Genomic DNA, 144,179 nt, shown 5'->3' with positions numbered 1-144,179 from the left:
GGGGTAGAATCACCTCCCTCACCCTGCTGGCCACGTTTATTTTGATGCAGCCCAGGATACAGTTGACTTTCTGGGCTGCAAGCGCACATTGCTGGCTCATGTTGAGCTTCTCATCAATTAACACCCCCAAGTCCTTCTCCTCAGGGCTGCTCTCAGTCCATTTCTCACCCAGCCTGTATTTGTGCTTGGGATTGTCCTGGCCCAGAAGCAGAACTTTGCATTTGGTCTTGTTGAACTTCACAGGGTTCACAGAGGCCCACCTATCCAGCCTGTCCAGGTCCCTCTGGATGCCATCCCTTGCTTCCAGCGTGTTGACTGTACCAAACAGCTCGGTGTCATCAGCAAACTTGCTGAGGGTGCAGTCGATCCCACTGTCCATGTCACCAAAAAAGGTGTTAAACAGGTCCCAGAACTGAGCCCTGAGGAACACCACTCATCACTGATCTCCACCAGAACATTGAACTATTGACTACAACTCTTTGAGTGCAAACATCCAGCCAATTCCTTACCTCTGAGTAGTCTATCCATCAAATTTAAGGCATCACTTTTCAGAGGAGCACAAGAAATAATTTGTTAAAAAGTTTGCTGTACGATTTTATTCTGAAGAGGTTCCCGTTTCTCACATAACACATTTGAGGTTGTGATTAATACAAAGGCATAGGCAATGTAGTTACTTGCTCACTCATGCAAGGGGCCAATCGACACAACCAGCCAGTAGTACAAATAACTACCATGCTCATGCAGATACTGTCCACAACTGTGTGCAAACGAAAAACATGTCTTTAAGGGAGTTAAATATGAAAACTTGCTCTAAATTGTAGTTTTGGCATATATGATTTGGAAAATTTTCTTATCCATACAAAATTCCACATGTTCAGTGACCTTTCTTATCACCAAATGTCATGCCAAGTATCATTTACTGAGTGAAGGAGGTGCCTTATTGTCAACATTTGCTGGAGGAAATAATTGTATCAATGTGACTCTGACTCAGTATTTTTGTCTCTGGGTATACTAATTCCATTTACAGCCCAAACCAGCAGAGCTACTCTTGTGAACGTCAATCGAGCACAAATCTAAGTGTACACCTGATTTTACACATGCAAGTATATTCACAGATATTGCTTAATTTATCTGAAGCTAGACAGATAATGAAGTTTCTGATGTGAATCTGATTTCTTACTGATGAATGAAGTCTTATTCTCATGTCTAACATCCATTTGAGTACACTACCACAGGCAATTAAAAACAGTACCTGAACGTTACATGGCAATTCTGCAGGCTTCAGATACTGCTAATCCACTAATTAGGCAGTGGCACTGCCTTATCTTGAGACTGCAAACATCTGCTCTGCATCAGACAGAAAACACAGTATCTCTATTTTAGTGATTAATTCATTAGCCAAAATGTTGCCAGAAGAACTGATAGAAATGAACAAGGAGAAGCATGGACAACGCTACTTGTATAAAACACAGGATGCCACTGAAATCAAGTAGAAATTGTGATGTATTGTAATGAGAATAAAAATTGGGTTATAGAAGGGAAGATGTCCTGAATCTGATTGGGTAAAGCACAGCGCTGTAGAGCAGACTGTAGGGATTTCTGAATGTGCACAGAAGTATTAAGTACGAAACTGTTGTGGGGAACTTTCCAAGCTGGAAGGGATTTGCAGAATGCCCAGAGAGTATGTACATCAGAAAACATGGTGATACAGCAGACAGATTAAGAGAAATGAACCAATAAGCCTCAGAAGAGCCACAGGAGCAAGAAGATAACCTGTGCACACATCCCTACACCTTTGACAACACTTTCTTTCATGGCAAAATCTCCCTTCTGCTGCTATATAGTGACAGTCATCAATGTCAAGGAAAACACATCAGAAACATGTAAACACAAAACAAAACAGCAATTCTAGCACTTAAGCTACACTGACACTTAATATCTGTAATTGCATTCAAAACAATAAATTCCAAGCAGCTGAACATTCAGGGTACATTTGATCACACAGTTTTGAAATAGTGTCGGAAAAGATGAGGCCTTCCAGAGGACTTCTTTGTAAGTGTGCCTGGTGGAGGATGTTTGCCACTCATGTCTGATAGCTATGTGAATTATTTAAACCCTAAATTTCTTCTAACAATGCACAAAGTACCAGTTGGTGTTGAGGCTCAGGAAAGCTGCACTCTCCCCCACATTGTAAGAAGCTACATGGCAAGAAACAATGTGATAAAGCAGTAGCTACAGTATGCTGGACTATACACATTTGGACCTCTGTCTACATATACATATATATGTATAAAATCAGCATTATCATACGAGTTCCTCACAGCTCTGCCCACAAAGGGGAAAGGTTAGAGCTACTCAGCCTTCCTTACACATTCATGTATCGACATAAACTTTGCCACTGAAGGCCAGTAGAACCATAGCCTCAAGGAAAATCACCTAAATGTTTCCTGGAGAACATGTATCAGTATGAGGAAACATCACAGAGAAGCAGCTATCTGCCCACTGGGCATCCTTCTTTTTTTGTTTTACAGGAAAAAAAATATATTCTTAGCATTCACAGTAGTGCTTTTTCAAAGAAAGGTTATATAAAGTGATATAACACACACAGAGAGACACATGCAAAAAAGAAATGTGAATGACTCACTGCACTTATGCAAACTAAGTTGCGTAAGCCTGTTTTTCTCTGCTCTAAAAAAAAAAAAGGAGAAAAGCACATACACAACCCTAAAAAACGAGCTGAAATTCTCAGTTATGAAAGTTAAAAATGTTGAATAAAAGCAGAACTCCCTCAGCTTCTCAGGGTCCTTCACGCCTACATCTGGTGTAGTGTTTACCAGTGGATAAAAATAGAAAGTTGAAACTTAATAGACTCTAACATTTATCACAGTATTTAAGAATCGATCAAAACAGAAAACATCAGAGAAGTGGAATACACTTCAGAGAAAATAACCCTGAAAACAGAGAGATCAACAGCTACATTTGAAAGTGGATTTAATAATATTCACTGAAATATTACCCCTCAGGTACATAACAAGGGCAGACTAGAAGGAAAAGAACAGACTGTACTTCTTCAATTCAACAGGTACCTATAATGATGCAACCTGAAAAAAAATAATAATAATCTTTTTAAAAAATCTTGCAGAATTTCCTCTAAACGATTATCATGATTTTAATTGTTGGCAGATGATGTCATAGGAATTGATGTTTTTAGACAAGCACAAGGTCTGTCTTTCTTGGTAAAGGGCAGGGGCATTTCCTTATCTGTCAGAGCCAGCAGTTGACAGCACACATGCTTTAGATGGGATGGGACACAAACAGACCGGGAACGCTGCACGTCACTGTCCAGGGGTCAAGAACCTTTATCTGTCACAGGAGCAAGGCATCACCAATCAGTGAGCTCTTCGACTGTGTCAGTTTGGAAAAGACATTGACAGCTTGGCAAACCAATCTTGAGAACTGCCAAACCATGCCTTTGAACAGATAGGCCACAGAATTTAGATAAATTAAACCCTGCGTTAAGGAAGGTATAACATAAAATGAATCTTCTAATGTAATCTCAGAACTGTGATCCACAATAATTTAAAAGAGCGTTTGCAAATAACCCTTCTTTTAATTGCAGTAGTAGCATTACTTTGGTGAATTATTCAAATCTATGGCTGATGAGATAATATCAAGACAGAAAACTATATGAGTCAGCTAACCTACTCTCACAGGATTCTGCTCTTTCTCTCTCATTCACAGCACATACAACACACAGGCAGCATCTGATTGATTAGCAGTTGGATCCTATGGGAGACTGGATGTCAGCCCCACGGGACTGAAGGGACCAGTCAGCATGAACAAAGAAGCCAGAGACCTGAGCATATCACTGCTGATATCACATCCCTGGCACCAAGCTGAGCCAGAGCAGTAGCACCAGAGCAGCCAGCAGGACTCTGGCAGTGACTGTGACGGAGCAGAGCAGTAGATAAAGCTACACAGGTACAGGGCAGCAAAGAAGGGAGAGAGAAGGAGGGCAGTGTGGGGAAGGCTCAGTAGGAACCTTAGGCAGGGGAACAAGAAATACGAAAGATGAGGCTGTTTTTTAAACAGATGGCACCACGTAGGTGCCAAAATAATAAGTATCATATTTAAAAAGAAAAGCCTGAGCAAATTTTAAGTTAGTGGCTGCAACTCTATCTCAGGGTTCTGGTACCTACGCATGAGACTTCATTCCAGGTTTCTGGCTTCAGAAGAAGCCTCTGATGGCATTCCAGTCTCATAATTCAAAGAGCTGCCTGTTTTGTTTTACAAGATACATGAACATGAGTCCTGGTCCTGTGCCTGCTGCCTGTTACTTACTCAACATGACAGACACAAAGAAAGCAGAACAGAGTAGTATATTTAGAGGAAAAGGAAGCCTAGACTCTTAAGGCCACAAGCCACAGCTCAATGGTTTTATAAGATATCTTTAGCAAAATGCCATTTTCTATGTTGTGGTAAATCGACATTTTCCATTTGAATAAAAAGACTGATTTTTGAGCTACAGGGTTGGTGTTACAGATCATAAAAAACAATTTTTTGCTGTCACAAGAGGAATCAAAGTGACACTCATTTTCAGAGAGCTTGTGGATAACCACACTTCAGATTTAAACTGCTGTCAGTATATCAACTTTGAAGTACAAGTTTAAAGGACGCTGGTAACTCAACAATACAACTACAGTCTTGATTCAGATGTGGAGACTAACAGCATTCAGGAACCAGTTCTGATGTAAAAGCCAGCCGAAGGCAAAATCAGCAGTCCCACTGCCTTCAAAAGTTAATCTCAGTTAACTGACTACACAAAGAAGCACCACAGTCATGGGCTTCACACACCCCAAGCAAGGTGTAGTCTCACAATGAATAAAATGCTATTACTTACCACTTACCCTTGATTTTCCTAAGATGCTTCTGGTACTAGGTGTGAAAACTCCTTCAAAACTGAAAAATAGTCTAGGCTTGGTTTTGAAGAAGAGCTCCAGAAATCACAGTTAGCTGATGCATTGTGTTGCCTTGAACATCAGAACTCCAGGTCAGTGCATGAGACAGAGATGATCTGGGGAAAAGTATGCCACGCTAGACACAGAAGCAGCAAGATAGTGTCTTTGCTAAGGATGTACCATTAAACTATGTATTAAACAGAAATTTCAGTTAAAAAAGCACTGTAAAACACCCCATTCTGAGAAACCAGATGAAGGACAGTTCAGTTCACTCTGCTGACTGCTTTAGCATGGTTTAGAAACAATTTGTTGCAGGTACCAGAAACATCTAGTACCTCAACACACACCTTTGCATGGGTCATGGCCTGCACTCTTCTAAGTAGACTGGATCTAGAAACCTTGTTATTAAAAAAAAAAATAAATCTGTACATTTATGAAATTTACAGGCAGAATCACAGATTCAGTTTGACAGGAATGAGCAATGCTATGGCTGACAAAGACACAGGAGGATCTGGAAGAAACCATGACATCCATCGAAGTCTATCCTTCAATCTTAACGCTATCTTATTACAAGTCACAGAAATTAACTTCAAGATATGAAGGTACTTAGCAAATAGAATAATGCAGAAATAATAAAGTGGAAGAATGTCCCCAGTCCTACAAAGTCTTATGTGGGTAGTTAACTTTATTTCCATGGTTAAAGTCACATAAAGTCAAATCATGTACAACTCTTTGCATAATGGGAACTTTTCCTTGTAAGCCTTTTGCAGGAAGAATGGTCTTGCATGACTAATATAAGCCAATATATTGTGCATATATAAGTAACACTATTTCAATACATCACAGTGGATTTCCACTTGACTTTTGTCATTCTGTGCAACCTTAAACAAAGAAACAAGCTTATTTCCTTCATTCTGTCCTTCAGACAACACAATAGTGGATAAAGACAAAATGCCCTGTCAGACAGGGCAAAATTCTTTTACAAGAATTCATTTTACTGGAAGATGCCAAAAATATTAGTTTAGTTTCAAGGCCTAACCCTGACCAATGACAAGAAACTCAAAATTCCACTGGAGATGAGGATGATCACAAGCTGGTACTCCATACTATTTTCACCAATAAATTGATACTGTTTCTAGGAAATACAGACTTTATTTTCAGAAAATACTACCACCACACACAGATTCCATTTTAATGGATAAGCAAGAATCTCCAAACTCAAGCTAGATCATTTACATCATAATTTAAGGATAAAGCAGGGATTTTATTTTATTTTATTTTATTTTATTTTATTTTATTTTATTTTATTTTATTTTATTTTATTTTATTTTATTTTATTTTATTTTATTTTATTTTATTTTATTTTATATTTTTTTCTGTGTTATTCGCTGCTTAACAACTTCCCGATCCTCTTTCCATCAGAGCAGGATGAAGAACAGGAGTATCATATTATTCATTTTGAGACTATACAAATATAAAAAAGCAATGATATACGTAAAAGGAAACTGAGAATGACTAACTTTTAGGCTGCATAACTACAGTGCACCAGTGGACACAAGCATACTTTCTCTGAAAATGACAGTTCATCTGTCAAATTATCCATTGGAGTTGAGATGAGGCTAAAATTTATAAATTGACCAGTACTAAGTGTTGACTGGTTGGTCAAGGTCAGAGGACAGATAGCCTAGACCTGAAAAATGCCAATCCAATGGACTGAAGCTGAATAGCTGTGACTTGGTAACACACACACAAGCTTTCTGACTGAGAACCTCTGTGCAAACCATATGAAAAAAAAAAAAACAACACTGCTCTAATCCAGACAGATTAGGTATATCAGTTCCTGACCTAAAAGCGTCACTGCTGGGCACCCTTCTTCAGTAGACAAGCTCAAAAAGGATAATGATGAAAATCAAAGTGTTTTCTTTCAGCCCCAGAGGTAGGGCTGTGTCACACTGAGCAGAGCTGCTCAGGAAAGCATGAACTACCACCGCCAGCCTTGGTTTTGATGGAAGATACTAGGCTCAGCAATCACACTAGACAACTCACGTGTAACATCCAAATTCAATTCCTGGTCCATGAGGAGACAGTTAGAAAGACAAACCCAGAGGTTGCTTTCTTTCAGTAAGGATTGTTTTAAATACTCCTTTTGCGTGAGGATATGTTGTGCACACTGGTATACATGCAAATATATATTATTATGTATTAATGAATACATTAGTATATATTTAATAGAGACATGTTACATAAACATACATTTATGTGTATAGAATTACATGTCATTCCTTCCTGGAATCATCACTTCATCTATGTAAGCAGTGCTAGTTTTTCTGAACTTGCTTTAAAAAAAATAATTCTAAATTTAAGCTACACTACATTTTTAATGTTAATTATGCCATTCCTGATATTAAAGCCACTAATAAATGCTAAAAATACCCAGTGCTGTGTCCTACACAACATTTACTGTTTAAATAGACCCTTTACCTAATGGGGAGAAGCTCACACTAACAGCTCAGGTAACACTATGCAACCTAGAACTGCTTCAAGTGGAGTTGTTTTATATTGACTGGAGAACTAATGAAAATAGAGAACTGATCTGTAGTTTAATAAAACTTTTCCACAACACAGCATTTGCTTTGCTTGGACTCCAAGAATGAACATTTGTTAATTTTTGCATACAACGTGTGCACAGATGGGTCTACTTTTTGCTAAGCTACTCTAAATCAGTAATAAAAATCTTGTAGCATACTAGCACATGAAGAACTTGACCCATTTTGTAATCATTGGATTTAACTTCAGCTGTGAGTTAGTTATAATTTAAATATAAAATGACTTGAAGAACAAGAGAACAGCAACAGTCTGCGCAATTTTTTTACTTTACATACTTATTAGATAGACATAGGCATATGTGCATTGCCTCTGCAGATAGCTGGCTTATGCAATTACATGAAAAAATTTAGCATCTCCAACTCTTTTATTCTCAAGGATGAAAACTGCTAACATAAATAGTTGATAGCAGAGGATATTGTCCATTTGACTACTGAAATAATTGACAAGTACAAGCCTACAACTCAGTTCAAAGAATACCGTAAGGGAAGCCCACTCAGAGAAAAGGTATTGGGTGGGTGGATGTGCTGGCACATCATGTATGCTGTAAAAGCAGGACCTCTTTCAGCTGCTGCACCTCTAACTCCCTTCAGTCATTTGTCATTCACAAATTAAGTCCACCTGATTGTCAGCTGCAGTTGCAAGCAAGTTCTTTATCAAAGCTTCTCTTTTAGTACCTATGGGTAACCTGACCAACCTCAGAGCTTTGCTTTCCTTCCTACCTGCTGAGGTATGCTTATATTTAGGGGAAGGAAAAAAAGAAAGAAGTAAAGAAAGATGTGGTATGCTAGCCCTGCAAAACACAGGTCAGATGTGATACACCAAGTTATTGTTTTGATTCATCACTGCCAAATGAAAACAGCCTGGATGGTCATGTAGCTGGCAGCCCCTGTCTTCTGGGTGGTCATATTGTCTTCCAGGTAGCTGCTTGTTTGTTAAGCTCTATATAAAGATCCCTATAAAAAGAAGTAGTTATTGAGGTGCCTGGGACTACAAGAAGAAAAAGGGAGGTTGAGCATCACAAGCAAACAAGGGCTGCAGGAAAGTGATCAGAGACATTGAGAATTTTTGGACAGTGCCAGTTGCTGCAATTCAAACTTGTAAAAATCACAGAGAAATTTCAGTTGTGCACTTCTAAAATATCATATTCTGAGACATATTTCCCAAGAAGTCTGTATTATGTGGAAACTGGTGAACAAGCACAAGCATGGACTATTTCCCAGCCCTGTAAAAGCACTATTTACTGCACTTCTTTGTATTAGAAAACCTCAAAATGACATTCAAGAATTAAGTCCTGTCATCCTTTCAAGGTGAAGTATTATCCTTCTTTGCATATGCAACTCAACAGCAAGTTCAGAAGTATCTTGTGTATGCTGATTATTAGTGTCACCTGCTAAGCCTTAGGCCTAACTGATTTCTCAGTGAACACAATATAAATTGTCAAAAACCCCTTTCTCAAGAGATGTGGTTCAGCTGGAGGAGAAAGACGGCAGCAGAAGACACATTTGCTCCCAAGTCCTCTTACTACACCTGCCCAAGAAGGGATTTCCCGTCCTGTCAGGGGAATTCCTCCCACTAATGCTTAAGTTTCCATTCCGTCAAACTAGCCTCCTTGTTCCAGCTCATTACATGACAATTTAGGAGTGTGGAACAATGAGAAAGAGATTATGGATAGAGTGCACACCCATCAGCCAGAAATCTATTTATTTATTGAAAAATTGTAGCTCAGACTATATGTGTATTTTAACATAAATGTCTTGAGGGACAATTGCTACGTGACTCAATGATCCTTGTGGGTCTCTTCCAACTCGGGATATTCTATGATTCTTTTGCTAATACACCAGAGCTTATCTTCTTCTCCTAGAGGAGTTCCATGCACTTTGCAGACAGTCTGTTTTATCTTACAAGATTACATTTCCTTAACCCATTAGAATACTGAAAAACAAGCCCTATTCTAGAAAAACAAAAGGCCTATATATATATCAAACACACAATTTCGCAAATTCCAAACTCAAGCAAATTCTGAATCTAAGGTCAGATACAAAAATAAGAACTATTCACCTACATTACAATCCTCAGAACAAACCACCAGTCAGCCCTTGTCTACCCATGAAGACATCTGAACTCTTGCAGAATAGTGTCAAATGCTGCACTCCTGTATAACATAAAACTTTCTCAGTCTAACGTACCAGACACCTCATTCAGACTCATTCATCACCTACCTGCATTTGTGCAAAGCATTTGACATTGTCCCTCATAATATCCTTGTCTGTAAACTGGAGAGACATGGATTTGGTGGATGGACAACTTCGTGGGTAAAGAATTAGCTGGGGTGGTCACACCCAAAGAATTGTGGTCAACAGCTCCATGTCCAGGTGGAAATCAGAAACAAGAGGTGTTCCACAGGGGCCAGTATTGGGACTGGCAGTGTTTAACATTGTTGTCAGTGACATGGGCAGTGGAATCGAGTGCACCCTCAGCAAATTTGCTGATAACACCAAGCTGTGTGGTATGGTCAAGGGATACTGTCCAGAGGGACCTGGACAGGTTTGAGAGGTGGGGCTGCATGACCTTCATGAGGTTCAGCAAGGCCGAGTGCTAGGCCCTGCATCTGGGCCAAGGCAATCCCAAGCACACGTACAAAGTGGGTGGAGAATGGATCGATTAAGAATATTTCCTTAGATATAGGGAAGAAACTCTTTACTCTGAAGGTGATGAGACAGTGGCACAGGCTACCCAGAGAAGCTGTGGAACACCTCCATCCCTGGAGGTGTTCAAGGCCAGGCTGGATGGGGCTTTGAGCAACCTGGTCTTGTAGGAGGTGTCCCGGCCCATGGCCGGGGGGTTGGAACTGGGTGATCTTTAAGGTACTGTCCAACCCAAACCATTCTATAATTCTGTGAATCTCTGGTAATGCATGTGTAACAGAGCGAGCCTCTCTGGGCAGGAAACTGGTCCACTCACCTGAAGGCAGGGAGACCTCCATTATAGTCATCAGGTGAAACACAAAAACAATCCTACAAGCAGGAACAAGAACTCTTTAGAACTCTTTTTTAACGCAGAAGGGCATAGGCAGTAACACAGCAATTTTACTATTTCCTCACAGGAAGAAACAAATGTGGATTTGAACGGAGGAGACACAGATAACTGAAGTAATTTGTCTCAGAAATTAGTAATCCACTTGCTGTCCCGAGAATGCAGAACTTTAATAAAGGTTTTTGGATTCCATTCTGAGACCCAAACATTTGCCTTCTACCTAGGCCTTCTTTTGGATCTCTGATCAGGCTTAAGACAGTCTTTCACACAGCTACTTCCCCTTCTAAAGAGCTGCTTTTCCCTGAAGGTAAGTGGTCCATATTACCCCAATAAGCTCTTTATAATCAACTGTGTTGGTATTTTCTGCTTAGCTTTTGACATTCTTGTCTGTTGAAACTCCTCTGACCTTGGGCTGTATCCCACAGATCCTGCTTTAATCCACCCCTACATTTTTCCATAATGAGGCTCATATACCCCTATGCACCACATACAAACACACACACAGACAATGTTTTAAATAATTAGTAATTTTCCCTTAAGGGTAAAAATGTTCTGTAATAGTATTTCTTTTTGTTATGAAATAATGTAAACGATCTTGGTGTGGTAATATTTTGTAATATGGCTGCATTATGCAATAAAGGCTGTAGGGTTCAGATGGCTTACACGCACCTGGAGATACGTGCTGGAGTCTTGAAGCTGTTAAAAACACTTAAATGTGTGTATACATCTATATACACATGTGCATAAATCCACAAACATGACTTCCTACCATCTGGCTATGTTCTTTTCTTAAAAAAAAAAAAAAAATAATAAAAAAAAAAATCTATGTAGTTTAACTTTTCCTCTCCTCTCCTCTCCTCTCCTCTCCTCTCCTCTCCTCTCCTCTCCTCTCCTCTCCTCTCCTCTCCTCTCCTCTCCTCTCCTCTCCTCTCCTCTCCTCTCCTCTCCTCTCCTCTCCTCTCCTCTCCTCTCCTCTCCTCTCCTCTCCTCTCCTCTCCTCTCCTCTCCTCTCCTCTCCTCTCCCTTTTTCTTTTCTTTAGTGAGGATCACCATTTAGACCTGACGAAATAAATTGTGTGGCTCTTTTTACAGAGGTAGATCTTGGCTCCTTCTCTTCCGATAAGACATGTAAATCCTGTTGACTTCAGGAAGTATGTTTGGGTCAGTGCAACTCAATATGCTCAACTTCAAATTTGATTCCTTTCCTCAGCTTTTAATTTAGTTTTGCTGAAGAAAATGTAGAAACTTGCCAAATGTTCATGTTTGCAAAGCAAATCCTACTGCCAAGAATATAAGAATTTATTTATTTAGTGACTTTTTTGATTTGTCTCCTTTAAGGTCATCGTTGGGTTAAGGTGATGTGAATGACATAACATTCTTATGAAAACAAGTTTCTCACTTCATCTTCCTCTTTCTTTAATTCCAACAAAGACAGTGGCTGACTTTGCATAACCAAAAGTTTATCTCAAAATCACTGTGGACCATGTGGTTGTGCCTACAGAAGTTAACCATCAGCTGAGTTAAATATCAGACTGCTGGCTGCCTTAGCCCAAGCACTACGGTAATCACATATCTACCCTGGCAAGAACAGATATGTATATATTTTTTACCTCTCTCCATCACTCCCCAATTCTTTCATTTCAGGATTGTGGGACAGAAAAACTGTGCGGTAAAGGTAGCTTTTAATACTCACAAAAAGGTTGGTGTGACCTGGAAGCAATCTATTTTCTGAACAGAAAGTTTAATGTTTGGGGAATAAAGAAGGTTTGACAAGAGAGGGTAGCATCAGGTGTTAATTCAAAGATAATACATGGATAATGTGTATTTTTTTTTATTTAATAAAAAAAGAAAAAAGAAAAAAGAAAAAAAAAAAAAAAAAAGGAAGCCTTTGCAAAGCTAAATGGTAGAGGAAGAAAAGATTCCTGGAAACAAAATTGTACTAGTCCATCACTCTAAGAATTTTGTTTCAAAAATTGTTTCCACGTGATTTCCTTTCTGTCCTTAATTTTTCCTTGAACTTGTTGTCTGTCTCACTCAGTACTGGGGTGCTGTGCAGGGCCAGACCTGGGATAGGCCATAGTGCATTTCCACTGTTTGGACAAACACACAATTGTGGCTTGCATATCTTGTAATCAGTGCACAGTTATATATCTAAAATATGGAGCATGAAATGCAGAGCAAAATATCCATACATTTGCCGTACTAGATATGACCATTCCATGAAATTCTCTGGCACCCACAACAATTCCATGACCCTGGCACACTTTTTACTGTGCTTGTAAAATCTACCTGCCCTTGTAACAGGCAACACAGGACTCCCCCAGGAAGAATCGCACAACATGTATGCTCAGTGCTGGTCATCTGGAGATAGATCTGACTTGTAAAGCTGCATGCCCAGGCTCAGAGTTCAGGGTCTTTGGCACAAAGCCAAATGTGCTCTTCACTACACTACAACAGAAGATGTATTCAAGTTTTGTCTCCTACCCTTCCTTTACCTGACAGCTTGCATGCTCCAGAGCTTGTCTACAAGCATACTTCAGTGAGTTCAGTGTCAAGCCCAATGGATTGCTCCTCACAATGTAACTGCTGCCAAAGTTACTGACAATGTACATATACAGAGACAGTTTTTCAAAAAAAACAATGCAAGAAAAGCTTAGGGGGTTTAAAAGAAGGGGGTTTGCTTTGGAAGGCGTGTTGAACTCTGAGACGTGCCACACTGCTTGCTTTAAGCATGTAACATGCATGAATTTCAAACCAAATTGAGGACCCTAACTTCCATCTATAGGCAATGGAGAAGGACTGATACTGCCAGCAGGCAGGATTCAGCCCACCTAAATCTATCTGGGCACCTCTGAAAACGAGTATTCACTTCACCAAACTGATAAACCGAAGTCTTGATTTTGGCAATTATTGAGCTCAAACTCCTTTGAGCAATGAGGATTCCTAGTACTTCACAGGATTTGACCCTAAGAAGCTGTACCTCAGCTGTACCTCAGATATATATTTTGCAGAGAGTTCATTATAATGAAATACCTACTTCAGAAATGATCCACAGATAAATATTTTTTGGTTAATCTTTCTGTATCTATCATTCTAGGTGATGTCTACCTCTTACAGAGACAAAAGGTACCATCTTCTTTTACCTGAACCCTTAAATTTAGTCCTTATGCCAACAGCTATGCTATAATGAGCTAACACTGCAGCACTTCTGAAAATATGTAAATCACCTGTAGGTGCATAGGGAATCCAAAAGCCTTTTTCCTTTCTCATCCAGTAACTCTGTCAAACCACACTTTTAATCCAAGAAATTACTTTAAAGCAAACATAAGAACCCTATTTGACTAAGATGCATTACAAGTGCTTTTTTTTCCACATGAATAACTCTCACTCTCATTTTCGTTTTCATAATTACACAAAATGGGGTGTTTTTTAATGTCTGTTCCAGCAGAGCTGAAGATGTTGATTTCAGAGTCATTCAGACTTTAAAGTCTAATTCATGCAGTTGCTCCACAACATTAACCGGAGTGCAGGTCTCATCAATTTGATAAAGTGCCTTTATAACAACAGATGGTAATTTGTTGATACTTAAAGGTTTAAATGGACTCTGTTACAAAACCACTTAAAATGCTTTCTTTAAAAAAAAAAAAAAAAAAGACAGTAAAAAAAACCCACACAAGTGTTCAGATACTTTAACCCAAAGAAATTGCTGACAGATTTGTTTTCAGCCCAGCAGAGTAAAGAGCTGACAACATATTTTTGCTGGATATGGTAACTTAGGTCTATTTTTAGGACCCTTTTTTTTTTTTTTTAAAGTACACCAAAATAGCAGTGGGTTTAAAAATCACCATCTGCTTCTAGCAATGAAATAATTCTCTGAAGAATAGATAATAAGCATAAAAAAAACACCCTCAACTCTTACATTCTCCATAGCAAGACTGAAAGTAACAATGATGCATTTCTTGACAGTACTACTTATTTCATAAACAGTTCTGCAGGGTCTTAACATACCTGTGAATGTTCAAAATACCTATTTATCAGTTACTAATTCACCAGCATAAACTGTTTACATTTCAGTCACGAATGACTAACTGGTTAGTGCTATTGTAATTGTTTTTATGAGTTAAAATAGCCTAAAGCTGCTGATATATGGGGCAAAATGCAGACTCTCTCCCTTGCTCCTGTCTGTCCCCCTGCCTCCTCTTGATTTAATTTGGATTTAGTAAAAACAATGAAGAATTCTCATTTGTAGGGACTGATTTATTTATTTTTTAGATGCCTATTATACTATACTGCTATTAGGATTTGCAGTATATAATTGCAAATTTATGCAAAGAAATCTGAGTGCGTGTGCATCCAGGTAGTTTGGATACTGGTAAAAATGAATCATTATGTCAGCTCAAGATGGCCCCAGACCTGGAAGCTTGCTTACTGGAGGAAGCATGTGACTACAGTTTCTTAGATCTCAGCAGAGCTGATGTACCCTATACTCCACCCATGTATTGTTAGCCTTAGGAAACAAAGTTACATTGCGACAACATCAGTCCTCACTCTTTTACCCTTTGAAGCCGTATACAATATAAATCATATTCAGAAGAGGAGAATGACCTACTATTTTTCTATAGGTGGTTCAATGGAAAACAAAGGCTCAAACTAGTATCCCCCTTCCCATCTCCCTCCTAAACAAGAACTTGCCTAACTTGGTCATTTCACTTTCTGTCTGGAGGCTCCATCCGCAGCCAGCACACCTGTAGCTATGCAGCACGCTCACCCGGCCCTCCTCAGCCAGGGGTGTCCTGATCCGCATGAGCAGGGACAACTGCTAAGGGACAGGCAAAAGGTGAGAAAGGCTAAATGGCACAGAAAACCTGTTTCACTAGCTCTGGCACTGAGGCCTTGTTTGTTGGTTCTGTGATTTCAGTGAGATGACAGACTTCAGTTTCGTAATAATTTCAGTTTAAAACCTTTCAAGGCTTTAAACCACAGAACAGGAGCTAACTTTTTAGTATAGTCTGAGAGAATGGCACTGCTTTTTTTTTTTTTTTTTTTTTTTACACCCACAGTACTCCAGGAAAAATCAATCTGTTTTCAGACATCTAGATCAATTCTTCTAAAGATAGAAAACAAGTAAAGCCGCTGCAAGATGCTTCAAACAACACGTAAAATGGTTTATAAACAATTGATTTAACAAAACAAAGCAATTTTGGAAGTAGTAGTATTTAACAAGTAACATTTCTAATGTATTTGTCATTGTGGTATTTAATTAAATTCTAAGCTTACAACAACAACAATCCAAAAAAGGAGATGCCTGTAATTCGTACTTGTACTTAGTGGATCACAACTCTTGTGACAACTAATTCTGTCTCACTTTTAGAAGACTTGCAAGTGACTACCACAATGGCAGTGTTTTGTTTGACTTCCACATTTTGAAAAAAAAAAAAAAAAGAGAACAGAAAAATCATGGAGAAGCACAGGCTTTTTGTTTTATCTTGTTTTGCAAGGACAGGACATCTTCATGGTAATATATGAAAAGTATACAGTTATGAAATAATTTATTAATGATAGGAATTTATTTTTTTTTCTCAGCAGTCAATAACTAGCATAAGAAAGGAAAAAAAAAAAAGAAAAGGGAAATGGTAGTTTTAAGAAACCTAGTGTTCTCTAGACCTTTTCAAAAGGGTTGTTCTTCACTCAAGAATGATTAAAGAAAAAAAAAAAAGGGACTGTGAATAGCCAAGACTCCCAGTGATCTCACTGCAAATTACACATTTATTTGGAATGCATTACAGGAATAATGTTACAGACTTAAGACTTGATCCAAATTCCATTATGTAAATGGAAAAAGAAAATTTTGTTGTCTTAAAAGGAAATTGAATTTAGTTTTTAGTTCCCAGTTAATGAGATCCTAATAAAAGTAAAGAACTGCAAGGAAAGTGATCAAAGAGAAATGCCCCCCCCCCCCTTTTTTTTTTTTCCTTTTTTCTTTTCATATTAAATACTTACCTAAGCTGCAATTTACTCATATATCTAAAGTGGCTCTCAGATCCAATAGAAAAGCAAGCTGCAACTGACTTAATGTCATCCTTAATGGATGAACGGAAATGGGGCATATCACAGATTCTAAATGTGCAATTAGTGTCTAAGGATAAGCAAAAAGAGCTATGTAACCTGTACATGATCCATTGGTTATTCCATGCAACATAATCCTTTCTTCAAAATAATGTTAAGATTGTTGCTATTATTAAGGATATATCTTGTTTTGAAACAAACACTTCAAAGACTCCTCTTTCTTTTACAGATTGGACACTTTTGTGATTTTATTTCAGGTTGAACCTACTACAGTTGCTTACCTTAGTGAATGGAACCACCTAAACAGGCCCCAGATCTGCTAAACGATCTCACAGACAGGTCTTCTTCTGCTAAGCTATACATAGGTCAGTTGGCTACGTATAGGTCAACTGGTCTCACACTGTGTGCACATCTCCTAGCACCTCAATTAAGCCCCACGATCAAAGCACTGACATTTGTCCTGCACAATCCTGAATGCTCTCAGCTTTTAGTGGACCCAGAATAAGCTCAAGGTATTCAGAAACCCAGTTTGCACAGCAGGACTTTTGTAGCAGAATATCATAGCCACAAGATTTTTGTTTCTTCTCTAAAGGAATAGGTACACGCAGGGGACTATAAGTAATGTGAATTTCAAGACAGGAACAGATCCAGTTTGATCTGCCAGCTTTATTTAAAATTAATAAATTCAGTCCATGTATAAACTATCCAGTCATATCCTGTAAAGGTTTAAACAGTGAAACCACAAGGGAAAATAAACTAACATCTCTTCCCTTTTTATCTTAAAAGTGTCTGAAATGAATTGGTTGCTAAAGAAACCTGATATAATTGTGACAGACTGTTTTGAAACCCTTAGCGCAGTTCATCTGAAACCTCAGCATAACAAGTGGCCTCTTATCTGCGTACTATTCCAGGAAGAAATGCATGGCATTTCGTCATCACAGCTGAAAGACTAGCTGGCTCTGCACGTAGGCTAAGCGAGAATAAGAGCCCTCAGCTATAATGAGGGCACGGTGGTAGCTAATGCTTAGTCAGAGGCTGTTTCCTTTAGCCTTTGCTACTGCTTGTAGGAGTTGGAATGCAGGAAAAAGCAAAAATTAAAGAGAACATAGAGAAGGTCAATGTTTACCTTCTCTGTTTGTTCTCAGTGAAGATTATTTTGGAAGAAGTGGAACGCATGAAGTAATATAGTGACATCCTAAACCATCTTGCCTATTATAAGGACTTTAAGTAGTTTTATTTAGTGTGACTATTTGTGAGAAGGATTACTTACAGGAGAGAGAATCATAAAAAGCAGATGTATTTTTTTAGTCTGACATTTAAATGCAAATTAGTAAGCGGAAGTTTAATATAGTTATTTCCTTGTGAAAACTGATCTTGAATTTCCAAACAGGCAAACAACTTTCTCCTTAACAAAGCCATTGAATCGTAGATAACCAGTAGCAATTATTTCAAAATGATTTCAAAAACAAGGGTACACCTTTGTAAGTGGAGGAATATGGTGAGGAACATTTATTTTTACAGGTTTTTCCTCTCTTCCACATCCTTAAGATCATAACATCCACAATGCTCTGTCATCATGTTTTTCAACATGATGACGTTTTTGCAGATAAGAATCTGCAACATTTGAACATGGAATGACCGATCAACAGAAAATGAAAATGTTAAATGGGAACGTGTAGTAATGTTCAGACTGTAGGTTTGAGAGCTGATTCATTCAGGACAGCATTTTGTTTTGTTATTTTGGCAGGAGAAATATCACAGCAACTATTGTGAATTTACTCTGCTACAACCAAGCTGATTTAAGCACACGACTGTATGCACTATAATACTGAACACACTGGACTGAGTCATTTACACACATGCAGTCGCTGATCTAAATAAGGGCTAGATTTAACTTGCTCTGTTTAACTCACTGGCTGAACACTTTAAATTGTTGGCACGGATATTTCTCAGGAAACTCAAACTTACACAAGCAGAGGAAAAACATTGCGAATGAGATGCTGCTGTGTGCAAAAATTCATCTTGGGTAAAACTTTAAACCCTAAAAATAAATCTTGTGTGCAGTTCTCCCAAATAGGCTTTTCTGTTCAACTCTGAAGGTTTAAAGCAGTTGTTAATCATGTACTGTACACAGTGCTAAGCAGGAAAGTGTTCAGTTATTTCTGAAACACGTTATTTTGAGGCTATATTTGAATCTTCCATATTTATGTGATGAGAGTTATGTCACAAAGTTAATCATTCCCAGGATGCTAGCATTCAGGGTAATGAAAAACTTCTTGTGCAAGCAGCCATTAATCAGTGAGTATAACATTGCATAATGCTTTCTGAAGCATGTGTTATGTGATCAGAGTACAAGGCTGTATAATACAGCAAAGTGTTTATGCCATATGCTGACCTTTTCTAAAGCAGAAACGGAGCCATGTGATGTGCTACTCTTGCCAGCAGTTGCTTATTGCCAATAATTAAGTTTGACGATATGAAGAAACACAAACTTGTATTGCTTTAGAGTTCTAAAAGGAAGAAGCTTTGAAGTTTTTGGCACTGCAACGCACAAAGATTGCCAACTTGGCTTGCACACACTACCGTTGTCCATTATAGGCACCGCCCATCAAAACTGGAATCAAGTGCCCTGTTCAAGTGGTTACTGGCATTTGTGTAAAGGAAAACATGCTCCGTCGTTACAGGACTGCAGTATTATCCGAAAGAGCACAAAGGTCACAGGAACAAAGCAGCCAAAAGCATGCCTGGTACCTCAAATCTCAGTACATCACAATAACATTTGATGTTCTTGTGCAATAGTGCTAGTAAGCAGCTATTACTTAATCTCCTACCAGTATTACACAAATGTATACTTGCGAAATACTTCAGATAAATATGCTGTAATTATATGAACTATAAAAGCATGTATAGTACAAAATGTTTTTGTAACTCAAAACATACATACCTGTGGAGACGTGGTTTTAATGAGCTATTTTAACAATGGGAACAATGCTTCAGAAGCTTCCATGAACAACCATAAAACTATGTGCTGGAAGCAGAGTGGACATACGGACATGCATTTTACATATTATGTATATATACACACACCAAGTGATCAAAATTTTGCCCTAAACACAGTTACTTTGTGCTTCACTGTTGGCAGAATCAGGTTGCAAAGCTGGAATAACCAGCTTCGTACAACTGCTTTAGCACAAGCAACCTTTCTGGTAGTGTAGCTATGACATGGCTGCCCCTGTACCACCTCCTCCCTGACTTGCTAGGGTTTCCTTTCACCTAACTGATGACAGCCAGACTACTTAGGGGAGTGGGTAAAGAAAGAGGTAGCTAGCTTCCATAAGCATTACCACCTGTTGAGAGCAACACAGTTCCATCACGGGACCGACTGTATGTCAGCAGTGGTTGAAGTGATTCCTGATATACCTCTGCTAAGGAACTATTTTCAAGCTTAACTAACAGTCCTAAAGCACAAAGCAGTCTAGAAACACAATCACAAAGGTGCACATGTAAGAATAAGACTATGCGGGAGCTTAGGTGCCCAAGCCAAAAATTTATATTCTCAAAATTCCTGCTTAACTGTTGAGATTTTCCTTTCCCCTTTGAAGCCATACTTCTGATGTATTAGACAATGGCAGCCATGCCGTATGTAAGACCTTCCAGGATTTATGAATTAAGACTTCCACAGCTAAGGAATCTGAGTCAGAAGGCATCTTCACACTTGACAGACAGGAATCCACAGAGTACAAAGGCGATGTTGGGGATGAGTGCAAAGCCAGCAGGATTCTATCCTTGCTCCACAATCTATTAATAAAAGTGTAATACTCGCTACAAGACAGGTCTTCCCTTTCCAATCTAATAGGCTAATGGTCATTATTACTATGTCTCAACAAGACAAATGGCAGACTAAGTAATTAAAATAAAAATGTTTAATCAGGATTGACTGAGAACCTCCAGTGATCAGGTCAGTCTTGAAGGAGTGTTCAGACCAATTCAGTGAAAGGAAGGAGCAAAAATGGATTTGAGCTGAGTTTCACGAGTACTCCAACTATTCAGAAATTAGATCGACCAAATAAGTGAAGCATACCCTCTTCATTTTTTCAACAAAGGACTGATTTCAATCCAGGTATGAAAAAATATGTAAGAACCCAAAATGAATTCGCTTTGTGAATCCAAACTGATGAAAGGAATTCCCTTCAGCAGAAGGTGGATAAAAAGAGCCCCAAAGCACGTCCATGTCTTCATTTATGAACTGATTGAATAGATAGAACCCTTCTCATTATGCTGTCTTTTGTGGACCCAACCTTTTTTCAAATACTATGTATAGACAGCCTAGGAATCATAAATGGACGTTACGATCTCTATAAGTGATTAGGGTATAGAACTGGCTGAAACAAGCCAGAACAGAAAGATCTGTGGAGTTGCTCACAAACATATCAGAAATGACTAAAACACTGCAGCCTGAACACACTATACAAACTATTGCTTCTGTCCATCCTTACAAGACCCACTACGTTTTAGAAGCATGGTTCTTGGCTCTCTCCTCCTTTCACCACTACTTTGAAGAGGAGGCTGGCCAAAATAACACATCCAAAACAATATTCAACGTTAATCTTTTTTCTTTTTTTTTTTTTTGGATCAGTCCTGAGTGGTCACTATCTGTCAATGCTTACATACATTTATGTAAATAGTTCAGCTACATATGAGCTTTGGAGAGAACAGTTCTGGCAGTATGGACTTATTACATAAAACAAAACAAAACTAAACTAAACAAAACACAGAGTCAAACACAAGCACATATATGCATTATTAACATTTATATGTAATGAAAACACAACCTTCAAAACTCTGTCCTTATAATTTAAATTTTAAACTTCGTCTTTCTAAGCTACATGAAAGAGACGCTTTTTAAAGAATCTGTACAACTGGCATCAGATTTTTGAACATGCTAGAAAGAATTGAGCCAAAGATGATATCAGAAAGTCCCTTATGCTTAAATGAAAATGTTAAATCAATTAGCAATTGCTAGAATAAAGAAGCAACTATTTGCTGTATGTTCCCTACAAAAAAAAAAAAAAAAATCAAAATCTTCATGTTCTTTTGAAAATGATTATATTATGCAACATGAAAACTGCAACACATTCTCACCTCTTTAATGTTATAAAAGCTTTATTAGCATACACTTTAGAAATTATAATCAAAGAGTAGTAGTCACTAACGAGAACTTTGAAGAGTCTACAAACATACATATACAGAGTATGCCTTTCAGGGTTAATGTATTATTTTGAACTGGAGTATTGCAATAGGACTTAGCTTTGACACAGAATGTTCACACCCTCTATAATAAATTCTTTTAACATATTTCATATTTCTTCCCATGTGAATGACTGTCCTTGGAAGAATTATCTACTAGATAAAATTTGAAGATGAAATCTAAGTCTAGACTTAGAAAAAGGAGGAGGGGGGAGTGGAGACTGATCTTATAATCTATGACAGTTGTTGATTAATGAGCTGCTCATGATTGCTGTAGGCCTGTCCAAACTACAGAAGCAAATGGTTCTATAGGGTTGGGAGGAATGTGCTATCTGGTATGCCACACCTTTGTTTAAAGTTAGAAATCACTGTGACTTCTGCTACATTTATTCTAGCCTTGAACTACCAGATGTGCATGATGAAATATACGGTAACAGGCATGGATGTCCTAGCTACTTGACTGCTGTTCCTACAAAAGAATTTCTGTATTACAGAACTTCCACGCTGCAAGTATTGCCACTTGGAACAGTCACAGCACATATTTTACGGGGTTCAAGGTTTTGCTGGTAGTGCTCTTGCACAAATAAATTCCAGACTTCCTGGAGTACAACAGTACTACCACATCCTGGAGAGGCTTGGTCTTATCTGACAGTCTGAAAAATTGTATTTGTATGTAAACCTATGTGCACACATACACATATATATGCATGCATACGACATGCCAATATATACACATACATATTATAACGCATAATAAATACATTGTATAAACACAGTGCATTCTGCCGAACTAAGTGAACTTATACTAAATTTCATTTCAAGGCTGAAACTGAACATGATTAGAATCTATAATAAAAAGGTATCTTAGCAAATCTTTGGTGATAAAATGATTATATGTAACTAATTCTCTCAAAAAAAAACTTTTTTTATAACTTCTAAAACTATTTTAACTTCAGTTACAAAACATCAGTGTTCTTAAGGTGAAAAAAAAATGTTGTACAAAAACAACATACAAGTTATTATAACCCTGACCCCTGTTACTTGAGTTCCAGACTGAGACAAAATGAAAGCCAACAGAAAAAAGGGCATAGACAGAAAAACTAGTATTTATAAGCCCTCAAAGCACATAAAAGGAATTAAAGAAATTTAATTACCATTAGCTGTAGGTATGTCTTCTGTTGGCTTATCTGTTTGCAATTATTCTTTTTTTTTTTTTTTTCTCATTTTTGGAGATAGTTGTCTTTCTAGAATTGTGCAGAAAAAGAACATCTTAAAATAACCACATTGTCATTATCACACAGTAAGTACATTAACCGTACAATCTTCATTAGCCAATGAAGCCCCATGAATTTTCAGTAGTGCCACTAGATGTAATATGTGTAAAATCCCACAATTGAGAGATGGAAGCACATCTTGTCCAATTTACACCAAAAAAAATACCAGTCATATTCAATTTATTTATATTTTTATTGTAAATCATCTCTCTAACCTCAGTAGACATGTTTTCAGGGATTTGCTTACCTACAAAAGCAACGATACAAAAAATAAGTTGGAGATAAATTAAGATGTTTCAATTACTTTTTTCACTGTGCTTCTATTGGTTTTGTTACTGTGAAGCGGCACTAATACTACACCTTACATTACACCCTAAATTTCCCAAAGCCAAATTCAAGCTAGCATGATATTCTGCCTTCTCTTTTGTTGAAGAGACTGGTTAATTTTTGTTACATTCAACAAATCTGATTATGATTAAATGCATCATAAAACAATGACCAAAAAAAAATATGAAACAGCTGCAAATGATACATCCTGGTGTTTACTATTTTGAATGCAGCTGGTTAAAAGCAGTTCTAAAAAAGCACAGATATGAACCCTGAAGTAAGACTATGAGTAATTCTGAATAGACTGACAGATTTTCAACAACTATTTGGCACAAATGGCTCCGCAATCTCATAGAAATGTTCCACAGAACGACATCCTCCAAGTGCTCTTAAGTGCATTATTACACAATCTCAGAATAAATAAAACATGGAATTTCTTTTCAGCAGGTGAGATACTCAAAGACACTGAAGTAACTGAAGTAATTCAGACAATTCTGAAAACTTTAACCAGAAATTTATTAAACTGGAGAGAATGCAGAGTTACTTCAATATTAACACAGGGGAAAACAAAAACAAACAAACAAAATAAAAACCCAACGAACAATAAGTGCTTTCCTAGATTAAAGCCTGAAGGCTAAAATGACATGGGTCATATAAATTGGCATATTAATTTCTGGAAGGATTTCTGGGTTATTTATTAAATTGCACTTGCACTGACACTGCCAGGAGGCTCAAGGTAACTGACCTATCTGAACTATCACTTTTCAATATTCATCTCAGTATTAAAGTGCAGAAGATCTCACTACCCACTGGAGCTCAGCAGAAGCAGGAGAAAAAGCTGCTTATGCCTATAGACCATGAAATAACCTTTCAGGAAACCAGCAGGGACCTGGGGGTCATCTACCCATGAGGTACTGTGCAGAAAATCATGGCTTTACCAGGAATTGAAAGAGCTGATCCTAAGCACTTGAAGGAGGATTTGCTAGATCAAAACTTTCATAAGAAAAAGTCAGGCTATATAAGAACATTTCTGTTACAAATCACTCTCTCCTGGAAGCAGAATTCTAATATTGCTATTAATTATGAGCAATGAAGTCATCTTAATGCTGGTTACTTAATAAAAGAGACAGTAAGTGTTTAACACATCTATTGCTAAAATATTGTTCCTTTAGAACTATTCCAATATCACTAGATAGTACCTTTAAAAATTGTGCTATTGATACTCACTTTGAAATAACATTCAAACTCTTGACTTCAAAGAAGGGACTCAAATTGCTACAATCTGACAATATCTCCTCCTGAGAAAAGGAATGGAGAGACCACTGTGACAGCAAAATTATTTTCTGAGATCAAAACTACTAGTTAAAGGCACAAAACTACACAGTCTTGCGCCACAGTATTTCAAGTTATTAGACTTTTTTAAAATAGGCATTGACAGAAGCTACTGAATCAGGGCTTGTTAGAAAAACAGAGGCAGCTTAATAAGCAGACTGTATATCAAAGTTATGAAACACAAACCAGTCAGCATAGACTTAATATTTTTTATCCCATTAACATAATTATTTCCTACTCAGTAAAAATGAAAATGACATGTTAGCATTTCAAAAACAGGAGAAAATGACCCTCTAGGCTTTATATGACTATCAAAACAAGCACCGGTACTTTATTTGCAAATTATCATGCATGAAATGATCGACTCAGCAAGTTTACCAGTCAACAAAGTGTGTGCTCTACCAGTTATAATCAATTTACATGTAATGATATGTCTAAATATGAATTTAAATGAGTTCCTGTCATTTCATGTTCAATAGCTGCTTTATCATCATACATACGGACACTGACCATAGTTAATGTTGCAGAAACAGCAGAGCATGCACAAGTTTCATAAGCCAACGGTAACCAAATACGAAGAAATTTGTTTTAATGTAAAAGATAGCCTCTGACTGCTAAGGCATGTTTATTTTCCAGTCAAGTTAACAAAAATAATTTCTAAGAGGTTGTTTTCAAGCATTTGTTGTATATGCCACAACTACATTAAATATACAATATGAATCACAACAGCATTCTCACCTTATAACCTACCGGATTTCTCTTTCAAAATATGAAAAGAACCCTGAGGCCACCACAGAATAAAGAACATTTCATTATCATCCCTATTGCATATAAATATACATTATTTAGACCCTGCAAAAAGGACATTCTAGGGATGAAGAGAATTCTAGTTTCTTTAACAGCATATCAGACACATCCCTGCACAAAATATTTTAATACAATCATCACAAATTTAAAATAACCAGGGCAAGTGAAATAAAATTCCATAACAGCGGACAGTACTGATCAGATGGCATTTTGGAAGAATGCAAGACAAAGCCAAGTGTAACACACAAGAATGCATTATTAAAGGCTGGCCTCTAAGATGTCTTCATTTAATACAATTAAATGAATGAAATAATAAGAATGACTTCATCAAAAGGACACCATTATGTACTACTCTCAAAGTTACTTTCGTTTTACTTGGAATAGTGTAAGTCAGACAAATAAAGCTTAATATTTACCAAACAACAATCCTTTTCATCTCCCTTAACTTTATTTATAATGTACATACGCAGGTAGAATTCTCAAATGCATTTTTACTGGTATACAGAATCATTTAAATGCATATTTGGTGCAATTTCTTTTTTTTTTTTGGTGTTCAGAAGTCACTTTTATTTTGATAAAATGATACAGCAAATTTATACTTAACATCACATATAGATTTTGACTATATAAAGAATTTATAGAGCTTTTTAATTGTGGAATGGTAAATTTCATACATATGAAATTTTAAAAATGCTGCATGAAATTGTGACCTTGCCAGTACACAGATCGGCCTTCAGAAACTGTAATGAGCATGAATGGACACACATTTCTATCTGGGCCCAGTACAAGTATGGACACATTGAAAATGTAGTAACATCAGTATGATTTGCTTTTACTTTGGTGGTTGTGATATTCTAGGCTCAGATGCAAAGTGCACCTTAATGGTCCTCATATCTGTACATATACCCCATTGTAGTTTAAAGGCATCAGCTTCTTTTATTCTCCCTTGTAGCGAGGAGGTCTTTTCTCTTTAAATGCAAGAAGACCTTCAATTCTATCCTTGGTTGGAATAGTCTGCAAAGGGTAATATGTAACATTTCATTATTGATACAAAAAACAATACCAACAAAAATATTTTTGTACATATCCCCTTTCTTTAATATAAAATAAAACATAACAGAAAAATAAAAAGTGCAACATATAGTCAGATATGTGAAAGTACCAGTCATTTCATAGGCACAAAAGGAGGCAGAGAAAAAGCTTAGGAGAAGAAGGAGTATCTTTTCTCTGAACAGATGAGTGAGAATGAATCTCTCTAGGGTTTGTTTTGGGGTTTTGATGTGTTTGTTGTTATTATTCTGTTTTTGATTTTCTGTTTGTTACCTGGTTAGCACATATACTGTTAAATTGTATGTGCTTGTGAAGTGTCCTATATGTTATTTTATGCTAAACCAAAAGAAAACAATAGCAAAGCAGTTCTTGGACTAGGTGCATGCATAGCAGTGTATGACTGATGAGGTATAGGGCTGGCAGTGCTTCATGTAGTGTCCTACACCTCATTCCTTAAATTCCTTATAGAAACAGAGTACGTAGAAGGAAGGCCTAGATCCAATGACAAAATATTTGTAGAAGGAACCATAAAGCAATTTCTACTTGTATTTCTGCATGTGCCTCACAACATGCTCCAGCAAAGCCTCTCTTCTACATTTTTTTTATTTAATCATGGTTACATACCTGAGCGTAACAAGCTTCTTCAATTGCTAAGCCTGTTACTAAGTCGACCTGAGAAAAAGAATTCAACATTTTAAAAAGCCTATTTTTGCACATTTCACATACATTATTTCCTGACAGCTAGCTGTTTTTCTATGTGCCAAATACTAAAACAGTTTACTTTAATGTTCTTCTATGGTACATTAACAAAGAAATACCTGGCTGCCATGTGGTGAGAGAGATTAGTGTTTCTGTAACAGTTTCTGTATTTGGTGATACAATTAGTATGTAATACACTGTCAAAACAATGTATGTTCTTCACTGTACATTTGTAATCATTTCAACTACTGCAAGGGAAGATTTACTGCATGATTATTTAAAATTTGTTCTGAAATAAATATATTCAAAAAATTCTGTAAGAAAATAATATACTAAAAAGTAAACATGGATTCAATTTTAAATGGATTTTAAAAAGTAAATTAGGCCAGTGGCAATTCTGCACTGTCATCTAGTTTTGTGAGTTGGTCTGAAAAGCTGTCCCGGCTTTAGCTGGGATAGAGTTGCTTTTCCTTATAGTAGCTGCTATGATGCTGTGATTTTGATTTACAATGAGAATGATGCTGGTAACACACTGATGTTTTGCTTGCTGCAGAGCAGTGATTACACTGAGCCAAGAAGTTTTCAGCTCCTCACACTGCCCTGCCAGCTAGGAGGCTGGGGGTACACCAGGAGCTGGGAGGGGACAGACCCCAGCTGGCCAGAGGCATCCACAATGTTGATTATTTTTCTCTTGGGGCTGCTGTGCTTGTTCTCAGAGTTGTGCTGTGTAACACCTTACTTGCGGTCTGTGCTCCCTGTTGTGCTGTTTGTCACCTCTGGGGGCTGGTTTGAGGTTATCATTTTGCTGTACTGTGCAACACTGGCTTATGATACAATAAAATTACTGGTCAGAGCAATTGCATTGTGCATCACTTGTTTTGTGTATATAGTAGTAGCAGTAGTAGTAGTATTTTCCTTTTCTGTCCTATTAAACTGTCTTTATCCCAACCCATGAGTTTTACCATTTTTCCGATTCTCTCCCCCATCCCACTGGAAGGGAGTGAGTGAGTGTGGTGCTTAGCTGCCTGCTGGGCTAAACTACAACAACAGCTGAAATGACTGTTCTCCTGAAGTGACTGAAATCATTTTCTCACCAGTATCTCTCTGCCTTTCTAGTGTCAGCTGCAACAGAATTACCAGCTCTCCAAAAGGCTAGGGAAAAGGTTGTGGCTATGCACCACAAGTAGATTGTTAAGAGAAGATAAGCAACAGGGTAGATTACCACGGGAAGCCATGAAATCAGGAAATAGTAATCAGAACCAAATATGAAATTGGACTCCAGATATAATTTTAACACTAGCCTTTATTAAACTATTTAAAAAAAATAGCATGCCTTTTGGCCTTTATTAATTACTAAATACCGAAAGCCTTGATAGACTTCACAGAGTATGACTTTGGTGATGTTTTTCTTTCCAGCACTTGCAATATAAGTTGTTCATAGCAGTGTATGTTTATTTTCTCCTATCAGTAAATAGCTGAGTGCATTACACCTAGGCAGATGTAGGATTCCTACACCTTGTTATGGAAATCAACATCATTCCTAGTCTCAACAGTATGAACTCAAAAAACACAGACATTAAAAAAATGCATTTAATCTTCAAAAAGGTTTTGACCAAATAGACTTTTAAAGAGTATCAAACACTGAGAAACTAAACACAGTTCTAAAAAGAAAAAAAAAATCACCATGGTAAACCTGTTGCCAGCCTGACTTATTTTTATGAGAAGTACAGATCCTTACCTCCATTCCCTGATTGATGGCCAGCTTTGCAACTCTCATTGCTACTGGTCCCTGAAATGAAAGACAAAGCTTATTTACATATCACTAAATTCTAAAAGATTATGCAATAAAGAGTCAGCACATCAATGTTCTTATACTGGGACCCTTTAGACTTTGGACGTGTATTAAATAGATACAAAACAGGTCAGGTTATATATTTACAGTAGCTATATTCTAACAAAATGATATTTTCAACATTGAGAAAAAATGAAAGAATCATATAATTTTCAGTAAAGAGAACTGAAAGCAGTGTTCTGCATTTCTGTTTCTAAGGTGCTGAGCATATCCACTTTTGTCAAGATTGCTCAATTCCTTTCAAAATAAGGCTCAGAATGACCACCATAACAGGGCATCATTATAGGACTTTATAGATCAATCTAATTATGCCCTTATTATCACACAATGAAGAAACATAAAAAGATTAAACCAATTCAAATGGACCCATACAGCTTCAAACCTAAAATGTGCTTCTGCAAAGTCTGCAGTGGTCAGGTAATGACACTCTTCCATGAGCAGCTGAGTTCAGTAGCAAACAGGAGTTCCACCTTGGTCCTTCACAAGGAGGCATGTTTGTGAATCATCTCAGTCTTATGCCTATCATTGGCATCAGCTTCTGAATGGTAAGAGATTGCTTTGAAGAAGTGGCCTACTGCTTTGGGAAAAGTCAAATGCAGTCTCTCAGTGGTGACATGGCACTGCCCTTGCATGAGTTGACAGGACCTCAGAGCTCACCATATGCTTTTGAACTGGTTCCAGTGCAAAGCTGTAACTATAAATCAGCCTTCCAGAACCACTGTATGCTAAAAACTTTAGCATATTTTTCAAGTTTGTCTTTCTATGAGGGTTTTCAAAACAATCATTTTACACATCATATTTAATCCATTTTCTATTTTGAATGCAAAGATTTTGCTGTTAAACTTGTGATCTGATACAGTCGTTTACTCATTTTGTTTAATACTACCACCTATGAATTTGCTACCTGGGGTACTTTAGTTAAAAAACAAGTTTGATGATCTCCAAACTCACATTTCTTCTCTGAACAAACAGCCTGCACTCTATGCCTGTAACAGAACAGGTAGCAATCAGCTAACACAAAGACTCCTGTAAGGGTCATAATTAAATTTCTCACTAATTTTTTTAGGTTCTAAAGCACAAAAATTCAGTAAATCCCATTTCAAGTCTTTTAGTAAAAGACAGAGATAAAATGTCATGTAGAATAAATGACACAAGAGCATGATTCATTCATCAAACTTATACACAAAGGACAGAAATCAAACAGATCACTTTCCAGTAGTAAATGGGTTTTGCTTTAATACTGATATTAGATTTAGTTTTATTTTTTCAAAACAAGAGCTACGCTGAAATACATTCACTTTCATAAGGACTTTTTTGTATCTCTTCCGAAGTGTTCAACAGCAACAGAATAACCTACTGAGACAAAAAATTTACTAAAAAAAAATAATAATAATAATAATAAAAAAAAAAACAACCCTTACACCATTTTTTAGTGTTTAACATGTGAAAACCAAAATATACAACGGAAAAACAGACAACAGCACTATGATACATGGATTGACAAAGCTTATTTGCTTTACTGGGAAATATTTACCAAATAACACCACTTGATCCATGAGAAAAATTTCCATTGCTCTCCACATACCTACCATGGCTTGTAAACACATAACTTCGTGGCAATTATAACCAGAACACAGCTGAGTCTCTTTCAGGCTTAATATTTGGTAACAACTATTAAGTTAAATAGCAAAATAATTAGTTATACCTGAGGTAAAAATTCTCTTGCCAGAGCTAGTGCTCTTCTGTATGCAGCATCCCCTGCTTCGTTCTGTTCTACCACATGGCTAATCAATCCTATTGATTTTGCTTCCTCACCATCTACAATGCGTGCAGAGAAGATTAGTTCTTTAGCCAAAGATACTCCAATAGTGCGGGGTAATCTCTGTGTCCCCCCTAAAATTTGGAAAAAGAGAAAATGCAAGTATTAGTTTCACATCCCTTTATCCCACAAGTGTAGATGCCTTATTCAGTTCAAATATTTTCAATTCCATAAACATTTATATGAAAATATAGAAATTACATTAGACAGTCCAAAGTGCCTTTTTCAGTTTTGAAACTAAATCTAAAAGGAAATCAATTGTTCTGTTTCTTAAAAAGACATGAAAATAGCTGAAAAGAGCTAACAGTAATAGAAATTCTGTTTGACTGCAAGCAGGTTACCTTACTCAAAAGCAGCCAAATACTGAAAAAAGCCAGTAAGTGACCATGCCCAAGCATTTTGCTTCTTTTTAACAATCTGTATATTTACATTATATTACCATCTTGAAAACATTTTTGAAGAACTACACTCAGGAAAAATATATACTCCAAGAGACAGAACAAGGCTGTAGCCAATGCTAAACTTTCCATGTATTAGAGACAGTAAAAATTCCTATCTAACATGAACTAAAGACAAGGTCTTTAAAAAATTTGTCCTACTGGACAAAATGTCCACCATACAGCTAAATAAAAACATCATACGATGGGTGAGCAATTGGCTAATGGGCAGGGCCCAAAGGGTTATGGTAAATGGGGCTGCGTCAGGCTGGCGGGCGGTCACCAGTGGGGTCCCTCAAGGCTCCATTTTAGGGCCGGTACTTTTCAATATTTTTATAAACGATCTGGATGTAGGAATAGAAGGTATTTTGAGCAAGTTTGCTGATGACACCAAACTTGGAGGAGTTGTGGACTCGAATGAGGGTGGAAAGGCCTTGCAGAAGGATCTGGATAGGTTGGAGAGCTGGGCGATCACCAACCGCATGAAGTTCAATAAGAGCAAGTGCCGGGTCCTGCACCTGGGACGGGGAAACCCTGGCTGCACGTACAGACTGGGCGATGAGACGCTGGAGAGCAGCCTAGAAGAGAGGGATCTGGGGGTCGTGGTAGACAGCAAGTTGAATATGAGCCAGCAGTGTGCCCTGGCAGCCAGGAGGGCCAACCGTGTCCTGGGGTGCATCAAGCACAGCATCGCTAGTAGGTCAAGGGAGGTGATTGTCCCGCTCTACTCTGCGCTGGTGCGGCCTCACCTCGAGTACTGTGTGCAGTTCTGGGCACCACAGTATAAAAAGGACATGAAACTGTTGGAAAGTGTCCAGAGGAGGGCTACGAAGATGGTGAAAGGCCTGGAGGGGAAGATGTATGAAGAACGGCTGAGGTCACTGGGCCTGTTCAGCCTGGAGAAGAGGAGGCTGAGGGGAGACCTCATCACAGTCTACAACTTCCTCGTAAGGGGGTGTCGAGAGGCAGGAGACCTTTTCTCCATTAACACCAGTGACAGGACCCGCGGGAACGGGGTTAAGCTGAGGCAGGGGAAATTTAGGCTTGACATCAGGAGGGGGTTCTTCACAGAGAGGGTGGTTGCACACTGGAACAGGCTCCCCAGGGAAGTGGTCACTGCACCGAGCCTGTCTGAATTTAAGAGATTGGACTGTGCACTTAGTCACATGGTCTGAACTTTTGGGTAGACCTGTGCGGTGTCAAGAGTTGGACTTGATGATCCTTAAGGGTCCCTTCCAACTCAGGATATTCTATGATTCTATGATTCTATGAAATCATGGCCTTGTCTCTCCTTACTTTTGTCTTACTGTTGAAATCCAAAGCCTGATCACAAAAATTAGAAAAGAGCAATGATGGATGCGGGCCAGTGGAAAAAGGCACCTAACATTACTTAGCTTCTCTTACTGTGATAAAAAAATTTTGTTAGATTTTGAGGTCAAAAAGTAGTTACTACATTAACCAGACATGTGAAGATAGATTACTTGGTTATATGAAGAATTAGCTTTCTAAAACTGATAAACAATGATAACGTGAGTATAACCATTATCAAAACTGAAGACATAGATTGAAATCACAGAAGCAGATATTTGTATGAACTAAAAAGAATAGAAATGGCCTTCATCCAGGAAAAGGTATTTTGAAACTATACAAGGTACTGTTTTGACATGAATCTGAAACAAATATTCCATTGAGACAGGCAGTCTGAAAGTAAAAATTTCTTTTGAAATAGAGCTATTTCTGCAACAGCATGTTAATATATTAAATTACAAATGTATGTATACATGCAAGAGAAATATTTACAGATGTTCAAGAAGAGCTGGTACAACACTGGACAAATGCATGTTCAACTGATATAAAACATTAATTTCCACTAGGTAATTGTAGACTAAGCCAGTACTGTTTTGAAACCATTCAATTCTCTTAGTGATGCTTCCTGAAAATACTTTAAATATGTTTCTGAACCATGATCTTACTGGACATAAACAAAACCTTATTGTGATTCCACGATTCAGCTTTCAGATATTATTATTTCTTAATGAATCACAAACTTCAATACTACTGTATTCCTTTCCATAAAAACAGACCTCCCTTTGAACACATTGTAAGAAAATAAAGGAGGTTTGGGGGATTTCTGCCTTATGTCTTCTAGAATATTACAAAATCACGATATAAAACAAAAAAATGAGCTACTTTTTCCAGGCTGAAATTGAATGAATAAAAATAAAAATGCTTACACTCAAAATAGTTTTAAACATTCGCAAATACAAACACTGTGAACTTTCTACAGACCTACCATTCTGGTATGACTGTACTTAAGACCATCATCGCGGACAAGGAGGACAGGCAACAGAAAAATAAACTCATGTTTGGAAGTTCTGTTAGTTCAGCTAAGCAGGTGATAGTGCTAGCAGGAAAATTTTGCAAACAGCACCCACCAGAAGAACTGAGGAATCAGAATTTAAAGAAAGCTCCCATTACAGAATATTTTTATGACAGGAAAAAGGAAAAGGAAAAAGGAAAAGGAAAAAGGGAAAAAGAAAAGGGAAAGGGAAAAGAACAAGGAAAAGAAAAGAAAAAACACCCAAACAACCCCCTTTTTAAAATACTACAAACCCTATTAGTCTTGGCTGCCTAACTGGTGAGATTCACTGAGAATGACTTAAACTCTAGCTATAAACATTTAAATCCCATCTACATGCCATAAAAACATGAGATGTATTTTCAAGAAACTTGCTGCTTATGATACCAAGCTGTACCACCGCTTCCACACAGAAACATTTACTGGCATTTTTTTCATACTGAACATGTCTTTTCATTTCTCACCCAACGAAGCTGTCATACCCTAATCAATGTCTATCCTCATACACATTTACGTGTACATCAGAACACTGCAGATGTCTACTCTGACTCTTTAAGAACAGTTTTTTCATAAATTATCCCTTGCACCATAGTAATAAAATCCAGAAATGTATCAAGTTTGGCTTTTGATTAAAGAAAACTATGTGTCCAAATCATAAGACTTGAAACCATAAGAAACTGAATCTACTTATTCCATATCTTCTGTTCCTTTTCTGTTCGCTATGCCTCATATTTTTTTCTGCTTAAATATCTCTCCTTTCTTTACTGCTTCATCTCTTCTATTACTGCTTCTACCAGGAAATGTTGAAAACAAAATTTAATTGTGCAATAATATTTCATAACTTTGACCAAGCAATGGATATGTTTAAACATGAAACACTGTTTATAGATGAAAAAAAAAAAAAAAAAAAAGTGTTCTTGCCAGTGTCTTCAGTGTCTTACACAATAATGATTAAAGAGCAAAAAGAAAAAAGAAAAAAAAAAAAAAAAGAACAACAGACTATAGTCTATGTTGTTTGGCTGCTTCCCACACAGCAAAGACATTAAGCAGAGGAGCACGTACTTTGATTAATATTCACAGAATACAAGCCAACAGTTCAATGCATCAATCATATATATTCAGTAGTAGCAATAAGATATATGCATACACAAAAGCAGTAAGACAATTAATCAATTACAAACAACACACCAAAATACACATAAGTTACATTCATTTATGAAGAAAATACAGAGTATACTGCAGATGAATGTTGTGTTTTGGTAACACACAAAGAACATATAATGCCTGCCAACTACAATCATAGCTAAAGGAAGTAACACCCAGTCTTCAAAGACATTACTTAACCAGGGCATTTCATCTAAATGTAGAGCAATATTTGATGGAAGAATAGTTGTTTCTTTTTCACAAACTTAAGAACATCTTATTTCAAGGACCAGTGATCTGGCATTACACAGTGTGTTAAAAAAACTTACTTGACATACAGTTGCAGTGTAAATGCATTCTTATCTAAGGTAGTATATATTCAATGTTGTAATAACTGTAAACACCAGTTTTAGATGACACTCCAGTCTGTGTGAAAAGACACATTGAGTACAAGACTACAAGACTACAAGGTATGAATATTGTTAAATGTATTTTTTGCATGCTTTATTTTTTCTTAACAACCAGTTGATTTCGTATGACTATTTATTTACTGACAGTAATTCATCAATTACAAAATATGTACACAACTGGTTTGGATTAAGGGAATTACGTGATAAATTCCCAAGCGTATATCCAACAAGATGAAGCAACTAGCTTACTGGAAATAGATTCATCATTCTGGCAGAGAAGATCTACAATCAGTAGTTTCTCATAGCTCAAGGCTCTGTCAAAATGTATTGGACAAAATCCTGTTCTGACAAAAAAAAAAAAAATCCAAACTTTAATTTAGTAATATTCTTGTTTATTAAGTTAAGTAAAATGATTCTTTCTATCCTATTCTTTTCACCACAAACTTCATTTGGTTTGCATTGGATTGATTTAACTGGACCAGTATCTAGCTTTCTCTTCTTAACTACTGTACATTTCTAGTGTTTTATTAACAATAAATGGTGAAATCAGAGTCCATCAGCCACAAAACTTCTAATTACCCAATTCAGCCAAAAATGTCTTGTAGGCATTGTTGTGGTTCTTTCACAGAAAGCTGTGAGGAATAGACTTTTTCCTTTCCATTGAAAGATATGAAAGAATGGAATATGGGAATGTAGAAGCCTGCTGTTAATAACACCCAATCCTTGACAATAAGTATTGAGCTCATAAACACGGCTAAAAAGACTATTTTAATGTAATACTTTTCAGTCATGTATCTTGTATGTAAAAAGTATGTGTTACAAATGTCTTAAAGTACCTGACATCCTTTGCTAAATAAAGAAACTTTCAAAATACAAACATTCTGAAAGCTATCAAAACAATCTTTAACACCAATTTTCCAACAGATTATTTACCAGATCAGGCCTTGATCCTGCAAAGACACAAGAGTTTCAGCTCACTTAAATCCAGGAATAAATCCTTATGGGATCAGACATCCCAAATCCTTTCATAAAAGAAAACATGAAGAGCCTGCAACTGGCACAAACTGAGTAACTAACAACTGAAAACAGCTTAGACCAGGAAGGACATGAACAAAGATGTAGGACAGAGTGAAAACCACATGGAGATAAAAAGAAACAAAATGTTATCTCTGTGACAACAAAAAAACACCGAATTGACAAAAAGTCAAAAGGCCTCTCTCCTGTCTGGCCATGTAAGTAGTTGTTTGGAAAAAGAGTAGAGACCTGAATGAAGCGTGCCCAAGACAGTTGCCTGAGATTGACATGGGAGTTGTGTTGGGGTCTGTGATGCCTGAGGACAGAAGCTGTATCCAGAACACATTTAGCAGGAGGCTGCCACAAGGGCCAGTGGGAGTTTATTTTGCCAGTCAAGCCAAAGAAAGCTCAGCAGTGATCTAAGTCACAACTGCACATGAGACTGGAGGTGAACGATGACCCGCTACCTACAGCAGCATGGCAGCTGCAAACATCAGCTCCAAAGCTGCCAACCAAACTTGCAAATCAGTTCTTAATTTTCACAGTCTATTTTATTCATTTACATCTGTAGTTTGGTTTATTTAAAAACCTATCTGAAAAATGCCTAGAATACATCAAAACTGCATGCGTGGGTGACTTGAAGGTGGCAGCTTGAGTCAGTAGAACATAGTACTTGGCTTGAAGATGTAACACTTACAATTCATGAGAGAAAGTATAAATATACTCTCAGAATTCACTAGCAGTTTAATGATCACAGCTTTTGTATGGTAAGATGAAATCGTTGGGTAATTTAGAAAACATGATTTATTTTCAAAGTAAGTAATCCTCTTGTAGATGGAGAAAGATTAAAAATTGGTATCCCAGCAGACAGTTGCATATGTGAAATGAATGGATCAAAGAATGAGTCTCGAAAGTTATTTTTATAAAATGAACTCCACTTCAGAAGAGATTCTGTATCTAGTTATTTACTGCACACTTCCCTCACAACTGTTGGACATTCTGCTACGCATCCAGACCTTTAGCACTCCACTGTCAGACCAAACACTGCTTGGCAAGCACAGGTCTGTATTATTCCACACAGACTCCCTGGACTCATGGCTCTAGCAATGCACACATTGACAATCCACTTTATCGCTTTCACATGAATTATTTAAGGAAGAAAAGAGAAGTGCATAAGGCCATTAGTCTAGTTATTAAATATTACTTTAACGTAAACAAATGCAATAGAAATGAGCACACATTCAGTAAGGCCACGCACCCTTCTTTTACTCCAGATAGAAACTTGTTCTTACTGTCCTTTGGGATAAAATGACAGAAAGTGAAGTTACGCAAAATTAAAAAGTATGTACACATTATAACATAACTCATCTTGCTGCAGATAGAAATTAATGGCCCAGGAGAAGGCATTTTCCAGTTTCAAAATTACACCCACATGTTTATGAAGTCATTACTCAGCTGTAACAACAGGTAGGAGGTTTAGAGCAGTGCTGTTCCATAGGATCATACTTAACAAATCATGTGGACTTTATGAGTAATATTAGGCAAAAACTTTTTTTAAAGTTGCATTTGAAATAAATAATTTTGTAGTCCATGCTCTTACGGTTTTGGATTGATTGTAGCAGCTAAAATTTGACTCATAAAAACCATGACATAAAAAAAAATTACATAAGAAAATCTATCGTAAGTACTTAAGACAAGCAAATTACAGAAAAATGGGTTACCACAGTGGTATTCTATTCTTATTTGCACTTAGAATGAGATCACAGTCCCAATTTAGGACACTTTCTTGCTTTAGCATTTAGTAGCCACAAAAAAAAAAAAAAAAAAAAAAAAAAAACAGTAAGTAAAGCAAAACCAGACTATTACAACTGAAATCTCCACTGCTTACGGGTGAGTTACTTGAATGTTTTCCTTACTTCAGTGCTCTCCACATAGAAATCTACCATCTTATCCTTCCACATAGCAAAGTAATACACTGCACTACTAACTCCCTACACCCAACTCCTATTCCTAACCCTACATCTTCTCCCATCCTGACTAATATTATATCTGCTTTCAACAATTCCGAAATAACGGCTTATTTATTCCTAATTCTTATTTTATTCACAATTTATCTCTGAAATTATTATTCATCTCTCAAAATTGCTGGCTTGAGCAGTCCTAAGGAAAAAATAATCAGTGCCAACTTAGAACGGGAGTCCAGGGAAAACTCCAAAGCCAAGACACAGCAACTCCTAGTTCAGCTGTCTAATCCCAAGTGACAGACTGACAGCAGTGGTGAACAAGGGAAGAGAAACTGATGTCATCTACTCAGATTTATACACAGTCCCTGATACAGTCCCGTACAACATCCTTATCTCTAAACTGGTGAGGCATGAATTTGATGGATAGACTACTCGGCAGATATGGAATTGTCTGGATGGTTGCATCCAGAGAGTTGGTTTCAATGGCTCAGGGTCCAGGTAGAGACCAGTGATGTCTATCAGGGGTCTGTACTGGGATCAGAACTGTTCGATATCTTTGTTGGTGACAGAGACAGTGGGATTGAGCACACTCTCAGCAAGTTTGCAGAGGACACCAAGATGAACAGTGCAGCTGATACACTCTATACTCTTGTCCATCCAGAGGGATGTTGGCAAGCTTAAGAGAGGAGAACCATGTAAAACTCATGAAGTGTTCAAGGCCAGGTTGAGTGGGGGTTTGTGGAACGTGGTCTAGTGGGAGGTGTCCGCTGGGGTTTAAACTAGATGATCTGTAAGGTCCCTTCCAATTCAAACCATTCTATGATTCTATCTCTAAGAATAATTACAACTTCCATTAGGAATTAAAAATTAAAATAAATCCATCATAAAATATAAGAATGCATTCAGAATATGCTATAGGATATTCTCCCTTTGCTACTTCTGAGCACTTGGATATTTATGTGCCTAGCTTGAGACAATAAAAGATATTTTTTTTTCACTAAACATTCTTAGTGATTTCAGATTTCAGCTTCATGTTTTCATGCTCAGTGTCTCCAAAATACTGTAACTTGTGTCAAACTGGCCATCAAAACACGAAAAACACTAGTCAGTGAGCTGACACCTGAAAAAAATGCCATTTGAGAGATCTGAACATATGAGGTTAGAATCCTCTGACACAGGCTGGGATAGATGATGCTTTTCCGAAGCCAAGAACACCCTTTACTGGCTCTTCAGAGAAATGAGTTATTACCTATACAAATACAATTCAGCCTCTACTTATATACTGAGAACAGCAGATATCCTCAAGACGATATAGAAGACCAGGTTTTCAAAGGCTGAAGGTTAAAAATGCAACATAAATGAAATCAACAGGGAGAAAATTCAAATTGCTTGTTTGTTCATGTCTCTATCAGGAAATCACATCTCCTTACTATTTTTGACTGACATTTGGCCCCATCTGTTGCTGTTCAGGATGAACTGAGAGAGTGTAGACAGGATTAGCATACTGTTTTGAGGAACAATACATTAAAAGGATAGACAACTGGTATTACATTTAAAAGTCCTTCTTCTTACTCATAAATACTATTTTGTTTAATTCACATTGTTAACATTTTATGAATGAGTTTTTAAAAATCTTGCAATTCAAATTCATGAAAAAATTTCACTTTAATTTGGAAATAATTTTCTGTAAAGATATACAATAACATTAAATGACAGTTACCATGCAACCAGTGGATCCACCCCAGTAAGTGTAAACACTGTAAACTGGATATTTTAACATTTCATTGTTTGGGATTATTCTGATGTTTTTCCTCAATAGATATATGTAACTCTTCGAACACCTTCTAGTCAAGTTGTAATTAAAAAAAAAAAAAGGAAAAAAAAGCCAATAACTGACAGGAATTTAACAAAGAGCGAGCTGAAATAAGTGATTATTCCCAGACTGTAGCCATCTGACTGTTAAAACACTAATGAGAAGGATTACATTAAGAAAGGCTCTTTCATATTCTTCTCACCTGCTGCTGTGACACAAGTAATACAGAAAAGAATTCACCGCACACAGGATGCAATGCAAGAGGGCTGTATGCAACAGTAATTCTTCCCCTATATATGGAGAAGCTAGTGCTAATTAGATTTTTCTGCCACCTAATCACACACAGATGAGATGGAATTCATGGACCTTTACAGTTTTGAGGATCAAAGAAATTAGATATGAGTTTTACTTTCCTTACATCCCACTTGCAAATTACAGGAAAAGAGACATTTGGGGCTACATATGCAGGATGTAATGAAGAAATAAATTTGTATCGGCACAGTGACCTAGGACAGCAGCTGAGAACACTCCACTTGTTAAAAAAATGTATCTTTAATTAGCGTAAGTCATTAAGAATAGTTTACTTCAAACACTGAAGATAAACAAGGTGGGTAATACCACTCGCCTACATCTCACTAGCTGTTTACATCAGGTGGGATCTTTCTACTGCGAGCAGACCTTGGTGCTGAATGCTTTCTGCTTCTAGGTGCAGCTGCAGCCTGGTTGCTGCTCCTAGTTATGGATATCTCAAAGGCACTTTTACATGGAGATCCTTTGACCCTTCTTTAGCAACAATCCACCCTCGATGATAGAGCTCTCCCAAATCCCTAGCAATTTTGTAACTTTTTATTGGAGCCTGGACACTTAAAAAGAGATTTCAGAAGTTCTCTTTCTGTGTAAGCCCTTTAGAGAAAACAAGGCACAACAACAAGGAACTAACTCAAAAATAGAATTCCTTTAATAATGGACAATTTGCCCTTGAAATCCAGAGAGAATCATGGATTCTTTGAAAAAGAGAATATGCTGAATGAAAGCCCTTGTAGATTCAATTTGCCTGCAAGGTTTAGAATTTGATGAACAAGCATAAATCCACATCATCTTATTTGCTCAGTCTCTTTCTTGCTCAGAAAAAGCAGTATTTTTAAAAATCATCTCTATCTGCGCTTTCTTTCTAATCCTGAGATGTATTTCACCCTTAGAACTGGTGAAACCCTGAGAGCCTTCTTTCCCAGCCAGCCTTCACTGAAGCATTTATTCTTTTAAGTGGACCACTGAAATGGAGCTCAGAAATTGAAAGCCTTTTTCAGATCTCCATTGTTAACTCTAACCAAGCAGGGCTACATCTTCCCATGTAACTTAAGGCCACACAGCAAAGTAAGTGTTCTGCAGAGACATCTGATCAAATACCAAAAGCTGGATAAGCTTGCTACTTGTTAGCATGGCCCTTACACTCTTGATCTTATAAAACCTAAATATGATTTGAGACAAATCTGTATTGTTCTCTCAGTCTCTCTTGTCTGAGTTTCTTGTTCATGCATCTGTCTCCTTGTTCACTTTGTTTGTTTGCTTTTTTTAAGAGCCTAAAATATCATTTCTGGTGAAACAAAATATTGCATTTAACCTGAAACAAAACACTTTGCTTATATGACTTGATTTTTGATTGATAATTTAGTTCAGCCACTCAGCTGAACCTTCAATTATTTTAATAGCCCTGCCTACACCTAAAAATGTCTTACTAAGAAAAAATTTACCTTTCTTCACTAGTCTGCTGCTTGTACTCAAGCTACATACTATTTCATAACAGCGAGACTTCATGGAAAACAAAATTCCCTGTTGTTTGCACTGACAAAAAATAAAGGAAATCAATGAAAACAAACGCATGACTTTGATGCCAATCTTATATGCTACTTTCGCTGTACCTTTGGAATATCCTTGAGCAGCAGCATTTTTAATCGTTTTGTGCCAGTAATTTATAGCCCCTTTGGTATACAGATCAACTCCTTACTGGTTCAAACACGACAGAGGTCTAGGTGCTCACCTGTGATCTCAAGCTGGTAGGTTCAAATCCCACAGACAACCTCACCCTGCGTATTAGACTAAACACTGCCATTATTCCTCACAGTATTGTTTTTTATCATTTCCTCCTCTTCCTCCTCATTATGAAAGCAATGGTGTTTTCACGCAGGTATGCTGGATGGGAAAAGAAACAACCACTTTCTCCCCAGAGAATAAACATTTTGCTAGTCTAAAATTTTTAATAAACATTTTGCTAGTCTAAAATACAGAGAGGCTGATGCTCAAGGCACACGTAATGGAAGACGGTATGGGGGGAAAGAACTCTTTTAGGGTAAAAACCCTGAGCAACTGAGTATATTGCAACTAAGTTGCAAGGAGCTGGAACATAGGATTATAATTGGAAGTGGAGTTTGCAGTGACCCTTTGCAAAGCTCCTGAATTTCTTCTTTTTGTGGAAAGATCATCACTACATTTCTGAGACAAGAGGCAAATGAGGGCTTCCCCTAGCTTGTTTCCCTAGCTTGGCTCTTTTCTAGAAACACCTGGAAAAAAAAACAACCCCCAGAAGTTTATTATGAGGATTGCATAGTCCAAAGCTAAAAGGAGAATTACACTCCATATATGAAGAGCTAACTATTGGCTATCCTTCTGGCAGGTATTAATTGTATTAGTATATTAAGCTAAAAGGTCAAAATTAAACTATCTTCTTTGATCCTCTTTTAGTTCGGATAATTTAAATTTCAGTATAGTCATTCCCATTTCTTGACACTCAGATGCAAAATGTTAAAAAATGACATCAAACTAAGCCTTTGAAAGACTGAATTCTATGGGGTGTTTTTTTGCTAAAAAACATTCATATCTATGCCAAATACATCGCATCCTCTGTTCCTATTTTCAAAAAACTTCCACAGCGTAAGTCATGAGAAAACTTAGATTAACTCAGTCACCAATTAACACTGGTTCCTTAGATCTCAAATTACATTAAACTATAAAAAACATTAATATAAAGCTGCAAAGGATTAGTATCTTTGAGACATTTTTTTCCTACAACTTCTTTTTTTCCTCTGTGTCTGAGAATCGAGGGAGAAAAAGTCACTCTTGCTCCTCTTGGTCATAACCTGAACATACCTGATGAAGAACAGAGGTAGAGAAGGAGGGACAGGAATCTAGTATTTCTGAAATTCAGAGATTTGTAATAGTTGGCTTAGATAAGTCTCCAGTGCCAGAGAGGCTGTGAAATAATTAAGGAAACAGCACTTCATAAATCATTTTATCCAACTTTCTTTGTGGTGAACTAACTTGTGCAGCTGTTCTTTTAAGGCAGACTACACAATTACCATTTCATTCATTGAATCTTCTGAAAATTGCTGAAAAACACCAGACATACAGTGAATTAACTATTAATTTGGAAGCTATTTTGCCTTCTAACATAATATAGTCATAACTGAATATGAAATGAAAATAATTGAACTCTGTATTATTACTCACTGATGATGGATCTCAAAATAAGTAAACTATTCAACTAAAAACTGACTTGCACTATTCATATCTATATGAGTGATACATTTTTCCTTTGCTTCAAATGTAATGTTGATCATAAATAGAATTGATTTTGTCTTTATTTTGTATTATTATCTTGGCATGATATAGGGCCTCTACTCACTTGAAGGTTTTCAACCACGTGACACCTGAAAATGGGGCCATATTTTCAGAGTCAATTAGTAAGCTGTGTTTTAATTTCAGAGAACTGTAGTTATATTTCATTCATCCTTTACCCCATACTTTGTGAGGGTTCAGCAGTTGGATTAGTAGTGTTTGCTGAGAAAACCATCACTAAAGTTTAATGATGAGAACCACACAATATACTTAAATACTGAAGATTGTCTTTCATATATTACAGTGTAAATGATGCATGACTGTTTTTTATGAGTATTCTAAATTCAGTTACTAAACCTCTAGAAGAGATCATTTTATAGCATAATCAATTGTTTTATTTATACTTTTATATCTTTTTAAAATGTTCACTTATTATTTTTTTCACCCCACCCTTTATAATGGCACCCATAGGTGCATGAATTTTCATTACATAGAACTGTGTGAGCAGTTGCGTTGTTTCCTCCTCGATTACTATTGAAGTGTATTTCAACTTGTTACTTAAATTGCAATTTACTGAGGAGTGATTCCCCCCTCCACAAGACATTTAGTTTAATGCTTTGTAATTGTGGATATTACCAATCTATTTAAAGAATGACACCCATAAAACTCTATTTCATAACTTGTTTTTTATAACTCATGTCTGGACCAAGCTTACTTCAATGGTAATCAGTCCTCCCTCTTATCAAAATCACCAAAGGTCTGCAGAACTAATGGATTTAGCTCAAGGCTTATGTCCCTTTTGATTTCCATACTGCTTGATGGCTAACCATTTGATTTAATGACGCCTAGTGCTGATGCTAGCTTTGCACCGGAGATTTGATCGTTATGAACAGTGGTCTTTCTCTTTTCAACTTCAACGCCCAACTCCCACTCAGCTACTCTAGACACTTAAGAATACAACTTTAAATATTTCATTAGGTTCAAGATGAAGAAAATTTGCTCTCTGGAAGTGCTCAACCCATTTGCAATACAACACATGCTTTGCTCTTCCTCTTAACCCTTCCTCTGTACAAAAAAGATCTATCTAAGAATAGGAAAAAAAATGATTTTAATACATTTGACTTAAATAATGTGATGGATAAAAGTACACTGAAGTAAATTATTTAGTAGAAACAAAACATAAATCTAGTATTTTTCATCTTCTCTGCCGCAAAACTCTTGAATAATAATGCTGCTAAACACAGAAAGTGTCCACTTGTGATATTAAAATAACAGAATGTGTTTTTTTGCTGTTTTTATTTATTTATTGACATCCAAGAAAGTAAAAGATTGAATATGCTAACAAAAGCATTCCTTCTACTTGTTTCCTCTCCCTTAGTAATAGCTAATTATTTTACTCAGAGCTCCCCATGCACAAAGACCAATATTTCTTTTGATCAAAGAGTAACATTTTCAAATTCAAACCAACTGTTCTAGCAAAAAGAAATAGGTTTTAAATTTTCATTTAGCTCTAACACATTACACGAATACCTGAGAACAAGGAAACTGAGATATATCAGAAAGTGTTTTGTAACTTCTGTAGTCATTACTAGTCTAAGTCTGGCAATCACAATGTAACAGGCTAAATTGGCTCTTCTAACAGCAGAAGGATGGAACCTAGCACGTTGTGTTACAGCAGATACAAAGTTCCCAGTATTTACAAACCTAATTTCACGTTATGATTTACAAACTACACAGGAAAAATATCTCAGTGTCTTGTTTCATCCAACAATCAGATTTTGTTTATAAACTTAAAAATATTATTTATCAAAATATAGAGAATAACATTTTTGTTAACTATTTAACATTTTATCTAAAGATAAACCATGATCAGGAGGTGAAGGAAGCTGTTGTTAGTTGGATTTTTACCTTGTTGATGGAACACGACTATTTAGTCTTTCACTTCACAGGAGTTTTGGACAAATAAACTTAACATCTCCACAACATGGGTGTCCTTTCATAGTTACTAGTGATGCTTTGTTTTGTTTTGTAACATTCCTGCAAGATTAAGCATTATCATCTTAACTTACCTGCACACAAAAAGGTAAAATGAACAGTCATGTTCCCAAAATAAGCTTGAAGGATGTACAGTAAATGGGGAATTGTGTTTATTCTACACAATGGGAAACAAAATATACAAAATATTAAATAGCAGCTTATTAAAGAACCATCTATCATATGGAGGAGGATATCCATAAAAGAAAAAAAAAAGTGGTGATGTAATTTATCATGTTTCATAACGCTTACATACAGAGCAGACAATTTCAGTCATGGGACATTATAGCGACAGTCAAACTGGTTACAGTTTTTCTTATAATCATTGGAAAATGTGAATTCATCAGTAAGTGAAGTGTTTGGTATAAACACCCTTGTTTTCATTCAGTGGAACATAGGTGGGTTTCCTCTGAAAGCAGCTCTGTTTCCTGTCATTTAACATGCATAGCTCGATTACGTCCACTAGACTTTTCAGCCTCAGAAGCTTAGCCATGATGAATGTCCAACCCCATACACTGCAGGACTCAAAAGCTTATAGCTTTGTGGTAGATTCACCAAGCAAAATATGCTAGGGCTAAGACTTGAGAAGCACTAGGCTGCCCAGTTGGCCACTGTACACCAAGCTCCAGCCAAAGAGGAAGTCCAAGACCAGCAGCAGAGGGAAAACGGTGGCCTAGGAGCTTGGGAGTTTATCAAGTTCTCCTAGCAGAGGCCCCTGTATCTCTGGCCACTAGGTCAGAAGCTCCAAGGTCCCATTTGAGGTGATTCTTAGGTTTTTCATAGGGAGTGGGTAACCTACGCAAAAGGCAGGCAGGTTGGGGAAGCAGTCAGCCAAGCATCTGGAAACCCACAGACTTTATATAATTGATTTCTTTAATTTTTCATTTCTTTCTAATTCCAGACTCAGATTTATTAGTCAGAAAACTTCCCATTCTTTTTAGCCATACCAGCTATCATTAAGTTATTAGGCTTTTCATTTGCCTTTACCTTTCACCCCAAAACAAAATAGGCTCAGTATACTGTATATAACTCTGTTTCCCTCCTGAAATTATTGTCCATTTTGTCTCCTCCAATCTGATTTCATTATGAGATTAAGCTTCCATTGTAGGTTCAGCAGTTTTAAGTTGAAGGTTAATAATTTTCCTGAGTTCTGACAGTTTATAAGAAATGGGCTGAGGCAGCAATTTTACACCATACCACTCAAATTCTAGAAGTCAATATGAAACCTTTATACGGGGATCAGGTAAGACTAAGAGAGTTTGTAAAGGAGTACATGTTAATTATCTCATTGGAGGAGGAGAAATATCTAAATGCTACTTGGTTCAATTTTCTAGTACCCCCTGCAGGTTAATACAAAGGAGTAGCATTTGGCTTCAAAGTGAATGGCATATACATCCTGGCTAATTAAAATGAAAATAAGACCAAAGGTCTTTCATGTTGTTATTAATATTTAATAAAATATTTCTAAGCTTCTGTGTGAAGAGAATACCAAGGGGAGTTCTGACTGTATTTCACCCATCTCTTAATTTCAGGAAATGATAGTATCTTATTCACATTACCATAGTACCTACTGTTATTGTTGGGATTACATTTTAACAGTCTTCCTTGTTTTCATGCTTCCTGACATCCAGATTAGGTTATCCTGACCACTCACACCACTCTGTTCAAACAGATAAAACAGACTGCTCATCAAATTTAGATGCCTCAAGTACAAAGTAATCTTTTTATGTTGATCAGGATTCCAAAACAAATAGGGAATATTGTGCATTCCCTGCATTACGCTGTTATATTTTTTTCCTTTTTTTTTAGTGCATCTTCTAACAATCTTTTCCTTTCCTATGCAGTGAGTTATCATTTCACATCCACTTAGTTGCCTTTGTAGATACAGTAGGGTAAACAGTTTAACATAGGTCTATCTTTTCTTAAATGCTAAAAAAGTTCAAAACTGTCTAATATTAATCTTTATAGCCTCTTGGCAATACGATCCATTTATATTTCTATTTATAGTCAATGCTGGTAGCATCTTTTTTAGTATCACATAAAATTTCCCAATATAAAGTGTTATTTTTAATTGACTGTAATTTCTCAAATGTTATTATTGATCTTCCTTTGCAAGTAGTGCCCAGCACACAGTTCTTTTCACTAGGCTGTTGATTTTATTTTTATATTTTTAATTCAGCCAAAACAGTTCAGCTGTATGTAATAATGTAACTAGTGGAAAAACATGTTTTGCTCATAATAATAATTAAAAAAAATAAAAAATAAAAGGCTTTGAGTCCCTCTAACACCTCAGCATTGGCATAAAGAGTTAAATTTAGCTTGACATTGTCAGTAATGTCTGAGGAACGTGTCATTTGCAATCCACAACATGTATTTGGGCAATCTTCAGTCTTTTAAAAAACCTAAGTGTGAACAGCACCGGCAAACACAACCATGAAATGAAAGAATTTACAGAATAATGCATGGAGACAAGCAGCAGGCTTAGAACTATGCAAGCTGTATCAAGCAGTTTTGTGCAAGGCTGCATATAACACTAGCAATTTTTGAGTGCTTCAATTTTTAAAATACATATTATGTATGCCTGTGTAATAATACAGTGTTCTGCAAAGTACTGGTCTGCACTGTCTCAGCTGCTACAAGGTAACCGTAACATATTCCTACAGCAGCACTGAATACCATGAAGAGCACACAGCACATGCGTAGTTGGGTATTCTCATGACACAAGAGTAATGCAACTTGGAGGATATTTGTATGGGAGCACTCAAATGTTAGACTAATTTATATTAAGGTAAGAAAGTTCAATTTCAAAATTAATTAAATCAAATCAAGTTAAGTTCATTTTAACTTAGAACTATGTACGTCCACATAGGAATTAACCTAGCTTAAGTAATACTACAAATAAGTAAATTTTAAATTTGCATCCCTCTTCCAAAATAGATAAACCTTTAAAAAACACTAGGTCTGTTCCCAGCTCTGGAAGGGGCTGTGTTTCAGTGGGTGCTGCCACTTCTGATATGTCACCATCCAAACATCAGTCTTTATATACCATCTGCCCATTTTCACAGTCAACCTGTGCCCTGTCCTTTTTCCCACTTGCTCTTGTGGGGTCAGCCCCATTCCTTTCCCCAGTGTTATGGCTCCTCAACGTGTTATGTTTTGTTGTTGTTATTGTTGTTGTGTTTCTTTCCATTAGCAGTAGGTCCCTTAACATGTTGTCCTTTCAGTTCCAGGATCACCAATCAACATTTTCAACTCGAAAAGCTAATGCAACTTCTCCCAAATCCCCATTCCTTCTCCAGTTCCGCTTCCTCATGAAGTGAATTCCCCATTGTCCCACTAAACAGATCCTGAGCTGTGTCGTCCTTCCTCATGCTCTGAATCAACCCTGAATCTCGGCAAGGTGCTGGGGTGCTCTGCAGCCACCCATACGCTGTGCTGTGGTGGGCCCTGCAGCAAGAACAGGCCTTAGATTTCTGCCCCAGTGCCCAACTTCAACCTCTGAATACAAGGAAAATGCTGTTCATGTCTTACTAGAAAAAAAAATAAAAATATATAGCTAGATTATAGTTAGGGAGTTCCAGAAAAAAGAAAAACAAAAAAAACAACAAACAAACAAACAAACAACAAAACTATTAACAGCATGTGAAAGGAGTCATTTCCCCACAGATAACACTTAGTCAAACTTCGTGTGCCAAAAGATACCTCCTTAAACACAGGGTCCTCCCGTAATGCCCTCCAACCTCCCCAGACAAAAACAGTTTGTTTTAACTAGCCCATATTTAAATTCTCACTAAAAAAGTTCTTGAGATGGTTACTCAGCATTGGAATTTTCAGCCCAAATGGCTGGAATTGGTCAGTTGCATAAATCTATCTAGAGATTCCTGCCTAAGGAATGCTTATAAAATGTGCACCTTGTTAGGAAGCCCAGCAAAGCAAGAGCTTGCACAAGCACTATGCACTAGCATTGTGCACTGAATAGAGATAATCATATATATAAACGTATGTATGTACATACAGAGACGTTTAAGTATATATATACACACAGCACTCAACCCCAGTGTTTACTTAATACAAATACTTAGCACCACAAGTTTTCTAATGTTATTTTCATCTTTCCAGGCCTAAATATAAAACAGCCTGAATAATAAACACTACTTAGTAATACCACTTCATGTATTTAAAAGTGTTCAGATCAGTGTTGAAGAACGGATGACTAATTCAGTAAAGTTTTGTTATTGTTGTTGTTGTTGTTTTGTGTTTTTTTCCTTTAATATTATTTAATAGATGTTACAAACATGCCATACAGTTATAACCTTCAGATGAACTGGAGGAGTAGAAACGGACAAAAGTCTAAGCACACATCTTTGATTAAGAATAAAAAGCAGTTACCAAGCAATTCTGTAGCTGGTATGAAATATCTTCACTGTAGAAGACCTGCTGCAGGAATTCTTTTCCTATTAAACCACACTGAAGCCCTTAAGCTACTTTTAAGCATATTAAATGAAGTCCAGGATACTTATAGTACCGGGAGATTTTGAATGATGAAACCTAGGGCAATGCTGATGAGATTTATCATACATTTATGTGTGCACAGGTGCAGCAAAGTTAGCACACCAGAATCAGTGTACTTGCACAGTGGAGTTAGTCTGGTCATGTCCAAAGAATCCAGCAGAGCTGGTGGGAGATAAAACTATTGATGCACAGTTTAGCCCCGTGTAGTCAATAGTCACTTTTTTAGAAGTTGAGCAACCTGGGTTATCAAATCTCTGAAAAATTATGCAGATGCCACAAAAACACAGGAAAAAACATGTTCCATACGCTTTTGCATAAGGTCAGATCCTGTAATATTACATCCTGTAATATATAACATTATCCACACAATGTAATTGTTAACCTTATCTGTACTAGAATGAAAGCCATTCCAGAGCTTAAAGCAATGCTAGAAAACTTACACTGTGGTAAAACACATCACTCGGGTTGGAACTGGATGATATTTAAGCTCCCATCCAATCCAACCCATTCTATGACTCTGTGATTTGCACTAAGGGGAGGCTTGTTCCAGCTGAATTTCACTACACCTGTTTGTCAGAGGTACTTTGAACAGCCCATTCTCTTGCCTGGACTCTATTTTGTTTCTGAAATCAATTTATACATGCTAGTTTGCAAGGCCACAGAGACACAAAACAAAGCACTAATCTGATGTTAACAATGTCAAACGACGACATTTATAATAGAAGCTCTTTACACTTACATCACTTGATTACTGCATTGTATGAACTGCAGTGCAAGTTTACCCTAAAAACTACAGGTTCTGCTGGAGATTTTTTTTGCTTAACTAAAGTCTATTTGAAATGTTTTAAATTAAAACCAAAAATGCACAAAAGAAACAAAATGTTTATATTAAATACAATGTAGGAAATGATCATACAGTTTTCCCCCTTACTTCAGAACAGGTCTCAAATGTTTTTATTCCTAATTAGGTAGTAAATAGGTTACTTTTTTAAACAATAACCAGTAAAACAATATGCTCATCTCTTGTACTCTGCATCTCAAGGCAGACAGCATAAAACAGACCTTATTTCAATGTAACCACAACAATGAAATCTAGATGAAACAAACTGAGAGCTTACTAACGCAGAGTGCTCCACTGAAACTTAGCAATTCTCATCAGTGTTACATTTGGGTTTCCTTTTTTTTTTTTTTAAATTTGTATTCTGTGGGTTTGCGTTGTGTGTGTTTTTTGTTTTTTGTTTTTTTTTTTTTTTTTTAGCTTCTTATTTGCTGCATGTTGTGATGTGGCAAGATATCATTTTGAACATCTGTTGCCTGAAGACTTCTTTCAGGTTTGCTGCCCAAATTCTTAAAACACTTTCTCTATCAGATGGCTTCTTTGTTCTGGGACCTTTTAATTAAACTGCTGAGTTTTATTTGTATTGATCACAGATTTATGATAGATTATTCCATATTTACTAAGTGCTTAAACAGCACTTACAATCCCTAATATTTTTCTCAATATATATTTGAATAAAATATGTTCAAAAAAGTTAGCAGAGGCCTCTTCCCCTTTAGGATAAGAAACCGCAAAATGGAAAATTCTGGAGAATAGAAAGTGAGACAGAACTCCATGAATGACATAAATTTGTAGTAGAATGAAAGCAAGAATTTCCCAAGTAATCTCATGTCTTCCTCTGAATATTTGAGGCATCCAGACAGGCCAAGTACACTCAACCTGCTCTTGTATTTCCTTCCTTACATAGTGGTCCTCTCTCATTCTGTTAACCATAGTACCATTTCTTGCAATAGCCTGCCTTCTTCTTTATAGGGGGAGAATGGAACCACAGCATTTTCTCTTCATAAGTTGCTACCACCAGAACCTGAGTGTCACAACCTATTCTGCGAAACACTTCAATTAAATATAGTATTTTCATTATGTCAGCGAAGCCCTTTCAGACACAGAAAGTTACAGTGAATAGTTCTTATTTACAGAATTCATTAACAGTGAAACAGAAGATCACTGCACTTACAGGAACATATTTTGAAACAACAGTGCAATCTAAACATTAGAAAATCTATTTCATTTTTTAGCTTTATGGGGTTGTATTTCCCAAGTTAGGCAACCACTGCTGCCACAAATATGTAATACATAGACACAGTATGCATGGATGCATACTTAAGTAGCTTTAACATAGCACTAACAACTATGTTTGCATAGAGCTCTTTCTTGGTTTCTGAAGTTCTTTGTGCCAAGAGGAAATTATCATTTTTGTTGTTATTCATACAAAAACAATGGCTTATGTTTGAAGTACATTAGTGAATGTTACACAAGGAAACGTAGCACTGGGTTTGTAGAAAGGCCATTAACCCTTGAATCCACAAAGTACATGAGTGTATGACATGAGATGTATAGGTCCACATCTCAATGAAACTGGTTGATACTGTATATTCAAAACAATTCTTACTTTAGCAAGTTGCTGAATTGAAACTTTACATTGCAAGAGTAAAGAACAACTTTTCATCATGCCTGCTGCTTGACAGTACCACTGGTCTTCTTCAAACACTACTGACAGGCTGGTTCAAAATGAGAACTTTGTCGATCACAAACAATAACCAAGTCCTCAAATGGATTATAAGAGCATTCCAACTGGAATACTGAAAATGTCAACAAATCCAGACTGTAATAGGCAAACTTTTTTCCTGAGCAGAGTACTCCTTTAGAGAGTTTCCTTATCATCCTTTAATGTAGAAATGTTCTCTTTTTAACATACATGTATTTGTATCCATCTGAGCGTTTCACTTTCATTTCTGAAGCTGAGATGTAATGCTATGCTCCAAAACTTTGTAGTGTGATTCAAGACAAAAATAACACATACTAACGTCATATTTAAAAATACCAAGCCACTAGTACAATCTTGCCATATACTTACGTTAAAAAACATGTATCTATTGGTTAAGATGACCTTTCATGCTTAAATTCTGTATGTGTCATTGAATTTGTCAGCACTGGGGACTTTCCAGTTATTTTATTATTAAAATGAATGGAAATGGAAACTTAAAAGGGCAGGCTCGACATAACTTTGGGCAGTGACACATGTTAGCAGTAGATAATAAAAATCTTTCAGACCAATTTATATAAAAAAAGCTTTTTCCTACTCAATACAATCTGTAGTAATACAGTTGGATGATAAAATGTCATCCATCTGCATGCTTCTAAACCCTCCAATATCCTCCTATATGTCAAACACCTTCTTTTCAAACTTTTCGCTTCTGTTGACACTTCATTAGAGAACATTTTGAAAATTCTTATGTGTTGAAATACATGCATTTTGAAACACATATAGTCTCTGGAACAATGTATTTGCAATTCTCTCATTTTGGAAATCAAGTTTATCTTGCATTTTCTAAGTCTAGTTTAATATACCTGACTAACACAAAGGCCCACGCTGACAATTCAGTGAGCACCCCAGATGACCAATAATATGAGTTAGCCTTTTACACAGTCTGAAGAACTGTGTAGTACACTGTCCAAACAGGAGGATTTAGTGTGATATACATGCAAAAGGGAAAAGGTATGTAAGTTATCTCAAAAAAAATGCCAGAGTTATTTTTCCTGTTCTTCTGACTGCAAGCTATATTCATGTTGGGAAAAGATGAGTGACCTTACAGAATGTTTCCAACGTTGGTTTGTAAGAGTACATATAACTTTAATAACCTAATTCACACAACAGGCTAAAACCAAAGTTTGCCAAAGGTTGTCAATCCTTCACAAGAAATCAGGTTTGTTAACACTTGTCATTGTGTATATGAAATCAAATGGACAGAATATGTTAGAACTGGCGTAAGTATCTGCTGCTTTCCAGCACATCACTACAGACAGCAAATCACATAATAAAGCCCTAAGATAACAGGCAACAGGACAAACATTTTGAAAGAAAATAACTTTAAATACTTTGTTTTCCAAAGTTAAGATAAACCATGCAGAGCAGGTTTTTTCACTGTCTACCATATTATCAGAATGAAGTCTGCATAGGTTTTGTAAGTTTTCCAAAGAGCCTTCCCCGTCTCCTTTCAAGTTGCATCTTGATGACAGGGACAAGGAACTTTTTAGGCCTCCAAAAGACCTCCAAAATCCAAAGCTTTGCAAAAATCTTGGAATATGATTTTTAGGCTTGTCATAGCTGAGGCGCACAATCCATCTAGATGCCCTGCTCCAGAGCTAAGAAACCTTACAGGCTCTGCTACAAATTTTAAAAACATATTGTAGATAATTTAAGTCAGGACTCTCAAGCTCCCTGCTGAAAAACTAAGAGCCTGTTTTGGGCTGGTGTGTGGGTCAGGAGTTTTGAGGTTCTCTAACTCAGAATTGTGCTGAGAAGTCCAAAAGCTTGATGCATCAGATTCAGTACTGGCTTCCAATTCTCTGATAAAATTACCGCAATTTTCCCATTCCACACATAATTCTTCAAATCCCAATTTTAATCCTGAAACACCATGGCTCTCCACATAATCACAAAACTTTGAAATTCTTTCAGTGAAGAAATAATCTTTAGACTAGTGCTACTAAGGAAATCAAGTTTTTTACTAACTGGTTTTTATGCCCTTTTGATAAAGCTATCATTATACATAACTAGGGATTTTTAATTAAAATGTGTCAAATCCATTTAAGAACTTCCAATAATTTCCATTATTTAAACTAACTGCGATGACTTTTTAAATACCGCTAGTACCAAATTCATCAGGATACTGCACAAACATCTAAGACCCATACTGCCTACATGTATATACATCTGCTACATAAATAAAGGTAGTATCCACAGAGAATCAACAACTGAGAGAATATTTTAGAAAGCTGTACACTATTCGCATCCTTCAATTGTCCAGTGTTTTTCTTGTGGTCATAACAATGCTTGCTGAAGTACAGTTTGTCCTCTGAACACAACTTCTAAAGTTCTTCTTATAATTCACAGACTAAATTTAAACTGGATCAAAAATGGATAGGTTTTAAGGAATGTCAGGACTGTGAATTCTGAACACCAACAGGAATTTCACAAAGGCAGATGGCAGTGCTTTATTATTCATTTACCCCCTAATTCAGAAGTTACTGACAGAGTAACTGAACAGCAGAAGTCTGTCTACTAGTCTCTTTGTTATTCCATCTCTAAAGTTAACTTGCCAAAAAGAAGTAGTTGCAATTGTTCAAAAATATCTAGTAAAAGAGGCTTTTGACTGGAACATGAATAATTGCATTTTAGCTTCAACCAGAAGCCACAGAATGACAACAGCATACTGGGGTTGTTCTTTTTTTCTTGTTACATGTCAAATGTAATTTGCTATAATAATTACACCGTCACTATGTTTTGTTGCTTTACCTCCTAAAAAATATCATCAAAAATAGCTTCAAGTAATTAGTCTAACACACATATGCAAACTAGATTACGGAAATAACATATATTTTAAATGCCTCAAAACATAATGCAGTTGCTTTTAATAAGAAACAATAATAAAAAAAATAAACTGTATTTGTTGATTTAGGCTGATTATAAGAGTAAGGATTGTAATTAAAACATGAATTACCTGAACTGGAGCTACAAGATGTAAGTTGTTTCACTTATTACTACAGACATCTCAACATGTAGCACCATCCAACAATGAGTTACTAAAACCGTCATGCTCTGAACCACAACTGAATCATCATGCACGTCTTAAGTTCCATCCCTGAAGATCAAAGCTAAAATTTCACTTTGTTCAACATGAAATCATCAGAGTCTAAAACTCATTTTACTTCATCACCTAAAGCCTGAAACTGTCACTGAACATCCTATGTGTTTGTAAACTATTATATAAAATTGTTTGAAAGCTAGTATCTGTGCCTTCTAAATCGTCTTACACCAAGAGAGCAATTTGTCTCCTTAGACAAGTGATCATCTCATAAGACAATGTTAGGGAAAGAACTCTTTTTAGGAAGTATATGATTAAATGGCTTTGGATGCAGTTAAACTCCTCATTTAAAAAACCACTACAGCTGCCTAATTTAAGACACTGGGGAGAAAAAAAAAAAAAAGCAGCACTCTATTTTAATACACCATTCAAGATGAAAAATACAAAATTATTGTACATGATAAGTGCTGCAAACACAGTAACACTATGGGAGAATTTTGATCAGCCCATTAAACTGGTTAGTGAGGCCTGAACTGTGTTAAACACATATCTATTACATCTACAGACTGCTGTAATTAAGCTTTCTGGATTTTATTGCCATAAAATAATTCTTAATGAACAATGCAACATTTTTAAAATTTATTTCAATGAAATAAAATTAGATATATATTTGCTAGTAAAGCCACTATAACAAGGACATTAATGGCAACTTTCATAATTCTCTGAACTGCTGTTAAAAATAAATTTACATATCACAGAATGACTGATTAAAAAAAAGTTGTAAGCTTTAAGACAGGTATAAAGTGGTGCCTCTAGGCCAGGTATTCAGTGCTGCCTATTTCTAATATGATGTCTCAAATCCAAAAAAAAAGAAAGAAAAGGAAACCTGCTTAAATACACACTTGAAACACTTGTATGCCACACAGTATTTGAATAATTAGACTAACATCAACAATTGGCTTTGTGCTTTTTATGAACAAGCTAGACAGAAATAATCACTCAAATAAAGAAAAGATTAATCTCATTTTACTTCACACTCTTCTATATAAACTAATGATTATTAATATAAGGTTTTGAACTGCATTCTAGCTGTAGACTTTTACAACATAATAGGTAAAACACATTTCTAGTTTCACATTTCCACGTGAGATAGCATGAACTGAAATTATGGAACACACAACATACTCAGCTACTTACACACACACAAACTTCAGATTACTGAATTATTTGCTTAAAACCAGGTATTTCTCCAGCTGAAAGCAGACTAAATTTTGGCAGCAGTCGTTTGAGAAAAAAATGTGCATGCAGAAAGCTCAAAAATAAACTCGTTCTGCAAGTAGGAGTGCAGTAAATGCAACACCTCGAAGGAAAATGAGAAAAGAGAATGTCACACAGTGTATGTAAGGTGGAACGGGGGACGGGTACTCAAGAGGAGTATGTAAACATCACCCATGAGCACAAATGGGATATGAGCTGGAGTTGGCAGGGAACAAAAAGACCTTACATAAGTATACTAGCAGCAAAAACTGACCAAGGTAAGAGTATGTCTGTAGTGAATGAGGCATAAGACCAAGAAACAAAAGAAATGGAGTAGGTATGAGAAAGGACATTGAAAAGCTGAAACTATGCAATGCTTTCTTTGCCTTGCTTTTTTTGACAAGGTTTCTTCTCAAGCTTACCAGGGTTCCTGAGCCTCATGGTAGTGCCTGGAGGACTGAAGTACTATTCACAGTAAAGGGTGGTTTAATCAAAAAACATCTGAGCAAACTGCGCATAAACAAGTCTGAAGGGAGAAGAGGGGATGCACTGGAGGATGCTGAGGCTAATGTCACAGTGACATAGGGTCACTTTGGTCTCTTCTTTGCACGGACACAGCCATCAAAGTACCCGACTGCAAGACAACCAAACTGCAAATATTATATCCATCTTCAAGGAGGAAGACCCAGTGAACTTCAGGACAGCCAGCCTAACCTATGTCTATGGAAAGATTACATCACCCATTTTCCTGGAAGTTATCTCTAAAAACGTGAGAGGCAATGCCTGACCAACCTGACTGCCCTCTTATGTTGCAATGTTTGACTCAGTATATGTGGGGAAGGAAGAATATTTACCTCAAATGTAGCAAGCTTTTGAGGCAGCCTACCAGCAGACTTTGCAGCCAAATTAGAGGTATGGATTGGATGAGTGGACTAACAGATAGGTGGAAACATGACAGTCTCAGGAAAAGCTCAACACGATCCAGCAGTGTGTGCAGTTAGAGCCCAGAAAGCCAATCATATCCTGCACCTCATCAAAGGAAGCATGACCAGCAGGCCCAGGGAGGTGATTCTACCTCTCTCCTCCACTCTTGTGAAACACTCCCTGAAGTGCAGAGTTCAGCTCTGGGGACCCCAGCACAAGAAGGACATGGATGTATTAGAATGAGTCCAGAGGAGGGCCATGAAGATGATGAAAGGGCTGGAGCAGCTCTCCTATGAACACAGGCTGAGGGAGTTAGGGTTGTTCAGTCTGGAGAAGAGAAGGCTCTGGGCAAACCTTATGGTGGCCTTCCAGGTCCTCCTTCCAAAAGGAGGCCGACAAAAAAGCTGGGGAGGGACTCTTAATCAGGAAGTGTACTGACAGGACAATTGGTAATGGCTTTAAAGAGGGGAGGTTTAAATCAGATATAAGAGAGAAATTCTTTACGCAGAAGGTGGTGAGGCACCAGCACAGGTTGCCCAGAGAAGCTGTGGATGTCCCATCCCTGGAAGTGTTCAAGGCCAGGCTGGATGGGGCTTCACACAACCTGATCTGGTGGGAAGTGTCCCCGCCCATGGCAGGCAGCTGGAAGTTGATCTTTAAGGTCCTTTCCAACCCAAACCACCCTATGATTCTGTGACTACTCAAAGCACAGACAGCATTTCAAAATCCCAGTCCCATTGCAAGTCTTTATTTGTGGTGTTATTTGAGGGGGTGGAACGTCAATACCGCAGTCCAAAACAGTAAATTAAATTCTAAAAATAGAAAGAATCAAAATCTTCACAATGGGGGTGGTCAAACCCTGGAACAGGTTGATCAGAAAAGCTGAGGAATAACCAAGCTTGGAGACACATAACATTTGACAGGAAAAAAGCACGAGCAACCTTACTAGCTTCAAAACTGGTCCTATTTTAACAGGATAGGAGCATGTGACCTTCAAAGCACCCTTCCAACCTAAGTTTCTCTATCATTAAAAAACACAAATGGGAAGTTCATCTCATATGATATTAGCTCTAGTTAATCAGGTCCAACTGTGCCAGTAGAGGAGGTTATAGCTTCTCTTTAAATACCAGTGATACTGCTTCTAAAATTGACCCCTAGAATCAGAATTAGATTTCCTGAGACTGCTTTCATCAAAATCAGCCTGAATGGCTTGAATTGTAGAGTCTTTGTTAGTGCCTTCGTTTCAACTGTAATAAAGAAAAGTTTGCACAAGCTGTTCTGCAAGCAGATCTACATGAGTGATGACTTCTGGCAAGAGGGCAATATATGCAGCTGAGGGTAGGATAATAAGCAATAATCTCTTTTCTCAGCACAGCTGCTTGTAATATGCTGACACCCTTCCATGTAACTATTTAAATTGTTTAACCAACCACATCAGGAAAAAGTGCATCACGGCTAGGTCATCAGAACTTGCATTCAAAGAAGCAACTGTTCTTTGTCAGGTAACACAGAGACTCAAATTAGCTAGTGTGAGTGAGGTAAGGAGCAAGGACTGAGGGAGCAGAGTATCAACAGAATACATGAGTTTTGTCAGCACTTACTGGTCTTGCACTGACTGGTCCCTTACTGCTCAGACAATCCACAGTTGTGAACGCTAGCAATGATGTAATGGTTAGTTCAAAAAAGAAAAGGTACTTAGATCACATGAACATCACTCAGCTATCAGGTCGCTGCTGCATTAGAACCTACAGATCCTGCTGTGCAAAATCAACTCCGTTGTACAAGTACTGAACAAAGCAGGGGCTTACGGGGAAGAAAGACCAGAAAAATTAATAGAAAAAAAATCCATGGAGAGTTATTAAAAATACATAAACTATATCCAGCTCAGAAAATCCCTAATCAGAAAACTGAGACTAGGAAAGCAATGAAGTGAGATATCATTTATATATATATCCACCCTGTCCTAGGAACCTATTTCTGTCTTCCACAGGAGAAAGGACACTGGGCTAGACAGACATTTGGGGCAGACCATACAAGCTCCTTGGTTCTAAAGTCTCACTTGCTCAGTTAAGTCCCACTTGTAAACTAGAGAACCATATCTGGAAAACTGTAACATCTATTCACTTTTGTACTTGAAAGTTTAAATTTAACTTACAGACTTCATCCAATGCTTAAAGTTTTTTGAGGCTGTCCAATCAATTGCTGTTTGTTGTTGTTTTGTTGTTTGTTTTTTAGACTGGGTGAGTATCGGGAAATTAAATAGTTACCAAACTCACAAAAGTTGAGCCTTCTTCACTTCAGTAATAACTTTTTTTTTTTTTTTTTTTTTTTTTATGGGGTGTAAAATTTTCTTATTGCTTCAGTATGGGAAAAGCAAGACCACCCTATAAAATTGTGAACCTAAGACTGGGTCAGGAACAACAGCTCTAGTAACATCTGTATCTGTGACTCAGGGGAAGCACACAGGGAAAAAGAGTGAGAATCAAGGAAGCCATGAAATGATTTGTACAACTCTGATAGCTCAAAACTTTCTTTTATTCTATTGCATTTCCACACTCAATTGCACCATCAATCAGCTGTTCTTCAAATCAAATTACATTCATTGTAAATATCATAAGCAAAATTCAGGAGTATTGAAGAAAAGTTATTTTTTTTCTATCTAGAATATGCTGGGAATGCCTGTGGCAGTCTAGTCCTGCTGAAAGGTACAAGGGGTTTAGATTATGGTGTACATGGTCAGCCTTCAAACCTTTGCTCATCAGAGTATGAGGATGAAATTTCAGCTGATTTCATTCTCCAAATCACAAAGAAAGTATGTCTACCTCATCCTTCTCATCTTGCCATTCCTCCCTGCATCTTTTGTTGACTCCAATCAACTTCTATTGAGTAAAATATCAGTGTAATGCTTTTCAGTTGTTAGTTTCATTATATCCATTAAGTCTGATTCAGTACTGAGTGGCTGAACCTGGTCTTTGAATGACAGCAGAAATGCCAATATCCACAATTCACTTCTCAAGCTCTGAAATAAGCACCTTTTTGCCTTCTTCTAGAGAAGACCAATTATTCTCTTCAAATTCAGCCTCAAAATTTTCCTTTACTCTGACATCTAACAGAAGCTGAAGATATTGCATCACTACCAAAATCATTATCTATCACACTGAAGAATGTGGTCTCATGGTTTCCTTATATTTTGAAACCAATACATTGCATCTTTTCTTAAATTTACGCTTTACACGGACAATCACTTTGCTCCCCTTTGGCACTATGCCTTAGACAACAAGGTTCTCATCCAAAACCAAGGTATTTGTGTGCTACAACACTATAAATGAATGATACCAAGTATTTTTCAGAATGACCTTTTTGTTATTAGAGAGTCTAGCAAATCCTCCCATTACTTAGATTCTATTTTTAGCGTGCTAGATTTGCAGTTATATTAAGAAATCCTACCTTTTTTAATGGAGAAACAAGTGGTAACTTCCCTTTTAACATTTCTTTAGGTATCAAAGAGATAAAGTACGACATGCACATAATTTTTAATTATTTGTTTGAAAATCACATTCAAAATTGAAGTGAGTTAATGAACTTCAAAGTAAATGGCAAATTAACAGTTGCCTTCCATTACATCATTGCAAACCAATAGTCCAGGTATAAATACATCACTTTTTCCAGCATGTAACATAACAGCATAATTCTACTGCACTAGCTTCATGGTATGAATAATATAATGCCCAAACACTGATTCATAAGACTATAAAACAAGAGACTGATGTGGAACACAGTTCAGCCACTTTTTATCCCACTGAGACAATGTGATTCATATAATAGACATTTTCTAAATGTCTGAGAAACTACTCCACATGAACTCCTCCATAAAAGAAGGATTAAAGTATGATACAAATCCTTAACTATCCAGAAGGCTTGCACTGAGGCATGACAGGATCCAAAGAAGAAGTGCTCTAACACAAAAGGTATTTAGTTACAGAGATTTAAACAGAAGTCCTAAAATGACCATCTTACTTTTACAAATAAGTACTGAGGTAATTTACTAAATTATGTGTTATTTTGATAAATTATATAAATAATATTGGTAGGATACATTGTCATATCACAGTCCATTCACTGATTTGGCTGTTTTCCAGTCACAGTATTTGACTTCCCTGTTTCTGCTTAAATTCTACATTTCATGGCACAAAACAAAACTAATGTGGCTATGCCCACCTTTCTACCTACAGTTGCTTCCATAAAGTGACTAGTCATCTACGGAAGTGTCAGATGTTCAAAACCAACGTCTCATTTCACTACTGGACCTATAAAGAGCTCAGTGCTTTATGCAACCAGCTCTGTCTCAGAAGAGCCATAATGGATGAAGACTCTTGGAGAGGCTGGATCCTGCACAGAGACACCAAAGTCAAAAGAGGAAAGGTTCTTTTCACATTCACCACTTCAGATTTGCGTCCATGTGGCTTCAGATAGCACTTTGGCCTTTTCTGCAGACAAAGTTTATACTGTAGTTGTGAGTAAGATTGTGTATAAATAACAGAATACAAACTGATTGCATCTTTTTTTTTTTTTAATATGCATCTTTTCTTTCTCTGATTTATATTAATTCTCAGTTATTTATAATATCATAACAGTTAGCAATTTCAGATTTTGTGATGTCTGAGACCTGCAAACAACCCAGCACAATCCAAGATAACAGTGGTTTTTTTTTGTTTGTTTGTTTGTTTTTTTGCTGTTCTTCCTCACAGCCCTTGACTTCCAGCTTAATATGCCTATGTATGCAAAAGTAAAATATCTAGAAAGACATGTCGTACTACAGTAATTAATCACATCTTGATACTGCTCTAACACATACTATGCTGGAGACAATGTCACTGTCATAAGCAAAGTTTCCCTTACCAGCTACTTCACTTTTCTTTCTGCTATAGATACCTTAAAGACCCTTGGCCTCTTTTGAACATTAAGATAAAAAGAAATCAGGCTTGAGCAAAAAGCTATCGAGATTACACACTAACATCAGCTGTTTTACTGATGACTACAACACTGGCAAAGTTTTGTTTTTCAAGTTTTACAGTATTTTTTCTGCCTTTGCATTTCAATAAACAAAGTTTATTTTAGATCTGTTAGATCTTCTGAAATGTGAGAAAACAGTCTCGTTTCTGAGATGACTAAAAATTCAGTCTCTTCTTCACTGATGCTCTTCTAGCATTAGTAATTTATCATTTCAATGTGCTAACTGTTATGAACTAACCGCAGGACTAACTGTTGAGCCTATTCAGCTCTTTCTTCCTCATATCCTCAAACCTTGAATCAAACTTCTTGTTCCTGAAATTAAATATGAAAAACTAACATCACTGTCTTAGAGATCATCAGAATTAACATTTAATATAGCTCAAATGAAAACTAATAACCTGAATGCCATGCCAGTGGGGAATAACACCACTAAGATCCTTTACATGATCAGAGCAAATTCTTTTGATATAATTGGTAGTACTAAAGACAAAGAAGAAAGAAGGATGTTTAACAGTCATCAATAACATACTTGCATTTAACATCAATAACACTTCTGCATTTTCTTGTGTGAAAATTTTAGCGGGTAAACATCTTTTATAAAGAATATCAGTCAGCACTAATCAAAATATAGAAAATTTGCTAATCTTTTGGAATGTGTAACTGTCAGGAAATGAAAAAAATCTTTATTTGACTTCTTTGTTGTCAAACAGAAATTGGATCTGGTGGCTTGCCTACCATCATTGAGAAAGTTCAAACAATCAAATTTTCAATGATACCATGCACAGATGTAGAATATGGCCTTAATACTACGGATATTCATCCTTGATTATCTCATCTGCAAAATTCTATTGACAAAGTATATACAAGCCTAGTATCTCTGTTCTTCAGAAGACTAGAAGACTAAAAATACAGTTACCTGCTTTTTAATACTGTAAACATGAGCTAGAGTAATTAAATAAGCAGAGGGCTTCTAACAAGCTGCAGCATTTTCTCCAAGGCATAGGCTTTTTAAAGTGATTTATTATTTCACTGCTTACTCTCTACTTCTACGATGTTAAACTACAGGAACGATGACAGAGTATTATGAAACAGCATTTGCAACTACTCTACAACAATTTTACCAGCTGATTTGAATCAGATTCCACCTAGTCTCACATTCAACATCCGATTTCCTCATAAAAGATACACAGAAGAGACTGCTACATCACTGAATCAATCTGAATTTTCCTCGACCCTCCAGTGTAAAGATCAACTTAAGCACAGAGGTTCAGATCTCATTCAAATAATTCAGTCATTATTAAAACAAATTGGTCATTTCAAGAAAAAAATAAAAACTTTCTAAACATCTTCATAAAAGTATTTTGTTGAAATTAGTACCTTGCTTCATTATGATTTCTGCCTAAAAAGTAGTAACTTCTAAGTTTTTTTTTTTTTTTTTTGACTTAGATATTATATGAAATAAGCCAGAGACCTGCTTAGGAAAGGAAAAAAAAATAATGGAAACCAGCCCTTTCCAAAATAAGAACAGCTTAAATAATCACAGAGAAAAATTATACAGAGATAATTGCCAGAATGGCAAAGGCAATCAAAGGCAATAACTGACAAAGAAACACTGAAAGTATTTGACTCATCATAGGACAGACAGAAGAACAGAATAATGTACATTATTTTTAATTATTTCTGTACAGAAATAAAACTTAGCAGGCCAGCATTTAAAGAAGACAGAGTCACAAGCAACTTCTCACAAAGAATGTCGATTATTACTAAAAATGAAAATATCAGTCATATGGAGGTGTGTTCTATTTAGATGAAATGATATTCAAATGTAGTTAGTTCTTGGAAAACATTTTCCTCCTACACACATTCTTAAAGCTGACTTTTTCGTTATGGAAATGATTACTACTATTACACTACTTCCATATTTCTACATTGCCACCCCAGTGATTGATATAATTTGTCTTAATCAGACACTCAAAAATTGATGAGCTGCACTGCAGATAGGTTAAGTCCCAATATCCCACTTCTGCAGTAGTGCAGATTAGTCTGGGGTTACTTTATCTTTGCAAAACAAGCAAAAATATACTACCCATCCTACACATATCTGCAGATTAAACATAAATCAATAGAATCTTTTACAGATAACAGATTTTCAAATTCTTTAACAATACAACTTATCTGCCATAATCCATACTTAATTCAAAAATCATCTCTATACTTTGCTGAAGTTGACTGACTTCTCATGGCTTACATTGTAAAAACATACCATGCTCACCTATACTTAGATTTCTAAACACCAGGAAAATATCTAAACTTTCCCCCTGAGATGACTTCAATGCCAGTGGGCATCCCAATATTCTTTTTTGTAGAAGGGACAGTAAAGGCCATAAATAATACAGAGAACTGCCACACCTCACTTTCAATTAGAGTCAAAAGTGATTTTTTGGTCATGTAGAGTCAGCCAATTTAACTCTATACTTGTTCTGTACTTAATAATCATATTACCTATTCTATTAAAAAAATTATACTTAGTGCCACCCTTCACAATCTACTGAGATGTGGACTACAGAGCCCCTGTAATATATTATCTACATTTACTTTTTCATGAGCCTGTACTGACAAGGATGCTATGAGAATAACAGAAATTCTTATTATGATAATAAACATTCATCTGCCTTTGTGAGAAAAATCCATAACCAACCAAAGAAATAATGGATCTATAAATTTGTAGAGACACTTCCCAAAGCTCGGTGCTTATTGATGTGTTTATGTAAATCCCTAAAATTAACACAGTCCCTGATGGAATTAGACTATGTACATATAAATAGAAGAACACAATTTCTTTTAGCACTGAAAATGTAACATTTGGTTGCTTTTTCTTCATATCTGCTTATTTGGGCATTTCTGGATGGACTTCAGTTACATTTGCTCAGCCAGTGCAGAACCTTACCTCTGTCAATGGCCTTTGTCAGAGAATAATGAAAACCTTTCTACAAGAAAAAAAATAAATAAAAGAACAAATTTAAAACAACAACGACAAAAAAAGCCCACACATTGTTTTTCCTGAATCCCTGAAAAAAAAAAAAATCTCAATATTATTTTCAAAAGGAAATTTTCTAGCCAAGATCATTCCCTCTACTCTTTGCATCTGTGGAAACTTTAGTCAGATGCTAAGAATGTAGAAGCAAGATTCCAACTCCATGTTTGTCCTTTGTTTAGGAGCAAAACCTAGAGCACCCCAACACAACCTAGCAAAACCTTGGGAAAACAACAACAACAAGAACAACAACAAACAATGAAACCCAGGACAACCTGCAACAAACACCCTAATGCAACCCAGTCACTGATGTCAGACTCACTAGTGTATACCAATGGTCAATTCAGGTGAGCACTTACTCAACCACATATATAAACTATGACTCTAGTAATACATTACCAATCTCAGAATGCTTCTCTGTTCAACTCAGTTATGTAGTTTGAAGTCAATTCCTAGAACAATTACATTTTTAAATATAGATCCACAACCACACACAGACCAGAACTGCCTATGATACTATGGTATCTTTCAGTTCCTTTTACCTCTCCTATCCTGACACTCTCTGGGCCAAGAATCACTGTACCCTGTGAGTGTCTTGCTCCTGAAATGTGACTATTCACAATAATCCTGTTTTCAATAAGAAATAGCCTCTTTTAAGATAATTTCAGAAAGCATTTCACCTTTAGAGCATGGAAAAAATCTGCAACTGAACTGACAAATTCATATTAACCTTAACCACAGCATTGCTATCATTTCACTATTACTCTACACATATTTGTAAAGATAATGCCACTTTCCTTTCCATTTTAGTCAGCCTGGCTTGCTGGTGTGACAGCCTAAGGCATACTCCCTTCATCAACCCTTTAACTGCATACCCTTTAACTTGCATACCTTTAACATTATATTTAACAACCCTTTAACTTGCATATCTTAGGCTTGGTTAAGCAGGAATACAACTAATAATTTTTTTTTTGTCTGAGCCTGTTACCATCAATGAGAGAACATTAAAATGAGTTTACTATCCATAACTCACAGAGCAATATCAAAGAAGGAAAAAATCATAAAACACCTTTCGCTGAAAGACTAAACTACCACTCATACATGTAATGAAACTTGTGAAGTAGAGATTTTGTCAGAAGTGATAATCTGAAGTCCTAAACAGCAGGAAACAAGAGAACAAAAAAGATAAGAAATCATTAAAAAAAAAAAAAAAAAAAAAAAGCATGAGACTGCAACAATATTTTGTTCTACAAATTGTATTTTCAGGAAAGTCAATGATTTTTCCATCCTTTTTATATGCAGGGGGCAAGATAGAGGGAAAATAAACAACAGCAATATCTACAACAAAAAGCTGATTTAGACTCACATGCACGTATCACATGTTCTTTATGTTGTGCTATTACTTGTGCTTACAATATGCAAGCTCACTTTACCATGATTCTGGAAATCAAAAAAAAAAAAAAAATCAGTATGGTTTTTGCTGTCTTTGATACTTCATCCAACTAACCAAGATCACAGAATCCCTGAATGATTCAGGGTTGGAAAAGATCACTGGAAGTCATGTTGTCCAAACTCCCTGCTCAAAAAAGGTCACCTAGAACAGGTTACCCAGGACTATGTCTAGATCAAAGAACTCTGAAAAAGTGAAGACCAAATATTTTCTGATGCACTGGATGTCTCCTGGATGACTGGATAAATGAAAACAAACCTTCTAAAATCTGTCACCTGAACATAGTCAGAACATGTTAAGCCAAAATTCTATTTTAGGACACATCTTTTATACAGCATTCAAGGAATTATCGTGGGTCTTAACTTAATTTAAAATGAAGCAGTTCTTTTAGTTCAGAACAGAAGGCTCACAGAAGAAGAGCCTTCAGAACAGAAGGCTGATAAGATTCACTTATCAGCCTATGGGGTGGACACTATTTGGACTTCAGATACTTCCAAGTCCTTTTTAATTCACAGCGGTGGATATTTTTTGTTGTTTTCCTTTATGAATAAAGAGCAAGGACAACAATAGTTGTTTTTTTATGCTTTATGAACCTTTATTTTTGTACTCTTCCTGTTACTTTCTACTTATTTCTCACTTCAAGATTGAAGAAGTTGAACTTTGGGTGGTTTTTTTTTTCAGCACAGTACTATGCTCTGGGTGACCTACTATTCCGTTGAAGATATGATATCCAGAAATATATTTTGCACTTAAGAGTTCTTAGCATGAAGACTTCTGATCACCTGCAGCAGTTATAAATCTGGCTAGGCAAAACCTCCTTATAAACAACTGAAATACCAAAATTCAAGCATTCAATTTCTGCTTCTAATAGCAAATTTTGGAGGAGCAGTGAGAAATCCTTCAGTAGTATGGGTCCAGTCTCAAAGGAAGTCACAGCACAATATATGTGGGTTAAAATTGTCTGTTGATTCTCAGTGTAAAGAAATTTAACCTACAAGCCATGAATTACCTTACGCATTGTCAAACTCACAGCAATTAGTGCGTAAATCTGGCATGAAACTTCAGAAATTTCAGTAAAAGATCAACAGTTACCAGGTACATTTCAGATAGAATTATAATAGTAAAAAGCATTTGGTTTTCAAATTATCAAATTTCTCTTCCATACTGACAGCAATCAAGTCTATATCCAGTCCTTTACTTTGATTCGTGTGTGTGTATGGGTGTGTGTATGTAAAATACACATAACTGGAAAGCAAAGCTTATACTCACAGGATAGGAAGAAAAATATGAGCAAGAATTATGAATTATGATTTATAAAAGAGTACTTGCAATCTTTTATGTGAGCTTTCATATATCAAAATTCAAAGGAAATTACTGGCTAAGCATATAGAACTTGTATTTACTATTTATTGAATTTTATTTCTGAAGCACACTTCCTTCTGTCTGATTTTCTTTGTAATACTTATGGTTACGTAGAAGCAGAGCTATGTTGTACCTTTGTATATTTCAGCTGCATGTTCTGTTCTTATTATTAGGACAGTCTGTGAAGTTTTGGTACTGCCTACAAAATGACCACATAATCATTTGCTATATTTGTCCAGAATTCTTACATTTGCATGACTTTCATACTAGTACAAATTAAATGCACATTTGTAAGTTGTCTGTACTTTCAAAGTTAAAATACAAGTCCAGGTCCAAACTAGCAACAAAAACTAACAGACATCTCTATCTGAATGAATGCAAAAATATCAACAAGTACTATGCTTTTTATGTTCTGCACATCTAAAATTTGCCCTCAGAACCTCCTGTTCTTGAAGCCTCATAACACTGGCATTATGCATTGGATTGAACTTACTAAACCTACGTATCGAAAGCATTTTAGACATCAGATTGTATCTACAACTCCTGTTCTGACACAGAAAACACAGAAGTAACAGGAGCCCCATCCAGACACATGGGACACCTATGTTTAGGGAACTGAATCCCACATGCTAGCAGGAACACCCTTCTAGGAACTGAACAGAAAGGTTGACTACTGCTTCAAGATACACCACCTCAGAAATACCTGTGTCCTTCAGCTGTTTTTATGACCCTCATTTTGACAATTAATACAAATATCTTGTGTCCAGATGCCCAAGAGACTTCAGAATTGTCCTACCAGTTCACAGTACACAGAAACAGGCTGGAGTTTACATTTGCCTGTCTGAATGCAGGTGTGATAGTATGCTAAGATTCTTCCAGAAACAGGGTGGTAGATACAGAGAAGATCAGCTTTCAAAATTACAGTAGCTATTTTTCACCAATCTTTCTTAAAAGGATGGTAACTTCTCCCATGTTTATTAGTACATTGAGGATTCTACTGCAAAAAAAATGGTAGCGAAGTCTCTACACTGTGAGATGAATTTACCACGGAAATTTTTCATCTTACTCAGCTATGATCCATCTCATTCATTCATATATGCTATGAAGCAGCATTCATATATGCTAGATGAAGCAGCTTGTCAGAGGTTTTCATTTTTCCTTCATGTTTCCTGAATACTTAGTAGTAATCAAACTCACTGCAATTTTAGGTGTACTTGAGACTGAGACACCTGAAAACAGCTTGAAGATTTTGGAGGCAAGGCTTATAACAACAAAGTTCTACAGTATACAGTGAAAATTACACACATGAAAAGTTCATAACTGTGAACGCTCAAGATTTTTAACTGGCTATCTTTCACCTACTTTCTACCAGACCTACTTTTATTCCAGCTCTGCTGGAAGAAGTATCACCTGCTGACCCCCTTACAAGGAAACAGAGCCAATATTATTTTCCAAAGTACTCTCCTCAGTAAAAACAGGGGGATAAAAAATGACATAACTACAGAAGAAGAAAACTACACTTAGCTTATGTTCCTTTTAAGTACAAACCTTTGGCAAATATGTTACAGAATTTCATTTGAAACAATCAATAAAGCAGATGTTAAGCTGAGCAAAGTGAAAAACCGCAGGCAGTAATGACAGAAAACAATGAACTCGTAGAATATAGACATTTTCAAGAATGACAGTCACATGAATGTTTACAAGATTACATTGTTCTACTTTATGCTTTCTACAGTACAGGTGAACTAGGGATTCAGGCTGAGAGATTTCCCAAACATATGTCAGTGTCAATGCCCCAAAACAACTATGAGTTTAGAAAGCCATCAAACAGTAACACGTTCCTAGATTTCATGTTGAAACATAAAAATGGGACCAAAAACTCTATTTGAATCAGGATCATACTATGTGCTAAGAACAGAATAATATAGCAACACTACAAAGTATTAATGGGATTTCCTTGTAAGTAGTTTATAAATGAAAGGAACCAAAAAGGCTTCAACAGCATGTTTTGAAGGAAAAACGTCTGTGTGTCTGGAACACAGGAAGATATATCCAAATCAGTCGCACTGGTTTGCCTGGCATGAAAAGACAAGTAAGTATGTTCTGCTTCCATGCAATTTACTAGATCAAAATGTTGTTTTATATTGTTCATAACTTTTTTTTTTGGTTTTCTCTTCTAACATATTTTAGAAAGTGACTCACCAGGAATTTACTTTGCTTTTATTCTCTTTTTTATTATAAAGACTTTGAAGGACAGTCAGTAGACATAGTGAACAGAGAAAAGATTAATTTACTGTGTCATTTGAAAGAACTTGAAAACAAAGAAGACATCAAAAGATGTAATCGGTCAAGTCATCAAAATTTGCTAGTATTCCATATGCTGAAGGATTGGATATTATACAAAGCAGACAGATTCACAGTCTGGCATTTTCTTGTTCCATACAGAGGAATAACATTGCTAGCAGTTTTCTATGATAAAGATCACTAAGCAGAGGAGTATGTAGTAGCTACTGCCCTTTATACAAGTCTCTTATTAGAAAACACTGGTTTTAACATGACTCAGTGAAAAAGCTGCTATTTTCTGTCCTATTTATCATTTTTGGTTCAAAAACTGCATTTTCCTTCATATTTTGAAGCAAAAAAAAAAAAAAATGGTCTGAATTTCACATATTCTAGCACTAAAACAGGATAAACTGTTATTTCTACAGACATCACAACTTCATCCCAAAAAGGTGTTCAGGCACCTTTCAGATACATCTCAGAAAGCTAGAATATTTTAAAATACTAAGTTTCAACTAATACCTTCTCACTAAACAAGATTTCCAGTGTCTTCCCACCCTTAAATACCAGAAATAGTTAAGCAAGACTCCTCCCTAAAAATGGATTAAAAATAAATGCACACATTCACTTATACTGACTTTCTAAACCATTACAAAGCAACACTTCTTCAGCCATCATTGCCTGCCTATGAAATTTGAGGCCACCTGTTGTCCTCTGAAACAACAGCTTCCAGAAAAATTCTACAAATCATGAAACCTGAGGCAAAAGAAGTGGCAATTCCTTCCATGATTGCAATGGGAGCAACAGTAAATCAGCACTGAGCACTACTGAAAGTAGTTCCAACATAAGAAAATTAATAGACCGTACTATTACATGAAGCACTTTAGCTCAGAAGCTCCTGAGCTGTATTAAATTAGACACACAGACACACAAAAAGCCTTTTCTCATTATTAAGCTTTAATCTATGCCCAACAATCGGGTTTGTACAAATCTGTACAATAGCCTTTCCCATACATACCCAAGAGTAGGGTTTACTACATGCAGTGTTGGTGCCTGATATTTTAATCAGAGCTAGTAAGAAGCATTCAGATCTAAAGGAAGGTAAAAGGCTCTGAACAAGGAGAACACACAGAACAAGGGAGAGATCCCTTTAGAGCTACGGTTGATGCTTCTCTACCTTAGAAACAGAAATGCTGAAACAGTGGCAGCATTGGTAGGAACAGCCAATTGTGATGCTGCACAGTGAGAACTGACTTCAGACCCCTGAATCCTTCTCCATCAATGGCAGAAGCAAGCTCAACTCTCCAGGTCTCTGGCACACACAAAGTAGAAAAGGGCTAACAGCTATTTTTGTTACCCAGAAAAGGGCTAACAGCTATTTTTGTTACCCAGAAAAGGGCTAACAGTTATTTTTGCTATCCACAGTAATTTACCGCCATTAGAAAAAGAGAGAAGAGGAAAGAAGGAAGAAGAAAGAAGAAGAAGAAAGGAGAGATGAGAGAGGAGAGAGGAGAAGAAGGAGGAAGAAGGAAGAAAAGAAAGAAAAAGAAGAAAGAAGAAAGAAGAAAAAGGAAGAGGATGAAGAAGAAGAGGAGGAAGAAGAGGAAGAAGAATAAAAAGAATAAGAAGAGGAAGAAGAATAAAAAGAATAAGAAGAGGAAGAAGAATAAAAAGAATAAGAAGAGGAAGAAGGAGAAGGAGAAGGAGGAGAAGGAGAAGGAGGAGAAGGAGAAGGAGAAGGAGAAGGAGAAGGAGAAGGAGAAGGAGAAGGAGAAGGAGAAGGAGAAGGAGAAGGAGAAGGAGAAGGAGAAGGAGAAGGAGAAGGAGAAGGAGAAGGAGAAGGAGAAGGAGAAGGAGAAGGAGAAGGAGAAGGAGAAGGAGAAGGAGAAGGAGAAGGAGAAGGAGAAGGAGAAGGAGAAGGAGAAGGAGAAGGAGTTAATTCATTTTATTTATTAAGTATAACAGTAATGCAATAATGTGCTTGATTCAAAGTACCTTTTCAAGACATTGTACATCATCTACATATGCTGAATTCCTATACTTTTTCAGATGTAACTGGGATGTGTCTCAGATATGTTACAGTAAAATATGGTATAGAACAACCACTTCAAATCAGTTATCTCACTCCAGTATTTGCTAATTGCAAGTTTTTTCCTTTTGATTAAGTAGCTGGTTTGTTTTCATTAGCAGCCAGACTCTTCAACATGATCAAAAACAAAAAAATGTTACACTAAACAGAAATCCTGTAACTAATCACCTGGTAGGGTGACCATGACTATTTCCAGACACTTCCTCTGCCTCTATAAGCCAGTGACGGATTGCAGTTATTAACAGGTCAATGAATAAATTAATTCCAGGGCACTGGAAATTATGTTCATGAAATGAAAAGTGGCCTTGCTGACATTGCATCACTATTTCTAGACAGTGAGCTTGAACACCAAATAAATCTCACAGCTTGGATGAGTGCCAAAAACAAGTGACCTAGTTTCATTAGGGTGGGAAAAGAATAGCAATTGGTCCTATGAGAGCAGATTACCAAAATAACTTCAGAGTCAAAAACATTCCATCGACAATTTTCTTTAAATCAAACATTTTCCAATCTAACAGGTCACTGAAAGCCCTCTTTTCCTCCAAAATGCTACAGTCTGAGATCCATTAAAATTTAAAGTTAAAATGCACTTGCATTACTCACTCTGACATTCCTATAGAACATTCCCATTAGAGAGAATAAATATTATCTTCTTTCCATCTCATTATCTCTTTCCATCTCATTCATAATAATTTAATACTGTTTTAAATCAAAACAGCTTTTGCATTTTCAGTGAAAAATGTAACACTTCTGGCTTAAACAAAGAGTTTTTTTACTAATAAAAGTAAGTCTATTTTTAAATATTCAGCACACAGTAATCTGCCCAGTAATCTTCCTTGATTAAAAATTCCTTGGCTTGTCTTCAAAAAACACTGACTACGGACGAGCTCAACAGCTGTCGACATAATTTTTAGGAACTTACCAAGCATTGTTGCGTCTATACTAGACCCCATTTATATACTCCAGCTGGTATTCCACAGCCCCACTCCTTCGCCCCCAGTTACATCTATATTGGGATGGAGACATATTGAGGAGAGGAATCTTAATAACAATACGCAGTAGAAGATATTTCATCATCTTTTTTTTTTTTTGTCTTTCCAAAGCCTGTTGCCTTCTGCAAATTGCTTTTCATTGACTAAACAAGTGAAGTACGGAAGATAAACTGGAATACTGCAAGAAGATTATTCTTGCACTGTTAAAAATCCCACAACATTCTTTCATAAACCACACTTTAACATGACATAAGTAACACGATGTATTAATTTCACCCAGCAACTCCTGTTACACAATTCCTTGCTGACACATGCCAATGACTAAACTGCAACTCTTATCTGTGTGCTATGTGCAGTGAGGGTCACTTGCATAAAGACTCATACAAAAGGTCTACAATTTAAAAGATGGTGACATACTGCCCATTTTACCTCCATACTATTTCAGCTTTTGTATTTTTCCTCCAGATTCACTACCTCTGGATTCATTACTAATTGATCAACTCCTAAAGGATGATCATAGTTTTTGCAGTCCTTACTGAGGCAAACACTGATGTCAGTGGAAATTTTGACCAAATAATGACATAGACACTTGTAACTAAGTTAAGGACATACACATGAATTTCAAATAAACTATGGGAGAATCTGGTGGGGGGGTGGGGGAGGGAGGAAAGGAAACAGAAAAGGAAAAAACAGACCAAAAGAAACAGATAAGTGAATATGCTTCTAAAACCCTTAATGATTATTTCCTTTCTAAAAAAGCATTTTTAAGAGAACCAATAAGAAGTTTTGGCATTTAACACCTTTCCCCTTATTTATTAAGAGTTTTTATGTCCTTGGGTTTCTTGGGTTCAAACGTGTCTTGTTCCTCTGTCAAAAACTTCCTGATCAGCATGCATATCTTTTCTCCTTTTTTTTTTTTCTTTTTATACCTTCTATCTCTGCTTGAAAGCTGTATTGTTTACACAATCTCTCTGTAAAATCTTTTGGAAGATTCCATAACATACAATATGTACAAACTCTGGCAGTATCACCGGTAGGTTCTGTGAAAAAGTAGACTTAAGAGAAAGGAGGGAGAAGAGGTTGTCACAGAAGCTGAGTCATTTAAAACTATATTGAAGAGTGGGTTATGAGTTGTTTGATTCCTGTGTATTAATGTTGCTCTTCCCACCTGTGAGAATCATGCAGATCTGCTGCACATACTTTTTACCTCAGCTTCTGCAACTGAAAAACACCTTTGGTCATCACTCCTAAAGGAGTGCTGAAAACTACCAAGTGATACATAACGCAATTAGCTACACATTTTAGTGTCAGTCATCTCACCTTCATTTCCTATTAAACTGTGTCTATCATTATGCAGATTACCAAGATTCTTAACACTACAACGAATATTTACATCACCATTTTTTTCTACACATATTACTTAGGGACAAACCAAGAAGATAAGGACTTCATGTTTCCTGGGCCATCAACAATGCAGAGACACAAGTGATGCACTGCAACTAAGACTTCCAAAATTGCATTATGGTTATGAATAATCTTCTTCACTTCTCCCTTTATTTTGCTGTGTTCCACTGCCCCGGTATTTTTTCCATGCACACATATTGACAATTAGTAATGAAACATTTCTGCTAGATTTTGTCACTCACAGATAAATTTCATTTTTTCCCTCGCTATCTCAAGAAATTAAAACTTAACTTCCCAATGCAGATTGACTGGAGCATGCACTTTCATTCATCACTGATTCTTTAAGGTGTTTTCTGTACTAGACACTTACTTTCACTTGCTTACTTTCTCTGTCCTTCCTAATTTGAGTCCTCCATTCAAGTGGAGTTCTTTCTCCTCACAGCTTGTGTTGTAGAGAAAAAGTTTGACAGAATGTAAGTAAAGCAACAGGAAGGACACTATTGAGAAATATTTTATCTCTGAATATCAGCTGAAGTAGCAGCTAATCTCCTCAGCAGAGGAACATAGTAAAGATAATCAGACAAGATGGTAGAGAACCTTACAAAGTATATATGTGGAGGAAGTTGACCATAGAACTTTGAAGCTCAGGATGTTTGTTTTAATTCCCAGTCCACTGTAAAATGGAAGTCAAGTCAGCAGATACCGAGTTTAATTTGTCTAATCTTTATTCCCAAAGCATGACTCTCCAGAAAATCAATTTTTAAAATAAACTTTCATGCAGCTTTATTTTCAATATACAGCCAATTTTTATTTTCCACATGCCCCATCTTCCCCTAGAAACATCAGGAACCAGTTAGTCTTCCTTTAGTTTTCAGATCAGCTTGAAAGTCATAGAATCATAGATTCACAGAAAATTAAAAGTTGAAAGAAAATAACAGAAAAAAATTTACACTAAGGTATGTACTCGGACATTTTATAATGATTTTGAGTACACATAAAAAAGCTCAAGATAGGTATCAAATGCTGGTTTCAGGACATGTTTGGGGGCTGGAAAGGGTATTTTTTTAAAAAAGTAAAAAAGGTGGTATTATATGAGATACTTTTGGCTTCCTACAATTTTTTATATTAATTCCAAACTTTATGCATTTCATCAAAGGCATTCTTGAACTCTGCTGGATTCCCATGATTGAATACAAAACTCATCTACCTGATTAGCTGCCAGACAGTGTATATAAATCATTTTAAATTTTAACTGGCTTTGGAAAAATAAGAGGTTCTTTACCTTGCAGCATTTTCAATCATTCTTTTCTCCATTTACTTTATCGTCCCCATCTCCTTTCACTAGAGTACCCCATGTGAACATATCCTAGTTTGTGCCTTGCTATAAGACTTGGTATTGTTTCACTCTACCTAAACTGTGGTTTCCAGTCAATGTCACACTATTCTATACATGGTCACAAAGTCAAATTGCAAATGCAAAGTTCAGGTTTGCTTTCTTTTCAAAGCTTCGCTCCTTAGTTTCCAATGTCACACAAATGGTCTGAAAAAGATATGAGTGTGATAGTACAACCCACGCTAACTGAAACAGAATCTGAATGGGACTTAAATCTACATGATTTAAGGAGGATTAAAGAAACCAGACCTTTTGTTACACTTATTTGTGTTTCTGGTTGTCATTCAAAAATGAGCAATCGATCAATCTCACAATGCAATTTTCAAACTGATGAAAGCAAATCTACTAATGTATCTATGAGAATAACAATTGATATCACTCAGGTTGTAAGAATGAAGTTTTAATCCTAGATTTCAATAAAAACCGTACTCCAAAATTCAATCTCAATATGAAAAATAATGATTTTATACTCATAAGACATGAAAAAGGTTACAACAAGACTACATGATTGTTTGTTGCTAATATCTGATTTCTCCATGTGTAAATTACAGTAATGCCAGGCCTCCCATGCTTTGCTTTCCAACGTCAAGAAAATTTCCTATCTCTCCTCTTACACTTCCTGTAATGTTCAGCTTGGTTTCTGGGGCCTTCTTTTATTCTTGTGTTATTTTATTTCTGCAGCATCAAAGGACAAACTTTTAACAACATACAGTGGGGCATGCAGTGTTGCTCCTTATGATATTGAAACTTCTGAAATACATGACAGTTAATTGTTGTAAACAACGTATTTCCAAATTTAGGTCAGGAAGAAAAATTCTGCAATGCGTGCAAGCAGAAACAACTGGCACGTCAGAAGCAGTCAGTTTCTCACACTGAACTTGGTATTTCAAACACATTCTATATAGTTTCAGTCACTGGGTTCACTGATGATAGCCTCGGTTAACTCTTTTTTTCTGTACAAATAATCAGTTGTGTTTTCAATATGATTTTGGAAAATGTTCTATGGCTAGCACACAAAGGGAAAAGCACAGATTATTCTGTGTATCACTGCAAAAGTACTGTATGTTTCATGTGAATATGGGGAACAGCTTTGATTATGTGGCATTCTCCTATCATCTTCTGCTCTGCAGTACATTACCACTTCTTACAAAGTATTCTGTTTATATAGAGATACTGTAAATAAAATTTGAAAAACATTAGTTTTATGTATGAAGCTTTTGCAGCGCTGGTATTGCATGACATTTTAAAATTTCATCTCAACATCATCACCATTAAAAGGGATCATAAAGCTAGGGAGAAAATGAGTCATTTGATGAAAATCAGCTTATTTTTATTTAAGAAGAAGAAAACATAAGAACCACAATTCTCCCTAACTTACAGAAGCAGAATTGATTTACTTCTCTCTACCAACATTCTATACATTGCATTTAATTACTTTGAGAAAAGAGTGGATGTACAAACATCTGTTTTCTACGCTATTAGGAATTTTTTACTTGAGGCCATCTATTCAACATGCTGCATAAAATAAACATTACAAAATATTAAAATGCAAATAAAGCTTTCTAGACTTCAGATGATTGAAGAAAATATAGATAAATGTTCTTAGAGTAACTAATTTAGTTTTTTTGTTATATCAAATCACAATAGGATTGTAAATACACAGCAGGCACTATTAGACCTCAATAAAAAATAAAAATAAAATAAAATAAAATAAAATAAAATAAAATAAAATAAAATAAAATAAAATAAAATAAAATAAAATAAAATAAAATAAAATAAAATAAAATAAAATAAATTTAGAAGTATTTTTAGTTGTAAGGGGGGGGGAGAAAAAAGTTTATTTTCTTGGTTGTTCCTCAGTAAACAAAATTTTAAAAAATATATTGATGAAATGGTGAAGACGTTGATTAAGAAGCTTCCTTTAAAATGTCTTCTATCAGTATTTAATTTGGGGAATTTACAGTATTAAAACTTTGACATAAGATTGGAATAAGGAAACAGGAAAAGTAAGAGAAATCATAACAGTTTACAGATTAACTGAAAATAAAGAGAAACAAACTCAAAGCTGCTTTACTTTTCCAGTCAGTCACTTAGTTGTCATAGGATTAAGAGTTGCTTTAAAAAGGTAAGAAGACTCAAAGAGTGTCTTCACGTAATAAGAAAAAACTGTATAAGAACTAGAGAGAGTTTAAGGAAAAAGTAAATATGATGACGAGAATACATCCAGTGAAGGCCAGAATAAAGATGGGATAGAAAGGCAGAGGATCCTTGGGAAAGAGGTATAAAGTTATACTAAACAAGCAGATACCTTTCTAGGTATCTCTGTAATGATGCATCATCACGTAGCACCTACATCCAGAAAAATTACAATTAATGTTCAAAAACCTTTAAGTCCTACCACAATACTTTAATTTTTCAGTATTTGTTAAGCACAATTATTCCTATTAGTGTAGAACTAACTGAAGTATATAAATCTAAAGAACATGCTGACATTATATTTTAAGGTGCATCAGATTGCAACTTGAAATGTCTGACATATTATTTAACCTTTACACTTGGTTGAATTGTACAACTTCTGCTGTTAGCAGTATCACATTCTGTATGAGTTTTTCACATCTGGAAACTCCCTCAACACCTTTCTCATCCAAAATAGGGTATTTTTTTTTCAACTCTAAAATAAATCCTGTAACAGAAACCTTCACATTGTTTTTAAAAGTGAATGATGAATAATTCAAGAGATAAGGAAAATACACAATGATTACCTACATTCAGTTTTCATTCTCATTCTCTTTTTCTTCCTGTGCAATGAAAATTAATTTTTAGTGTTTTTCCTCTCTCATCAAGTACCATAACTTCCTCAAACATATTTTAAAGTCTACAAAAACAGTCAAAACAATACTGTTACCAAAGTGGAAAAAGAAGAAGAACATATAAATCACATAAATGCTGCCATTAAACTTATCCCTTCCTATGTATTTTAAAGACAAAAAATAGTCCAACATGCTATGCAACACAGCTTTGGATTCATCTCTGGAAAAGCAGGTTCAAAGTCACTGTAAAATGCAAAACAAAGACACAGACAATCTACATTAACAAAGAAACAAAGATTTTTTTTTAGCCTTCCTGGCAAAATATGCTTTTAAACTGAATATTGTCAATGAAAACATACTCCATGGGATTAGGTGTTGGATTTTTGTTTCATCTTTAAAGAGTCTGCGTTGTTCATCTTGAATGTGAAGGAGAGCTCTGTAATGAAGTAGTGGGGTTCTTTTTGGTTTGGAGGGGAGAACAAAGGCAAGATTTGCTTTGATGATTTGAATGAAGTCTTGCTAATTAAAATGTCTTCAAAACAAAATAAAAAAGAGGAGTGAAAGCTGTAAGTATGCAGGCCAGTAGCTACATTTTTAATCTAGCTGGGTCATATTATCTGCTGACATGAGCATATTAATTCCAATGAAGTTCTGTTACCATGTCTTTTTTATGGAAGCATAATCATTGATGTACACCAATATCTCAGCTTTACATATAAATTTTACATGAAAAAAAAATGCATAAAATAAATCCAAGTTATTTTTCACCTGACTTTCTCACTTCCTATTGGCACAGAGTACTTTCCTCTCATCAAACATCAAACATCATCTCATTCCATTAACATAATAAGAATGTTTAAGTATGTTGTTTACAAGCATTTTTATCTTCTCCTAACAGATCTATTACTGAGTGGTATCCAAATAAGATACTAACAAATAAAAGCAGATCTGTCAGCAAGGCATCATGCATCTGCTGCTGGCCCAATATGATACCCGTAGTGAAAGACTAAATATAAAAAACAGAAATGAACCATGGATGGAGATAACTTTAAAAAGCCAGAAAGTGGAAAAAGAAGGTCCCTGTGAGTACTCCAAAAGGCAATTTTCAGATAAGAAACTTGTCACTGTGAAATTCTTCTTTTGCAAGTAGATAGACACTAGAAACTACACAGTTACGGAGAGAGGTTGGCTTCCTTTTTACGTAAGTGTTACAAGTAACAACAGAGAGAGAAAGAACATGTCTTTTTTGTGTAAAAAAGCTTTCCTATGCTATGTTGAGTCCTGTACAGAACTACTGTGCTACACAGAAAATTAGGAGTTCAAATGGCTTTTTGACTAAGAAATCAAAAAAATCAGCTCCTTTAGCAAACAACTGAGAAAAGTCACTCTGGCTGGTAACAAGCATCTCCTTAAACAACAGAGTTAATAAAATCTGGTTTCCCATGAAAGCTGAACTCAGTGCTGTAAAGTGAGACAAGTATTTTAACTGAAACATTTGCCACAGCTAGGACATCAACAATACTTCCCTCCTGTGCCAATTCTTTTATGTCCAAGAATAGGTTACTTCATCTTCCTTTTGATACAATTCTAGGGACTATCTCTTTTTGCAATCACTGATCTTTAGTCAAACCAGACTGCAACTCTCCAAGAGACCCAACGTACATAGGGGAGAAAACTGAGAAAGGCAAGGGGTTGAAAAGACAAATACAGATAGTCAGACATACATGCATGGTGTGGTAACGTAAGACTACTTGTGTAATAAACAGCAACTGGGAGACTTTGTAAAGAAAACAAAAATATTAATGTTCATTCTCAGGTAACTTACCCAGCACTGAGCTACCAAGCTGTTTTCTCTCTGCTACACATTTCCTTCAGTTCACCGAATCTTGACTTACTTAGTAGACAATGGGATGTACTTAACAGGAAAAACTGAAAGATTTTCTACCTTCCCTAACTCACAACTTGGCAGCTAAGGCTTTTTTCACAGTGGAGAGAGAACAGGGTTTAAATTTCCAAAGGCAGGAGATTCAATCTTTCTCCTTCACATTTTGAGCTTGTCTGTGAACAAAGCTTTTGTATAAAAGGAGGCTCCGCTATTATTCCCAGTAGCTTTTGCTCTGCCGTCCACCATGAATGGTATTTCTGAGGAGACTCAAGCTGCTAGCACAGACAAGGCATGCTCTAGAAATGCCTACTTGGTTGAAATCCTCAGCAGACTTAGAAGGAACAATTCATTTCTGTATATTAACCAGGATTGAATTGCTGCTCAACCTTAGCCTTTACAATGCTGCGGTACATTGTGCATACTCAGAAGCAAAACTTCTTACACTTGGGCAATTTATGTTAAAACTGGTTGCTCACTAGACAGCACCTGACTATGTCCTTTCTTGTGCATATTTTAAAACGGGATGGAATTCAATGCAGCACACAACAAGGTCCAAAACACTGTAGCTGATCTGCTCAGATACTTTAAAACTTGACTATTACATTCTAACAAAATGCTTCTAATGTAACTTTCTGTATGTAACTTCTAAAAAAAGAACATTAAAAAGAAGTTTTTCATATGACCTTAAACGAACTAGTTCATTATCACCTAATTTAAAATCTTCACATCTATCTCATACATGTGACAGTGCAGTAGTATAAAAACAGTAGTAGCTTGCCGCACTGTATGGACCCACTCAGAAGAAGCAACATATTTTGTCAGTGAGTTTCAGATGAACTAGATGGTAGCAGAAACCTGTTGAGGTCTCTTAATGGCTACGTTCATCTTTTCAGCTGCAATTCCCAGTCCTCCTTCAGCTCAGAGCAGCTGGAAGTAAACACGATAAGAAAATATCTGCTTTACCCATGAAGCCTAAGGTTCAAGTGGACATTTCTGACTTCTCTACCTAAATGACGTACATACAATTCTTTCATTTTCTGACGACACAAAGCATGACCAGTTGCTACTTCAATGACAGGAGGTGAAAAGAACTGAAACATTCTCAGTGCTTGGTAAGGGCGGTGCAAGTGCAGGCTGAACAGGAAAAAGTTGTGATAAGCTCAAATACACTCAGAAAAATAGTCTGACAGGCTGATAGGAGCAGGGAAAAATTAATCACTGAACATACTCCAAAACTTCACAAGTTTAAAAGGCGCTGTAACTTGCTGAAATGTCATATTTTCAAGGAGGTGAAGACACAACTCCAAAGTATGATTTTAGGATGAGAAAAACAAAAGATTTCTCAGACCTTCATCCCTGGGTAGTAATAACATATTCTGAATGAAACCCCCAAAGAAACTCATTATGAAGTCAGTTGCTTAGCATTTTAAGGTGAAAGCATTACAAATTTAAAACATCTATAAGTAACAGAAGATAAGGAAATCTGAGACAACCTCTGTAAGTTGAATACCGAAACTATCTGGAGAGCATGACCTGAACTTCTTGAGCTGGGGAGCACGTGTGCAATACCAGCCTGCAAGATTCCTTGGTAGAAGGTGGAATGGATGGACAAAGTGGAAAAAAATTTCCCCCCCAAAAATGGCATTTTCTGTCTTTTACTTCACCATAACATACTAAAAAAGGTATACTATCTCATGACAACAATGCCAGAAGGAAATATATCCTTAAAATCATCTACAAAATTCATCTTTACCCACTGCTAAAAAGGGTCTGGTCATCGACTCAGTTATCCTTATGCAAAATGTAGCTCTGACCACAGAGAAAAACATAGATAGTGAGAAAATATTGAATGAAATCACAACTCGACAATTACCATAATAAAAAAGCTTTTCAAATTGGACAATAATTGTCTGTATTAGTGATAGGATGGGAGCATTTCCTAGACAAAGTTCGTATCAGTGTTAACATTATGGCAGCTTTTACTCTCCTCTCTACACAAGCTGCAACACTGTTCATTAAAATTAGATATGGTACTTCCAAAATAGCTTCCACGTATTAGAAAGAAAATAGGTGTAAAGAAAATGTATATGTAGTTCCAGAACTTCCAGAAACAATGGCCAAAGCTGAGTAGGGTCAAGAGGAGACGTTTATGTTCAAAGTATTGCCCCTTTCCCAAAAAGGCAGATATCTTAATGGGAATAATTTATCCATAAAATAAATAAACAAATAAAAGAAACAAAAAGGTGTCATAACACCAAAGGCCTTGGCAAATATTATTTATTCTGTAAACTTACTTCATTATGAATTCAGGAAAAAAAAAAAAAAAAGAAAAGAAACAGTGAGCTGGCCTTCCACATAAATAATAGAAAAGAATTTTTGGCACGACAAAAGATCTATTCTCACTATACATTCAGGTTTTAAATTCTTTTCAACCAATGTACAAGTAGCATGAAAACAGAATTTGTACTGGATAGTACATAAAAGTGCATCATTAATTAAATTACCATTTCTGTACATTGATAGTTAACACTACCTTTTTTTCCTAGCCTGATCCTCAACAAAATTACTCAGCCTTCACATCTAGACATAAAATCTCATTTACAGAATCACTTAATACTGTTTTAGTTAATGTAATTTTGATTGAAAAAAAACACAAGTGCCACTCCCTGAAAATGAGCAAAACACTTTTAATTAATTTTCAGTAAGTAACATGAGCAATAACCTTTAAACACAGGCCAACGATCCATAATGGAAATATAAAAATAAGCTGAAGTTTGAAAACAATCTAAAATCAAGTATCAAGAGCATGCGTTGTTTAATTTTCTGTGGAAACAAAAGCAAAACTTTCATACCTGCACCTGGAATGATTGCCAACTTTGTTTCAACTAGACCCATCTTAGCAGAAGAGGCTGAAAAAATAAAAGTGTAAATGATTTCTTACTGTAGTCTATAGGAAAACAACTTGCAAAATAAGCAATAATGCCCTGCGAGGGTATTCATTTGTTACATTTCCTTCAAAAAGAATAACAAATCACTCTGTAAACACTCACTTGTGAAAAATATCTTTAAATAGAATTAATTGTTCTGCCTTTATTAAAAGATCTAATTACTCCCACCAAGGCAAGTTCTGTAGTTTATTAATTACACATAAGAAGTAAGGTAATACGAGAAATAAGAATAAAGTAAAACCTGTAGCAAAAATACTCCAGTTATCAGGAGTAAGTGTTATGATATTAAAAATCAGCAAGTACTTCAGCCAGGTTTCTGCTAAATCCCTTTATTGGTTATAAACATTGTTAGAAACAAAATCAGATTTAAAAGACTGTTGCCAAGGCAAAGATTAGTCAAGCCTTCTGCAACACTAATAATCCTACGTTTAATAAACAGGATTCATACTTACCTGCCACTCTTATGTCACAGGCTAAAGCAAGTTCAAGGCCACCACCCAATGCAGTTCCATCTATTGCAGCAATGGTCGGTACAGGAAGATTAGCTGGGAAAAAAGAAAAAATAGCACTTAAGCCTATCTCATAAAGAACATCTCCAAAACCAAAACAGCACTTCATTACGTTTTGTTCAAAGTACAGTCACACTGTGGAATTAAAAATGGTTCATAAAACAATACAGGTCTAAAAATTGATTGTTCTGCAACACTTTGGCAAAGAACTTGACTCTCTCTTCTGATTATTCTGTGGCTTGATTGGTTTGCCATTCTTTTTGCTCCCTTGTGGCAAAATTCTGAACAAAAACACACAATACAGAAGTAAACAAACAGGAATCTTTGAAGAGATACACAAGAACAGTCCCATTTGAAATACAGACATCCTATCACAGTTAACTGTGATGATGGCATAGCTGGAAGTGCTTTAGTGCTTTTAAGTCTTAATATTACCAGATGTGGTGTGGCCACCACTATTGCCCCTTTCTCCTATAAAGCAGCAGCTAACAATTTAATGGAGTGTTGCAAAGTTTTCAATCTGATAAACAGATGCACATACAGCCAATATACACAGCAGGTAACAGGGCTACCGAGGCCTGTGGGACCATGGCATGATTTGTATTTAATTTATCGTCAGTGTTCTGACACAGGGAAATCTAGCATTAAACATTCAACTTGGGGTATTGCTTTTCACCTTGAATGACTTTAAGTTCTTTTCTGCCCTCTACACCACAAAATCTAAGAAATTTGATGAAGTGTATTTTTACTTGAAAAATAAACTGATATATAGCGTCTTTGACTATATTTGATAGTACATTTTCCACAAGCAATAAATAATTTTAAACTATACTCAATATTTGAATATAGTTTTCCTACTAAAATTTCAAATATAATCAAAAGCAATCCATTAGCTGAACACTAGGGTATACAGCTTGTTGAAATGTTGAACAAACTCTTTACAGCAACACTTTTTTCTGCCGATATTAAGAAAATAGTTTCATTTTATTTTTTCAGCTACTTGAATTCAATGACGAGTTAATTTAATCTTAGCTGAAAATTGAAAAAGACACAATTGCTGCCTAAATATAAATGAAAATAAAGTGTGACAGAATGTTGTCTCCCTTTAAAATCTGAAATGATAATGTCACCAGAAATTATTAATGTATTAATTATGTATAATACTTCTTTTCTTTAGCACAATAGTTCTAAATTTAAAATTTGTTCCACTAAACTTACAGTTTTCATTTCTGACAGATACACTTCAGATAACATTTTTTTCAATGAATTAAATCTTCATGTGCATCATCATAAATAAATTTGTACACTAACAGCTACAAATACACTAACAGTCTCACAACGGTTAATAAAACAAAGTATTAAATTAAGTGAAATACTATTTTTGGTTGTAAATCAACATCTTTTTATGTAAATTAACACCTAATGAAAATCCAATTGTCTTCTAAAAAACAAAACAAACAAACAAAAATACTAGCAATGCTATTCAAAATTAAAAGAGATGTTTTAAACTGAAGTCTCTTAGTGGCTGGTTTAGATCATGATTCAAAATGATTATCTGAAGCAATTCCAAAGTCAAACGAGACTGATTATTGTCTGAAACACTATCCATTTGCAGTCGCTTAAAAGAGCTGAAGCTATCTATATGCTATCTACTACAGAAGGCATAAGAGGCAGAAGAACAGTAGTAAGACCTGTTCTTTCTCTGTTTTTCCTTAGTTAGATGTGAAGGCAAGAAAAGAAGGCAACTATCTTTTCTAGGAGAGCCAGGCTGCTGACCAAACCCGGCATAACCCTATCACCATGAACAATCTGCTGAACTGTCTTGGCAGTCCAAGTTCAGAGCTGATACAGGCAACATGTCACTTAAAGGAATCCACCTTTACTACAGTTAAATGAAAACTCATTTGTATAAACACAAAGGCATGCTCATTATTAACTGTAGTTTCCAGTGATTACTGCCTACATTTATGTTCCAATTCTGAGAGGCTAACATTATTGACACAATTTTTGCAGTACTCCAAGGCAGCCTACTTTCTCTATGATAAATAACTTCCCATTTTTCTATGGTACAATTTAAGTACACTATTGCACACACAAAAAAACTAACTTAGAGAAGAGAATATTAAATATCAGCTTGCTTTCAAGAATTATAGCCAGCAGTCCAAACAAGAAATACTAAAATTCATAATTCACAGGGTGAAAAATAAGCCCCATATCATGTTAAAATCATTACTTACCAAGGATACTAACATTAAAGGATCACCTGACATGTGGCAGTTGACAATGAATGAATAACAAAACACAAATTCTTTACAATCCCATTGTGCTGGGGACATTTCAAAAGTATTGAAGAAATTAATCTCTTTAACATTGTTTTGTTAACCATTAGAAAACGTCATATAAAAATAAATCAGCAATTGCTCTGGATTATAAACTGTATGTCTAAGTCACTAGAAATTAATATTGAGAGTAAAGCTGATTGGAATATTGGACTTCTGTGGCAAGGGTTTGGTAGCAAGGGGGTGCAAGGGTGGCCTCTGTGAGCAGAGACCAGAAGCTGCTCTGTGTTAGGTAAGTTAGTTTCAGAGAAGCTCCAAAGGGACCCACGCTGGCCAGAGCCAAGCCAGTAAGTGATGTTGTTTGTGCCTCTGTGAAGGCACAAACAGTTTTCCCCTTCCTTAAACAGATTTAAGAAAGGGGAAAACTGCTGTGCAACAGCAGCTGGGAGAGAGGATTGTGAAAGCGTGAGAGAAGCAGCCCTGCAGCCCCCAGGTGAGTGCCGCAGGAGGGCAGGAGGTGCTGCAGGCACAGGGCAGCAGTTCCCCTGCGGCCTGTGCAGGGAGAGGCCCCTGGTGGAGCAGGCTGTCCCCCTGCAGCCCATGGGTCCCACATGGAGCAGATCTCCACGCTGCAGCCCCCCCATGGGTGGAGGAGCCCCCGGTGGAGCAGGTGGATGTGGCCTGGAGGAGGCTGCGGCCCATGGAGAGCCCCCGCAGGAGCAGGCCCTGGGCCGGAGCTGCAGCCCGTGGAGAGGAGCCCACACAGGAGCAGTACTTTTATAAAAGACATAAAGCAATACAAGTGTAAAAGGATGTTTACTGACCATTTGAGACATGATACAGGTGGAATAACGAACAGGAACATGGAAGAAAAAAGAAACTAATAGCATACAAAGAAAAAACTTCAGAAAGAAAAACTAAACAATATGATAGAGCTAGTTATGTCTAAGAAACCCAGAAAAAGCTCCAACAAAAGTTAGAAAAGACGGTATCAGCAATATAAAGAAATGGACGTGTTTTCTACTCTACAACAACTGTGGATCTGTAGTTGAGGAACTTTAGGAATACATTCCTCATAAACATGTAGCTTAATGGAGCTTAGGTTAGGCTGACCAGCAGCATCTGACCAGTAGCCTTAGGATGTCTCCTCCTTTCTCACTACTTTCCATTACTGAAAGACAAGGATGGAGTAAGCTCAACTCTCACACAATTATACCAGCAATAAGATTGTCACATGAGGGTGACTTTGTATTTAAGCACGTAAGGACAAATGTAATGTGTGGGAAGCAATCTCAAAGAATCACAACTATATTTAAGAAGGTAATTTTTATTTCATTTTCAAGTGAAGTTCCTCTAGATTTCCACTGCTGGTGACTAACACAGGATTTCCTTTCTGCTTAGAGATGATTATATGATGAATGAAAGACCAGCATATGAATATGAAAATCAGATCCAGAGGATTCAACCAAGAAATAGTTTCTCAGAGGTGCATCACAAAGCCAACACAACTGATTCATATATTGCGGACACTGACATTCCCCACACAGAAAGTTCAAGTTACCTGGATTCTAGTGATCCGGGTCTTATGTGACTATGTAGTCCTCTAAATAATTCATTAAAGAAATGTGTATAAAACTATAGTTATGTAAGGTACCATCTGAGAAGAAACTGAATTACACTTGACATTTTCTTAGTGACTATCAAACAATCTCCTTTTATTCCTGCACTACCTCACTTTTTGATTGACAGATATGGCTTTCCCCAGTTGAGGGAGGGAGGGAGGGGAGAAGGGAAGGAGAAAGGATATGTATGTATAATGTAAATACAAATAAATAAAAACAAAAAAGGCAACAGCTTATATAAGAAAGTAGTCTTGCCTTTACAAAACATTAAATAACGCATATTCTACATAACAGGTAAGAAATATGTTCTCCACACAGTGGCCAAGGCCTCAGAGGAATATCTGTTGCTATTATCAGTCCTTCACTGAGGGTTCCTGAAATTGGCAGAGGATGAATAATACGGTTATCCAGAATTCCACACTTCATGAGTTCTCATAACTTAAAACCTTAGTGTATTCCTAGTCAATCCACAATTTGTCCGGATTGATTTACTTAGAATACAGGATATTCAGAAAAAGAGTCACTGGTTTAGAAGGTATCAAATCCAAAGACATTGACCTCATAAGAGTGACTTCCTGCTTGCTAAGTAAAGTTATACCTGTAGTATTCTGTTAGCAACTGTACTACATTTCTGTACAAAAGGAAAAAATATTCTCAAGCTAGATACAATTTTTTGAGATGTACCCTCTTACGTGTCAATGAGCTTTGTATGAGAACCATGTATTTGTAGCTTGACAACAGCTTCAATCAACATGAAGAACATCACCTGTGAGATTACTTGCTATAGCTAGGATATCAAGACACCACAGAACTGCACTTGGAATTCATAGTTTCTCTGAGAGTAAAAGGTCACCACTGTTCCTGCAGCAACAGTTGCAGTTCATAATTTCCATGAATCAGAAAAGAAAACTCTATGGAATTCCATTCAACCCCTAACAATGCACAAATTATATAAGGTCCCCCAGATATAATTAACTTCTAGTTCTGAAATATTCTGCTAAAGATTAGGAAAAGCAATTTCAATTCAACTAACTACAGCAGTCTGAATGTAGTATTCAGGAACATTCAAAGCTCCGCATTAAAGTCTGCCTTGAAAGCATTTGTATATACCAAAATTAAGAAGACACAATCACATTACTACCCTAGCTATTGCTGTTCTCTATTTGCACAATGTTGAAAAAAGTCACTATTGGCCATTTCTATTCCTACTTCACTGACTCCTGGCAATTAGTTTTCAGAAAGAACAGTTACTCAGCCATAAACCAGAACATAGTCATTACCTCTGTCACCTACCCGAACCAGATTCATAAGCCTGACGTGTCTTTAATTATCAATAGAGAGACAGTGGCCTATGAATTCTTGTTGGCCAGTATTGATGGGAAGATATTTATGAAAATACTCTACTTCCCTCAAAGACTGGATGTCCCAGCTAAGATGGAATTTGGAAGAGAAGTCATATTTATTTGTCAGAGAAACTGACTTCACACAGAATGGCCTGAGAATCAGCAGTACAATATCCAAAATACTTTCCTCAGCCTGTGTTGTTTTCCCTCTGGATGACAACTCCAGTACATCAGCCACTCCTCCCAGTTTTGAATCATCAGCAAAGTTGCTGAGGGTATATTCTGCCCTATCAACCAGATCATTAACAAAGATTTTGAACAGGACTTGACCCAGTGCTGATCCCTAGTACACACCACTAGTTAATGGCCTGTGACTAGATTTTGTACGGCTGATCAGCATCCCCTGGACCCAACCATTCAGCCAGTGCTCAACCCATCTCATTGTCTTATCTAGTCCACACTTAATCAATTTCTCTACGATGATCTTACACGGGACACCGTCAAAAGCCTTATTAAAATCAAGGTAGAAAATATTCACTGCTCTTCTCTCATCTACCAAGCCTGTTATCATAAACTGTAAGATTGGTCAAGTATGACTTCCCTTTTATGAATCCATGCTGACTACTTCTGATGACTTTCTTGCCCTTCACGTACCCAGAAATAGTTTCCATGATCGGTTATTACAACATCTTCTCAAGCACAAATTTTAATGCATTGATATGAAATCTCCCTTTTTGTTCCTTAGTGTATTCTTTTTAAATGCAATAGTAATAATGCCTTAGCAAAAATAACAGTCATGTGCCCCAAAAATGTCTAAGCATGGCTGGAGACCTATTTGTAGATTCCATAATGGATGGGCCAGCCATTAGGAACATAAGCAAGAAAAAATAAATGCCACATCACACGGTGGAAATAACTCATTAAGCTAGAATATAAACTTTGTATTCAGAGAGGAATGTCGGCTGTTTCAGACACGTACCTTACCTCGTAAAATCTGACATCAAGTCACTACAACAAAGTTTACTTGTATTTTCAGTTGCAAGCACTACCATCAAAAAAGCACTTCCTATGACCATCTACTTCAACCAGCATTTTAATTCCTTTTTCAGGGTAACTGTAACAATGAAAATCATCAAATATATGTAGCAACAAATGCAAATGACTAAGAGAGACTGCAACAGCTGTCAAGACTTCCTATATGAACCTAAAGGCAAAGAAGATTGGTCAGACAATTTTGAGCAATACAAGTAAAGAAAAGCTACAAAGCTTTTCCTGTCATAATTGCAAAAAGCAAAAAATAACGAAAAAGTACTCCAAGTAATTTAGGTATTTACATCTGTTTAAAAAAAAAAAAAAAAAAAAGACAAGAAATGCAAAAACAAAACCACACATTTAAGTTTGGATGGTCTGTATGTGAGATAGGATACACACAATACTTTTCCATACATTTGCTAGCTACAGCTGTGAAAGGCTTTTATCTGCCCTCCAATTCTTGTGCTTCAGCAAGAAGCTTAATAGACTGCTACTGCTGGTAGATTTATTTGAAAGTGATTATCTTTGCTTTAATACTTCAAAGTTCATGCAGATAATCTACAGCAAGAAAGAACCACATAAAATACAATATATATTTAGTACCTGGAATTAACTTCTGTTTTTTAATAAAAATGGCTAGTGTACATTGTTTACAGCTTATTATTGAGCAAAAACTTTATTAAAGTTTATCTTCCCTTCTTTACAACAGCAGCTAAAGGGTTTTCTTAAAGTATCTCTACCAACCCCATGAATTTCCCAGTTTCCTCCACTGATCCTTGCGAATGACCTACAAAAATACTTTTGAGTTCACAATGAAAACTTTATATAGGAATACTATGTTCTTAATTTTAAAAAATTCTACTTGGTACTTTGTTATTGACAGATAGTTGGAACTGTGTGCCTTATATACTTTACGATAATAGCAAAAGCTAGAAAACTAATGGTAATGAGATAGAAGCTTTTATAAAATCCTTTAGCTATAGTTGTTGCCAACTCTCCCAAAATTCTCTTATACCTTTTAAACTATATAAAATAATTTGGACATTTCATCCATCTTCAGTGGCACATTTCAGTTTCACAGATAGATTCTTCAGTTTCTTCATGTTCCTTCTTGTAGTCTTATTCTGCCCTCAGTAAAACAATAATGAAATAAACCTTAGATGTCAGAATCTACTTTTTGTGCAAATGGAGAAAAGCTCTGGTTATAAGACAAATGAAAAGTGTTTCCTTATCCTTCCTACATACATTTCAAAACTTATTACTCACACAAATAGCGTATCATTCATGTATTCAAGTACATGAATTTAAAAAAAAAAAAAAAAAAACAAAAGAAAGATGACAAGGATAAATTCAGTTCATTTTTACATTCTACTTCTGTGTAATTTTTTCCAACTTACAAAACATATAGAAAATACAATTCAAACAACAGCTCAACAGTAATCTCTAATAGCTAAAACACTCCAGTGGAACAAGATTTTCATTTGTTTATTATCTACCTGTTCAGTAACAAGCATGAAGTTAACACACACAATAGTACCAGTAGAATTCATTTGACACAATACAATGAAAATCCCTAAGACTGTGATCTTTTTAGCTGAACATTTATATTTTTTTCTCCTATATCAACTTTCAGCAGTATTTTATATACTGCTTGCCTCATTCTAACGCTAAAGTTAGTTTTATTTCTATATTACCTTAATGTAACACACAATACTTTCAATCAGCTCATACACTGAACACTACAGAGGAAAAAGTCTCTCTGATTCACAGTAATAATAATAAATAAAACAAACAAATAAAAAACTAGCTCTACAGTATCATCAAAGCAGTTCTGGCCAACCTCAACAACCAGCACACACCTAGACAAAATTCATGTGCTATGTAAGACTTGAACATGTTATTCTGAAGTCCAAGACTACAGCTGGACCCAAGCAATGAGCTTAGTATTTTCTGGATAGCACACACCAGCACAGTACTTCCTGTATCATGTCAAGAGTTGCTACCCTTTTGATACCAACTGGTTCTAAGAACAGGGCCTGAGACTGAGACAGGCAAAGCAAAAGAGCTAAAAAAAAAAAGCTAAAAAAAAAAATATTCCCTCTAATTAAGGGATAGAACAGTACAGTACTGTATAGTACAGTAGTAAGTAGAGTAGCAGGAACACTCCTAGTGTGCTAGTGACTGCCCACCAGCCAGACATATCCTCATTCACTAGAGCCCTTTCAGCTCTACCATTGAGCCAGTTAATCACGCATCATAGCACCAACCTGTGCAACTCACAGTTGGACAATTTGCCCAGAAGCATTCTGTAAGGGACATTATCAAAGCCTTTAATAAAATCCAAAGGTTACATCCACCACCTTCCCTTTGTCCACGACATGGGTGACCTTTTAGTAGATTAGGTTATGAAGGCAGGACTTGCCCTTGATGAACCTATGTTGACTATGTCTGATAAAAGCTTTGTTCTTTAACTAACTTCTGATGTCCCCCAGGATAATCTTTTCCATAACTTTTACAGGCTGTGAGGTTGGACTAACAGGTCTGTTATTATTATTATTATAGAATGAAACTTCAAACCCTAACATGGTAAGGAATAAGCAGAGTTCCCCAATACATCAAAATGCGTAATGTGGTTCGCCAGCGAGTGAACAGACAGAAAACAGCTCACAGTGGAGGATTATTTTAATAATCAATGTGCAAACGAACTACATTAATCTCAATAAAGCATTTGAACAAGCAGCACCCTTCTTTTTCCATAGTAACTTTTAGTGGAGGAAAACTAAAGACCCATTTCCAGGGCAGTCTCTTTTTCTCACAGACCTTTGGAATTACTACCAGAATGAAAACTAAACTACAGCTGGATCTATGTTAATTTATGTCAAGGCTGAGAAGCACTGACAGAGATCAAAGCAATGAATTGTCATTGCAAAGTCACCTCCTTCCTGAATCCTCAGATCTATGAAGGAGGACAATCAGCTCCCCGGTTTTTCCTGTTTCTCAATTTTTATTTTTTAAATTTAGGAAGTTATTATGAAAAAAAATGTATTAACTATTGTGGAAACAATGCTGTCATATAAATAGCTAATAAACATCTTTGTATAGAAGTTTAATGTTGCATTCATTGGCTTTATAATGGTACAGAGTTTAGCATTGTGTTTTTTAATTAAAAACAATCCAATGTGATTTGACAAAGCCCATAATTTCAGCTCTGCAAGGACAACACTATCTATTTAGGAAACAGACAATACTTAGTCAAAGGGTATCTTAAATTAATTCAACGTCAAGAGAAGCAGTAAATCAAAGCTACTACTGGAAAATAACCAAGAGTTCAGCAATGCATTCAGAATGCTAGCAGTCTTGGACTGCATTAACTATGTTCTGCACTTAAATGAACAGGCAACCACGTAACATAGCAAGGGAAATACTTTGCCAATATCTCCCTTTCACAGTTTCATCAATACAGGAAGACCATGATGCCTGAAGTTGGTTGCTATACACAGCACTGCAAGCTACAAATTTGTCCTTTTTCAAATATGATTTGCATCTGCTATATTTCATTCAGTTTCCCAGTTAATATTTTTTTTCATGTTATAGCCTATATCTGTTCTTCCCTGAGACATAAGCTCATAGTCCTTCCCTTTGATTTTCCATGCTACAGCATTCTACCTTTGTTGCCCAGATTTACCTCCAGCAGACAGATTTGGTCAACGTTACATTAGCAGTTGTTATCTGAAGTAGCAGTCAGGAGATATAAGCGTGTCCAAAACAGAATGTGATACAGGTGATAGGCAATATGATATTAATACATGTATATCTGCAACAACATCACAAAGATGCAAACTTTAAAGTAAAAATGTCTAAGCATATAGTTTCTCACTTAACCATAGGACTGTCATTCATTCTGGCAGGTTCTACCTCTCTCAAAAACCTTACCAAACCAACCCAAAGTCTGGGTAAGACAATTGTCTTACCGGGTTTTGAACCACCCAGCATTCTTTCACAGTATACTTACACCTTCCTAAAGTGACAATTTTATATGCATTTCAAATGATAGTTGCTTCTTAAATTGATGATTTAAACTTTCCTGAAGTTTTAAGCATCTTCATAAACCTAATCAAATTAATTTACATGTCTCTGCAACAAGCAATGGAAATCAGCTTTTGTAAAGTGGGCTTCTACTATCTCTCATTTAGCAATGAACACTGAATTCTGTCCAAAACTCTCAATCACTAGTACAACCTGCAGCAAATAGCATACCTACACATTTTGAAATGAATGCATCTAATTCCCACACTCTTCCTGAAGCTCTAAAATAAGCAAATACTCTATCTTGACGAAATATTTATATTTTGTTTAGTCTCTTAATGTGATGTATAATTTTCAAACTGTATTCACTAAAGGAAAAATACTTAAAATGGGTGAGCAATTGGATGATGGCTAGGGTTCAAATGCTTACAATAAATGGGATTACATGGTGCTGGCCACCAGTCACCAGTAGGATTTCCCACATCTCCATTTTAAGGACAGTTACCGTCAATGTTTTTATAAATGATCTCAACGCAGGACTTGAACGTATACTAGGTCACTTTGTAAATGTAAGCAAATTGAGAAGAGCTGCTCACTCCTGAGAGGGTGGAGAGGCCTTGCAGAGAAATCTTGACAAATCAGAGAGCTCGGCCATCACCAACAGTATGAAATTTAACAAGTGCCAGATTCTGCACCTGGGACATGGCAATGCCATATATATAAATATGTACAAACTGGGGGACGAGAGCTTGGAGATCAAGCTCAGCAGAAAAACATCGTGGGGTTCTAGTTGACAGCAAGCTGAGTATGACCTAACAGCGTGCCCTGGCAGCCAGAAGCGCCAGCCTTACCCTGGGGTGCATCAGGCACAGCACTGCCAGCTGGTTGAAGGAAGGGAGTGTCCGGCTCTGCTCTGTGCTGGTGCAGCCTCACCTCAAGTACTGCATGTAGTTTGGGGTACCACAGTATAAGAAGGACTATTAAGAGTGTCCAAAGGATTATGAAGATGGTGAAGGGTTTAGAGGGCAAGATGTGTGAGGAGCAGCTGAGGTGCCTTGGTTTGTCCAGCCCCGAGCAGAGCAGGCTGAGGGGAGGCCTCATGGCAGCCTGCAGCTCCCTCACAAGGGGAGCGGAGGGGCAGGCTCTGAGCTCTGTTCTCTGGTGACAGCAACAGGACCCGAGGGAACGGCATGGAGCTGGGACAGGGGAGGGTCAGGCTGGGGGTTAGGGAAAGGTTCTGCACCCAGAGGGGGGTCGGGCTCCTCAGGGCAGTGGTCACAGCACTGAGCCTGACAGAGTTCAAGATGCACTTGGACAATGCTCTCAGACATATGGTCTGAGTTTTGGGTGGTTCTGTGTCGATTCATGAGTTGCACTTCATGATCCTTGTGAGTTTCCTCCAACTGAGGGAATTCTATGATACATCTTAGTAGAGAAAGAAGGATAAATTTGTTCACTAGGGCTGTGTCTGTGTGTCTATCTGCTTGTCTGTGTGAAGTGAAATTTCACAGCAAAACAAGCACTGTGGAATGAATTTCAGGTGAGAATTGATTATGTATTTTGATAATAAAAATTGATATTTTTATTATCAAATAAAAAAGAATAAAAAATACTTTTATTGCATAACATTTAAATACGCAGTTGCATATGAAATTGGGAAATGTATTTTACTGCATCTTATCTAGAAAAATGTAGATACCTCCCCCCTTTTGAAAAGCCTTGATGAAAATTTATGGAACATTATTCACACAGTCCAAACTTTTCTAACAGCTGTGTTTTTCACACAATATCAGCTATTTTTAAAAACTCAAACACATCCTTAAAGTGAACTAGATGAAATAAATTCTCCTTTAAATGCAGGTGATGGTCATCAAGATATCCTTTGAATAACAGAACTAAGTGAAGGAACTAGAAGGTTGCATACAAAATATTTATCACAGCAGAAATGTTTATCAAAGTGAAGAGTAAGTATTCTACATTTTGAGGATAAAATTCCATTTACAGTTTACTATTCAACAGAATATTCTTTTATCATATTTGACCTACATGTTTTGACATATGCTCTGTAAAGAACAAAATATCTTTATGCTGGAGAAGTCAACAGTGAAGTCAGTTTCTTTTGAGTTGCTAGTACTGAACCAGAACTTTTAATATTAACCAAGGTTTCACAGAAGCCCCAGAAACTCAAATACCTACATAAGACACTGTATTACAGAATCACAGAATGGTTAAGGTTAGAAAGGACCTCTGGAAGCCATATGGTCCAGCCCCCCTGCTCAAGCAGGGACACCTAGAGCAAGTTGCCCAGGATCACATGCAGATGGTTTCTGAAGATCTCCAAGGAAGAAAACTCCACCACCTCTCTGTGTACCCCATGCCTGGGCTAGTGTTTGGTCACCCACACAGTAAAGAACTGCTTCCTAATGTTCAGAGGGAACCTCCTGTGTTTGTGACTAATGCTTCTTGTCCTGTCACTGGGCACCACTAAAAAGAGCCTGGCTCCGTGCTCTTTGCATTCTCCTTTCACATATTTGTAGTATTTATGAGATTCCCCCGAGCCTCCTCTTCTCCAGACTGAGCAGTCCCAGGTATTTACCTTATCAATGATCATTCTTTCCTATTTTTCAGATTTTGTCATGAAAAAGTCAGCTGGTAGTAGACTAGAAATCAAGTGAAGCTTATACAATCCTGATTCCACTCTTGGGACCTTTGAGATCATGTTTTGACAGCTTGTATAAAAAAAAAATCCACAGTATGTAGCTTGGCACAACCTAGGAATTTCCAATAATACATAACCTTTAATCTTAAAAAAAAAAAAAAAAAAAAAAAAAAAAAGACTGTTTTGGAGAGTAGATTATTCCCTGAAGGATGAGTGAGAGCATTCTTTTAGGTAAATTAAAAGTTTAGTGATGACTAGAAGAAGCCATACTGACAGAGAATTTGTAAGGAGGGAAAAAAAATAAACAAAAAAAAAAAACACTAAATATACATTTGTATCTGCTTTAAATAAAATAAAAAGCACCTAAGAAGAAATGCCGTTCGTGAAACAACAGTGAGTAACCAACCACAAAGTTCTTGTATTCAGGATAGTCACCTACAAATTGGATTATGTCAAAAAAATAATCACAGCTGTGAGAGTTATGTTTAAATAAAGTTATTAAATACTATTACTTGTTGAAGTCGTATCACAACTTACAGAACCAAACTCCTTAGATGTCATAAACAAAGCAGTACAAGATTTGTTAGAACAGAACATGTCCAACAGAAAACAAGTCACCTCAGTAATTAAAACTGCTAGTTCATTGAACCACAATCACAGAATATCCTGAGTTGGAAGGGACTCTCCAGCTCCTGGCTCCACACAAGACCACCCAAAAATCAAACCACGTGTCTGGATTTTCACATTTCATTGACATAAGCTAAGAAAGAAGACATTTTTAGATCTAAGTCCCATCAGTCCATTTGAAAGGTGTTTTCTCTCCCACTGGACAAAAAAAAACAAGCCTGACCACACTTTTAACTAGGACTTCTGATTTTCTTGAGTACTTTTAATCTCCCTTTTTTTTCCTCTCATTTGTGGGATTACTTACACCTATGTTGTTTGTACAGCTTTGATAAATAATTGTGTTCTTTACTTACGAGTGGTTGAGACCGAACTTCATTGAGTAACTATAAAGATACACCAATCCAAATTCTTTCTTTAGTTTCATTTTTTCTTTCTGTTAAACATGTGGGTTTTTTTTTTGGTTGGTTGGTTGGTTGGGGTTTTTTTTGGGCGAACGGTGATTATTGCATTCAGCTTCACAGCTAGCCTTAAACTGTTTTGTAGCTGAAATCTCTACTGATAACATATATACAATAGCAGTATCACAGCCTCGTCCCCACAGCCAGTTTAGAAGAATAACATGGATTTAACAGAAAATATAGGCTGAAGATCTGATCCATAACAAGAGGATTTTTCCCCAAAAGCACAAAAAACAAGGTTTCTGGGAGTCAGTGAGATTTTATTTCATTTAGTCCTGCCTGTTCTGTTGTACATGGCTCGAAGAGATCTATTAAGGTTTTTCTCTCCTGTTTTTTTTATTATTATTGTTTTTGTTGTTGTTGAGGGTAAAGACAGCATTACATCAGTAATAAAGAGCCTCAAAGCAGAATACAGTAATGGCCAAATAGTCTTATAATTCCTACTATTTAATAAAAAAAATAAATAAATAAAAAAAACAACCCACACAATTCTGGTATAATTTTAGCAAAGCAACCACTTCTAAAAATAGAGGCTGTTTTGCTTTTTTTTTTCCCTCTCAAGTTAAAGCTCTAAGAACTGTAACTAACAGCTCAGTACCATGTTTTCAGCTTTTTTTCAGTGCTTATTTTTATACCATATTTACTGCAGTCTTAATGCTTCACCCAAATTTAGCAAGTTATAAATTAATCCCATAAAGACAAATGCAGTATGCTTTTAATTTCCAGAAAATTCTCTTCTGTAACTGTGTTCCAAAATGATGCTGCAGCCTTTCACAAAACCACTAGCGTAAGGATTTTAAACATAATGAAATTGACAGGAATTGAAGAAAGCCAAGTCATGTCAATTCTAAAAAGCTAAGTTTATCCAGTTGTTCAAGATGTAATTAACCTTTCCTGTATTTTGTCTGCAGAGATAACTTAATGTTCTTCTTTCTGAAAATACTGTTAAAAAGAAGCATTTCCTTACTAGGTCAGACATCTGAACACAAACACAATTATCAAAACATGACCTATTTCTGGAAACCAAAAAGTAGAACACATTTTAAATGAGATTACAGCATTAAACTTGGATAGAAAAAGAACAAAGTGGGAAATTGGCAAATACTGTTCCCTAGCTATACAGCATTCTGCAGTTGCAAATCATCATTAGGAAACTGTTTTCCCTCTAAACATTTCACTACATTCTGGTTGTTGCTGGGCAGGAAAACTATCACATTTTTTTTCAATATACTAATTCATTGTGAGTAATCTAATGCAAATACAACATCCCACTAGTTCTACTAAAATTAGGTTCTGTAATGACAGACCACTTCTTCAGAAGAAGAAAAGAAGAACTGAGAAGCTCTGACTTGCTACAGAATTAATGCTCACTTCTACTCATAAGGGCATCAGACATCATCACACCATATGCACCAGTCTAATCTAATCCGATCTCCAGTTTATAAAATCCACTTTCTATATTCTCTATCAACTCCTAATGCAAGGAAATATATTTCAAATTGCCCTTTCAGAAAGATAATAGATTAATCCTATAAATACATATTGGCATAACATGTCCAAAAACAATGTCTAATAAGTATACAGTGGGAATACATGAAATGGAAAAACTACTTAAATACGTGACATAAAAACAGAAGAACATTAGAAGTGCTATTTCAGTACTTCTCTAATCCTGAACAACAAATTGCCATCAGTTTGCCTGTGAAAAAATAAACTGGAAGATAGCCAAATGTCACGTAACAGTTTTAAAACCTCCCAGCGATTGTTTCATTTAGTGGTTTCATGAAGAAATGGGGGGCAGGAGGAACATAAGAAAGGGAAGGAGAGAGGGAGAATGCAAGAATCTTTCACCCAATCTATGCAAAAAAAGTGTTGTTACAACATCTAGCAAAGGCTATGTTCAAATTCTTTTCCAATCTGCAGCTTATCTAACCACTATTACACCAGCCCCTAATAAACCTTCTTGTGGGAAAGGAATTTGCAGGTGGCTTCGCGGTGTTTCTCACGTCCCTGGATTAGAAATAATGAGGAAACAAGCAAGGTAGAAGCAAAAACTTAAGCAAGGTTGAGATAAAGTAAATTGGATACATCTTTAAAGATGAGCTTTGGGCGGTGGCCAATTGCTCGCTGGCTCCAGGCACGTCTGAGGGTCTCTGACCAATTTTATGATAGATTCAGACACGTGGACAGCGCGTGGGGCTACAGGGAAAGTATATGTAGTAGTGAGAAAGGGCAATAAACGTCTTCTGTTCAAGAGCCATCAGGAGTCTGTGTCTTGCATCCCTTCACCTTCTTATCTAGGTATTTCAGTAAATAACATTCTGAAATATTAATTCCACTTGACCACAATTTCATGTCTCTTTCTTGAGAAAAAAAAAATCAACACAGATCAATGAATGAAAACATTCCTCAGTACTACTTCTGATTTCCTACACTTCAAGAAATTCACTGTTGTCATAAGTAACCCACTGTAAACCTTTTAGATAACACTGAAAAATTTCTCACATAAGCAGTACTTAAAATACTGTCACAGGAACCTTTAAGTTGATCAAACATTTGTCTTAAAGTCTTTTCAACTCTAAAGCAAACAAAAGCATCACCACACTGCTTATCTTTCCCAGTTATTCAGTGAAAAATGCCAAATACCAGTATTCAGGTTTTAGGAGTTTTCTCACTTAAAAAAAAAATTTAAAAAAATCCTGGTAAAAGGAAAATATTAATACCAATTATTCCTATTTAAATAGTAATAGTGGCCCAGAAAGCATTTTCAGTAACTTCAGTCCAAGAAAGGCTCAAAAAAACAAACAAACAAACAAAAAAAAAAATCTAAGGAATCGTCCTAAAAATCTTTAAACTAACTAGATGGAACAACTTGTTGGCTCTTGCTTTGCATTCCAGTAAGAGGACAAGACCCAGCGTGAAATACAGTATCTGCTACAGGAAATTAATGATCTATTCATTTCCAGGTTTTTCAATGAGCCTTGAGGATCTACTTCAGTTCAAAGACAAGATATTAATTCAAGGACACAAATATCTCCATGAAGTACCTAATTAGAGACTTATTCTTCAGCAGTCTGTCATTTACCTGCAAAACACACTGGTTTCCATCCATTCTGCCAAACCAAGATCTGACCCAATGCTATCAAGGAAACGCATACAGACTCGCCCTCTGAGTAATGATGTATTCCTCACAGTTTTGTGCTGTTCTTTGTTGTGTTTTTCTTATTAAAAAATGGTATTATTAAAAACTGGTACATATCAATTAAAACTAAAATCCCAAACTATGAATAGGTTTTACTACACCAGAACAAGTGCATATTAACAGAAAAAGGTCAAGGAAAACATTGGGTTGATGCTTGATGAAGATAGTCACCCAACAAGTAGGGAAGAGGAAAAGGTAGAGGCATTTAATGACTTTTTTTCCCCTCAGTATTTAGTATTAATGATTTTCGGTTGCCTGGTCCTCTGAGATGGAGGACCCATGATGGGGGTGGGGGGTTATCCAGTCTGCAGAAGAGGAGGCGAAGAGGCAATCTCTTGGCTCTCTGCAACTCCCTGAGTAGGGCAAGGGCAGAGGGAGATGCTGGCCTCTGATCCCTGGAAATCCATGGCAGGATGTGCAGGAATGGCACAAAACTGCACCAAAGCAGGTTCAGACTGGACAATAGACTTGCTAATGTGACGCCCATCTATCAAAAGGGTCATAAGGAGGACCTGGGCAACTACAGGCCTGTCAGCCTGACCTCAGTGCCAGGAAAGTTGGTGGAGCAGGTCATCTTGAATGCAATCACACAATGTATGTGGGACCACCAGGGGATCAGGCCCAGGCAGCATGGATTCATGAAGGGCAAGCTCTGCTTGACCAACCTCATCTCCTTCTATGACCAGATGACCTGCCTGGTGGATGAGGGCAAACCTGTTACCATAGCTTACCTAGACTTCAGCAAATCCTTTGACACAATCTCCCATAGCATTCTCCTGGAGAAGCTGGCAGCCTGTGGCTTGGACAGGTACACTCTCTGCTGGGTTAAAAACTGGCTGGGCGGCTGGGCCCAGGGAGCAATGGTAAATGGAGTGAAATCCAGCTGGTGACAGGTCACCAGTGGTATTCCCCAGGTGTTGGTGCTGAGGCCCATCCTCTTTACTATCTTTATTGATCATTTGGATGAAGGAATTGAGTTACTTACTCCCTCAGTAAGTTTGCAGACAACATCAAGTAGGGGAAAGTGTCGATCTGCCAGAGGGTAGTCCCCCCTGCAAAGGGACCTGGACACGCTGCACTGATGGGCAGAGGCCAATGGGATGAGGTTCAGCACAGCTAAGTGCCAGCTCCTGCAGTCTGGCCACAACAACACCATGTAAAGCCACAGGCCTGGGGTAGAGTGGCTGGAAAGCTGTTCAGAGGAGAAAGATCTGGGGGTGCTGATCGATGCTCACCTGAACATGACTCCGGCAGTGTGCCCAGGTGGCCAAGCAGGCCAACAGCATCCTGGCTTGTACCAGGAATAGTGCAGCCAGCAGGAGCAGGGAGGTGATCAACCCCCTGGTACTCTGCTCTGGTGAGGCTGCACCTCAAGTACTGTGTTCATCTCTGGGCCCCTCACTACTAGAAGGACATCGAGGCCCTGGAACATGCCTAGAGAAAGGCTATGAAGCTGGTGAAGGGCCTGGAACACCAGTCCTATGAGGAGGGGCTGAGGGACCTGGGGTTGTTTAGTCTGGAGAAGAGAAAGCTCAGGGCAGACCTCATAGCTCTAAACAGCTACCTGAAAGGAAGGTGTGGGGAGCTGGGGGTTGGCCTCTTCTCACAGGTAACTGTGATAGGACTGGAGGGAATGGCCTCAAGTTGTGCCAGGGGAGGTTCAGGTTAGAAATGAGGAGACATTTCTTCTCAGAAAGAGCAGTCAGGCACTGGGACGGGTTGCCCAGGAAAGTGGTGGAGTCACCGCCCCTGGGGGTGTTCAAAGAAAGGTTGGACGTGGTGACTGGGGATATGGTTTAGTGGGTGACACTGGTGGCAGGGTGATGGTCGGACCAGATGATCTTGAAGGTCTTTTCCAGTCTTAATGATTCTATGACTCTATGATTAGGAGAAAATTCTGTACCATGGGGGTGGTAAAACACTGGAACTGGCTTCAAGAGATTGAGTGGAATATCTCTCAAAAATGTAAAGCCTTATTTTATAATAAATTTATTATTCCAGTATTTTAATGTAGATTCTAACATTTTCCTTTAAGAAAATCTATATAGCTGCTTGGTGATATTGAACAAAGTTATAGAAGACCTTAGAAGCATGTATCCTATCTGTCGCTGATGTTTAACATGTTTCTAAAATGTATTAAAGACTGTATTAATGAAACCAAACAGAAGTATGCAATAATGAAAATCAATTCCAAAGCACTTGGGTGTCACAAAACAATACATCCTTTATAAAAACAGCAGGGCAAGTCACCTATATTTCAGTTGAGATTTAGCTTTTTTCTAACATTCTAAAAAACAAACTTCAAATCATTTAGTCACATTTTAAAAGATGTAATGCACCCCATGATCTATATATCTCATCAATACAAATATTTGTGTGTATCTTAGTATCTGTCAGGAACTAACCAAGCATGTTTATGTCATTCCTTTGATCCAGTTTATAGTTAAAAACCATAATTCAAGGGAGAGTTTACATACCCATTTCATTAATAGTTGCTCTTGCTTTTGAGACAAAAGAACCAACTTCACTTGAGTGCATTTTTGCTCTTTCTTTAAGGTCAGCACCTGTAAGTGACATTTCACATATATGTTAGCAAACTGTATACAGTACTGTAAATTTGTTTTCAGAAGTGAAATATAGCTGTATGCCAGAAAAAAAAAAAAAGTCTGCTTTGAGACAAGGACAGTTCAAATTGTCCACATTCATCTTGCACAGATTTCAAGGAAAACAGAGAATCTTTATCACAAAAAAAAAGTAATTCAAATTACCCAGCAGATTTTCATCAAGGATATTCTTCCCAGTGGCATTTCTTCTCAAATTAATGAACAATAAAATCTAGGTGGGTTAATATTTCTTCCGACACATATTTCTATTTTTTCTGCTGTGTCACAAAGTCTGATAATTATGTGGTTTTCTTATCATGGTCTTGTTGTTATTCTTCTGCTGTTAGATCATGAAGTAACTAGGGTGCATGTTTTTACAGTAACAGACAATATTTATCTAAATAAAAACTTCAACAGTGGGTCAAGTACAATTTTTCAACTAATTTTACTGAAACGTATTTTTGAATGCTGCATATGGCACTTTTTACATCAAAAAAAAAAACCTTAAAAAGTTTTAATCTATTTCTTCATAACATTATGAAGATAATTCTGTTTAAACAGCACCCTATAACTAGAGGTAATTAGAATTCACTGGTAAGAGAAATTGACATTTTTTCTCAAGAATGAGTAAGGAAAGTGAGAAACAACAACAACCAAATACAGAGTAAAATACAAAGCCCATCTTTCTTACAGAGGAAGAATAACATTAAAAATACAAAAATTTTATATACATTTTCCTAAGAAATGCAACATTCCCAGTTGAATTTAGTGTATATATTTTTCCATTTTGTAAAAACGAATCTATTAACTTAGTTTCTTGGCATATAAAAGACTAAACAATGAAAGGAAAAAAAATAATTTGTATTTCTCTATCCTCAGAACCAAAATGCTATCCATTCAGGAAAATGTACTGGACTCTAATCCAGTTAAAACAGTAACTCTGATTTAAAACTAAGCAGTCATATGTTCCCCTTTCTGGGCTTAATTCCTGCTCAATGCAGTTCACCCTCTTCATCAAACATTTAGAGAGCAGTAGTCAAAATTAACAACTCTAGCCTACCCCCCCCTCTTTTTTTTTTTTTTTTTTAAATCAAAATTGATATCTCAATCTGACTTTTTGACTAATGTGGAAATGCCATTTTACAGTAACATGTCCAATAATGAAGCTCTAAATCTCCCTTTGCAAAGCTTCTCATTTTACATTTGTTCTCCTTCTATGCATGTTAATATAAACACAATGAAGCACACATTTGCATGTCTCCCACTAAAAAACATCAAGGTTCAGCTACACCTTCAGACACTTTTCCAAAAGCTTTCAAGGAACCTTCTATGATGTACCACAACTGACAACAGTGTGACAGGCCAGCTGAGTAGTCTGCATGTACTTAGAAATACTGCAGCAAAATTGCTGCAACACTGTTGCAACTGCTACCTCATTAATTCATAATTAATGCCTACAGAAATCTTGCCAGGAACCTCAAAAGCAAACAAAATTTGCATTCATAAGTCTGGACAGACTTTTAAACCATGTAAAGCCACAGAGAAATACGTTTATATACAGAGTTCTGTAACTGAAAATAGCATTTACAAAATGCAATGATAATACCTGCTTTAAAAGCAATTGATAAAGCAGGTGAACAAATGAGAAAAAATATTCCTACTCTCATGTCATTTAATGTTTGCGATTAGCTTCTGCAACTTTGTCTAAAACCATATAATTGCCTATATAACAATAACAATAGGCTGCATGCTCTAGTAACGAGAGAATTGTATACCTGTATAATCCGATACAAAACTCCCATGCACCGAAATCCTGTTCACTTGGCATGCTGTAGAAAAGTAAATTTGAAAAGAGAAGCAGTGGACCTAAAAATGTCTCTAGTATTACTGTTCGGAAAATCTATTGTCAAGGTAAGACTAAGGCACCTCTTAGGTTTTACGTTATTCAAACTCATAAAGAAAGTGGATTCAACCTACCCTCCCTCCCACCCTAGGAAAATAAAATAAAAATAAAAATAAAAATAAAAATAAAAATAAAAATAAAAATAAAAATAAAAATAAAAATAAAAAGGTCACAGATTCAGGCCTTCATTTGTAATATATACACTTATTTAAATGTACTTACAGAACTCTGAGTTTTCAACAAGAACTTTCATACAAATGCATTAAAAGGTAGGTGGTAATTTAAAATTAGTTAAAAAGCGTAAGAAGAATTTCCAGCACAACAGTTGATCTCACTGCATTAACCAACTTCTGTAACCTTACATTTCCTTTTTTTAAGTATTTCTCCCTCATAACTGTCAAGGAAATGGACAAAGTTCTTTTCCTAATCCTTTTCTATTTTAGCACTAAAGCAGTAAAGTAACCGAAGATCTTTCTGAGAAGACTTTTAGGCAGAAACCATTTGCTTCACTCCAATAGTTCACAGGAAATGGAACTGCCACTGACCTAATACTTTTGTTCCTGTTTTAAGATTAAACTGCTGATCAAAGAATCTTTGAAGAATTCCTTGATCCACACAGCAAAGAACTATTCACATGTTTCTTCGAAAGCTGTTCTCAAGTCAGAAGTAGGTAAGGTTAAGTTTCTGAAGACAGTCATGAAGAAGAGTGCAGGTTCAACCAGAGGCTTCTGCTCTCTCAGCAGCTGAAATCAAAGATCCCTCCTGTCATCCCAAGTTAAGTACTTTAAAGTATCTGCAAATATTATTTGCTAAAGTCCTGACAACAACAAAGTAGCTAAGATTTTCAAACTACAAAAAAAAAAAACTTAAAGAATGGCTCTCTGCGCCATTCCCATGGACCACAGCCGAAATCTGCAGATATGCTGGGCAATCTGCTTCCCCACATCCACTCCCAACAGACTTCAGAAGGTTGTACTGCGGGTCTCTATGTCACACTAATGCAGGGTTTTCTAAGCCTTTCTGCCCAAAGATGCAAGAAAGAGGTATCTTAAGTTACCAGTGAGCTAAGGCAAACTAAATGTTACAGATTTGAGTGTACACTGTAATTACATCCTCATATCCATCCAGTTCATGCTAAAATGTGAATCATTACTTAGTCCATATTGCTCTTTCTGGCATTTTGATGTTTTGTCCCACCAATTGAACTATATCCACGCAGAAATATAGCTAAAGCTAGACAAAACTGTGGTTCCTGGGTCATGCTCACCACTTCCCTGCCCTCTGCTCCCATCCAGTGCTTCACAAGCTCCCTTTTAAGGACTATACGCTTCTATTTTCAAATTACTAGGAGCTGGTAGTCCATGCCAAAAGAGAAGTATAATAGTTCTCCTAAAGCAACATTAGGATTAGAGCAAGGAAGGAGTTCTACTTGAACCAACTTAATTCATAAAAATATCACGTCCGAATTTATGGGACAAGCTGATAGGAGAGAACTTCCCTGAAGACTTCTCGTAAACAGTCCTGTTTGAAAAGTAGCAGTCCAAGCAGCATTCCTTTGAAGATCTGCTAAGCAGTAAGTACATAAGCAACTGGTATACACAGATCAATCCTTAACACTACTCTGAGGAAATGCATGCTGTTTTAACTACTACCTACACTCTCCAAGGTTTTCTCAATCCCAAAGGAAATTCTCTACTTTATTTTGATCCTTCACCCTCTTATTTTCCCCCCCAATGTCAGGAAAGCATGGAAATGTTAGTTATTTTTTATCTGACTTAAGGGTAAAAATATTGATGCAATTAACCTTTTTTTTTTTTTTTTTTTTTTTAAATTTGGCTATTAAATGTTTGGACATTGTACACTGTCATTCTAGAGAGTTTTTGCAACATGTGTTTTGACTTGCATTTCACAATGATACCACAGAAAATATTTATTTGAAAGCCAAGTCCAGCAAAATAGGCATATTGCTGTTACTCACTAGAATTTTCCCACCTACACTTCTATATGACAAGGATTGGCTATTTAACTTCAAAAACACACCAAAAAAAAAAAAAAAAAAGTTTTACAGTGATTGCTCTGACCCTTATGCCTTTTGCCTTATTTGGATATTTTCACACACTTTCTGAACATAATTTATATGCTATTGAAAAGCTAAGTGTTGTGTTCAAAAAATCTCTTCTGGAATCTTTGTGTAAACCTCATTTTCCAAATGCCACACTTAAATGTCTAGAAATTTTATTGTACAGTACTATTCCGTATATGCTTTAACATATACTTCCATAACATGACTCAAAAGATGTAAACTAAAACGGTCAAAACTTTTCAATGAGGGAGGAAGGAATCCCATGATATTTAGTCTCGCTCACTCTCCATAAAGTTTCATCCAAACTCAAATATTCTCTAAAACTTTTCTTTGATGTTCATTTTTTAACATGACACTAAACAAAGATGATCATTACTTTTATGTAGCTAATAGATTCGTAAGTATGACTTGCATCCCAACATTTTATTGCAATTCATACTGGGCTTAAAAAAAAAAAAGGCACTTTAGCACTTTATCAAACAAGTTTAGTTGGAAACAGAAAACGAAGGTAGAGAGGTCAGTAACATCAGAAAAAAAAAGTACCTAATTTTTTCACATAAAAGGAAATGGAGAAACTATAATGGTTATATATAAAGCATTCAAAACTCAAGTTCAAATTTCTGATGCAAAAAATTGTTAGAAAGTACACTATACAAATCCAGCAATTAAAAACCAGTGAGAGTTTGTATACACTTACGATCATTACAAAGAAAGAACATAACATGAGATGTATAAGGAACAAAAAACCAGAACATGTACATTTACACTGGGACCTAGTCACAGAATCACAGAATCATCTAGGTTGGAAGAGACCTCCAAGATCACCTAGTCCAACCTCTGACCTAACTAACCAGACCTCCACTAGCCTAAAGACTGAATTAATGTACAGTATACTAATAGACTTAAAAGCTGGCTCTGAAGCCCTAAAGCTCTACAAACAGACATTAGTTTTAAAAAAAATGAGACACTGACACTGGGCCTACCTTGTTGGTTTGTCTCTCAGTGTCTACTACTTTGTTACTTAAACATATTAGGGCTGTTACAATTGTTGTGGTTTAACCCCCTGGAGCTAAACACCACACAGCTGTTCGCTCACCCTCCCCCCTCCCTCTCTGGGATGGGGGAGAGAAACGGGAAAGTGAAGACTGTGAGTTGAGATAAAGACAGTTTATTAGGACAGAAAACAATAATAATAATAACAACAATAATAATATGTACAATACAAGTGATGCACAATGCAATTGCTCACCACCCGCTGACCAAGGCCCAGACTATCCCTGAGCAGCCAGCCCCCCACACCCCGGCTAGCCACCGCTATCTATTGCTCAGCATGACCCCATACGGTACGGAATGCCCCTTTGGCCAGTTTGGATCACCTGTCCTGGGTCTGTCCCCTCCCAGTTCTTGCTGCACCCCCAGCCTTCCCCCTGGCAGGACAGTGAGAAGCTGAGAGGTCCTTGGCTTGGTGTAAGCACTGCTCTGCAACAATTAAAACATCAGCATGTTATCAGCACTCTTCTCATCCTAATCCAAAACATAGCACCCTACCAGCTACTAGGAGGAAAACCAACTCTCTCCTAGCTAAAACCAGGACATACATCATTTTCAAAATTTTCTATTAAATAAAGTTTTCACTTTAACAAAACAGATTGTAACACATGGTTATCACAACGTCTGAAAACACAAGACTTTATAATTCACTCATCATAACTTAATAGTAACTACTTTTTCTCGTAATTGTTTGGTTTATTGTCAACAACCACCACGAATCCTCTTTCATGCCAGTACAGAAACAAATTTTTGCACATACCACCTGAACAGAGTAAAAACAAAATGACATTTACTTGTAACTTCGATAAAAAGCAAGGCATATTCTGCATTTCTAAACAGTAAGAAAAGGATGCTGGCTGCAGTCACTGTAGTCAAGAGAAAAGCAATTTGGTATGAAAGATACTGTGCATGTTTCCTACACAAGGAGGTAATTTAAATGAATGAAATGATTTATTTTTGATGCAAGGGTTTGTATTCATGAGGTTTTCTAAACCTGGATATATGACTCTTAAGTCAAAACTGGTATTCAGATTCTTCTGTGTATGATTTGCTGTCATATGCTGTTACAAGCATGACTTTGGTATCTCCTTGTTTTGCACATATCCCCCTGTGTCACAGACAAGTGCCTGAGAGTCACCAAACTGTGAAGAACAAACAAACAAAACAAAACACGTTTGCAATTCCTGTATATTTGTGCCTTTCACAGGATGTCAGTCCTGAACACATCCTCCTGTAAAATGGCAGCCTTGTAGCTCTACTGCTACAGATTATCTCATATTTTGCAATAATTTACACCCAGATCTACTGATTTTAAAGTAGATTTAAAGTACTAGCTGCTAAATAAATTGGAATAAGTGGGATACTTTAGAATGTACAGCATACACTTTTTTAAAGCTCCAGAAGCCCAACCCTTTCTTAAGGGCCAGGACACTAATTCAGACAGATTTCCTCCTCAAATCTGGGAGTGTTGAATATAAACTCCCTTAGCTTTATATACATAGATTCTACAATCCCTTTTCTATGCCTATGCAAACTCAAACCAGATATGGATTAAAGTCAGCTGGTTCTTTCTTCACCTTGTGTTTTCAGGTCTAATTTAGAAGCACTGAACAATATTCCTCCTATTAATATTTTTGTCATAAAAAAAAAAAAAAGACAGCTTATGCTTCCACTTCATATTCCTTTCCTGCACTCATCTTCAACTGGAGAGGCAGGGAAATAAATAAATAAATAAAAAACAACACTCATCTCTTCAGAACAAAGCACACATTTTCCCAAACACCAAGTGATTTTCCTTATGACACTTCCTTCACCCAACAACTGTCTCGGTGACTCCATAGGCCAGCAGTACCTGCTTCTGGAACAAAAACACTGAATAACTATCACAGCAGGATTTTCTGCAGTTTCCTCTGTAACACAACAGACCGGTGGCAATGGAAAGGTACAAGAACATGACAGTTGCCTGTGTCCAGACTAATTTAAGACAGTATTAACTTTGATTCTGTGCTATGCCTCCTTTCTAAAAGGCTTTGTTAGGCCTTGCAGAAGACAGGCACGGTAGCTGCAGCATCCATTACTCTCAGACAGATAGAGAACCACAGAATCACCTAGGTCATAAAAAATCTTCAAGATCACCAAGTCCAACTGTCAACCTGACCTATCAAGTCCCATAGCCAAAGTTCAGACCCTTTATGTTTCATTGCTCTTCTCTGCACATGCTCGAGCAACTCAGTACCAGTACAGAATATTCAGGAGAAGGAGACAGTGATGGTAGCAATGAAGGCTGCCTAATAAATGGTTAGGAACAACTAAATCATGACAAATCCTGTTTATCCCAATCTTCAAAGAACCCAAGAACTCCTCAAACATCAACCCAGCTATTTAAACACTGCAAGGGTATAAACTTACTCTTCAAATCATTGTGATGATAAATACTGTAATTAAAGGAAAAGCAGTGACTCTTGCAATTATTATTCAAGAGGGGAAAAGGGAAAGGGGAGAAAACAGAACTGGAGTCTTATACAGAACGGTATGGTGCAAATTACACAACCATAGAAGTTTCGTTTTCTACTCTACTATTTAGCTCCCAACTAACTGTGAAATCACTAACTGTGATTTTTATTCATTCCACGCTTTCCATGTGAAAATCATTTGAAGAGACCAGCACAAGAGTTCTTGGGTTTTAAGCTAAGAGCTAGAAAAATCTTAGCCAATACATGTATATTGTAGTATATATATTAACACCACTACTGCAACAAAATAGCATTAACATTGCACAGCAAGTTGTCTATATCACATGCAAGACCTTTCCAGTGAGTCTGCTCATACTTATCCATATAATGACAGCTGAAAAACTGCTTTGTATTGTTTAAGGAATATGTAGGCATTCCTAAAATTTGCTAGTGACAAGGCTTCTCATCTTTCTTAACTTTAAATTATTAATATTCAGACCGAGTATTTTTTGTAATTAGTAGTAAGCCTTTCAATTCAATGAAATGTGAATATATTCAAAATGATGAGCAAGTGGTTGTTCCACTTTGATTTCTAGTAAATCAAGTAATTAGAAAAATACAAATTTCTCATTGCATTATTACAGATGACTGAGTCAAATCTTTTGCATATATACTGTACATATGACCACTGCACATATATTTTTTCTGATGGTAAAAGGAATTGATACTGCTGGGTTTATCTATTTTGATTAGTAATAATTTAAGAATACTTAACTAACAGCACACCCAGTTTTATGAGCTGTAAATAGAAAAAGGGGAAGTGTGTTATGTGGTAAAAAAAAAAAAAAAAAAAAAAAAAAAAAGACAGCCAGAACCCCTTCTGAAGAAATCCTGAAGTCTGTATTCAGGCATAAATCCTATTAAGGAAATGAGGAGCTCTTCCTGAGAAAAACCACAATTTAAGTTATTTTATAGCCTAAACGTAGATAAGTGAATGCCTTTTTCTTCTTTTAAAATTGAAAATATTCCCTGAAAATATGGTATATGAAAATATACCATCCCATCTTTTGATCTAAAAGACACTAACTAGTATCTACCTGTTTTTTTTATTTTAGAAGATCACTATTAGCCATATTGGGGTATCACCTGGAAGCTTCCAGCAAGTCAACACTTGATGATACTGGATTCTGTGCAGTTAAACAGCACTATACGTTCAGCGGAACATTCAAACAAGCATGTAAATGACACATGCAGCACATGAAAATAAACATACCTTGAAAACAATAGCTTTAACAGTTGTCATGATTTGTTACCTCTCAACCACTACATACAGCAGACCGCACACAAACTTGAGGAAAGATTAGAAGTACTGACCTTAGAAAGACTTGATGATGTGGCTACAGAGTTTGACTAGAAACCTTTCCAAATTACAGCAGGTGAAAAGAACATGTATGTTTGTGGGGAAACTCGAACTGAGAAAAAAAAGTCTTAAAGGTAAAAGATAAGGAGCTCAACTTTGGCCATTTTAAGTCTATCCAGAAAGACTATTCCTTAAACACTCTTCCTCACCCCCTCTCTGCCCCTCCACGCCCCCAAAAAATGCATTAAAATGGCTAGCATTCCACAAACATCTCTGTCTCATATTAACACTGGGCCAGCACTGAAGGCCAAAGTCTTGCCATTCCACACAGGACTGTGTGGACGTATGGACTAGTAAGCATTTGAGCCATGAACAGGAACATCTCTTAATTATGCTTTGTTCATGCAGAACCTAGACAGCAAAACAGCAGCTGCAACTCTATTTCTCTTAAGCAACAAGTTAAACTGCTCATAATCAGTACTTCCTCTTATTCCCACTGTCCCCAAAAGCTTCAAACTGACACAGAGAAATAAATGAAAGTGCTTGCAAAGAGCAAGATTTCCCATCCACCGAATCCATTTTCAGCATGAATGTTGCAAACTCAATTGACTTTTCTAAGGACTTTATATTTTTAAATGCTTCAGAGATACTTGATCTCTTCTATTTTTAAAAGACCATCCAATAGACTTGTCAGCAACGTACTACAGAGGAAGTATGAGGACAGTGATCCAACACTGGAACATTACCTGCCATCTGGAGCGGATTAACAAATTATATGGATTGGTGGTATTTGAGCCCAGAGCTCTGTCACTTAAAGACCATGTCCGTCCACAAAGTCACCAAGTTCCAGCCGGTGACAGGAACTCCAAAGATAAGTATTAGAATTCCAACAATAAACTACTTTAGACCTTAAATTTCTTTTATTCAACAGAGTTCTAATGCTTCACTATTTACATAAGCTACTGGAAAAAAAAGAAAAAAGAATAAAAGAGGGACACTGTAAACAACCACATATCTGCACTTTTTCATCATTAAATAGCTGTTTGGTGGCTGTTTTTTGCCTAAAATAGGCAGGATCAGATGATGAGCTATGCAATTTACTTTACTTATCTTTTAAATTTCTTTTGGTGTAAGACAAGAGTTGCGATATATTTTAATATCTGATCTGTATATACAGAAGGACACATACATTTCTCTATTCAAATATACATAAAAGCACTTTTAAACAGGAAAAAAAATAAAAATTTTGCAAGAAGACAATGATCAAGAGGTATTTCGTAAGTTTTTCACTTTCATATTACTTGTATTAGTTCTACAAAGGGAACATTTTAAAACTTACAAAAGAGATGACCACTGATGGCTTTAGTAAGCTACCTATGATATACTCAGAATTTTCATTATGGCCAAGCATCCATCTGTTTCTGTATCATGGTATGAGCATATTAGAACTGTGAACACATAAGCAACTGTATGCCATATTTATGTCAATGCAGTTTTTTTGTTCCCCTCTAGCTTTCATAGTTACATATCTAATAGGGAAGCTGAACAAAATTTTTATTTTTTTTTTTTAAATTGCAATAAACATACAACAAAGGTGTCCTCACAGGAAAGCATTAAGTGGCAGGCAAAGCCAAGAGATGAGCAAGTAAAAGTTTTAAAGAATTATTAGAAGCTTCTTTTCATTTTTATGGCAATTAGTACACAATGCATAGTTCTATTGTGTGTTATTCTATGCCATTTATAGAAAGAAGTAGATATGAAACTAACTGTTGTAAATTGTCTTAAAATGAAGATGACAGAGTCAGATATGTCTAAATACCTCTGCTACATGATCATTTTATTCTTTTCAAAAGCAAGTGGAAAGAAATTCTGTACCATGCAATAACTATTTTTGCCACATATTTTGCACATGTATTTCATTTCCAGTATGCATTACCACCAAGCACATGAAGTCAGATTATTTTTGCCATCAGGTTTTCTCAGCTAAGGATATAAACAGCAAAGCAGGCTTAGTTCCCTCACCAGCAAAGAAACCAGGTGCCATGGGCACTTAGTACCAATGTAAATGGTTATTTAAGTTGTACAGTGTACGACAACAACTTAGTTCAGAGAACTGTGAAGAAACTTAACAGTCTTCCTTCATAGGTCAAGATGTCAAATACATACAGATGTGATGTGGGTATTTCAAATGGAGGTGACTACTTAAGTTGACTTAATAGTTACGGAAGAGATCTGGACCTTGGAAACTGCAATGTTAAGTCAAATGTTCAGAGATATGTAATACAACTTAAAAAAAAAAAATTAATTCCTTGCCTAAGCAGAAATGCATTTACCAGTGATGTCCTGGGTAACAGAGGCCTAGCCAAAAGCTGTCCTCTTATCAACTTAGTCCTAACTGAGGTAATCATAATCTGTATCTTTCTATTTTTCTATTAATCTTCACCTGATTTTAACCATTTTATACGGAGCACAGATGACAGAGTACACCTTGTGACAAAAAAAAAAAAAACACGCACATCCATATGCATGCCCTGAAACCATGTAGCAAAAACTCTCACCAATACCTGAAAAGAAGCTTACTGCTTTTGAGAGGATCTGGGAGAATACTGCACACACAGAATTTACACGTAGCAACCTGTGATTGCTTTCTTTTAACCCGGATTTGAACTTGATGAAAAGAGCTGGAATTACATGAACCAAATTAGCTACCCTCTATCATAATCACATTAAAATGGGTTACGCATCGTGCTGGAGTTTACGCAAAAACCGTTCCATGCTAGAAGTGCCCTCTTACCATCCCCAAACCACAAACGACTTGATACTACTACAAGACAGAATTCTGTCTAGCACTCTTCTGTGTTTCTGTGCAATAAACAAAATTCAATCTCAAAATACGCAAAACTGTCTTGGCAATCTAAAATGTATTATGGACATGAACAAACCGGAACAAACAGCCGAAGTTCCAGAAGAGAAGTATCTTAAGGTTAGGATACTAACTCAGGTTTTAAGAGATTTGAAAAAAAAAAAAAAAAAGAAAAAAGAAATACATTTCCTCATGTACAAATAATTTTTTCAGCAACACAAGGTTTGACTTAAAGGAAAATTATGTTGCTGATACAGGCCTATAAAGAAAGACAGCGACATAACATTTTGTAACTTAGAAACCTCTCTCAAATTGTTTATCTAATACTTAAAACACTAAGGCACCAAAATTACAGACTTCACTAAAAAGAGCAACTGACAAATGGAAAGGCAGTGGAGAATACAAATTCCCTTCAGGCATCAAAGTTTGGCCAAATTGCCAGACATGAAGGGCTGGAGGTAAAGAAAGAACCTTTTTTCCAAACGGTTTCTACCTGAACAATGCTAAAGGTACTTTTATATGAAAATAGGTAAAGCACATCTCCCTAAATACTGAGATCTTAGTTAAGAGCTCATCACTGCACTCTGAAGATGGAATGGAAAAAATAATAACCCTCTAGGGCTGCAACACCTGCTGGAACAAACCTAGTGATTTCAAGCATTCCCCTAGAAAAGTCAAAGGGGAGCATGGTATCATCATCCTAATGTTGCTATTCACTACTGTACATGACTCAAGATTTCACTGCAATTGTCACATGAAACTACAGTTTTGTTTAGTGACTCTGGCTAGAAGGTAAGACCACACCCATGTGCTCGCTTGGGTTGGGAGCAGAGCAAGAAACAGACAACCTAACACTGAGCAAGCACTGTTCAGTAATAGCTGCAATACTGGCGAGTTACAGACAGTTTTGGTTACCACTGTAAAACAGCACCATAATGGCCGCTATAATGAAAAATAATTACAGCACAGCCAAGCCCAGTACAAATTTTTTAAGACAAGACCACTAGTACTCAAAGCACTTGTTATCACAAAGGTCAACCACAGGTGAGACGATCCAAATACTTCAAAATGTAGCAACCTAGAGAGGGCAGATGTAAGGATATAATGATATCAGAGGACCTACCTGAACTACCTCATGACTTCCAATATCCTAAAGATAGCACTTTAGCTGGCACCTTTGCTCTAGCTGCTTTAGCTTTGGATATGGAATCAAAGATTACCTAGCTCGAATTCACCTGCTGGAATCTGTAAAGCATATATATGACAAATGATGTTACATTAAGGATTTTCCTTAGAGAAGACTCTCGAGCATGACAAGAAGACTTTGTTCTCTTCCACAGAAGCAAACGCTTCATCTCCATCAGATGAATCTCCATCAGCATCATCTCCACTAGTCTACTCTACGAAATCAAAGACTTCAGCAGTGCCTGATCTTGCAGTCCTGAGATCCTGATACAAACACAGATACCATATCCGGTCTGATGATGGTAATGCAAGTTTCTAGCTAGGCCATGTCATTTTTACCATAGTCAAGTTCATCTGAACATCAATAAATAGCAAATGTAAGTAACTGTTACTTCCATATCAGAGGAATATAGAAGTTTCTTACATGGTATAGACCATGATCCAAGGCTATGCAGACACACAATTAATCATCTAATTACAAGCATTTCTGCCTTAGGTCCAGTGCCACAATGAGTGCAGTTCGAAACTAAAGCCCAACTGTAATAAGCAAATAAAATGCATCTTTGCAAATAACCTAGAAAAAGAGGTTTTGTATAAACCTGATAGAAGTACTACAGAAAGTATTTATAAAACCAAAATTAAATGCATTGCATTATATACACAGTATAACCACTGAAGACTCATTTCAACTACATACAAACCTACATAACCCAGTCACATTACCAAAAACAACTGTGGATCAAACCTTAGAGAAGCATACTAACACAAGTTACAAACACAGGGCAGAACTATTTCTGATATTTTTTCCTCAGTTCCTCTTACAAAGAAACTATTTTTTAAGTATGAAGTATGTCCAAATTCTTATTTCAGTGTTTAAAAGAATAATCTTACTATCTAAAGGCATTTACTGCAGAATGTAGTTTTCCCAATACAAAAAAAAAAAAAAAAAATGTTTTGCATCCATCTGGTATCTTCTTGCATTTTAGTTTAGTCTATTCTATTAAAAAAATAAAATAAAAAAACTCTAGAAGACACTATCTGAAAATTCATTACAGCAAACAAGCAAAGTGCCCTTCACTGCTTCACAATCATCTTGACGTGCACCTTCATTTAAACTCTGGGACACGCTTGAAGATGCTTTTCCACAGGTCCTGCTTGTGTCAACTTTATATACTAAGTCACTAAAAATTTATACTTAGGTATATTATACTCTTCTTTATTATTTCTCCAGCCATTCTAAAGATCTTGAGCATTGTGTCAGTTTCAAACATCTCACAAAACTGCTGAAACTCCCCATCTGCTCAGGATGCTATTTAATTTGTCTACTCGCAACGTATATAGTTGTATTTATTTTTATTAATGACGTAACATTCAGTCATCTAGTTATAAAAATGTTAGCTCCAAAGTTACACTACTAACTTGTGCTTTCTTTAAGTAAAAGCATGCTCCAATACAGAAAATAAAAGCCGCTTTCAAAATTTTTACTCAACTTGGTGCAAATTAGATATAAGACTGTGTAAGATACATGGAATCCAAACATACATTTCTCATATACCTAAGCATGGTGACTACTTCACAACATAGTAACAGCATAGCTTGTATTTCATATTTGAATTTAACAATTTTAGGCATTCAATTTGTTTATTTTTTCCCAAATAAAAAAAAAAAATAATTGCAATAAGTTTTAATGGTTTTGAGGAAGTCATTCCTGCTTCCTGTTACGCTCCACTGGTAAAAATACAGAACTAACCAGATTCCACCCTCTCAGAAATACACACTTTATCTAGAAGTTAATAATTTAAGGTAGTTTTCAATGGAAAATATATAAACATATTTCCAGAAAATACCACATTCATTATATTTTTTCTAGAAAATTAGAAGACAATGCTTTAAACTACTTATACAGGATTAAAAAATAAGCACAGCATTTTTTTAATCAGCAGTTGAAACTATGACAAGCTTGCTAATTCAACAGCCAAAAATACATAATTTAGCTCTGCTTGTATACTTTCAAGAACACACAAACCTGTGAAAGGACACCACATATAGCCCCTCGTTGCTTAAATTTATTTCTAAATATAGATATCCATTTCATAAGTAATCCAATACTTCCAATAACAGAAGTTGGTTTGTAGTTTCATGTGATCATATTACAGAAACCAACCTTCAGCTCTTACACCTGCACTAGTTACCAATCTTGATCATACCTAATAAGTCACTGTTCACAAAGCCTTCAGTTCTACTTGGCAAGTTTATAATGTGAAGAATCACCACAATAAGCAGAGGACCATTCAGAAATTTGGGTTTTTAAGTATATTTTAAGTAATAGCATGGATGTCATATTTTAGACAGCTTCAGTTCTAATAGGGAAGGGGGAAATAAGAACGTTTGTGTAACCAGGGTTAAGCAACTACATTAACGTTTTCATTTTTGAATCAGCTACATCACACACAAGAAGGAATGGTCAAACACTCTCCTTCATGAGCTGTAAAAGGCAAATCTCAAAGTTGTATTGATCAAATAAGAATAATGCTAACGAGATGGATCTCTAACTGGCTGGCTTTCATAATTTGCCTTTCCCTAATAGCCTGATCTTAAATACGTTACTTACCAGCTTTGTTCTCAGTGAGCTACGGTCTACAGCAGATTCAAGACCAAAAAAGGAAGAAAAATTGCATGGAAATATCCTCAACTGGCATCCCAGCTGAATACAACCAAAGGGGAAAAAAAAAGTTTATGGTAATTAAGTGTTATGCTGTTGCAATATTAGCAATGAATAAAATTGCTTCTACCTCCACTATAGCCTATGAAAAGCTTCAGTCATGGAGAAAAGTACACTGTGGCTGAAAGTACTATCAATCCAAGTAGTCTTCAACCAGTGGCAATATGGAGTCTAAGACATAAAATAAAATGTTTTAATAAATTGATCCCAGCACTGAAGGAAAAGCTAAAGGTCTTACTAGAGAACATTAAAAGAAAGGAGAGAGAAACACAGAATTTTGTAAGTATCTCATAACAAGCGTTTACAGAACACAACATAAGAAGAGACACCTAAGCAGATGCCCCAGATAAGCCCAAGGAAAAAAAAAAAAAAAAAAAAGAAAAAAAAACTTCACATCCCTGGCAAGACACAGAATAATGAACCAAACAGCTACAGACTTAGTCTCCTCTGTTGAAGTTAATCCACTTTACTTCTGTACAGTACTGCATTAGCAGTCACTACACACTCAACTGGAGATAAAGCTTCCCTTCTGCTTTTATTTAGTACCTTTGTAAAGCATGTTCCTCTGAGACTTTATATAGCTGGTCCACTCTCAATTTCAGAGTTCCTCGAGAATAAAGGCTTAGCCTCAGTCTTATTTTTGAAAAATGGCAATAACTGGCGGGTCTACTTTGGCTGGCTGCCAGGAGCCCACCAAGCTGCTCTCTCACTCCTCTTCAGCAGGAGAACAGCAGAAAATAAGATGGGAAAGTTTGTGGGTTGAGATAAGGACGGAAAGATCTTTCACCTTTTACCATCATGGACGAAACTTGGGGAAGATTAATTTAATTTATTGCCAATCAATAACCAAGCAAGATACTGAGGAACAAAACCTAGTTCCCTGGGGGTTCTTCCTATGCTCAGCTTCACTCCTGACTGCCCCCAGTGGAATAGGAAAGATACGGAATCACAGTGGCCATCACTTAGTAAAAGTTCATCTCAGCCACTCCTTCCTCCTCACACCCGTCCCTGGCTCCAGCAGGGGGTCCCTCCCACAGGATGCAGTCCTTCATGCACAGCTCCAGTATGGATCCTTTCCACAGGCCATGGCTCTTCATGACTGCTCCAACACTGATCCTTTCCACAGTGCAGAGTCCTTCAGGAACTGACTGCTCCAGCATGAGTACCCCATGGGCTCCTGTCAGGAGCCTGCTCCTGCGGGGGCTCTCCATGGGCCGCAGCCTCCTCCAGGCCACATCCACCTGCTCCACCGGGGGCTCCTCCACCCATGGGGGGGCTGCAGCGTGGAGATCTGCTCCATGTGGGACCCATGGGCTGCAGGGGGACAGCCTGCTCCACCAGGGGCCTCTCCCTGCACAGCCCGCAGGGGAACTGCTGCCCTGCGCCTGCAGCACCTCCTGCCCTCCTGCTGCACTGGCCTTAGGCTCTGCAGGGCTGTTCCTCTCACATTTTCTTACTCCTCTCTCTCAGCTACTGTGGGGCTGCATTTCTTAAACATGTTATCATGGACATTTAACCAACACCACTCATGGCTCAGCTTCAGATAATGGCAGGTCCTTTTCGGAGCCACTGGAGCTGGCTGTGTCCAACATGGGAGCACCCCCACAACCCTTCACATAGGCCATCACTGCAGCCCCCCTACTACCAAAAACATCCCACATAAACCCAATTCACTGGATTAAAGACTCTCTATTCATGACTACAGAGTAACATGAAGACAGATGAATATAAGAAAAAAAGCTCTGCCATAATTTTCTCAAGTCAGACATCATAATCAACAATGAGAAGGCAGACAAGTGATCCTTAGCTGAAAGTTTCACACATAATTAGAGCTGATTTGAAAAACTGCACTGCTGCTGACAGTCCCACCCAACTTTCTAATCCATCCCTTGTGTTTGCCTCCTCAAGAGGAACGGATCCCTTTTTTGGAGACAAAGGAAAGGAACACAGCTATATTCTTGAGCTCTTACTGAGAAAATTCCTGGAAACCTTCCCATTTTTATTTGTTCTGCAGCTAAAAGGTATCTCTGTAATTATCTGTCTTCACAGCATAAAGTAATGCATACAGTTATTTCCTGTGCAAGAAACTGCTGCATTAACTACAAGCATTTATTATTGTTAGTATCATTATTTGCTAATTGCCTAGTACCTCGTTCTACTTACAATTAGCCACAAGGTTCGAGTAAATAAGTGCAAGATATAAAGAATAACATGGATCAAATAATATGTTGATCTCATCTGAGCTACATTCCAATGAAAGGAATGCACAGCAGCTCTGCCATACTTAAGACCAATCTTCTGCCTAAAGATGAACTTTTCAGTCCTCAAAAACCTACAGTTGTTCCAATTTCTTCTAAAATTCAGTGTGCATCTTCAGGACATACAGTATTAGGAGCATTTGGAGTAATCTGATTGAGGTATTTCCAAAAGGAAGACGTTTAAAACAATGCTATCTTCTTTGACTTTTTTTTTTTTTTTATGTAGTAGGCTATCAAATTCTGTGTGTACTCTTTATTGGCTCAGTTGCTCAACATGTGCACTAGAAAATCATGGCAGCTATCAGTTCTTTCAGAAAAACAACATCAGAAACAACATTAAGAAGAAAAATAACCAGCACTGGGCAAATGCAAGCTTTAGACACCAAACTTAACAGATTACTATGCACCCACTCATAGGACAAAGCTGTCGCATGGCTGACCACCTGCCACTGAGCCTTGTGGACTACAAGCAGCTTACATCAGTCTGAATCCAAACCTTACTAAGAGTTTTAAGTAATAAAAAGAGAACAGAGCCTAGCTACAGGATATCACTAAAGGAATTTATTGAGGGGAATTAAATGTATGTACAGCAAAAAAAATATTGAGAAGGTACTAAAGTATTTTCTCGTGTTATCTGAATCCTCAGGAGGGAACAGTGGAGTAATACATTAACTCTCTTCTCAGTTTCTGTGTGTGAGCTGGAACCTGAAATATGCTCTAGGAAAACACTACCCTCTCTCCTTGCTTACTTAACAGAGACTGGGAGGAAAAAAGGAGACTCTACCCACAGTTGTAACTCTGCAATACTCTTGCTGGTTCTACAAAAACAAGCATAGGTAAAGAATTTGAAGGCTATTACAGAACTTCTTTCCTCCTTCGGCATTTTCCTTCAGTCCACATCAAAACCTTATAGATGAAGTATTCAAGGATCTGCTCTCCCAGGCCCATCTACTTCATAAACTTCTGCCAGAAAAACTACACCAGCTGGAAATGGCAGCCGGGAACCACGCACCATATAGCCAATTTAGCTGTGCTGGAAACAAAATTTTGATGTACGCAAGTTATGCCAACAGAAAAAGCATTTGTGTTGGCTTTATTCACACCACAGACCCAAGCGATGAATTTTTTCTGGCAGAAAGATTACTTCTGCATTTCCAAGAGGGGGTTGTATTGGCAAAGCTGCAGCGACTGAAGCTGTTTTAGATCAAAGCGGTTTGAAGAGCTCCAATACCCAAATTTTTCAAGCTGCCTTGAAAGCTGGATACAACGACAAAAAAAGTTAACTATCCATATTCTGATACGTCTCAATGATTTCTGAAAGAAGGTCTCTAAGGAACAACATTTCTTCAAATCTGTCAATTATAAAATTGCCCTCAAGCCTTCTTTGTGTTCACAGATATACAATGCAAGTAACTTAACAATCCCACAACCTCTATTTTAATTAGTGCAGTTCTCTTCAGAGAAACAATACTGAATAGTCCACTCTTCAAAATTATACTTGAGCAATAATTATTTGAGCAACGTGATCTAGTGGAAGGTGTCCTTGCCCTTGGCAGAGGGTTGGAACTCGGGGATCTTTAAATTTCCCTCCAACCCAGACTGTTCTGTGATTCTGTGATACAAAGTCACCCAGAAAATCACAAGTTAAAGGTTCCTACCCCTGGGCTCTTCCAACTCCCATTCAAAATGAAACCCCAAGGTGGTCTGTACTGGTAGGGAACCACAGCACTTCATTCTCCCCTGTGAGGGGAGAGAATTTTTCTTATCAGCAGAGAATGGATGGATGTTGGGAAACTGACAATTACTTGGATATAAACTTTTAGGAAATGCAAACAAAGCAATCTCTGACCAGACTGGGAAAGTCTCAGTTAAGCAATTGATCTGGTTGGCCAGGCAACAGAGAAGGGAAAGCAAAAGGGTAATTACTTAAAACTGCTGAACACGAGTAGCATGAGGCTCTATTTAACAGTACTAGCCGTAAACTGATCCAATGGACTATGGGACAGTAAGTTACTACCTGACACAAACACACCAGGAGTAAATTTTTTAAACACATACAACTATTGTCTTGACAAAGCATGAAAATAAGGAACCTGACAGGCGCAACAACAGGGTGAAATTAAAGAAGAAAGGCTATAAATCTGACAGCATCCTTCAGCTTGCCCAAACAACATTCTACACAACTTCAGCATTAACAGGAAGTTTTATTTTTATGTGTATATATATATATAATTTATATTATTTATATTATCCAGAAATAAATATATCTTATTACATAATATATAAGTTGTTTTGCCTTTTATTGAAAGCCTTAGAAGACTGAACAGCAAAACTTCTACAGTACAGAATTATGATCAACTCTGAGCCATAGAGAATAGTGTCCAAAAAAAAAAAAAAAAAAAAAGTAGCTCCTGTCCAGTTACTTCTGGACTATATAAAAGTACCTTCTTTTATATAATTTAGATCAGAAGAACCTGTAATGCAAGGCTATCTCCCAGAATACACTTCCACTCCAAGGTAAGGTTTTGCAACAATTTGCAAATAATCCTTCCTCCCTTCCTTACAGTACCGTATCTCCCAGAAATTTTTTGAAAATGAAGATCCCTGAAAATCTGCTGACAAAAATACCCAAGCAGTACCACTAATATTACATTAATAATGAAAAATTAAACTATTCAAATTACTGATGTAAATGTAATTCAGCCCACTGTGTAAACACAGCATAGCTCTTAATGAGTTGATCACACGCTTTTTACCCACGGGACACCTGCCTTACTCCACGTACAGACTGTACCTTCTTTGAGGATGGAATACTGCCACGTAACAAAAACAATTCCCGCATGGGCTCAGCTGCATTGGCTTCAGAACTGGGAAGGCATACAACATAGGCTTACATAAGCCAGGACTCATCGTGTATGTTCACTCCAGGAAGGGCAGTATCTTATTTATTTACTTTTAGACAGAGGAAGACAAAGGCTAAGAAGTGACCTACAGCCAGAACACTTTGGAGAGAAACAGGAGAAGACCTCATAGACATAACGCAACCTTAACACTGTCCAAGCTCTTACTGATTTCTAGGTGTTCTTTTTGATCAGTGCTAAAGCATTAACAGGGAATTTCCTGCATCCATGAAAGCACAGATCATAAGAAAGGAGATACAAGGGAAATGAGTAGTAAAAGATTCAAAGTGAACATTTAAGCAGAAATGAAAGGATACAATTGCTGGCACGTCTCTACATTCTTTTATACAATTCCTCTTTTTTTTTTTTTCTCTCCCAGCTCACCATGTAAGAATCCCATAATTTGGAATCATACTCAAATCCACATCAGTCATCAGCAGACTTTAAATCTTTTAATCAACCACACTGCCATTTAGCAAATAACAGTTGGATGTCATCTTTTGTGGACTAGCCCTTAGAAGGAAACAAGACACTTGGCTTGTGGCTTTCACAGATTTTTGTTGATAGCTGAGGAATGGCAAGATTTGAGGACCTTGGATTTCATTCCACACATAAAAGGGAATTACATTCTAGGACAAAGTTTCTCAATATGCGGTCAGTAAAACATCAGATGGTGATCCAAAAAGTCATCGTAAAAAATGTATTTTTAAAACCATACATTCCCACACAAGCAAGCAAGAAAACATAATTGAGGAAATCAAAAAAATTAAACAAACATTCAAATCTTAGCCTAACTGAATTGCACTATAACGCAAAACAAAATGTGACAACATTTCACAAGATGATCCTTCCTTTTTTTAGAAGAAATTAAGTGATCTTTAAACAACACACTGTCCTTTAACATTTCAGTTTGAAAACACTTTCTTCTGCCCTACTGAATTTCCAAAGCAACTCCCCTACAGATAATGCTTTGTTAGATCCACAATGCTCCTCCCTTCATCCTACTTCCCTAAGCCATTATCTGTTTTCTCCATATCCCCCTTATGTTTTCTCTAGTTTCACTCACTTTACAGACTTCCCTTAATGTCTTTTACAGAATCAATCCATCCAGGCATAGAGCTTTTCCTGTCCATTTTCATTGGCAAACTCTGCCTCAAGTCTTCTGGTTTACCCTGAATTTCAGTGACCACTGTGGGAACATCCTTAATTTCACTGGTTCAGCTGCAGGAGTTTCTTTTCTCAGGCCCATCTCTATCTGACATGTTTTACTTTTTAAAATTACAGATAAAATTGGTCCATACCCTGTCTTCACTCCCTGATTTAAGATCCTGATACAAGTATCCAGCCCTAGCCTTTTCCACTCTTCAGAGTTAATTTCCCTGCCTAATGTCCACTCATAAACACCCTTGCATCTTGTCTACAACCAGTTGTGTATACGTACTCTAAGTGGTTTTTCTAAGTCAGGTAAACAGCCAATAAAGACATCCTTAAATCTTAATAACAAAACAGCTTTGCAAAACCAACCAACATGGAATACTGAAGAAGTATTTGGAGTTCAGAAATACAATTTTAATAGCATACCTCAAATCCCTTCCCCCAGATCAGTATGCCTGCTCTCAGATTTTCAATATTACAGCTACCATAAAATTCATGAATATTAAAAAAAAAGTTTATAAAAATCATTTGTTGACAAGTGTTAACTAACAACCATGTTTTCCTATGAATTACATAACTTGAAAACCCACTTGTATGTGCTGATCTGATGCTGCACATTCACCACTTCTCATAAGTTTAAAAACTGCAGCTTTTAAACCTGTTTATTTTCCTGAAGATTACTGTAAGTTACTTATCTTTATAACTTGTTCTTTCAAACCAAGATGAAACTTGTAAATCAAATATGTTTATCAATGCATCCCTATTTAAACTACTGGTATGTATTTCTAAACACTGTATGGACTACTGTTTTTTTTTTCAAGAAGATTCTTTTCACAAGCCTGGTAAGAAACAAACTGCAGCTGGATATAAACAGATTTACTGAAGACATCAACAACAACAAAAATTGAAGTAATTCTTGTTGAGTTTTATTATGCTACATAAGTTAAAAATGGAGAGAATATTTTGTGTTTAAAATGGAATTAATTACATTATGTGTGGTTAGCAAGCTTAACCACTGCGTAATAACCAAAAACATAAGATTTTAGAACTGATCTTCTCCTCTATCCTTACAGTTCTGTTCACATGTTAGAAAGAAGACTGACTTCTGTTTTCAATTTCAAATGGATTAAAATTAAATTCAAGCAAAGCACTGAATGGGACATCTCAGTATAAGGAGCCTATTCACTTGATATCCACAAAAGACACGTCTGCTTCAAATGATTTTGACTTGTTGACAATTTTTGCTTCTCAGTGTTTGGTAGTTGAGAGCTTTTGCTTTCTCAGGACTCTGGCAGGACACGTGTATTTGGGTTGTTTGTGTGCCTTTTTTTTTTTTTTTTGGGTGGGGGGGAATACATTTGGTCTGCACTAAGATTCAATTTCATAATGAATTTTAATTTAAAGTTTATTTAGGTCAACTTAATTTAAAATTGATTTTATTGTTTTTAAAATATGTTTCAATATAACTTTCTATACAGCCCTTAGCATTATTTGGTCTTCATTTTAAAGTAAACACAACAATTTGTAAGAGCTCTATTAAATATTTTTTCACCACCACAAATATTATCTATTTTGAAACACTTTATGACACAGAAAGAATAAAAGACATATTCAATCCTTGTCAGCAATTGAGGAAATTTATCATACAAAAACATTTTGTTTGCTACTGAGATGAATATATATAAAAGACACGTTTCCTTGGAATCTGGGCTTTTGTGTGTGTGTGTGTGTGTGTGTGTGTGTGTTTGTGCAGTATTAGATACAGATTTCCATCTTCTCAGGAAAATTAAGTTTGCATACCAGCACAGAATATCCCTGGGACTTCACTCCGGAATATAACAGTTCGTACTTTCTTATCAGATTTCAAAGCATCCACAGCTTTTGACATCTACAGAGAAAAGGAGGAAGGGGAATAACCAAACGCTTTTGAAGTATTTAATTCCAATATTTCACCTTCATACTAGAAACTATTATTTTTACTTACCATTTTTAAAAGATTTTTGTTAAGGGCATTCTTGGCATGAGATCTGTTTAACCCAAGCACCACAATTCCTGGAGGGGAAGAAAAATTGTATTATTGTTACAATATAGAAAATAATATCTCTATATAATTATTTTGATGTTATAAAAAAGGCGTAATTGAGGAGTACAAAAATAGAAAAAAAATGTGCTACTGTAATCATTTAGATACAGAGTTTTAAAAAGAAAAAAAAAATGACTAAAGTTTCCCAGTGCTGAACATTTCAGTGTTCAACAGAAGTGACGTGTATTTCAAGAACTAAAATACGGCCCTAACACCTCGACATGGAAATAGTGCTTACAAGGGCTAAACATATAATTCCACTATTGCATGCAAAATTTCATGTTTGCGTGTGAAGTGCTGACATGCAATCAGGCAAGACACTCAACTGTAAAGCGTATGTTTCCATAGTTAGACAGCATGCGTTGAGAAACTTCTTAAAGCAAGAAGTGTTACCACAGCTAAGCAATTCTGATACAGGTAAAGGGAAGTCACAAACACAGACAGAACACTATTAACAGAAAAACTGAACTTTTGTTTAGAAAGAATAAAAATCTTATAGAAATTCTACCTCAGGACACAAACTGCTCAATGCTTGGCCACACGGCTCCAGTCACACATCTACAGCTCCCTTAGACCAGTTACAGCTCAGCTGGCTCAGTGACTGATTACTTGTGCTGGTTTGAATGCTGCAGAAGGAACAACATTTTTTGTCCTAATTCCTTCTCTTTCAGTTTTATATGCATGACAGTCAAATGGGAAATTCCCAAAGAGTTTACCTTGGTAAGTATACCTTAGTGTACCTATAGTAATCTTTTAGAGAATTATATCCTGAATGTGTTACAACTCCCTGAATTTTAAACAGCAGCACACCATCCTATGAAATTGATCCAGCCTTGGTAAAGCCTTACCAATCAGGATTTTTTTTTCTTCACTCGGGGATGCAAAGCGAAAAGGAAGAGGACAAAGGACTAAGGCAGGGACCAGGAATGGAAGAGAGAAAAGGAGATCCCATTACCTCAGACAAAAATGCCTACCATATTGCCTTCAATCTACCAAAAAAAAAAAAAAAAAAAAAATCAGTATTTGCCAGTGTATTCACTACAACACCCAGCTCTGTATGTATAACCTATAAAATTTGGCACTCTTAGTCATCTTCTGGAGGCTGTCTTGTTTTCTCAGTGTACACTGCTTCTCCTTTACGGAAACATGTCCTTCCGAAGGACTGACCTAATTGCCCTTGAGCCCACTCCTCTTCCTTTTCTTCCTTCCGCATGGATGTGCCCCTCCACACATGCAATTAAACTGAGGTCTTGTTTCTCCTGCAGCTACCAATCTGAAGCCATTGTCTAGCCAAAGTCTTCTGAAGTCTACCATGCTCAACGTTCAATGAAAATGGTTAAGGCCAAATAGGAGAGCACACATTGCTCTTGCTTGTTCTCAAAGTCCAGCTGATCACTATCAAGAAACAGAGAAGAGGAGCCTGGCTGACCCAAGCAACCTTCATCCCTTTGTTCTGTAAGCCTGAACTCCCACCTGTTCATCAACATGGCTGGAGGTCATCTAGGACCTTCTGCGAGGTCCCTCACTCAGCACTTAACCTGGAATCTGGTTGTTTTATTAAACAAACAGGACAAAATTCACGTAATGCTTCTGACCATAGCACTCTTCTACTGTCACAATTTATTCTTCAGGAGGAATATTCCAAATTCCAATACTTCACACGCTCACACAAGTAAATTAGGCAAAAGCAGCACTGCATTTTAAAACAACAAAAAGCAATGTGACCTGGCTTTTATTTTAGGCTCTAAGGCTGGCACCCTTGCATATCCAGTGTTTGAACAAACTGAAGAGATCATCATTCCACACTATTTTTTAGTTTGGAAGTAAGGTCTTCTATAGAAGCATACGGGTTTTTTTCAGTGGCAATGACACTCTTTAATTTCCGCCACCAATATTAGTGTATTCAGAAGGTACTCTCAACTAACATTAAAACACATTTAGTAATTTTGCTACAAAGAAAGGCACCTTGAAGATAAATCATACAGGTTGATTCTTCTCAGCAGTGTCACATCAAGTCATAAAACTACCACTTCTGCCTCCCTTTCCAGAAAAGTGAGGTAAATACAGATGACACCCACACAGCTATTCTATTTCTCAAATAAGAAGAAAAGTGAAGCAAGAACTACAACCAGAAAAGCATGAGATTAACACCAGAAAATCCTACTACTCGATTACTATAGTATCTGTGCATCCTTAAATCCCTTATATTTTTGTTTGTTTGTTTGTTAATATTGCAGTAAGTCTTGGGGTTCCCAATATATTTATCAGTGACCAAACTACAGACAGATTGGGTACCTGCTAAAGTCACATAACTGAAATAGAAAAATAGACTTCCTGATTTCCAGCTGAGCAATTCAATCCCAAGAATATACTTTCTCCCTTCCCCTGCCCACCTCAAGAATCACAGAAGAATCTCCTGACAGAAACAGTTTAACGCAAGTCTTCCTGCTTTGGGCATCCAACAAGATTTAAAAGCCTGGTCAGACAGCCATACAAATTTTAGATTGGAGGAAGCTCCCTAATCAGGGCAAAAAGGAATAATCAGGTTCCATACGGCAATGCAGAATCCCAGCAAACCATTTAAAAGAAAACAAAAAAAAAAACAGCAAAGTTTACACATTACCATTCTGAAGTAACCATTATGACAAATATTTAGCAATATGAAAAGATGAATATTGGCATATATTTTTTGATATATCTGTTCCATCTTCATCTGAAGCATTTAGTCATCATTCTTTCTTCCTAAAGCCTCCACATATTGGCATGCTTTCCAATATCTTAAAAAAAAAAACTTTTGAAAAAAACTATCCAAAAAAAAGTAAAGAGTCATCATCATATTCACCAACAAATATCAGAAGAAATAATAGATCTTCTCTGATATCTTCACAGCATCAAAGAAGGGTAGATATATTGCAAATGCTGATTACATTCAACAATGCTGAATGTAATATTAATTTCATATTTTTTTCCTGGGAGTCATACCCACATTACCCCAGAACGCTCTTCAGCAAATATGGTGTTATCTATTAAAAATTACAGACACATACTAAAAAGAAATTTTCACTCTATTAGATACACTCTCCAAGGGATTCAGTTGACTTCCAATGCTGTCTAAAAAAGAAGTAGTCATGCTCCCTCTGCATTACTTCTCTAGCAAACCATCAGAGGAAGAGCATATGCAAACATACAGTATGTTCTCTTCTTATATGTTATATATGCCACCAGAGAAAGCTGTTATATAATTCTTAACATTTAAGAGAAAAATATACTGAAGTCAAGGGAGAATGAAACCAAAAATGTTTTAGTGAGACAAAATACATATAAATGAGTAATAACTTCAAAATACCTTTAAATTCCTCACACATCCTCATTTCATAGTGTGCACTAAATTTGGGATTTTTATATGAGTAAGTAGATCATATTCAAGCATTCTTGTGTTTTGATAGGGGCAGCAAAAATGCATGATGCTATCATTATTTAAAACTGCTGAAAGAGAAAATCATATTTCTTCCTATATTGTAAAAAAACAGGGTGGGCCAATTTAAGTGAAGTGATTAGATCATGTTTTAACTACAGTTTATATCGGCACACAGGAAATATTGCTTTAAATAACAATTTTTATCTGTTCTATCTTGTGCTTTGTACTTTTCAAAAAATACTCATCCTCAGTGTTTAGTAGAAACACATTTAAATTATTAGTTACAAATAAGTCCTCTCAACATTCATATCATTAATTTGTCTTACTAAGATTCACTTGGTCTCTATAAAAAGTACTTAGAAAAACACATTTATTTGCATTATATATACACAATCACACACACACAAAAAATGTATCCAAATATTCTTTTACATAACCAAAAAATACACCTCTGCATTGAGGAAGGGAAGAATGAAGAGAAGTTTTAAGTTTGTCTCACTTAACTCTCACTTAAATACTCAGATAAACCACAGCAGATGAGTTGACTGAGATGCTTATTAATTGTACAATATTTTCTTAATCATAACAAGAATCCACAGTGAGTATACCATGCACAATTCTGGTCATTTCCATTGATCATATTTTTCAAGAAGCTGTTATGTGCAAAATCATACAGCTGTTATGTGCAAAATCAAAATTGAGCAGCATTTTTTAAAAGCACCTAAGCACTTCTCAAAATCCTAAGCACCTTCTTATCTCAAAGTGTAACTTCAAAAATCTTTCCTGCACTTCTTAAATTAGTACACCACATCTGCTCTAACTTTTTTAAAGACAGAAAAAGAAGAGAACGTAAACTATTCTGATTTATCAGCTAGCTCTTACGTTTTGAGCCTCTGAATAAACAACCTCAAATTAGGCCAATTTGTTCTGCTCGTTTTATGTACAATAAAATTCTAACAGATGAGGTCAAAAAGCTGTCTTATCCCAAACTAAAAACAGATAGAAAATATAAACATCAATAGTTATTCTAGTGGAAAATCTAAAACTTACAAATACTTGCATCACTTTCCAGTAAGTAACACTGCAACACATCAGTCAGGATTGCAAAGGTATTTCTGTTAATTTCATCTACAACCTATAGAGCAAAAGCCCTAAATTAATTCAAATTTCTAATGGGCTTGCTAGTGCAACTTGCCTAAAAGCTCTGAAATTCCAGTAGTGATAATACATTTCAGACCTAACAATGATAATCAAATACAATTTCAAATAGTGTAAAAGACAGTTATTTACATAAAAAATAATACACTGACATTTAGCCACACGCATACATAACTCTGATACTGCAAGCAACATGAGCTGCAACGTGTTGTTCAGAAGCATTTTATAACCATAGTCAAATCCTACATGTTTTGTATTCTTGTTAAGTTCAAATCTGGAAGTTGGAAAGTCTTGAATAAAAAATTCAGTAACAGGCCCTTCCAAACACAGTCTCATTGCACTAGATGTTTAACAAGGTCCCAAAACTGTGTTACATGAGTCACTTGGAAGTGTTATGAAGCAGGGCATTTTGCTTCTCTGCCTGAAGGGTGAGATTTGTCTAGAGCTACAGGATACACAGCTCTGTGTGAGGCAGCTCCTGTCATTTTCCTGTCTCCCCAGAAGTCTCTGCTGTAGCGGCCCATGCAGCACTAGGGACGATGCATCTTCCTCCAAGCAGCTCAGACAGCCTGTGCATGGACAAGAGCATCACAGCAGCATCAGTGAGCACGGGCTTGCCTTGAAGGGCAGTCGGGGTAGACAGGGTCTGTCCCTGCGTGCAGTCAAGAAGCATGAAGTGGAAGAACGTAAAGGGGCAATGGCACTGGGGTCCCACTTGGGAAGGTCTGCATCATGAGCTGGTGGAGATGGGTACACAGTAAGTGAGAGAAGAGTGAAGGAGACCCCTGCGGCTTGTATGGAGTAAGCATCCTGATGGAACAGAGGTACTGCATGCTGTAAGCAAATAGAAACAGATGAACTTGACACATGGGGCGAGGAGGAGGGTGTGCACTAGCAGAACAGGGAAGAAGCAGACAGAGACATGTTTCTTCTTTTGCAAAAACATGTTCTGCTCTTCGTGCTGCTGAGGGAGGCATATGAAGCGTATGTCTCCTGGCTTACTTCTAGACCCTTGTTTTTCTCCTTTATCAACAAACAGTATCTGTTTCCATGTCCTCCTGAAAGACAAAACCAAAGAAAATTCCTTCTCTTTGAAGTGGATCTGTGAATTAAAAATAGTGATTGGTCCTTCCTTAAAATATCCAGAGCGGATTTACTACTCCAAATTGCACTCCAGGTTTTGGGGCAGTTTTAATGCCACATTTAACAGATTAGTATTTTCTGAAAACTAAAAAAACTGCAGTAAGAATTTTTCATCAGGAAAAATAAAAACAGACTAAGCTACTGACATGCCAAACTTTAGCTATCTCTGCAGTGTCTCTTCAAAAACCTCCTCCAATTCTCTGCACAATCTATAGTATCCGAATTAAAAACGCACAGCAATGAACTTAAGATTGATACAATGTACAAAACACACTAATAACATTATAAAAGTAATAGTTGCTAGCCATTCAACAGCTGGAACACAGCACCAGTAACTCTATTACTAGCTGCCTAATGGCAGAAATAAAAGCCATGACCTTAGGTAGTACTCAAGTATCTTCTACTGACTTGTTGGAAAAGCACAGACGAAACAAGCAAATCCACCCTCAAACATTCTGTCGAGTCTTCTTTGCTCCTGCCTTGCCTCCACCTAGGTTTAAAATAAGCTTGAAATTAAAATAAAAGTTTAAAACCAATTTCCAGTACCACAGTTGGCTGAGAAAACAGGGCTAGTCAAGTATTGTCTTTAAGGAACTGCAGAAGAGTTGGGAACAGAACAGTCACTCAGATAGAAGTGGACTGCAGGATCAGATTACGTTATCAACCTTATTGCCTCTTCTGAGCAATCAGATGAAACAGTACGTCAGTTTTCCTTTAAAAAAAAAAAAATCTAGCCTTTGAGCGAAAATTCAGTTTTAAAGTAACATCTCTGCATGTGCATACAAATCTGTATACATGTATGCCCAATTCAAAGATGCCTGACCAAGTTTGCAGATGGTCTCAAACAACTGTGTTGACGTTCTGAAACATGTAAACCAAACCTTGAATCTCAACATATGGTTGTTCCACCTACGAGCCACCTGAAGAAATCTATACACCTCAAAAGGATAGTGCTCCACACTAGGGCCTTCTCCATACAAGTAAGTAGAACATCATGGCTCTAAAAATAAACCCTCAGGATCACAGAATATCCCAAGTTGGATGAGACCTACAAGGATCAGAGTCCAACTCCTGGTGCCACACAGGTCTACCCAAAAATTCAGACCGTACAAGCACAGTCTGAATGCTTCTTAAACTCTAACAGGCTTGGTGTCATGACTACATCCCTGGGGAGCCTGTTCCAGTGTGAAACAACCCTCATGGTAAAGAGCCTCTTCCTGATATCCAATTTCATAACAGGAAATTAATTTTGTTAAACAGGACCTATCCTTCATGAACCCATGCTGGCTGTAACCTATGACTGCATTGTCCCCCAAGTGCATTTCAATAACCCCCAGGATAACCTTCTCCATAATTTTACTGACACGAGACTGACAGGCCTGTAGTTTCAAGGGTCTTCTTTCTTACCCTTCTTGAAAATTGGCACAACATTTGCCAGCTTCCAGTCTACTGGGACCTCTCCAGACTCCCAAGATCGTTGAAAAATAATTGAGAGAGGTCCCGCAATGACATCAGCCAGCTCTTTAAGCACCCTGGAATGAATCCCAGCCGGACCCATGGACTTGTATGGATCCAGGAAGAGCAGCAAATCCCGCACATGTTCAGGGTGGGTTGGGAGTTTGTCATTCCCACTGTCATGGTCCTCCAGCTCAGAGCACCCAAAGCCCATCATCAGCGTTGAAGACACAGGCAAAGAAGGCATTAAACGTCTCCGCTTTGACTATGTCCTTGTCAGTGAGGTGACCTTTCCCATCAAGTAGTGGATCTATGTTTTCTCTGGTCCTCCTTTCTCTGTTCACATATCTAAAAAACCCTTTTTATTGTCTCCCACAGACATGGCCAGCTTCAACTCTAATGGGGCTTTGGCCACACGAATTTTCTCCCTACAAACGTGAACAGCGTCCCTGTATTCCTTCCATGTTGCCTGACCCTGCTTCCAGTAGCCATACACTCTCTTTTTTTGCCTAAGCTCCAGAAGATCTCTTGTCAGCCAATCTGGCCTTCTGCCCCTCCCGCTTAACTTCCAATATTTTGGAATTGCCTGATCCTGTGAAAGAAAGCTTACAACTACTCTTTATCCCAGGAAGCCCTGAGGTGGAAAAGACCCACAAGGACTAATTAAGGCCAACTCCTGGATCTGCACAGGACCACCCAAAAACCAAACCATGTGTCTGAGAGTTTTGTCCTAACACTTCTGAGCTCCATCAGGCTCAGGGCCCTGATCCCTTCCCTGGGAGCCTGTTTCGGTGCCCAGTCACCCTCTCAGTGAAGAACCTTTCCCTAACGCCCAGCCTGACACGCCCCCACAATGAAGCTCAATGCTGTTCCCTTGAGGTCCCATCACTGGTGGTCTGCCATTCCTAGCCATGCTGCACCCACATTTGCAAGTGACAGGTACCCACGGAGATCAAATCTGTCCAAAGGATAACACCTGTAAAATCTAGTAAGCACCAAACCTAATAAGAAATACAAAGTGTTGTTGAGAACCATAGAATCATTACAGTTGGAAAAGATCACCATGAACAACTGGTCCAACCACCACCCTGCCACCAATGTCACCCACTAAACCATATCCCCAGTCACCATGTCCAACCTTTCTTTGAACATCCCCAGGGACAGTGACTCCACCACTTCCCTGGGCAACCCGTTCCAATGCCTGACTGCTCTGAGAAGAAATGTCTCCTCATTTGTAATCCGAGCCTCCCCTGGCACAACTTGAGGCCATTCCCTCTGGTCCTGTCACTAGTTACCTGTGAGAAGAGGCCAACCCCCAGCTCCCCACACCTTCCTTTCAGGTAGCTGTAGAGAGCAATGAGGTCTTCCCTGAGCCTCCTCTTCTCCAGACTAAACAACCCCAGCTCCCTCAGCGGCCTCACACAGGCCTGGCGTTGCAGGCCCTTCACCACTTTCGTAGCATTGCTGCGACGCGTGGGGCTGCAGATTAAACTGCAGCACTGACTTCTTAACCAGGGGGATTAACGCAAGCCTCCTGGCACAGCTGAGGACAACAAGACCATGCGCAGCTGACACCAACAGAAGCGAGGCGAAGTAACGCTGCCTAGGCAAGCAGCACCAGACGAACGCGGTGCTGGAGCCGCGCTCTGCAGGCACTGAAACGTGGCCGCAGCTCCTGCCCGGTGTCGGTGCCAGCCCGCAGCCGCGGCCGTCAGCCGCCCCCCGAGGCCGCCCGGCCCGGCCCGGCCCCGCCTCCGGTGGCGGCGCAGGGGTGACCCCGGCGGGAGGCCCTCACCGGGCCGGGCCGGGCCGTGCCGTGCCGGTGCCTCGCCACCTCGTTACCTCGCCACCGCCACCTCCCCCCCGTCACCTTTGTGCTCGTCGTCCAGGTACCGCACCCGCAGCTCCTCCTCTTCCTTCGCCTCCGAGCCGTAGCTCCTCCCGGCCGCGGCCCGAGCGCCAGCGCCTCGACCGAGGGGCGACGAGGACGACGACGAGGAGGAAGAGGAGGAGGAGGAGGCGCCCAGCCGGAGCCGGAGCCGTCCCCTGAGGAGGCCCAGGCCGCCCAGCGCCGCCGCCGCCATGCTGCTGCCGCCGCCTCGCCGCCCGCAGCCGCCGGCCCCGCTCCCACCGCCCACGTGACCGGCGGCGGCACGCACGGCACCCCCACCCCCCCCGCCCCCCCCCGCTCCCCAACAGCCGCCGGTGCTGAGGCAGCGGTCGGGCGGCGGCCGGTGGCGCTGAGGGGGCGAGGGGAGGGAGGCAGCGCTGAGCCCGGCGGGTGCGGGGGTGAAGGGGGGAGATGTGGCCCCTCCGAGCCTCCTTGTGTAAAAATAAAAGGTGTGGGTGGGAGCTGTGTCCCGTCAGCAGGCACAGGCGCAGCCCTTAGGACCGCTATGAGCACCTTTTCTGGCCGGCTCGCTGCTGAGCTTCATAAGTTCTTGAGGCAACGCCATAGCGTTTTGTTGAGCTGGGTGTAGATGCGTGAGACTGTGGGTACAGCCGTGCATCCAAATCCTCAGCTAAGACCTGCCAAAGGTTTAGGTACCTGCCAAACCCAGGGAAGTGGTGGAGTCACCATCCCTGGAAGTCTTTAAAAGACGTTTAGATGTAGAGCTTAGGGATATGGTTTAGCGAGGACTGCTAGCGTTAGGTCAGAGGTTGGACTCGATGATCTTGAGGTCTCTTCCAACCTAGAAATTCTGTGATTCTGTGAAAGGCTGAGCTGGCTGCCAAAGGCTGAGGTACCTGTGGCTAACCCAAGGCACTAACGAGGCCCCCAGGGCTGAGAAGTTTGTCTCCCTAATCTGCGTGTACTTCGACGAGTTGCAGCTTGAGTATTGAAAACGAGCCTTTTCCACACACACACACACCCCTCACCCCTGTCATCTTCAGCAGTCAGCGTTAGTGGTGAGCGGAGGCCTGACAGAGCCCCTGTGGCTGCCGCTGCCTTCCCCTCTATCCCGCATTGCATGGCAGCCCCTCCGCTGCCTTCCTTCTGGGGAAAGGGACGGCTGGAGATAACGTCCTGCCTGCTCTTGTAAAGCACCATGAAGGGCAAACGGAGGGGGAAACAGGCTATCACCTCGCATTTATAATGTTTTACTATTTAAACAGGACCATAGCTTGCGATTAGCAGCCTGTTTCAGTAGTGCCTGCAGTACTCTGAAGACTTTTCCAACACAAAGGAATAATGAGTGCATGTCCTGGAAATTTTGTTCACAGCCAAGGAACATTTTATTTTATGAGAATTAATTTTGAAAGATAATACCCAATTATGTCAGTGGAAACTGAGAGGCAGCACTGTTCTAAAAGACACAGGATAAGATATAAAGACATTAAAAACAGAACTTGATTCAGTACAGTACCATCGTGTTGCCTTGTAGCTGAAGGTAGACGTGTTGTCCCTGCACAGCTGTCATTTGCAGGCGTTTCCAGACTCCTTGACTCAAGGACTAGCAAACACTTTCCTGAGCAGGGGTCAGCATATGGAATCACACCTAATAGCCTTGTATCCCTTGTACAAACACCCACAATCACAATTAAAACTCAAACAATTTTCAAGTTCAGTTTTCTTTTACATCATCAATGTTTGATTTTACTTTCTTAGCACATGAAAAGATATTTAATTTTTATTATTTTTTTTTCTGAAGTCTCTATCATCTACATTGCTAGAATGTGTTTACATTCAGATAAAAGTTTAATTTCCAATGACCTCTTTAGTGCTTTTTGAAAACAGAATTGTTGAGAAAATTTGAACTCTACTTAGAGTGTTTTTTTCAAAAAATCAAATTATAAGGTGCTAGCAACATAAAGATGCCTGCTGGAATAGGTCATGCCGTTCTTTGAACCGTGTCTCTGTGTTAATGCTTAAAACTGCATGATACATAAATGTGTTTTATTTTGGTGGTTTAGGAGTACATTGCATTTTGCAATACTGTATGCTCAGTTTCTCACATTGCACTGCCATTCGAGCATGAATTGGGACTCTTGGATGGAATCAGAATTTTCCATATTCTTGTTCCCTGTTTTTTCACTGTGGTTTAGTTATACCAAAACAGCTTTAAAAGTCAAAGTAGGACATGGAAAGCACATTTAGTTACGGAGGGGAAGAATATTGACATGCAGATTGTTATGTAAATCATGTATACTAAAAAGAAATAAAACTGGAGCAACCAGATCAAAATTGTTAAGTAACTGCCTAAATTACATATGACATTGCCTGGTAACCTGATCACCTCTGCTCACAGAAATCCAAATATTGATACTTGGCGATGGGTAAAATAAATAGATTGAGCATGGTTGTATAAATCTTGACTCAGCCTCCCTCATGCCCAGAGAAGCAATGTTAGCATGAATGAAAATGGAGCCAATATAGATGGAGGATAGCCCAGCAATTCTCTGCATTCAGCTATTACTTGTAATAGGATCAGTCTATCATAATCTAAGCAGGGGGGAAAGACTCGAAGGTCCTTCACCCTTACTTAATTTTGTATTTGGAATTTCCCCGGAAAGCCCATTCACATCAGGTAGCAGCTTCTCACCGTGCACAGAACTGAGAGTGAAAAGAGAAATGTGCAGCCCCCTTTTCAGCTTCACACGCAGCTATTGTCTGAAAACAGCTTGCAGGTCCAGAAATTAGGAAGCATCCTGCATGGTTAGTGGAGAGAAGTTTCTTACAAATGTAATTCCAGGCACTTCGGTGCAGGGCTTCTGCCATGATTCACTCTCTTAATTAAGTATAATGGAAGAAAGTGGCTTCCAGACTTAAGATCTAAATTAGGTAGCTAAAATCAAGGAGAGTGAAAGTACTTGTGGATGTTCAGTTAGGCATTTAGTATTATTAAAAATAATGATAGATCATTTGAAATGAGACAGGAAAAATAATTGCACATGTATTTATACTAATACATGACTTTACAAGTAACAATGAGAAGATGCACACAATGTGTACAGTAAGGCAGGAAAAATGATGGAGAAAAAAGAAACTCAGATAGGTCTGAGTTGCTTAAGTTGCTCTTACATTATAGAACGTGATGTGTGAGGAATAGTTTCATTTCCCTTAGGTGACCGTATCAGTGGTAGTGTGTAGCTAAAGTGAAAAGTGAACATGTTTTACAGAGAAAAAAAAAAAAAAAAATAAAAAAAAAAATAAAAGCACCAAATTTCTACTGTTCATGGTAAATCATGTCTTTTTGCAAGCTGTAAATTAATTGTCTCTGTAAAGTGACTGTTGATGTTTCAGGGTAAGATCCATTAGCTACCTCTTTTTTTTTAAGTTGGTTTACAAAGGTTATTCCAATTTCATGCCACCTGCCAGGAGATCTTTTCTCTAATTTTCACCTATTTGCTTTTAATTAAGGGCTGGATTTTACTGTTTATTATGTTGTGCAGTTAGCACACTTTATTGCATTTCTAACTTATTTTAAAACCTTTTGGTCATTATACTATTAATGCACAAGCAGTACACAGCACATTCTCTTTCTGGCACCAAGCCTATTCAATATGTTTCACAGGCAGCTGTTTCCTTAGATTGTCTATTTTCTTTCTGCTTAGTGCAGCTTTAGGATTATAAAACTAAGACACGCAATGTTTTCACAGCTTACTTTTCCTTTGCAGAAATTATTCTTGTTAAACTCAGCCTACCTGGGTACGCTTGCAAGTCTGCTTACATAGTGCTTGTTACCTGGTTCCAACAGTTACTGATGAAAAATGTGCCTATGTGTCTGAGTCATGCCTCAAAATGCTGCACAAGTTTTGTCTCTGCATTCCTGCCTCCTCCATTTATTTGTGTTTGTACTCTTGTATCTTAAAACTGGAGGCAGCTGTATTGGGTTGATTTAGTGGACAAGTGCCTGGCATATGTGAGCCACTTAGACATGAGTCATAGAATCATAGAATGGCTTGAGTATGGAAGGGACCTCAAAGATTATCTAGTTCCAACTCCCCTGCCATAGGCAGAGATCCCACCCACGAGATCAGGGTGCTCAGGACCTTGTCCAACCTGGTCTTGAACACCTTCAGGGACGGGGCATCCACAGCCTCTCTGGACAATCTGTTCCAGTGTCTCACCACCCTCAGAGAAAATTTCCTCCTAACACCTAGTCTAAATTTCCCCTCTTTTAGTTTAAAATCATTTCCCCCTCATCCTATCATTATCTGACTGAGCAAAGAGCCATTTTCCTTCTTTTTAAAGCCCCCTTTGAGTACCGAAAAGCCACAATGAGGTTACCCTAGAGCCTTCTCTTCATTAGGCTGAACATCCCCAGCTCTCTCAGCCTTTCTTCATAGGAGAGGTTCCAGAGATCAGAGGCTCCAGCCCTCTGATCATCTCTGTGGCCCTCCTCTAGACCCATTCTAACAGATCCACATGCTTCTTGTTCTGGGAGCCTCAAACCTGGACACAGCACTCCAAGTGGGTCTTCACAAGAGCAGAGCAGAGGGGGGCAATCGCCTCCCTCTCCCTGCTGGTCACTCCTCGCTTGATACAGCCCAGGACGCAGTTGGCCTTCTGGGCTGCAAGCATGCACTGCTGGCTCATGTCGAGCTTTTCATCCACCAGAACACCCAAGTCCTTCTCTGCAGGGCTGCTCTCAGTGAGTTCTTCTCCCAGTCTGTGCTCTTGTCTGGGACTGCCCCAGCCCAGGCATGGCACCTTGCACTTGGACTTGTTGAACCTCATGAAGTTCACATGGGCCCACTTCTCCAGCCTGTCCAGGTCCCCCTGGATGGCGTCCCTTCCTTCTCTTGTATCAACTGCACCACTCAGATTGGCGTCATCGGCAAATTTACTGAGTGCACTCAATCCCACTGTCCCTGTCATTGACAAAGACATTAAACAGTACCAGTCCCAGAACAGACCCCTGAGGTACACCACTCATCACTGGCCTCCACCTGGACATAGAGCCATTGACCACCACTCTCTGGGTGTGACCTTCAATCCAATTCCTTATCCACTGAATGGTCCACCCATCAAATCCATACCTCTCCAATTTGAAGACCAGGATGTCATGTGGGACCACGTCAAAGGCTTCACAAAAGTCCAGGTAGATGACATCAGTCAGTCTTCCCTTGACAGCTGATGCAGTCACTCCATCGTAGAAGGCCACCAGATTGGTCAGGCACAATTTGCCCTTGGTGAATCCATGTTCAGTGTCTCAGATCACCTCTATGTCTTGCATGTGCCTTGAAATTGCTTCCAGGAGGATCTGTCCCATCATCTTGCCAGACACAGAGGTGAGGCTGTAACTCCCCGGGTCTTCTTTTCTACACTTTGTAAAGAAGGGAGTGATGTTTCTCTTTTTCCAGTCACCAGGGAGTTCACCTTACTGCCAGGACTTCTCATATAAGATGGAGAGAGGCTTGGCAACTATATCAGCCAGTTCCCTCGGGAATTGAAGGGGGCTTTTCAGATCAATCGTGGGGCTTTTCAAAACCCTATTTCCCAAACATGGAGGGTGGAAACAACCAAAAGGTCTGCCCATTCTCCACAGATCACAAACGAGGCAGGATGCTAAAACAGCCACAGGAACACAGACGTGCTGAACAAGGACTCTTACATGAGTAAGTTGGCAGTAGGTGCCACAGAGCTACAGCCATGCAATAGCCACAGATCAGGGCCTAACGAGGGCCTCGGGTACTTACAACAGGAGCTGAGCAGGCATTTGGTGAAGAAAATGTGCAGAACATTTTCTCATTGGGCAGGGCACATGGCTTGGAAAAATATATATATATATTTCTTTCTTTGGGGCTAGATAGAAGCAGAGATAGTGGAAAC

At 37.3% G+C, this 144,179-nt stretch overlaps 1 protein-coding gene across 5 annotated transcripts; it reads right to left on the bottom strand.

Moving 5' to 3' along the window:
* Positions 1 to 25,143: 25,143 nt before the first annotated feature.
* AUH (AU RNA binding methylglutaconyl-CoA hydratase) lies at positions 25,144 to 138,522 on the bottom strand. Of its 5 annotated transcripts, XM_084305097.1 has the most exons (12): positions 138,273 to 138,385; positions 134,807 to 134,862; positions 134,051 to 134,638; positions 129,130 to 129,197; positions 128,946 to 129,033; positions 105,088 to 105,174; positions 85,306 to 85,398; positions 84,758 to 84,814; positions 30,958 to 31,145; positions 29,139 to 29,189; positions 27,326 to 27,373; positions 25,144 to 26,665 (listed from the first exon to the last, which is right to left on the bottom strand). In XM_084305097.1, exons 4-12 carry the CDS (start codon positions 129,130 to 129,132, stop codon positions 26,588 to 26,590), a joined length of 693 nt encoding a protein of 230 aa, XP_084161223.1. In that variant the 5' UTR covers positions 129,133 to 129,197; positions 134,051 to 134,638; positions 134,807 to 134,862; positions 138,273 to 138,385; the 3' UTR covers positions 25,144 to 26,587. The 5 variants fall into 5 exon arrangements, with proteins under 5 accessions (XP_084161223.1, XP_084161222.1, XP_084161224.1 ...); XM_084305096.1 differs by having other exon boundaries at positions 134,051 to 134,862; XM_084305098.1 differs by lacking the exon at positions 134,807 to 134,862.
* Positions 138,523 to 144,179: the final 5,657 nt, after the last annotated feature.

The sequence above is a fragment of the Netta rufina genome, assembly GCF_964035555.1.
Source record: "Netta rufina genome assembly, chromosome: Z".
Taxonomy (NCBI): domain Eukaryota; kingdom Metazoa; phylum Chordata; class Aves; order Anseriformes; family Anatidae; genus Netta; species Netta rufina.
The sequence above is the reverse complement of the archived record's forward strand: the minus strand, read 5'-3'. Positions and strand labels throughout refer to the sequence as shown.

Coding starts and splice junctions, on each gene's coding strand:
- AUH (XM_084305095.1), bottom strand. CDS start 138,486: ATGGCGGCGGCGGCGCTGGGCGGCCTGGGCCTCCTCAGGGGACGGCTC. Junction 129,198..138,272: donor CCTGGACGACGAGCACAAAG/GTGACGGGGGGG, acceptor CTTCCCCTCCAG/GAATTGTGGTGCTTGGGTTA. Junction 85,399..105,087: donor AGCAACTATTAATGAAATGG/GTATGTAAACTC, acceptor CTTTTTTCCCAG/CTAATCTTCCTGTACCGACC.